Here is a 121896-nt window from a genome sequence, read left to right as displayed (position 1 = left end):
TAGAAATGATCTCTGGCATCTAATAAGTACTTATGGGATGGTACTATTTATGATTATGATTTTCAAAAGTCACTACGCAGAATAAACTATCTCTTCTCTATCTTCTTATGGCAATTAATTCCTAATTTGTACAAACATTTGTCATATTAGGTTGGAATTATATTAGCCTATGAGCAAAGGCAGAGACTAATTTTTGAATACTAGTGTATAGAACAATGTCTGACACAGATCAAAATGCCTCTATAGACTGTTTGTTGCAATAAATATGCAGACGTATCCTGGGGGTAATGATAGAGAGGATGAATAAATAACTGAAAATTATCTAGCACTGGAAGACATCCAACACAGAATGTGAAAGGCACTGTGGTGAATGACTTGTGAATTTTTTATCAGCTTTATTGAAAATTTATGGCCTGACCTGTGGTGGCGCAGTGGATAAAGCGTCGACCTGGAAATGCTGAGGTCGCTGGTTCAAAACCCTGGGCTTGCCTGGTCAAGGCACATATGGGAGTTGATGCTTCCTGCTCCTCCCCCTTCTCTCTCTCTGTCTCTCTCTTCTCTCCCTCTCTCTCTCCTTTCTAAAATGAATAAATAAAAAATTTTAAAAAATTCTTTAAAAAAAAAAAGAAAATTTATTTACATTATATTGACTAAATTTAAGTACACTTAAAATGTAAAATGTTATAACTTTTGGGAAAAACGTGGTTTTTAACAACTACCATATGCATTTTTTTTTTAATTAAATAAGAGGTGAGTTGGCAGAGAGACCAATTCCCGCATGCACCTTGATCAGGATACACCAGGCAAGCCCCCTAACAAGTGATGCTGTGCCCAACTGGGACTGCTCTCCACTGCTCAGCAACCGAGCTATTTTGGCACCTTAGGCGAGGCCATGGAGCCATCCTCAGCACCCGGGGGCCAACTTGCTCCAACTGAGCAATGACTGCAGGAGGGGAAGAGAGAGGTAGAGAGACAAAAAAGAGGGGAAGGGGTACAGGAGCAGATGGTTGCTTCTCCTGTATGCCCTGACTGGAATCAAACCCGAGACATCTACACATCAGGCCAATGCTCTACCACTGAGACAACTGGCCAGGGTGTTGTACACATATAAGATTATTATATTCTCTTGAACAATTTACCTTTTATCATCATGACATGACTCTGTTTATTTCTAGCAATATTTATTACTCTGAAATAGATACATATATATATATATATATTCTGAGACTCTAATTCTATGTATGTTAGGTTGGTTGATGTTTTTTCACAGTTCATGGATGGTATCTTCATAGTCATCCATCTTTATTTTGATTACTATTATTATGGTTACTCTTCAATCCTTTTACTTTTAAACCATTTGGCTCTTCATATTAAAAGTGAGTTATTATAATCTCCAGCTTATTAGGCTAAGTGAAATAAGCCAGTCAGAAAAAGATAAGTACCTTATGATTTCATTTATATGTGGAATCTAATGAACAAAGTAAACTAACAAACAAAAAAGAAACAGACTAATAGATAAGGAGAATAGACTGACAGTTATCAGTGGGGATGGAGGTTGGGGATTGGGTGAAAAGGTGAAGGGATTAAGCAAAGAAAAAAATTTACAGACACAGACAAAAGTGTGGAGATTGCAGGAGGGAAAGGGATTAGAGGAAGATGTAGCAGGGTGGGCGGATAGATGGTGATGGAGGGAATTGACTTGGGGTTATGAACACACAATGCAATATACAGATGATGTATTAAATATAGTATTATACACCTGAAAAGTGTAAAATTTTAGTAACCAGTTTCACCTCACTAAAATCAATAATGTGTTTAAAAAGTGAATTATTGTATGTATACATAGCATATGTAAATTTTGTTTTTTATATAATTTGATAATCTAGGCCTTTCAATTAAGTATTTATTCCATTTATATTTAATATGATTCTCAATATGATGGGGTCTATATTTATCATCATGATATTTTTCATTTTTCTTATCTGTTCTTTTTCCTTTTTATGTCTTGTCCTGCTTGCTATCTTTTGGATTGAGTATTATTTCATTTATCTTCTATCATGCTTTATTAGCTATACGTATTTTTTATATTGCTTTAGGATTCATCAGTGTGTACCTTACTATAAGACAATTTCACATATAGTGTAATAATATTACAACAATATAGTTCTGGCTCCCTCTTCCTACCTTTGTGTTATTATTGTCATAGATGTGACTTCCGCATATGTTAAAAACTACAAAACACATTGTTACTGTTTTATTTTAATTTTCTATTAGAACTTTAAATAACAAAATTATACGCATGTACATATTTTTTTATTCCAGATGTCCTCAACTTTGTACAGATCCAAGTTTCTTTCTGGTATCATTTACTATTGCCTGAAAGACATTTTAAAAATAATTCATTTAACTTTGCTGGTTGCTGGTAATTAATTTATTTCCATTTTTTGTATGTCTGAAAAAAATCTTCATGTCACTTTTTTGAGTTTAGAATTCTAGGTTAAGTACTTTTTAGAATTTTAAGTATGCTATTTTATTGTCTCTTAGGCTACATGATTTATGATGAGAAGTTCTGTTGCCATATTACCTTTGTTCTTCATAGTGTGGCTTTTCCCCTCTGGCTCTTTTACAATTTACTCTTTTTCACTGTTTTCATTGATGTTGTTTGTTTTGTTTTTTTGTGCAGTTGTATTACAGTATGTCTTGTTTTAATTTTCTCCATGTTTTTTCTGCTTTGTTATTATTGTACTTCTTGATATAATTTTCATCAGATTTGGAAAATTTTTGGCTATTAGTTCTTTAACTATTTTCTCCTGGCTCCCTCCTGTTCCCACCATTTTCTGAGACTCCAATCCTAAGTATATTAAGCTGGTTGACGTATTTCCGCAGCTTATGGGTGGTCTCTTCGTTATTTAAAGTCTTACCTTTCTGGGTTTCATTTTGGATATTTTTATTACAACATCTAATCAGCTGATAATTCATTCAATGTAATTTTTATTTCAGGAATTGTATTTTTAATATTCAAGTGTTTATTTTGGATATCTTTTATTTTTGTGATTTCTTTCTTCATATCATCCTATCCTTCTATTTTCTTGAATATGTGAATTATATTAATAATAATTGTTTTAACATCCTTGTCTATTATTATCTATGGTATTCTTGCGTTTAATTCTCCTCTTAGCTATGGTGATACTTTTCTGTTTCTGTATACGTAGCAATTTTTTATTGGATTTCAAATATTGTAAAATTTATTGGATATAGATTTTTTTAAAGATTTTATTTATTGATTATACAGAGAGAGGAAAGAGAAAGGTGAAAGGGAGTGAGAAGTATCAAATCATAGTTGCTTCTCTTTAGTTGTTCATTGTTTGGTTGTTGTATGTGCATTGACTTGGTAAACCCAGGGTTTCAAACCAGTGACCTCAGCATTCCAGGTTAAACCCTTATCCATTGTACCACCACAGGCCAGGCATGTTGGGTATAGATTTTTAAATTATGTATTTTATATTACTTTACATATTTTTTTTTAGTTTATTCTAGGATGCAGTTAGGGAATGTGGAATCAGTATAATAATTTCAAGCCTAAACTATAAATGTTCTTAGTGTGATTCAGAATACCCTTTAGGCAAGGATTAATTTGTCTTCACCACTGAGGCAATGCCATTCTGAAAACCACCTTTGAGCCTGAAGTGTGCTTTGAATCATTCAGGACAAATTTGAATCTTATAAGATATCAAATATAATATTCTCAGTTTATGATGTAGAATTTTATTAATTTTACTAAATTCAATACAAATATATGTAAGATAGTCATATAAACTAATTTCAAATATTTGGATTGCAGAGGAATTTCTGTAATAATATGTTTATCTAAGGTGTAAGCCTCCCCCTCCGTCTTTATAGGTAGTCTTTTCTCTCTTTGCATAAATATTTATCATAAAAATAGATGAAAAAATAGACAAAGCTTTATGAGACAAGAGGAAATTAGTTCTTTTTTATGCCCATGACAATTGCAATAAAAACAAAGGCAAAGCCAGTGGTTATATTTTAAATTTTAAACTTCTAATTTGCCATTATAGAAATTCAATCTCTTTTGTTCTTCAAATTTCCCTCTAAAGTCTTTAAAAATTAGGCAGTGAATCTGAATTTAGCTGCATAAACTTGAAAGTGCAAGACATTTTAAATATCTTTAAACAAATTAAATCCAACCCTATGCCTTCATACAATCATGGTGAAAATTATTCAATTTCAGTCATTATTGTGGCTTCCTGATCACACCTCTTGCCAATGCAAAGGTCCCAAAGGATTTATGCAGAACAAAACAAATAGGAGTGTCCCTTTGGACTTTGATTTAAACTTATTTTTTCCAAAAGGACAAACATTGACATGGTCATTTGAAGTGCAGCACTGTCCAGATGTTTTTTCTATTCAGTAGCACAGAAATTGTCACTAAGGTTGGTAGTTCTAGCGTTCACTAGTCTCCTGTACAGAGTATAGCCATTCTTCCACAGTCCTGTTATCTCCCTAGAAAGAGAGAGCAGAGCAAAATTACAAAATTGTTCAGTATGGCAGGGTATGAAACATTGTAACAGCCCATTTTGTCCTTCCCACTCTTCCATCTCTGTGGTAGCCAGCAGGGAACTAGGTGGAGATAAAGAGTTGACCATGAGTCAAAAAGAAGAGGACACTCTGGGAGTGGTGAGAAAAAGATTAAGAATGGTGACTTTGAAACAGAAAATAAAATTAGGGGTAGCCAAATGGTGAAATAGAAACTGGAAACCACTTTGGTGTTCTAATGCCTTTCTTGTTTTATATTTCTCTCCTTGCCTCTTTTGTGTTTGCCAAACTAATATTAAGAACATGTGGGACATGGACTATGCAGTCTCTTCTTCTTTATATTAGGGGTACAGTTATTAGATTACATATACATTAACTAATAGACTCATTTATTATATAAGAATCATGTTTCCAAGATTAGCAGAGGCACTGAGATCCAGAAATCAAAATATCTCTTTCTTCCTTCATAAAAGCTACATCTGGTTGAACATACATCAATATCAACAGGCAATAGTAAATAACACAGTATTTATGCCAGGCATTATGTATGTAAAGAACTAGGGATAAAAAGAGTAAAATTCTGTCCCTTACTTACAGAGTTTAAATTCTAAAAAATAGACCAGACAAAGAAAAAAGTGTATTTTGTTATGACCAATTCTCCATGGAGTTCAGCCCTACCCTTACACTTGAGAAAGAAGGGCCCCTGTCTTTAGCCAAAGCTTCAGAAGGTTTCCTTTTACAAACATACACACACAAAAAAATGTTCCAGAGAATATACGGGTACCTCTGCCACATGAGAAACCAGAGCCCAGTGTAGACATTGAATGACCTTAACATTCTAAAACTCAAGTTCAATCTCAAGGCTGAGTGTTCCAGGGTAAAACATTGGAGAGGCTAATGAATAATAAAGGTGGCAGTTGTGCTCACTTCTACTCTTCTGCCCACATCCTCCTATTAGGAGGTGGAGGTGTGTTAAAAACAAAACAAAACAAACATCAAACAAAAAAAACCCCAGAAAAACAAAACAAAACCAGAACTTTTATAGGGACTTGACCTAAGAAGCTTGGGAGAAATTAAGGCTTATGTACCCTTACAATCAACAATTTCCCTCTCCTGTCTTTCAGAAAGCAGTTAATAAACACAATTCTAAGGAATTTATCTACTCTATGTTTTCTCATTTATTCTGAAAGCTCAGTGACTAAATAATTTATCATTGGCAACTCTTTAGAATGTGTGAACATAATGTGAAATTCATGGTTCATTTTTAACGTAAATAATGCTTTAGAAATTTTATTGCTAAATCAAGCCACTACATTAGCAGAATAAAACTGCCACCAAATTTAAATTAATAATAAAGCTAGCTAAGGATTAATAATTCAAGTAACATCTAATTTAGCAGGACTGTCTATACAACCCAAATAATGTAAAAATTTCAATTATAGAAACCTAAGAATTAATTTTATTGAAATGAAGTCATTAAAATGAATTTTCTATCATAAGTATACTATACATCATAAGTTATATATAGCTTTATTTTGTATGCATCCAAACATGGCCTGTGCAATACCAGAACACCTAGATATGTGGAATAATCAAATTATCTTTGATATTTTAATGACACATATACAAGCCATAGCTTTACATATTTCTAAAAGGTTATAAATATATATTTATCAAGATAAGAAGATAAAACTTTTTATTTAACATTTTGTTAACTTGTTTAGAAAGTTTCAAATATTTAGTCAGGAATGGAGACCTCCCTTTGAACTCTCCCCCAAGTCTTCACAATTGTTAGAGATGGACTTGAGTTCATAGATATTATAAATGCATTTGAAAAACTATTTCTGGAAAGACACCCTAGAACAGATGATTGAGAGGATAAAGTTTGGAGGAAAACTGAATATGATAAAAATGTGTTCAAATTTTGATACCCCCAGAGAGGACTCACTGCACTTTGTGATCATGGTATCTTCCCTCCCAGGTAAGTATTCTCACTGTATTTTGGAAACAAAAATTATTTACTTTCTATTATGTTTTTGTCTATACACAGGGTTCAAATTATAGTGCTTGAAATACAACAGTACTTAATACTTGAAATTGGACATTCTTAGAAGAAAGAGAAATGGGATGTAGATATAACTTTTAATGATGAAGATGTCAAATGAGAAAGTCACATTACTGGAAGCAATGCATTTTTTCAAGTATAGTTTCTTGGCCAATTAATAAAGTGTTATTTTAACAATAATAAAATTTTTATAACAATACGATAGGCATTATTAGAAAAAAATTACTATTTTGCCTTCAGTGGTTCTTTAAAATATCCATGAAAAGTTGTTCAATGGGATCTAGGCCTAGTTTTTAGTGATTTAAGGATCTGACTTGACTCACTTGTTCAAAGACAGAGACTTTGGTCTGGTTTTAAGCAAATCTCTTTCACAGTTAATATAAAACCCACTGGTTAGTTCCTTTACTTTACTGAAGTACTCCAAGGTATAGAAATTTCAACAGCAGGAAATTTACTTTTCAACTTACGCTTTTTACTTAAGAGGCATCAAATTTCTCACAAATTAACAGCAGGACAGCAATTGTCATTTCCTGTTGGGAGACATTCATAGTTAGGTCAGACCTCTGAACTGATCGCCATGTGTTTTGGGTTATATACGCAGATGGCTGAAACTCATGTTAAATTCATAGGAACAATGTCACCCTGTATTAAGTAGAGAGGAATCCAGATCATAGAGCAAGACTGTGGAATCACATGGCCTTTTTAAGGGTGTTTTGGTACTTAACCGCTGGGCACAGCTTTTCTCTGACTGCCACTGCCACAGGAAATGCTCCTTTGTGGTTTGAACAACTTGTGGGACTCGTGGCTCAACAAATCAGAATATTAGCAAAATGAAAATGTGTTGCACAATTCGTATTCTTTAGAGCACACAATATTGTGAGAAAAAATCAGAGGGTCTCAGCCAACAGCCTCAGATCTGCCAACCTTGCGTCCACTAAGAGGAGCAGGAATGAAGCAAGAGTCTAACCTTGGCTGCAAAGGGTAACAGGATGCCTGCAGACCCAAGGTCATGCTGTTTTCCTTCTTCCGTTGCAATGGCAGGCCCGTGACAAATTTATGTAAATATAACATGGAAAATCATCTCTCGAAGACATCTTCTTTGTGCCAAATGTTCTCTGGTTTTCTTTGGCTCAGACTATAGACAATATTGGCTTCTTTTAGAGTTCAGCTCTTCTAATTTGCCTGCAAGCTAAGGCTAAGTAATGTTTATTTTACGGGAAGGAAAGCAAGGTCAAGACCCTACAAGTAGGCCTGGAAGTGAGAGAGGCCCCTGGGACAGGGGAGAACATAGGCTGTTTCACTGATGTTCTTTCTGTTTCTTTCTCTCCCCGGCCTCCCTTTTGAGAGTGGCTAGAGCTCACTTACGGAGTAGAAATTAACATCTAAACCTGGGAACAGAGATGCCTGGCATCTGAGGTTTATTTTCTTCAACTCCCCTCTTGAAACAATCATCTTTTTTTATTTTATTTTAATGAAGTCCTCTTTATTTTTTCTTGGGTAAATATGCTTTCGGTGTCATATCATAGCTTAAGAGCTCAACATTGTCTAATCAAATGTCTCAAAATTTCATGGCTCTGACAATTTTTTTAAGCACTTTTGTTTTGTACTTACATTTCTGTCTATGACGCATATAAAGACATTTTTGCATATGATAAAATGTAGGAGTCCAGATCTATTCATTTGCAGACAGATATCTTTGTATCTCAGTCTCATTTCTTTTTTTAATTTTAATTTATTAATTTTAATGTGGTGACATTGATAAATCAGGGTACATATATTCAGAGAAAACATCTCCAGATTATTTTGACATTTGATTATGTTGCATACCCCTTACCCAAAGTCAAATTGTCTTCAGTCACCTTCTATCTGGTTTTCTTTGTGCCCCTCCCCCCATGTCCTTCCTCCCCCTCCCCGTTACTATCACATTCTTGTCCGTGTCTCTGAGTCTCATTTTTATGTCCCATCTATGTATGGATTCATATATTTCTTAGTTTTTTCTGAATTACTTATTTCGCTCAGTATAATGTTATCAAGGTCCATCCATGTTGTTGTAAATGATCCAATGTCATCATTTCTTATGGCTGAGTAGTATTCCATAGTACATAAAAGAAAACATAGGCAGTAAGCTCTCTGACATCTCTCACAGCAATATATTTGCTGATTTATCTCCACGGGCAATGAAATGAAAGACAGGATAAACAAATGGGACCATATCAAACTAAAAAGCTTCTGCACAGCTAAAGACAACAAGAACAGAATAAAAAGACAAACAATACAATGGGAGAACATATTCGACAATATGTCTGATAAGGGGTTAATAACCAAAATTCATAAAGAACTTGTAAATCTCAACACCAGGAAGACAAACAATCCAATCAAAAAATGGGCTAAAGAAATGAATAGACACTTCTCCAAGGAGGACATACAGATGACCAATAGGCATATGAAAAAATGCTCAACATCACTAATCATTAGAGAAATGCAAATTAAAATCACAATGAGATATCACCTCACACCAGTCAGAATGGCGCTCATCAACAAAACAACACAGAATAAGTGCTGGCAAGGATGTGGAGAAAAGGGAACCCTCTTGCACTGCTGGTGGGAATGCAGACTGGTGCAGCCACTGTGGAAAACAATAGGGAGATTCCTCAAAAAATTAAAAATTGAACTGTCTTTTGATCCATCTATCCCACTTTTAGGAATATACCCTAAGAACACCATAGAACTGTTTCAAAAGGAGAAATGCACCCCCATGTTTATGGCAGCATTATTCACAATAGCAAAGATCTGGAAACAGCCCAAGTGTCCATGTCAGTGGACGAAAAAATCCTCTTGATGAACTAAATGTGCCCACTGTCTCCCAAGAGTGAAACATAGTCATAGTTTCATTTAAAAAAACAAACAAACAAACAAAAAAAAACCACACAGAAATAAGTGTTATGTACTTGGAAATTTCTCATCCCAAAGGTTCTATAGGAGCTTATCCTTGGTAAGCAAATATTCCCCAGCATTTCTATGGTCACTGCTGTGGTCGATCCAGCTCTTCCCAATACTAGAACAGAGCACAGGGTTAAATCATCAGGAATTCCTTAGCCAGTTATTAATCCTTGGTAGCATAATTTGGTCATAGTTGGAATGTTTGCACTATGGAATTTAGCAAATGCTACAAATGTGGGTTTTCTTTTTCTTTTCTTTTTCTCTTTCTTTTTTTTTTCTTTTTTGAGAGATATAGGCACTGCTCTGAATGCTGAGTGAAGCCATGTGACTCCACATGAGAGAACAGGGCCACCCTATTGAAGAAAGCACAGAGCAATGTGCCATGCAACTTAGAAAATTATAAACTGATCTAGGTTTTGTAGCACCTGAAGAAGCTCACACAATCATGGAGCCAATGTAAAAGAAAGAATACATATTACAATGTAAACCTAGGTGGTGGTGGGGGAATGAACAGTTAGATTGAATAAGAAAAGAAATGGAAATTATAAACATATAAAGCTGAAAAATACCACAAACAAAAAAATTCAAAAAAATAATATTTGTTTATTAAATATCTGCCTGCAACACCTCTAGAATATGTTTATTCTATGCTCCGGTTACATACTCTTGATTTCCTCTTCATATAATAATAATTTTAAAAAGAATCTTTCATACAAAGAAAAAAAGGCTTATTTTTTTCCTGTTAGGAAGGTTGATCAAAATTTGTTTTTGTTATAGGTAGTTAGATTCATATGTATGTTCTTACTATTTGTCATGGTACTATAATTGCATTGTCTACAAACACAGGAATTCTGATAGAGTACATTGTAACATGATTCCAGTCAAGTAGAAAAAAAAAGCAGGAAACATTTATAATTGTATACTCTGAATTAGTAAGTATATTCCTGAAATGAAAAAATTTGTTTTGTCTAAGGGTTGACATGAACTGAATTCTCTGCTTGTAATGTTTCATCTGAATGATTAGAAAAATTTTCCCCGGACTCAATACTGGCTTTGTGTATTTCAACCTTGCTTCTCCCATACCTTCATCATTTTGGTGTTGCGTACCTAGAGACCCATTCTGATGTCCTCATCAGAAAGCCGGGTGAGCAGGCACAGTAAGCAAAAGGATATTTCTAGGAGTCAGTCTCACAGCAGGATGATTAGTTAAAGCAGAACCACTCATAATATGACTGCAAATGAGTAAAACATATATTCCTAAACCTGAACTAAATTTAGATATTTCAACTCAACTTCCCCTTAGCCAGACCTCAAAAACGATGACTTCTACAGATGATGTACTATGGAATTATAACCCTGAAACCTATATAATTTTATTAACCAATGACATCATAATAAATTGACGACAACAACAACAACAACAAAACAACTACATCAATGTCATCCAACAAAAGGAGAAATATCTATAAAGCTGGAAAGTGAGAGTAAAGAAAATAAGGAGTCCTGCCAATTTGGTAAAAATATATGATTTCAACATATTTTATAAAAATACGACCTTTCCTAGTACCCTTCCTAAAGCCTTGAAAAAGGACTGAACTAGTGAAAGGTCCTGAAGTTTAAGCTAATTAGCTTCATGATACATCCGTCTATAGCTGTGAAGTTCTTATCTATCTGAGTGGCATCATTGCTTAAAGCCTGTAAAAATGTTCATCCTTTGAGTTAATAGCTGTGACTCTATTAACTGGCAACAGTGACAAATATAAGAGGATTCTGCTGTACAGTCAAAATGGTGAATCAGATCTGGGTCACTGGAATGATTTTATGAAAAGCTCCCCTAAGATAGGTTCAAAGGAAATTAGCAAATGCTACAAATCTGGGTTTTCTTTTTCTTTTTCTTTTCTTTCCTTTGGCACTAAAGTGGTATTCTGCTCTAGTCATGGGCATTTCTTTCTGTGTTTCTGGCTCTCCACCCAAATCTGTTACATTAAAATTCACACATTCAATTTTAATTAATCAAATTTGTAAAATAACTGTCATTTGGTTTCTTCTTTTGTAACTACTAAGAGCAAAGTTAATGTGATGCTCAATTTTTTTTACTATTATTTAAGATACTTCCATATTGCTTCTTTTTTTAAAAAAAAATTTTATTTATTCATTTTAGAGAGGAGAGAGAGAGAGAGAAAGAAAGAGAGAGAGAGAAGGGGGGAGGAGCAGGAAGCATCAACTCCCATATGTGCCTTGACCAGGCAAACCCAGGGTTTTGAACTAGTGACCTCAGCAATCCAGGTCAACGCTTTATCCACTGTGCCACCACAAGTCAGGGTCAATTTTTTTTAATAGATGATTTATCCTCAAGGTAACAATGCCCTATTACCCCCCCCCCCCCTTTTTTTGAATCACCTTTCATAGAAATGATTGGAGAAAGGGATTTTAAAGGGAGATTCTGAAATCCTTGGGAAATTCCGCAAGTGGACAGACTTCATAACCATGCCAACAAATGATACTGTCCAGGAGTTAGTGAGTCACATTTCAGGCATGCTGACATTAGAATGGATCAACAGGAGGAAGCCAGCCGGTGACACAGCGATACCGGGCTGTGGAGCCAAAGTAACCACGAAAGCCTTCCTCTTTTCAGTGCATTTTTCTTGATCGTTCACTCTGCGTGATAAATAAAATAAACAAACAAGCAGAACAGAAATAGGTGCTTGGGATTCAAATTCAGCTCCCTTTTTTTTAAGGGGAAATAAACTAAGAAATTACTTAGGAAAAGTACACTGGGCTATAGGAAGTCTCACAGGCAGAAGAGAGAGGACTTTGAGATCTGAGTCTATATGGTGAGGTGGGAGTTAAAAGAATAAGCTTTTACCAAGTGCCCAAAGAGCTATGCCTCCTGGATTGAATTTTAAAATATGTTTAGGTTTTGTCATGCAAAGAAAGAGGAAAGGTATTTCAAACAGAGAGAACAGTATAAGCAGACTCGGAGATACAAGAATTTAAGAGAAGGAAGCTAAGGGCAGGAGGTAGGAAAGAGCTGGAGGGGCCAGAAGGAGAAAACTTTTATCAGGGCAAGAATGTAAACTGTATCCTACAGCCGATGGCATGGGACTAGATATTGAAGATTAAAGCCAGGAAATGGCATGGCCAGATTTCTAGTTTAGAAAGTTCACTTGGTAGAAGTGACTGAACAGGGAAAAGCTTGAGGTTAGACCACTGAGGAGATTTCAGTGGTAATCTGGTCAGAGACAGGGGGACTCAGTCTAGTTGCAGATGGGCAAGGAAGAGAGAAGGAATTCACTAAGAAGTTTTTTAAAAAGACTAAGCAAAGTTTCTCATTGGAATACTTTGCAGAAGCAAGTAGAAAGAGAACTAAAAATACTTCCAGAACAATCATGAAGCAGAAGTATTGACTGATGTTAAGAAATTAAAGAACAAGCAGAACAGAAACAGACTCATAGATAAATAAAATAAACGAACAAGCAGAACAGAAATAGACTCATAGATACAGAGAACGTTTGATTGTTGCCAGATAAGAGGGGGGTTGGGGGAAGGGAGAAACTGCTGAAGGGATTAAGAAGTACAAATCAGTTTAATAGTCATGGGAATGTAAAGTACAGCATAAGGAATGTAGTCATTAATATTCTAATAACTATGTGACACCGTTGTCAGATGGGTACTAGATTTATTGGGATATCCACTGGAATGTCTAATCATTGTGGTGTACACCTGAGACTAATATAACAATGTATGTCAACTGTAATGGAAAATAAAAAATGATAAAAAGAAATTTTAACAATGCAATAGAAGGTGAAATAACCAGGGCAATATTGTAGCATACACCCAACACACAAGATTGAAATGAAATACATTAAAACTTTAACAGTCATAATCTCTGGATAGTGACATTACAGACAATTTTTATTTTCTTTATTATACCTTTCTATACTTAAAATAAATCCTATTTTTAATACAGAACTATGACAAATCTTAAGAAGTAAAGAAGGTTGGAGGAAGGGAGGGGGAAAAGGAAGAAGAAAGGAATAAAAAACAAATTTCAGAGCTGTTGAAAAGATATACAATGGTGTATGGGAAGTGGGAATGATTCCATAAAGAAAGAGAGAGTTGCCCTGGCCAGCTAGCTCAGCGGTAGAGGGTTGACCCAGCATGTGGAAGTCCCGGGTTCGATTCCCAGCCAGGGCACACAGGAGAATCACCCATCTGCTTCTCCACCCCTCCCCCTCTCTTTTCTCTCTATCTCTCTCTTCTCTTCCCACAACCAAGGCTCCATTGGAGCAAAGTTGGCCCTGGCATTGAGGATGGCTCCTTGTCCTCTGCATCAGGTGCTAGAATGGCTCTGGTTGCAATGGAGCAACGCCGCAGATAGGCAGAGCATCACCCCCTGGTGGGCATGTCGGGTGGATCCCTGTCTGGCACATGTGGGAGTCTGACTGCCTCCCTACTTCTCACTTCAGAAAAATACAAAGAGAGAGAGAGAGAGAGAGTTATGGCTTCTATGGAGGCCTCTTTAACTTAACCTGTTCTAGAAGTTTCTATATAGCAAGCATTTTAGGCTATGGCATCCATCAGATATACAGCAGGAAGGGGCAGTAAATATAAGATGGAAGCCATGGTAAGAGAGTAATTAAACTGTGTTCTCTTGACTACCCATTGGCTCAGCTGTAACTGCTGAGATGTCTAGAAGGGGTACATGTGCTGTAGGAAGCAGCAGCCTTTGCGTCTGATGTCTTGCAAAGAGGCTGCCCTGCTGAAGTCAGAGCCATGGCTGGCTGCCCAGCTCTGCCCAGTTCCTGTCCATCCCCAGGCTCTGCTTCTCTGACTCAGACCACCTGATGACCTGTTGGTATATGTTGAGAATCTCAATGGGGTAAATACCCAGTCACTAACTACCTTGTCAACTGCTTATTTTATTCTGAGTCCTTGGAAAATAAACTATAATAATACTATTGACAATGATGTATTAAGAAATGGGCAATAAAATATATTTACCAATGGACCTAGGAGTAATACCAACAACTTCACTGAGATTTCAAAGGTTCAAATTTTGGGGTCATTTTTTTTCCCCCAGAAAGAATCAGAAAGTAGCTTGAAATCCCATGCAGTAGCTTCTCTTATTTGAGCTGTCTCGATGTGCAGGCTCGGTGTCTGTGCTGTCCCTAGTAGTGCCACTTTTCCTCTGTGCCACCTGTGCCTTAAGAACTCTATGCTCAAACCTAGAGCTCAGTTCATAAATCAACTTTCCCGAGATGCTTGAACAATATTGTTCATGTGCTCCCATGGCCTCTACACATATCTATAACACTGTATGCACTGCGTTTTACTTACCTGTCTGTACTCTAGATTTCAGGATCTATAAAGCAAGAAATTCTATCTTATTCACAGCACCTACCACAATGGCTGGCACATAACATGCTGAAAAATATTTACTAAATAATGAAGAACATGGATTTTCTTAAATGACATTTTTTTTTATTGATTGTAGAGAGACAGAGAGAAGGGAGAGAGAGAGAAAAAAAAACAGGTGGGGGACATTTTTTTGTTCCATTTAGTTGTGCATTTATTCATTGGTCGCTTAATCATATGTGCCCTGACCAGGGGTCAACCCATGACCTTGGTGTTTAGAGACAATGCTCTAACTGATTGAGGTAACTGGCCAGGACCAAATGACATTATTAAATTAATGAACCAAAGATTAAGTTGAGAAAAAAATGCAAAAGTACAAACATGAAGAACCAAATACTTAATACCATTTGCCTTGTTTCACTAGTGAGCTCTAATATAGATTTCATCTGTCCTGCCCCAAACACACACACATACATATGCCTTCCATGAACAGATGCCTACTGTTGCATTGAGCTCTGGGAAAGAGGAAAGGTGATAGATGAAAATAAAGTGTTTATTAATTTACAACTACTGCAAGGACTCTTGGACAGTGCCCATTATACACTGAAACTATTCCTACAGAACAAGATGAAAAGCAGTGGGAACAGAGCAAGGGAGTTTCATTCAGCAATTTTATTTCCCCCTAAAGTGTAAATTGATGCCTTAATGTTTTATTTGCTGAAGCACAGAATTCTTTTAACTATTATTTGTGCATATGGAACTAGGGATATATTCTTACAATGATGCATTGAGAAGTTATAGCATCACCCCGAGATATTGCTACCCCAAATGAATCTAATCATAAAGAAACATCAGGCTAATTCAAACTGGAGAAATTCTGTTCCAGAATAAAGGAGACTGAAGATACATGACAACTAAAGAAAATACGTGATCTTAGGTTTGGATCCTGGAATAGTTTCTCTGCTCTCTTTCTCTCTCTCTCTCACTCCTCTCTCTCTCTCTCTCTTTCTGTCTCCATCCATCCATCATCTACCTATCTATCCAACTATCTATCTATGTAAAAAATATCATTGGGAAAATTGCCATAAATTAAATAATAATATTGTATCATCATTATTTTTCTATTTTTAATCACTGTAAATCTGGTTATATAACAGAATTACCTTGTTCTTAGGAAATTATAGAAATCTGAGTGAAGAGTATTCAAGAAATCATTTTACTCTTTTTGCAAATTTTTATTTATTTGAAGTTATATAAAATATTATAAAAATTAAGGATATACACTCATATAATTGCTTGTGTCCTTCCAAAATTCCTATGTTAAAACCTAATCCCCATTGTAATGGCATTTGAAAGTGGAGACTTGGGGGATGATTAAGTCATATGGGTAGAAGTCTCACAGGTGGGATTGGTACTCTTACAGAAGAGACCCTGGAGAGTTCTCTCACCCTGTCTGCCATGTGAGAACACAATGAGAAGGTCAACCATAACCAAGAAATGGGCCCTCACCAGACAATGAATCTGCTGGCACCTTGATCTTGGACTTCCAGCCTCCAGGACTGTGAGAAATAGGAATTTGCTACCTAAGCCACCCAGTCTATGGTATTTTTGTTATAGCATCTTGCACAGAATAAGACAAGTACATTGAACAAAATAGTAATCATACTAAATTAGGTTAAGTTGTGAGCGTGCTGAACATCTGTTAAGAGACCTAGGGCTGTTTGTTTCTCCCAGTGTTAGTTTCAAAGTGCAGTGTAGCATATCTGACTTTGTGTAATTGCCAGTAACAAGGATGAAAGCCACAAACATTTTGTGTTGCAACAAGAGAAAAAGCCTCAGGAGCACTCCAGCCAACAAAAGTCCCTGAGGATAGCTAAGCATACCAGTGCCTAGAGGCTGGAAGAAACTGGGAAGAAAGCTTCCAAAGTCAACATGAGTTTCAGGCTGCCCATCGCCCCTTTGCTCTCTTGGCTCTTTTATGCTTTCTGTAGCCATCGCGAAGTAGGCACGGCCTTCTGATGAACAGGTTTTCTAACCATGGTCGTCAGAAAACAAGGCTATCCAGAATGCTTTGTATTCAAACAAAATGAAATCTCTGTTTGAATTATCTCACAATGACAGGGCTACACACTGACTTTCATGGGCCCTGGACCCTTTGACTTCTGTGGGGCCAATTTTATCTTTTTCTGTGTGCAAGAGAACAGTTTTTTTCACTCTCTGGCTCCCCATTTATTTTTATTTTAAAAGAAGTTAAAACATTTTCATGGACTTATAAAAGAATTTATTCTAAAATTACTGTGCCTACTGGGCCTATACATGTCAGCTCTGATTAGAGTAAGATTTTTAATTACTTAATTAATTTTAATTACTTAATTAATTAATTAATTTTCTCAATACCTCTGAGAAAATTATAGTATTTGAATTGATGTAGGCCAATTTGAATTGATGTAGGGGTTCCCAAACTTTTTACACAGGGGGCCAGTTCACTGTCCCTCAGACCCTTGGAGGGCTGAACTATAAAAAAAAAAACTATGAACAAATCCTTATGCACACTGCACATATCTTATTTTAAAGTAAAAAAACAAAATGGGAACAAATACAATATTTAAAATAAAGAACAAGTAAATTTACATCAACAAACTGACCAGTATTTCAATGGAATCTATGGGCCTGCTTTTGGCTAATGAGATGGTCAATGGGCTCCTCTCACTGACCACCAATGAAAGAGGTGCCCCTTCCGGAAGTGTGGTGGGGGCAGGATAAATGGCCTCAGGGGGCCACATGCTGCCCACGGGCCATAGTTTGGGGACCCCTGATGTAGACATTTGGTTGTTAAAAATCAGATCTTGTCCTATAACATGTATATTTACATGTGCAAATATTAGCTAAATTTTATAAATGTATGTATAACTCTATATACTTATATCCATTTATATTATATTCCATTGGAAGTCACAGCTGACAAATATTGTAAATTCACATAACCCATATATTTTTACTCAGCATTCTGTTGACAATCATTTTCTGTCTGTTCTGAGGATCCCGTGATGGATCCTAGACTCTCCTAGATGCTATCCTGCCTTATGACAAAAAATACTGTGTTTTTTAGCACTTGGTTTCTGTACTTGCTTATTTCTCTTCTGTGAGCATTAATTTTTTTAAAAAAAAATAAGACCTACTTGTGAAATATTTATGTTTCCATTAATTCTTTCTAAATGTAAATTTTGTTGATGAGATCATAGCTTGACTCCTGTAAGAGTATTGTGGTGCCCTGGCCGGTTGGCTCAGTGGTGAAGTGTCAGCCTGGCGTGCAGGAGTCCCGGGTTCGATTCCCGACCAGGGCACACAGGAGAAGCGCCAATCTACTTCTCCACCCCTCCCCCTCTCCTTCCTCTCTCTCTCTTCCCCTCCCTCAGCCAAAGCTCCATTGGAGCAAAGTTGGCCTGGGCACTGAGGATGGCTCCATGGCCTCTGCCTCGGGTGCTAGAGTGGCTCTGGTTGCAGCAGAGCAATGGCATCGCCCCCTGGTGGGTGTGCCGGGTGGATCCCGGTAGGGCGCATGCGGGAGTCTGTCTGACTGCCTCCCCGTTTCCAACTTCAGAAAAATACAAAAAAAGAAGAAAAAAAAAAGAGAGAGTATTGTGGTACCATAGAGGTTTCTGCAAAATCAAATAGAAGAAACAGTGCCACATGGAGGTGCAATATTAATTTTAAAAACTAAAAACTATAAATATTAGTCTTCTAATTGAATGTTATTCAAATAATCAGTAAGAATCATTGTAAGAGAAAAAATATTAATGTCCAAGGATGACCAAAAATTATTTTTTTTCTGACAACCTGTTTCTTAAAATTAACACATTGTCCACGGTTCTCACAATCATCATATTTGAGTGTAAAGAGGACCTAGCAGAGTTGTGCCTTTCGATGAAAGGAGTCCTTTTCCCTTACTGTTTCGCTGCTTCTCTTGTGCAAGGCTTTCATGACAGAGCACCAGCTCTACTCCTTTCCATCCCCAATGTATATATCAAAGCATTAAAAATGATTCCGAATAGACCACACTGTTACTACTGAGAAAGCATGTCGATACTTTCAGAAGTGCTTACAATTTGGCTTCTGCCAAGTGTATAGAATGCCTAGGTGCTGGGGTGCTCAGTGGTAAACAAAATGGCAAGAAAGACCCTTGTCTTTATAAAACTTAACATGGTACAGATGTCAGTTTAGTTTTGGCCAAAAGTAAATTCCAAAGGTCTGGAAGCTGGCAGAGAAGCAAGAGAGAGTTTCTGAAAGAAGAACTAAATCTGCATTGGGAATTAGTGTGATTGAAACAACTCTAGATGCGTGTTGGCTAACCCCAGCAATCTGACCCAGGTAACCTAGGAATTTCTCTCATTGTGACACCTGGGTTTAGTGGCCTTTGACCATGGGGAGCCCATGGCTTCCAGGAAATTGTGCAAAAACCGGTTGGGTTGGGATCATTGCACTCCTGAACCCAAAAGACAATGATTTCAATGACAAAGGAATATCCAAACCAGATAAATAACTCATACCTTTCTTTTTTCAGTGTGAAGCTCATTCGCAAAGAGACCTCTGCTAAAATTGGCAGGGAAAATGGTGCAGAAGCCTGTACAGAGAATTTGGAAAAGGTGAGTTGATTTTTCTCAATTAAAACTCTTCATTTATAATGAAATTAGTAAGAAAGACTCAGAAAAATCAACTTATCTGATGGAATTGCATTAACCATTTTCTTGCAACTATTTAAAACGGTTCTTTCATGCACTTGGCTTTTCAATGATAGAAAAAAGAGCAGCAGTGGCAATTTTTCTTAATTACTGAAAATGTGGAGCAAAACAGAAAACTTAATAAAGATTGTTCATTTCTCAAACAAGAGCACAACAAATATTCTTTTATTCTTTCTTACTTTTTTGTGTTACTAATTGCTTTTAGGGATTTTAAAGCCTCTGGGGATTATGGGCCACAGGAAAACACGGGTCTGCTCAGACCCTAGGGACAGTAGTCCTAGAGATCAAGGTGAAGCTGCAGGTCTAGCTGACTTATCTTAAAAGTCACACCACATCATTGGTGCCACACCCCATTTGTTAATCGAGTCACTAATATCAACTCAAATTGAAGAGGAGAATTAGATTCCCCCTTTCAATGGAAGGAGTAGCAAAATATTCTCAGCCATCTTTAAATTGCCACAATAGGTCTGACTTCCCCATGTTGCAGACAGAGGTGTTTTGAAAGGATATCAATTTTGAGTAAATGTAATTAACTCGAAAACTCAAAAGCTGATGTTCAGGACTTTGGGAAAGCTGTAAGTCAAGCCCTTTGTTAGAGACCTACCACCTTGCTCTGAGTGTCTCCCTAGTAAAAGGTACCATTAGTGGTCTGCTTCAAACTTCTTAGGAAAAAGCCTTTTAATCCCTATCTACTTTATATAAGGGCTAGAAAAAGAAAAACCCAAATATTCAAGTTGATTAGTAAATATTCACAGGTCCTATGAAAAGGGGGGGGGGGTTGTTCATTGCAAATACTTTGTACTACGTGTTTTCTGTCATCTGTATCAACAAAATTTCATATCGCAAGCTTGGTTATGGTATTACTGTGTAAGGGAGGGCCACTTTAAAACAAATGTGTTGCCACAGACTGGCTTTCAGAAAGCAGATTCTGGTGAGAAATTTGAGAGATCTGTTGTACGACATATATGCATCTAGTTAACACTACTGTACTATATTTTTCAACATGGTTGAGGAGGTAAATTTTAGTTCATGTGCTTTTCGCCACAATGAAAAAAAATAGGAAGCAGATTCTAGGATTATTTTTGGAGTTCAAGACATTTATTAAGAATCAAAACCTATGAAAAGAAGTGGGAAGAAGCAGAATTGGTCACAAGTAACAAGAGTCGAATTCCTTATGCAAGCCCTACCTTAGACTTAATCCAGCAAGACAAGCCCTACAACAAATATTGTTGTCCTGCCTACAGCTGAATGGTGCACTTTGTATTCTCACTAAGTCACTGGATGCAAAGGAGACCTGAAGATGGCAGTGGAGTAGGCAGACGCACAGACTCCCAGCTCACACCACTGAACTGGATTATAAACTAACTCATGAACAATCAGCGTGAAAAACCAAATCTGGACTACAAGAACAGCTTTCAAAAACCAAGGAGCAAAGAAGAAGCCACAACAAACCTGGTAAGGAGCGCCTGAATCTCCCCTGCTTACAGGAACAAAGTGGGGGGGGGTGAGGCTGGGCTCTCACTCCAAGGAAAAGAGCAGTAAATACTGTTCACAGCCACTTGCCTGGCGACCAGGGAACGAGGTGTGTTGAAAGGGCCCGCTTGTCTTCCAAAAAGAAAGGAGAGAGAGAGACAGATGGTGAGGGGAAGAGGAATATAGGTGATGACATAAAAAGCTGACTCATTTGGTGCTGGAGGCGGCCATAACTGGGGGAGGGGCTGATCCTTCCACAAAGCAAAATACAAAGTACTTCCAGGCCACAGAGATACAGACATCTCTCCAGCTCCAATCAGTGCAACAAGACACAGCTGAAAACAAGAAGTGGGGAGGAGGGGCAGTAACTCATGTCTCCATGGAGATCTGAGATACACCTCCCCCTACTGAAGCTGAGAAAGCAACCTGCCCCCAGTGAGATTAACTGGCAGAAGAGGACTTCAGAGCCTCAGGTCACACCCACCACATTTCTGGATACAGTTTCAAATAAGCCCCCTGCTGAGATCAGCAAACAAGACAATCACCTGTTAAGAAAACAAACAAATCAAGACTTCAAAGCAGCCCAAGTCCTAAAGTGGATTACAAATCATAGCTGATGCCAACCCAAGAAGACCTAGAAACAACACAAGTAAAAACTGGAGGCAGACAACACCAAGCCTAGACTCAACCAGCTTTACAAAGAAAACACCCAGACACAATGAGAAGACAAAGAAGTGTAATCCAAATGAAACCACAAGAGAGACCTTCAGAAGATGAACTGAGTGATAGGGAAATAATCAAATTTCCAGATGCAGAGTCTAAAATAATGATTGTAAGGATGCTTAGGGATCTTAGAACAACAATGGATGGTCATCACAAACACCTAAATAAAGAAATAGCAAGTATAAAAAAGGATATTGAAGTATTAAAAAAGAATCAGTCAGAGATGACAAATACAATATCAGAAATGAAGACCACAATGGAAGGAATTAAAAACAGGATGGATAGAGCTGAGGATAGAATCAGAGAGTTGGAGGACAACTGGAATGAAGGCATGAAAGCAGAGAAGAAGAAATAAAAGAGACTCAAAAAGTCTGAGGAAACTCTTAGAGAGCTCTGTGACAACATAAAGAGAAATAACATCCGCATCATAGGGGTTCCTGAAGAAGAAGAGAAAGAACAAGGGATAGAGACTTTGTTCAATCATATCATAGCTGAAAACTTCCCTAAATTAATGCAGGAGAAACTCTCACAAATTCAAGAAGCACAGAGAACTCCACTAAAAAGAAACCCAAAGAAACCTACACCAAGACACATCATAATTAAAATACTAAAGCTAAGTGATAAAGAGAAAATATTAAAGCTGTGAGAGCAAAAAAGGCTATCACCTACAAAGGAGCCCCCATAAGGATGACATCACATTTCTCAACAGAAACACTTGAAGCCAGAAGGGAATGGCAAGAAATATTTAAAGTAATGCAGAACAAGAACCTACATCCAAGACCACTTTATCCAGCAAGGCTATCATTTAAAATTGAAGGAGAAATAAAAAGTTTCCCAGACAAAAAAAAGCTCAAGGAATTCATTACAACCAAACCAATGCTGCAGGAAATGTTAAGGGGCATGTTAAGGGATCAAAGTGGGAAAAGAATATAGCAAAAGAGGAATACAGCTTTAAAGAATAAAATGGCAATAAATAACCACATATCAATAATAACCTTAAATGTAAATGGATTAAATGATCCAATCAAAAGACATAGGGTAGCTGCATGGATAAGAAAATAGGACCTGTACATATGCTGTCTACAAGAGACACACCTTAAAACAAAAGATGCACATAGGTTGAAGGTAAAAGGATGAAGAAAAACATTTCATGCAAATGGAAATGAAAAAAAAGCTGGAGTAGCAATACTTATATGAGACAAAATGGACTTTAAAACGAAGAATCTAGTAAGAGAAGGCCACTACATAATGATAAAGGGAGCAATCCAACAGGAAGCTATAACTATTATAAATGTCTACGCACCTAATATGGGAGCACCTAAATATATAAAGCAGACTTTGATAGATATAAAGAGCGAGATCAACAGCAACACTATAATAGTAGGGGATTTTAGTACCCCACTAACATCACTAGATAGATTCTCAAGAAAGAAAATTAACAAAGTAACAGCAGACTTAAAGGACACACTAGATCAACTCGATTTAATAGATATATACGGAACCTTTCACCCTAAAGCAGCAGAATATACATTCTTTTCAAGTGCTCATAGTACATTCTCTAGGATAGACCACATGTTAGGGCACAAAAGTGGTCTCAACAAATTTAAGAAGATTGAAATCATATCAAACACTTTCTCTGATTACAATCGCATGAAACTAGAAATCAACCACAACAGAAAAACTCAAAAATTCTCAAACACATGGAAACTAAATAGCAGGTTGTTAAATAACGAATGGATTAAGAATGATATCAAAGAAGAAATAAAAAAATTCCTAGAAACAAATGATAATGAGCATACAACAACTCAAAATTTATGGAACACAGCAAAAGCAGTACTGAGAAGGAAGTTCATAGCACTACAGGCACACTTTAAGAAGCTAGAAAAAGCTCAAATAAACAACTTAACCCTGCATCTAAAAGAACTAGAAAAAGAACAGCAAGTAAAGCCTAAATGTAGTAGAAGGAAGGAAATAATAAAGATCAGAGCAGAAATAAATGACATAGAGAGTAAAGAAACAATACAAAGGATCAATGAAACTAGGAGCTGGTTTTTTGAAAAGGTAAACAAGATTGATGAACCTTTAACTAGATTCACCAAGAAAAAGAGAGAGAGGACTCAAATAAATAAAATTAGAAATGAGAGGGGAGAAATAACAACTGACACAACAGAAATACAAAGGATTATAAGAAAATACTATGAAGAACTGTATGCCAAAAAACTAGACAACCTAGATGAAATGGACAAATTCCTTGAAACATACAATCTTCCAAAAATCAATCTGGAAGAATCAGAAAACATAAACAGACTGATTACACCAAATGAGATCAAAACAGTTATCAAAAAATTCCCAACAAAGAAAAGTCCTGGGCCAGATGGCTTCACAAGTGAATTCTACCAACTATTCAAAGAAGAACTAACTCCTATCCTTCTCAAGCTATTTCAAAAAATTCAAGAGGAAGGAAGACTTCCAACTCCTTTTATGAGGCAAGCATAATTCTGATTCCAAAACCAGGCAAAGACAACACAAAGAAAGAAAATTATAGGCCAATATTCCTGATGAATATAGATGCTAAAATCCTCAACAAAATATTAGCAAACCAGATCTAACAATATATGGAAAAAATCATACACCATGATCAAGTGGGATTTATTCTGGGGAGGCAAGGCTGGTACAATATTCGCAAATCTATCAATGTGATTCATCACATAAACAAAAGGAAGGAGAAAAACCACATGATCATTTCAATAGATGCAGAAAAAGCATTTGATAAAATCCAGCACCCATTCATGATCAAAACTCTCAGCAAAGTGGGAATACAGGGAACATACCTCAACATGATAAAAGCCATCTATGACAAACCCACAGCCAACATCATACTCAATGGGCAAAAATGAAAAGCAATCCCCTTAAGATCAGGAACAAGGCAGGGGTGCCCCCTTTCACCACTCTTATTCATCATAGTCCTGGAAGTCCTAGCCACAGCAATCAGACAAGAAGAAGAAATAAAAGGCATTCAAGTTGGAAAAGAAGAAGTAAACTATCATTATTTACAGATGATATGATATTGTATATAGAAAACCCTAAAGTCTCAGTCAAAAAACAACTGGACCTGATAAATGAATTTAGCAAGGTGGCAGGATATAAAATTAATACTCAAAAATCAGAGGCATTTTTATACACCAACAATGAACAGTCAGAAAGAGAAATTAAGGAAACAATCCCCTTCACTATTTCAACCAAAAAAATAAAGTACTTAGGAGTACATTTAACGAAGGAGACTAAAGATTTGTACTCGGAAAATGATAAAACATTGATAAAAGAAATCAAGGAAGATACAAACAAGTGGAAGCATATACCATGCTCATGGTTAGGAAGAATAAACATCATTAAAATGTCTATATTATCCAAAGTAATTTATAAATTCAATGCAATACCAATTAAAATACCAATGGCATACTTTAAAGATATAGATCACATATTCCAAAAATGTATATGGAACCAAAAGAGAACACGAATAGCCTCAGCAATCTTAAAAAAGAAGAACAAAGGGGGAGGTATCACACTTTCTGATATCAAGCTATACTACAAGGCCATTGTACTCAAAACAGCCTGGTACTGGCATAAAAACAGGCACATAGATCAATGGAACAGAATGGAGAACCCAGAAGTAAACCCACAGCTCTATGGACAACTGATATTTGACAAAGGAGGTAAGGAAATACAATGGAGTAAAGACAGCCTCTTCAACAAATGGTGTTGGCAAAACTGGACAGCAACGTGCAAAAAAATGAAACTAGATCACCAACTTACACCACTCACAAAAATAAATTCAAAATGGATAAAAGACTTAAATGTAAGACGTGAAACCATAAGCATCTTAGAAGAAAACATAGGCAGTAAGCTCTCCGACATCTATCGCAGCGATATATTTGCTGATTTATCTCCACGGGCAAGGGAAATAAAAGACAGGATAAACAAATGGGACTGTATCAAACTAAAAAGCTTTTGCACAGCCAAAGACAATAAGAACAGAATAAAAAGACAAACTACACAATGGGAGAACATATTTGACAGTACGTCTGATAAGGGGTTAATAACCAAAATTCATAAAGAACTTGTAAATCTCAACACCAGGAAGACAAACAATCCAATCAAAAAATGGGCAAAAGAAATGAATAGACACTTCTCCAAAGAGGACATACCAATGGCCAATAGACATATGAAAAAATGCTCAACATCACTAATCACTAGACTGAAATGCAAATTAAAACCACAATGAAATATCACCTCACACCAGTCAGAATGGCGCTCATCAACAAAACAACACAGAATAAGTGCTGGCGAGGATGTGGAGAAAAGGGAACCCTCCTGCACTGCTGGTGGGAATGCAGACTGGTGCAGCCTCTATGGAAAACAGTATGGAGATTCCTCAAAAAATTGAAAATCGAACTGCCTTTTGACCCAGCCATCCCACTTTTAGGAATATACCCCAAGGACACCAAAGAACGGTTCCAGAAGGAGAACTGCACCCCCATGTTTATAGCAGCATTGTTCACAATAGCGAAGATCTGGAAACAGCCCAAGTGTCCGTCAGAGGACGAGTGGACTAAGCCACTGGATGCAGGCTAACACAGGAAGGGTCAAGGCAGCTCCAGCAAGCTCTTAGTTGAAGGAGGGGGGTTTGGACAGTGGAACACCATTCTGCTACCATTTCTTGAGATAGAAAATACAATGGCTACATAAGGGGAAAATAATGACTGCACTTTCAAAGACATAGTCTGAGATTTCTGAGGGAATAATATGAGTCGCAAGATTTAATGACAGCTTCAGCACACCGAAAATAGAATCCAAGAGTATTCAGCCTTCATTTTAGCTAAAAAAATATCTGCTCTTTTGGTTTTACATATGCTACATACTCACACACAAATCCTCTTTTAACATGACATAATTAAAGGTCAAGAATAAATCACAGGAGTATTAAGTATGAAGAATGTAATATAGTTAAGCTTTTTAATGTCTATACTATTGAATTTATTTATAATGTTATCCATTCTTATGGCTTTCAGGTTTTTATATTTATTTTCTGTGTTTTGTGCTTTTATAAGAACAGCATATGCTATTAAGATGCAATTTGACTCTTAAAAATATTATTAAAGGGAAATCATGTTGATTCAGTTCTTAACATTTTCCTGTAATTTTACAATTTCATGTAGAACAACTTTTTCACATTTTTAACCAGGATATTTTGAGGCTTTTGAGGATCTCACTTGCTCTCAGCATGAACTTAGACAAATTTTTATTCTCTCTAAACCTCAGTCGCCTTATCTGTAAAATGGAAATATGATGTCATGTACTTCATAGGATCATTGCAAGTGCTAAATATACAATCTGGATGATTTATGACAGTGGCTGGCACAAAGAAACCAGTCAATATGTGTAAGTGACTATCTTATGATACTGGTAACTATGTTTTCATTAGTAAAAATCATCTGTTACCATACTACACTTTTGCAACAGATATTTATTGAAAAGTAATAATTTAGGAATAGAAACCAAAAACTCTAATCCATGGTTTTATCTTCAAGAATTTTCTAATTCTGTCACAAGGTGGCCCCAAATTCATATCTTTCCTGACTCTGCACTCATGGAAAATGAATCAAACAGCAAAAAGATACTGCAACAAAAATCCACAGTAATAATCCAAAGTGTAGATGGTCAATTTAACCAGCTGTCCATTTGGCTAGAAGAGAGAAAAGCAAGTCTCACGTATTTGAAAAAGGCAAAAAGGCTGTTAAATGTGTCTGGACATTTTTCTTCCAGCTTAGTTTCAATAGAAGTGGTAAATGAATCATCCTGTTGATACTGAACACTTCAAGTAGTACATGGCCTAGCATGTTTGACTGAGAAAAACCTCTAATCTTACCTTTTCCCTCTTTTATGAATTGGTTATTTAGCAATTACTGACTTTCTGGCTTTACTTGAATACTTGCAAAAATGGTTTCAGAACCATTTCTTACCTCTTTATCCTCTCCTATGTGAAACACAGAGAAAAACAATAGATTATAAATGATGTAAGATCCTTTCAAGAAAGCCTCAGCTTAAAGATTTTAGAAGACCATGACTAATTCATTACCTCTTCCTTTTATCTCAGAATCCTTGACGTCTTAAGGCAGAGCCTCAAAAATTTCTTTCTAGGCAGAGAAAATTATTTCTAGGCTAAATGGTGTAATGCTAGAGCAATGCTTAGCAACGGATTGCAACTAATAGACAATATTTGAAAAGTGGTGAAAGAATTAATACAAGGGAACTGAGCATATAAGAACTATTATATGTAGCTAAGGGTCTTAATACTGGAGTCAGATATTCAGCATTCTGGTTTAACTTGATAATAGTGTAGTTTGGATAAGCTGCTTTAAGATATATTTATCCCTTAGAGGTTTTATAAGAATTAAAAGAGAGAGCATGTTAACTGTTGAACGTTTTGTCTGGACCATGGTAAAGACATAACAGTACCTTTTATTACTGCTTTTACTCAAAATATCATGGGATAATGAAAACAATTAATTTAATATCCAATGGAAAGATCCAAACGTATCCTTGCTAAGATTTCTCAACTGATTCTGACCTAAACCTCAATTCCCAGCTCTAAATGATGCTATATCTTCCATGTTTGTTTGTTTTTGGAAGGCAGAGGTAGTCAGAAGTGTGGACAGACAAACATGGCTTAGAAGAGTGCAACCTGGAATTTAATAGAAAGAGCTGAGTCTATAATTTAGCCAAAAAATATAGAAAATTATATTTTTGAGTGAGGTCATAGACTTTTAAAAGTACGTGAGAGATTTGATTGGATTGTGCATACTCTCCCACATATTTGACTTTTACCTCAGAAAAAGAAACAGAAGATGGAATTGTTACATTTAGTAATCTACAAAAGTTTTTCCTGTACCTATCTTAAAAGTTAAAGAGCAAAATTAGACAGTCCAACTGTAGTGTAAATAAACCACAATTCATAATCAAATGTGACTCGCTGAAACTTGGAATTTCCAACTTAATCTTTTACATGAATTGTTAAAATTCTAATGTTGGTTGATTTGTGGCAAGGGCTTTTGCAGTTAGCCGTCAAGACCAAAACTTTAGCTAACAATGTTAAAACTAAATGTAAGGCATATGTTTAATATTCTCCCTGCATTTTATTTATTTATTTGTTTGTTTGTTTATTTATTTATTTATTTTTCTTCTATTGAGTTTATTACAGTGACACTGGTTAATAAAAACATACGAGTTTCAGGTGCACAATTCCAGAATACATGCTCTGTACCCTATATTTGGGTTCACTGCCCACGTCAAGTCTGTGTCATCACCATTTTTCTCTCCTATGTCCTCCTCCACCTCCCCCACCCCTTTGCCCCCCAGCAATCACCACACTGTTGTCTGTGTCCATGAGTATTTTCTCTTTTTTGCTTAATCCTTCCACACCCCCTTCCCCAGCCTTGCCTGTCTCTATTTTTCTTGTTAGTTCATTTGATCCATTAGATTTCACATGTAAGTGAAATTGTTTTACTTATCTTTCTCTGACTGACTTACATCACTCAGCATAATGCTTTCCAGGTTCATCCACGCTGTCACAAAAGGTAAGATTTTCTCTCTGTATACAACCCTGTAGTGCTCCATTGTGCAAATGCACTACAGCTTTCACTTCTGGAAATATATCTGAAGAAATCCAAAATACTAATTAAAAAAATATAGGCACCCTTATGTTCTTCGCAGTGTTATTTACAATAGCCAAGGTTTGGAAGCAGCCCAAGTGCCCACCAATAGATGAGTGGATAAAAAGCTGTGGTACGTCTCTCTGTATTTTGAGAAAACTGTCCAGAGCTTATTTTCTAAGATACATATGTTGTTAGGGCACAGTTGCTTTCATTAAAATATAGCTGTATGCCTAACACATTTCAAGGTGGATTAAAATTCAATATTTATACATGATCTTTTGAAATATACCAAAAACTAAATTGTACTTTTAATGACTAAAAATTGAAACAAACTTTAGTGTAAATAGTTACTTATATCCAGCCATCCATACATATGTATACATAGGTACAAAGTTAACAATGTATGTGTACACACACACAACCCAGGCACTCTACTGCATATTTTATACATTATTTTCTCTCATTTTAACAATAATATTATTATCACCATTTAACATATTAGGGAACCAAGAGCTTGATACGTTAGATTAATGATTCCCAAAATGTTGACTATGTATTATTTTATTATGAAACAATTAATACATGTAAAAGAAACATTACCAAAGATGTTACATATAAAACCAAATGAAAAGTATAATGAAATAAATGTGCATGAACACATACTGTGAACATCTAAGCTAGAGCTTTTATTACTATTATCAAATCTATGGGCTCTTCCACTGTTTTGCCTCTCTGCTTCAAGAGTTAATTACAACCAGAAACTTTGATTCATTCTTACAGTTAGACATGTAGTTATTTCCCAAAACTAGCCTAGACATTAATTCACTGATAACATTTGTTTAGTTTGTGTAAAACTACATCAGTGTTTTGGCAGTCATAGATTTAATATAAACAACAGAAGCATAATTCTCGGATTTTATACTTTCTTCTCAGCATTCATCATTTGGTTTTGTGTTTCGATATAGTACTTACATGTGATTTCTTTATAATCCTTTACTTTGTGTTGACTCAATCAGAAAAACTCAATTTAGCTTTACATTATAAAATAGATTTCTTAAACCTGTCCTACTATTGAGAGTAAACAAGAATAGCATAAGATGTGCTTTCTCACAAGTTTTTACCAGTTTGCTATCATGTCAGTGGGAATGTGGAAAATGTCATAAACCAAAAACTTTTTTCTTCTGTTTGTTATATTTTGGAGCCAGCAGATTGCAGAAATCTCTTCAACTTTTATTATGGTTATTTTGGCAATATACCTACTATTTGCCAGATACTGGCTACAAGCTTTATGCACATTTCATTCAATAATTTCTATCTGAATTGTTGACAGAATTGATAAGGTGACCCTTCCTTCCTCTCCCTGATCAAATATTTAGTAAGCTCCTACTAAGTGCTAAAAACTATATTCAAATCTGAGGTTTCAAATATGAAAGGGTACAATCAAGGATCTCAGAAGAACATACAATCTTAAGAGGACATGAATGTGTTTATTTTTAATTTATTTAAGAAAAACATTTATAAAAACAAGTAGAATCCAAGATGTAAAGGAATCCTAAAGGAGTGGATGTAAGCACTGTGATTGTCTGGAATTCTGCCTTATGATCCTTTGTGACAGGTAGATGTTGCCTTGAGCAGATGTCACTGGAGAGTTGAATGTTGAGCACTTACTTGCTCTCTCTTATGTCATCCCCTATGGCCAACAACATCCATACACTGAATAATACAGGTATCCAGCACATTAATGAAGTGTGACAGCAACTGAAGGAAAAATATGAAGTGAACCTGGTGTAGCTTCTTAGGCCAGAAAGTATAAAAGTGCTAAAAAGCAGGGGAATATATAAAACAACAACAACAACAACAAAGGATCCAGCTTAAGGAGTAGCTCTCCTGGAGAAGGAGATATGTGAGCAAAGATCTCAAGAATGTGAGGCATGTAGCCAAATAGATATTTGGTGGAAGAAAATTTGAAGCAGAATAAATATTCCTAAAATGGAGGCATGGTTACTGATGTTTAAAGAAAAATAAAGGGCCAGTGGGGCTGGAGTGAGCAAGGGGGAAAGCAGTCAACACTGCCACAGCATGCAAAGCCCTGTGACTATTTCTAAGAACTTAGACATTAACTCTGAGCGAGAGGGGGAGCCAGTGGTGAATTCTGAACAGAGTAGAGTCCTGGTCTGGCTTATATTTTGAAAGGACCTCACCGGAAAGTGTGGTCAAGAATAGACACAGGCAAATATAAGGTTACTGGATAGGAAGCTATTGCAGTCATTCAGGTAACTGTAGATGGTGGCCCAGACCAGGAGGGTATCAGTGTAAGTGGTTAAAATTTGAGAGTAGATCCAACAAGACTTCCTGTTGTGTTGGATGTGGAGTGTGTGAGAAAAGAGAGCTGAGGATGACTTTTAAGTTGGCTTGTGATACTATTCCAGGTGACAGAAATATGGATAGGATAATGGAGCTGGAGTGGTTGGCCTGAATTTAAAAGATATTGTGGAGTAATAATTGGTGATAAAACTGCCATTTTAACTTGAAGTTCAGATACTTATTAGTTTCAGGCATATTTTATACTGCCTTCACCTTTATCTCAAAACCCTCCTTATAATTAAGTCCGTCCTGCAGATAGCCCTGTACTACCCACCTGATTTTTCTTGCTCCAAACCAACCCATTTCTTCTGCAAATTGTTGATGTTTTGCATAAGGATTATAGAAAATAAATATTTTGGGATATAAATACTAATGTTTTGAATGGATTGGCAATTAAGAATGAGGGAGGTTGTGTGTGCCCAATTACTTGTGTGTAGTAATATATACACTTCTCTTTCTTTGACAGCATTTTGTTTTGTGACAGAGACAGAGAAAGAAACAGAGAGAGGGACAGATAGGGACAAACAGGAAGGAAGAGAGATGAGAAGCATCAATTCTTTGTTGCGACTCCTTAGTCTCCTTAGTTGTTCATTGATTGCTTTCTCATGTGTGCCCTGACCAGGCCTTGGGGGTCTACAGTAGAGCAAGTAACCCCTTCCTTGCTCAAGCCAGCAACCTTGGGCTTCAAGTCAGTGACCTTTAGGCTCCAGCCAGCGACCATGGGGTCATGTCTATGATCCCACACTCAAGCCAGCGACCCCACGCTCAAGCTGATGAGCCTGCGCTCAAGCCAGTGACATTGAGGTTTTGAACCTGGGTCCTCTGCATCCCAGTCTAAGGCTCCATTCACTGCACCACTGCCTGGTCAGGCTTTTACAGGTATTTTTAAGTAACTCTTTTCTCTTTCTCTTTTTTACAGTTAGGGACCAGACTTGACTGGGAACAACAGAATGAACTAATAGGGAGTTTTGCCATTTTTCTTATGAACCTGGACATGTTACTATTCGAGTTCAGTAAACCAAATTGCAAAGTTAGCAATCATTTAGCAGTTTTCTTTTTTTTTACCTTCCACCTTCATTCCCAAGCATTTTCCCCCACCAACCCTTTGTCCTTACACCCTGACACCTAGAACTTTGTCACTTTGTCATGCTCTCTGGTAGACTAGACTCTGCCTTTCAGAGCATCTACCTGTCTTTCCAGATAAAAAATCTGCCCCTGCCTCAGCTCCATCCCCACTTCAGTGCTGCAGATCAATATGGAATTGACCTGATTGTAGTGCTTGAACCTAAGATAAATGAATGATCCAAAACTTTTTTCAAAGAAATTGAAAGAAAACTTGCAGAATCGAAAGTCATCTCTAATAGGATAACATGTTGGAGTTATATTTTATTAGACTACCTCTTTTGTAACAACACCCTAATAATGTACAAATAGGAGGCCAGATGCACCATGAGTGCGTGTACACACACACTCTCCCACGCTAAAAGTAAAATTGCAAAAAAATGAGCTTTGCAGCCACACGCAACCCTTTGCTCCCATACGCTTCCCTTTCCTCTCTCCCAACCCATGCCTTCATACACAGAGCTTTAACTATGGCATGAGTTTATACATATGTTATAACACTGTGCTCTTAAATGCCATGCTTAGCCTCCTAGAAGTATCCTGTGGATCTGTGCATTGTTTAATCTGGAAGAGTGCATCCTTGTAAAATTAGAAAACAACATAGTTATTGACTGGACCGGGATCAAGTTCAGAAAGGGATGTAAAGAACTATTAGGCCATTCAGTATTTTAAATGATTTTGTTTCCCTCAGAGATAGCTTACTCTCTCTGTATCAGGAGTAAATTATTACATAAAAATAAGAAAGATCATTCTTCCTTCTTTTATAGTCAAAAAATATTTCTAACTACATCAAAATAAGACAACTAATAGAAGTCTTTTAGAGTATAAAACAGTGGTCTCCAACCCCCAGGCCATGGGCCGGTACCAGGCTGTGGGCCATTTGGTACTGGTCTGCAGAAAAAGAATAAATAACTTACATTATTTCCGGTTTATTTATATTTAAGTCTGAATGATGTTTTATTTATTTATTTATTTTTATTACATTTTTTATTATTAATTTTAATGCAGTAATATTGATAACTCAGGGTACATATGTTCAGAGAAAACATCTCCAGATTATTTTGACATTTGATTATGTTGTATACCCCTCACTCAAAGCCAAATTGTCTTCCGTCACCTTCTATCTGGTTTTCTTTGTGCCACTCCCCTCCCCCCACCCCTTCTCTCTCCTTCCTAGCCCCTTCCCCCCCCCCCCCATTACCATCACATTCTTGTCCATGTCTCTGAGTCTCATTTTTAGGTTCCATCTATGTATGGATTCATATAGTTCTTAGTTTTTTTTGACTTACTTATTTCACTCTGTATAATGTTATGAAGGTCCATCCATGTTATTGTAAATGATCCGATGTCATCATTTCTTATGGCTGAGTAGTATTCCATAGTGTATATGTACCAAAGCTTTTTAATCCACTCGTACACTGATGGACACTTGGGCTGTTTTTAGATCTTCGCTATCGTGAACAATGCTGCCATAAACATGGGGGTGCATTTCTCTTTTGGGGACAGTTCTATGGTGTCGTTGTGGTATATTCCTAAAAGTGGGTTAGCTGGGTCAAAAGGCAGTTCGATTTTTAATTTTTTGAGGAATCTCCATACTGTTTTCCATAGTGGCTGCACCAGTCTGCATTCCCACCAGCAGTGCAGGAGGGTTCCCTTTTCTCCACATCCTCACCAGCACTTATTCTGTGTTGTTTTGTTGATGAGCGCCATTCTAGCCGGTGTGAGGTGATATCTCATTGTGGTTTTAATTTGCATTTTTCTAATGATTAGTGATGTTGAGCATTTTTTCATATGCCTACTGGCCATCTGTATGTCCTCTTTGGAGATGTGTCTATTCATTTCTTTTGCCCATTTTTTTTAAAGAAACCTTTTTATTTTATTTTTTTACAGAGACAGAGAGAGAGAGAGGGATAGATAGGGACAGACAGACAAGAACAGTGAGAGATGAGAAGCATCAATCATTAGTTTTTTGTTGTGACACCTTAGTTGTTCATTGATTGCTTTCTCATATGTGCCTTGACCCTGGGGCTACAGAAGACCCAGTAACCCTTTGTTATAGCCAGAGAACTTGGGTCCAAGCTGGTGAGCTTTGCTCAAACCAGATGAGCCCGCGCTCAAGCTGGCAACCTCGGGGTCTCGAACATGGGTCCTCCGCATCCCAGTCTGATGCTCTTTTTTTTTTTTAATTTTATTTATTCATTTTTAGAGAGGAGAGAGAGAGGGAGAGAGAGAAACAGTGAGAGAGAAGGGGGGAGGAGCTGGAAGCATCAACTCCCATATGTGCCTTGACCAGGCAAGCACAGGGTTTTGAACCGGCAACCTCAGCATTTCCAGGTCAACGCTTTATCCACTGTGCCACCACAGGTCAGGCCAGTCAGTCTGATGCTCTTATCCATTGCGCCACTGCCTGGTCAGGCTCTTTTGCCCATTTTTTGATTGGATTCTTTGTCTTCCTGGTGTTGAGTTTTACAAGTTCTTTATAAATTTTGGTTATTAAGCCCTTATCAGACATATTGTCAAATATGTTCTCCCATTGTGTAGTTTGTCTTTTTATTCTGTTCATATTGTCTTTAGCTGTGCAAAAGCTTTTTAGTTTGATATAGTCCCATTTGTTTATCCTGTCTTTTATTTTACTTGCCTATGGAGATAAAAAGTCATCTATGACAAACCTACAGCCAACATCATACTCAATGGGCAAAAATGAAAAGCAATCCCCTTAAGATCAGGAACAAGGCAGGGGTACCTCCTTTCACCACTCTTATTCAACATAGTCCTGGAAGTCCTAGCCACAGCAATCAGACAAGAAGAAGAAAGAAAAGGCATTCAAGTTGGAAAGGAAGAAATAAAACTATCATTATTTGCAGATGATATGATATTATATATAGAAAACCCTAAAGTCTCAGTCAAAAAACTACTGGACCTGATAAATGAATTCAGCAAGGTGGCAGGATATAAAATTAATACTCAGAAATCAGATGCACTTTTATATACCAACAATGAACAGTCAGAAAGAGAAATTAAGGAAACAATCCCTTTCACTATTACAACCAAAAAAATAAAGTACCTCAGAGTAAATTTAACCAAGGAGATTAAAGACTTGTACTCTGAAAATTATAAAACATTGATAAAAGAAATCAAGGAAGATACAAACAAGTGGAAGCATATACTGTGCTCATGGTTAGGAAGAATAAACATCATTAAAATGTCTATATTATGATGTTTTGTTTTTTAAAAAAAAACAGATTCCCTCTGTTACATTCGTCTAAGACTCATTCTTGACGCTTGTCTAGGTCACATGATACATTTATCAGTCCCACCCTAAAGGCCGATCTGTGAAAATATTTTCTGACATTAAACCGATCCATGGCTCAAAAAAGCTTGGGGACCACTGGTATAAACATAAGAAAGTGCAGTAGAATTAGGCCCATTCCTGATTTAAGTATCAAAGAGGCTCCCAGTGCTATTAACTTCGTTTCTCTCAGTCTGGGCTCCTGGTAACTGCTGGAGGACTTCATGAGAGATGGAGAAACTGCCGAGAGAGAGTGGGAGGTTTCTACACAAAGCAAGTAGAATTCTGAAAAGGAATCAATGGTTTCTGACTCACAGTTCAGTGTTTTCTAAAGAAAAATCATGTTTAAATGTTTAATTAATAACCAAATACCTCTAGACACAACTAATCACAAGGATTGTGAGGAAAGAAGTCATTTGGAAAAAAACACACCAAAACTGTAACCTTTTGAGCAAGTGTTAAACCACCCTAGAATTCTGGTGGTATATTAGCTTTGTTTAGTGTACTGTAAAACTAAAGGAAGTGAGGGGGCAGAGCATTGTGGACCCCGTTATTGCCATCCTGAGACTAAATGAAGGTGGATGTTTTGGAGTAACTGGATATTTCCTGAAAGAGAAGACAACATAGGACCAAAGAAATGCAAACCAAAGAACGTGAAAGGGGGCCATAGGATAATAGAAAGCGAAATTATTTCACAATCTATGGAACACCCAGAGAGAAATGTACTTCTGTAGACAAAATATTTTTTGCCAACCTTAAAAAAAAAAAAAAGAATTGCCATAATTTTTGCTCTTTTAAAATCAGAACCCAATACAAGGCCTTGTGAGCTGGTCATTTATTTGCAAAGGGACCTGGGACACCAGAGTGAGGAGGTGAAGTGAAGAGAAGGGTGAAAAGCCATTTCAGGTAAAGCGTGCCTCATGGAGTCACTGTTGTAAGCAACGGATTTCTAGTTCTTGGGAACATCTAGTAAGCACACAGACTGCCTCCTAGAATTGTTTGCCTTAAAGACCTGGAGTCTGGGATGTGTAACTATCAGTTCATCTCAACGAAATGTTGGATCCCAGGAGCATTCATTGACTCCCACCCCTTGTAGCTGTCTTCACACAATAGTCACACAGACTCTTATTACCTTGGGGAAAGTTCTGAAAGCAAAAGGCTGAAAGATTCTTGCTCTTGAGCAAGGTGGATCTGAGATTGTATGGAGTGCTTCCTCACAGTTGTGACTGAAATCAGAGATAAGTTTGGGGTATGTGATGTGCAGAACAATAAATAAATGTCAGAGGCTTCCCCTTGCACCACTCAGAGATTCACTAGAATGCCATGTGAGTTCACTTGGTCACTGAGTCTTAGTAGGACAAGCTGCCACTCACTAGTCCTAGGCCAGCATTGGTACTCGTCATCTCCCTTCTCCATATTTGTTCTAGATTTTTGTTATCCTTGGTTAAAATTGAGCTGATTTCATTTGCTTACCTAGTAGGATAACATAAACCTTCATCCCTGAGGGGTTTAACTTTTAGTTGTCTTGCCTTTATTTGGCCACAGTTTTTGAACTTGCCTGTTTTTCATTTTCCCATGGACATATCACAAGTCCCCATAAGTATCAGCAATCCTCACTCCTTATGGTAATCAAGGCCAATTATATCAATCAGGACAGTAACTTTTTTATTTATATTTATCTGTTGGTTCATGAGCAGGAGGAATTCAAAGTGAACAGAAGGAAGTTGTAGTGTTAGGTTCAATGAACCACTTCGGTGGCCACCAGTACCAATGTTCTACTCCTTGGAACAAAAACTTTGATTTGTTGGAATTTAGCATTGTCAGTTCCAGAAGCACAATATCTGCAAGTGGTCTGCTGGGCATGGTGGTTAGAAAGCTGAGTACCACTTCTACCTGGTATCTCATAGATCTGAGTGTGCTAGCACCGTGTAACTACCACTGTTTGTATACATCCTGGAAGATGGTGCCCCAACCTTTGAGTGTAATCCCTGAGCTGATTCGCTCCACCAGGAAAGTAAATGTTAGGACTTACCAAAATCTGTCTACATTGTCACAGAGGGGAACCGCATGGTTTGGGTCAGAAATCTATTCCACTTGTACTATCTCCCTAAAACCCTATTACTCTCTCCCCCTAAATCTCTTCTCTCTGTCAATTCCAAAAAGTTTATGAAAACACTTTAACTCTGGTGTCGGGGGCCGAAAAATCAACAAGGTTTTTTAGAGTTATTTTTGGGAGACAGAGGTGTGGGGAACTGGCTGCTGCCCAACCCCCCACCTCACTTGCAAGAAGCTAAACCCTTCCCCACACTTCCATGTTAGCTGTGATGCTCATCCTTCCCCCCATGTTCCCCGGGAAGGAAAGACTGGCTTTTTTGTGTATGTTTATGTATTGGTGGGGTTTTTTGCACTTGGTGGAATTCTTGGGTTGCCTTGGAAACGGTAATCAGAAAAGTCATTCATTTGTTAATGGCCCACTTTGCCCTATAAATAAAGGAGGATGCGGTCTCTGGCGCAGCCGTGCTTTCTCTGCTAGGCTGGCGTTTCTGCCAGCAGTAATTGCAAAGCCCTCCCAAACCCATCTTTATATGCTTTAATTCTTTAAGTCTATTTTCTTTCATTCTGCACCATTCTCACTCGGGACCTGAATATACTAGTCGCAGCGGGTCCGCAACACTCTGGCTCACTGAACTTTATTCTCAATTCTTCTATCCATCTCCTCCTTCAGTCTTTGAGTTTCAATTGGCTTTTCTTGGATGAGTTTACTGCTCTTTTTAATGAAAATGAATCTAGATTTTAACTTTAGCTTCTTCCAAAACTCCTAGCATTCCCTCCTCCAATGAACACAACGACCCTGGAACATGCTAGCTCCATCATGAGATGAAGGAGGAAAGAAGAAACATGGAGAATACTTACTCTTCTCATACCTATTTACATTGAACAAACTTTTAAGTATATAATAAATTCTTATATAGTTTCTCTTCCTGCCCCAGGAAACGGTTCATCGGAGTATCTAAAGGAGCATCTGTGTTGGTTCTGATTCTTTTCTGAATGTCCCTTGCTGCTTCTGTCCTACACTGTCTTTGTAGGAATGTCTATTTCCTGCTTTCTTCTGTTTCCTGGTTTGTATTTTTTTATTCTTGATCATTGTTATTCTGTAGTTATACATCTGTCAATCAGGAAACTTCAATTATTTGTTTTTATTATTCCATATCGTTAGAAAGTTTTATGTTCCTTCAATATGATCTGCAAAATATTGCACAATACTTATTATCTTGAAAAAAAAGTCGTGTGATTTTGTAACTGTTTCTCTAACTTGAATTCTCTCTGTTTTATTTGTGAGGGGTGGGGAGAGGAGCAAGAGGAAGCCTCTGCCATAGTGAGACGTCTCAGCAACATGTGACAACATAAGAAATGCTAGCAAGGGTCAAGTCCTACTTGGAGTACAAGCTGGAAACACAGCCTCATTTCACAGTGTTATGTATATGCCCTTTCCTTGGGTCACCATTCAACACCCCCTCAAAGCATTCGTTAGCATTGTTGCTATTTAATAACTTCATTCCCAAAACAACATGGGCTTCACTATTGCCCAAGCCATCCATTTTTACTCCTCAGAAATTATATCATTTTACTGATCATGGACAAAAACCTATAGTTATCCTTTGACAGTATTTCTAAACTTACAAAAACATATATGGGACTGGGTATTAATAAAAAGTGACATTCCTACAACACCACATTGCTCACAAACAAGAGCTTGTAGTAAAGCACAATATGAATAAGTTTTTGCATTTTATTATAAATAAAATGAGTGATATTGTGAAAAAACATAAGACAGGAAGAGAAGTAGGGAGAAAACTGAAGGCTGTGTGACTCTCAACTCTCCACTTAAGATGTTTCCTCCTCCTTTGGCAGCTGGAATAAGGGGTTGAAAGAGGACAGAAACAGGATTGGGAGAATGGGACTGAGACTGACTTGGGTCTCAGAGAAGCATCTAGCTGTGTGAGTGGCTATTTTTAGTTGTTCTGTTTTGTTGGAACATTGGCAGATTTTTCATTTAAAATGAGCCAAAGCTCCTTATCCTAATTCTCTCTGAATATTTTTGATTTTGAAAATTTCTACTGCCAATAGCCAGATCCAAAGCGTTGAATATTGGAGGAGTTATATAGGTTATATGGTTGCCCGGCAGGGAGAACTGTCATGTGATTGCACTTAATTCATCCTCAGATTCAAAATAGGGGCTACCTTCCCCTGGAGATGCAATCAAGGACAGTCCACGAGGGCTTTGATTACAGTGGCAATCTTTTAGTTTCTAAAGGGAATGGTGGACATATTATTTTTAGATTACTTTTACTCTGCTTTGAATTTCTGAGATATTTAACAATAACAAACTTTAAACTAATCAACTGAATAAAGAAAAGAATATTCAAGACTGAGGATGTCTTATTAGCTCTACACCCACTGTGAGAAGATAATTAGTACAACTATGAGAGCTCTTGCAGAGACTTTATGCAAGCTTTGTTATTCATCTACCCAACAGGAAGGAATTATTGCATGATCAATAACAGGTGTTATTACGAAAGAATTTTTTTAACATACTTTTTTTTTTCTCCTTTTGTATGTTGTTCCCCTGCTTCCAATGCTGATGGGCTAGGATAGGCCATAAGGCATTTTGAAGATTTAGAGCTTGGACAAAATATTTGAAAGAGGTGTGATTAGCAAAGGGGCTTCTACCAGAATAGTGATTTCCAACTGGAGTGATCCCCCCCCCCTCCTTTTAAAGGGACTATTTGCAAAGTCCAGAAATATTTTTGATTGCCATGGCTTGGGATGAGGGGTATTGTTGATGTCTATTAGGTAGAGGCTGCGGATGCTGCTAAATATCTTACAACACACAAGGCAACTTCAGGCAACAAAGAATTATCTTGCCAAAAATGCAAATTGTACATAGGTCGAGAAATTCTGTCCTAGAGACAACAGATGTGGATTTAATGGTGGGCGTATGCCCTGGGCCCCGACTTCTGAAGAGCCCCGCAAAACCCCAACCTGACACTTGTTTCTAATGAGGCCAAATTTGGTTTTATATGTGCAATTTTAACATTAATAGTACAAAATATTTTTAATTTATTTAAAAAGTATGGTTAACATGTATTTTTTGTTTTCCCTGTCTCTCTCTCTCTTTTTCTAAGAGGCCCAATATTTTCTTCTGCACCCAGGCCCTCAACTGCCCTTATCTGCCTCTGAGAGACAAGAAAAGTTTTTTCTGGTGTGGGGTAAAGTAGACTGAAAGGGTGGGAAGGGATCATGATAAAGTAGATACTAGTGAGTTCCAGAAAGAGAGGGACCCTGTGCTTTCTTTGCCAGAAGAGTGATGGAGAAATGGATTTGCAGGATCTGATTTTTTTTAAAAAGCGGTTTACTGAAGAAATCTGGGCAAAAGAGACTTCAGGTCACCATACAGAGCACAGAAATATGCCACAGTAATGGCATGGAGGAGACATAATGATTCATCTCTTCTCCCCCCCCCCCCCCCCCCCCGAAGCTGGAAACGGGGAGAGACAGTCAGACAGACTCCCGCATGCGTCCGACCGGGATCCACCTGGCACGCCCACCAGGGGCGACGCTCTGCCCACCAGGGGGCGATGCTCTGCCCCTCCGGGGCGTCGCTCTGCCGGGACCAGAGCCACTCCAGTGCCTGGGGCAGAGGCCAAGGAGCCATCCCCAGCGCCCGGGCCATCCCTGCTCCAACGGAGCCTTGGCTGCGGGAGGGGAAGAGAGAGACGGAAGGAGGGGGGGTGGAGAAGCAAATTGGCGCCTCTCTTATGTGCCCTGGACGGGAATCGAACCCGGGTCCCCTGCACGCCAGGCCGACGCTCTACCGCTGAGCCAACCGGCCAGGGCCGATTCATCTCTTCTTGATATTTTGCCAGGAGCTATGGAGAAAGCCATGTACCTAAGGAATTCAGATAGATGGGAACTATGGATATAACATGGATGACAATCAGATAATTGACAATGATGTCCAGAGGGTTAGCCCTATGATCTCAGTTCTGTGCCTACCTCCTAACTTAGAAATATTCCTTAGAAAAGGAAAGAACCAACTATCAAGTGAAATTGTATGTCCACCACACAGGTACACTAGGATTAAGAATAGGAATTGAGCTGGACTACAGAAAAATAAAAAGAGATATTTCTTGCATACCTCTATTATGGACTAAAATTGTTACCCATTTCGCTATAAATTGTGTTACTTAATTAGTGTTTTAATCGAAAATGAAGCCAACACTAATAACTGGTATGCATTTCTTCAAACATCACCCTTACTTGTTTAGCTGTTCCACAGACCCCAGACTTTACATTCTCTGCCTGTGTGTACAGATGTGCACATCTCAGGTCACACGCAGAGGGTGTGAGGTTCTGCCTCTACCAGCAACTATGTTTTTGGATAGAGTTCTTCTCTGGGACTCTCCAAAAAAGGTTGCATGCTCATTTGAATGGAGATTTTTATTGAAATCATTAGATTAGGTGAATTGCATATTTAATGAAGGTTATTTTGTATTACAGAAGAACAAAAGTCTAAAGTCAATCATAAACTTCTCTAACTACTCTGTGTCCCTATGGGAATATCAAAACACATTCCTGAACAAACATAGCCTTTCACAGCTAATAAAATGCTAACTCAGAAGGTTAAATACCCACCACCACAAACCACTTACATATGAATATTTTTAATGTGAAAGTACTTTTTTAATATTCATATAATTAGAAAACCAACATTGTACAAAAGTCCTTTAATCTCTCTTTCCTGAAATGTTCAAGGCAATTCACTGTTTTCAAGAAGTTCTGTACTGAATGAGACTTTCAGATATAAAATACACTTATTATGACTTTTAACATTCTTTGGCATTTGCTTTCTTTGGTGTCATAATGCTAAAAAGAATTTTAGAAAAGGATTTTTTGTTAGTATACATTTTATTGCATGGAATACCGACCACTGACATGCAAATCCCAATGTCTGACGTCAGCCACGCTTGTGGCCACTTAACCAGTCTCCTAAGATTGTGGTCTGGCCTTTGGTTATTTCTATTGCTTAAAGGCTGGTTCAAATTTTTACATATTTTATTTGATTAATTATGTGGACACAAGTCTTGAGCAAAACCAGATGAAACAGATTGTGTTGTGGTTGATTTGGTAAGTTCATGAAAAGAGCTGAAAATGATGAAAACACTGAATTGGCAGCAAAGAACCAAAAATCCCAGTATAATTCATAACACTGAGGATAAAATCTGCAGTGGGTTGTTACTCAATACAAAGTGATGAATAATCTTAATAATTATTGCAAAGGTCTGATCTCCAAGTATGAAAATATATATTGTAGATAAAGAAGATACATTGAATTCAATTTTTTGTAATCACTGAAATCTTAAATGAAGTGAATATACACCTAAAACAAATTCAAAATAATATTGAATATAGACTTTAATTGAACAAAAAAATTGAAAACTAAAAAATAAATAACATGAATTTCTGTGATGAGCATAGTACTGATTTCCATCCATAGAGACAGATAGGTTCTCTTCAGCATATGTTTATTTTATATATTCTATAAGTCAGGAAAGCTTGGGGATATAAAAATATAACTTTTGTCATTCAAGAATTCACAATCTAGAGTGAGAGCGACATTTTATAATACAGATACTGCGTTGCAAAGAGCTCTAAAATGACTCCAAGTTCAACTTCATACTTAATAGCCTTATTTATAAAATGGAGACATTTAATAGTGTGTAAACTAATATTAGGTAAAGTAATAATATTAAAGCTGTTGTGATGATTACCTGCATATCATAGATAAAGTGTTCAAAATAGTGCGTGCCACATATTAAATATTTGCAAGTATTAGCTCTTGTGATCATTATGAACATTCTACATATTCTTTTGTTTCCTGGTTCTTGTACATTAGTAGCTACCATTTAATAAAGGCTTACTACAAACCACAATTATTTACCCCAAGTAATATTTCATTAATCCTTCCAATCAATCTTGACTTATAAATAGGAAATATAATGTTCAGAAATCTGATAAATTTATATAGTAAGTCCAGATCTTAAATCCAATCCATGCTTTTCTACTAACACACACAGCTTCATGGATAGAGATTGCTATGTTAGAGAACAGAGATTAAACTGTTCAGTTTTCCAGTAGTTCTTGGCTCTTGCAATCCATTTTGTTCCTTCTTGGAGCAAAGAAAGATCCTGAGATAGAGATTTACTATAACTTGTAGGGCACTGGAAAAACATATAAAGTCAATTCAATGCATTTTTCTAATATTTCTTCCCTTTCTACAGCCAAGTTGTAGAAAATACTGTTTGTAGCCCTTGGTAAATGAAGAAAAAGTATTTGAGCATTGCACTTACCATATTCAATGTTTTGTAGAAAAATCTATACTTCTAGGTGTATCATATCATATTATAAAACATTGTTAATAATCTCAATCCATTCCAAAGTCCTGAGCGATCAGGAGAGAAGTGACACATGTGACCCATGAGGAACAGTGATGAATGAAGCTACAGGGCGGAGGCACACTTTTCTTGGCAGGAAGTGCATTTATGGCCCTGACCAGCCTAACCTTCATCAATTTCCTCCCCATGTCTTTCTCATAAATAATACATGATTAAATTGGTTTTTTAACAAATACTCAGCTTTTTTAATGAATGGACAGCTGTGTTTAGTTCCACTGTTTTAAAACCTAAATAATGGCCCTAGCCAGTTGGCTCATTGGTAGAGTGTCACCCAGCATGTAGATGTCCCAGGTTTGATTCCTAGTCAGGTCATAGGAGATGTGACCATCTGCTTCTCCATTCTTTCCCTTAATTTTCTCTCTCTCTCTTCCCCTCCTGCAGCCATGGCTAGGTTTGAGTGCATTGCCTTGGGCGCTGAGTATGGCTCCATGGAGCCTCAGCCTCAGGTGTTAAAAATAGATCGGTTGAGCACATGACTCCAGATGGGGTTGCCAGGTGGATCCTGGTCAGGGCGCATGCAGGAGTCTGTCTATCTCCCTTCCTCTCACTTGAAAAAAAATAAAAAAATAAAACCTAAATGTGTATGTGTATATATGTCTTTGCATTCACACATGTGTGCTTACGCACAAACATACATGTATTTTTAAAGGTAAAGAATAGTTAAATGATTTATCAAATCGTTTACTGCGTACCAGGATTGTTCTATGTACTTTACATTATTTCACTTAATCTTTTCCTTCCACATTAGATATATACCTTAATACAATCCACAAAAATAAAATACAGTAACAATTCTGACCAGTGTGCTACCAATAATAAAATATATTTTATAGCTAAAAAAGAAAATCCTTGATTTTTTTATTTTTCTGCTTACTAAAGTCATGCATGCTTCTAGTAAAACAGATAAACAAGACAACCTAAAATATATTTCTAAATGCTCAATGAAAGGCGCGAAGCTCCTCAGTTCTGGTTTAAGCAAATGCCACTGTCATAGAATAGGACAACTTACAAGAGATCCTGCTTTTAGAAGGTGCCAGGGTCTGGTCTGGAATCTTCTCGCTTCTCTTGAGAGACAAAGCACAGGAAGAATATTTTCTCTTGAGTTTAGAAACTATGAGTTAGAGAAAAAGAATGTGGCCTGGGGACCAGGCTGGAAGGTGGTTTATGTGAGGAATCCGGGAATCGAGGATGCAAAGTTCAGTATGAAATGCACGTTTTTAGAGCCAACCTGAATTGGACTTCCAATGGGGCCTCTGCTAGGCCTTGCTTTATGAGTGAGTACAAATGCACGCTGGTTTGTCCGGGTATGTTCTACAGTTTTTGTAGATACTTAGAGAATGGGTTAGGTGTACAGGCACTATGGTGTCTCTTCTCAGCTACTATATGCTACAAGTAGGATGGGCTGCTGAGCCCCAAAATAATACAAGCAGCATCTGCCTTTTCTTCATTCATTTAATTTTTAAAGCACCTCTAAGATAGGTGTTAATGTTACTCCATTTTCACAGACGAGAAAACTGAGGGCCCAGGAAGTTTAAGGAAAACACCCAAAATGCAAATTTGAGTTTTAACACATTATGTTAGAAAGCTTCTTCAGTTCTTTAGAAAGTTTAGAAAATAATGAGAAATAAATGTCACCCATAACTGTATGACTAAGAAATAACCATTGTCTATATTTTTAAAGTCCTGTGTACATATAGAGTATTATGCTACTGAAAAGTTTTCATGTTTTTTATTTGTATAGCGTGATGCACAATTTAAAATATTTTAAGTTGTTTGACTATTAAAACTTTATTTTCTATGATATATTCTTATTTATTTAACCATTTTCTTGTTTTTAAAAATATACATTGCTTTCATTCATTTTGGGGGGGTATTTTTCCGAAGTGAGATGCAGGGGGTGGGGGGTGGGCAGACAGTCTCCCACATGCACCTGACTGGGATCCACCCTGCATGCCCCCAGGGGGCGATGCTCAGCCCATCTGGAGTGTTGCTCCACTGCAACCAGAGCCATTCTAGTGCCTGAGGCAGAGGCCATGGAGCCATCCTCAGCGCCCATCAACTTTGCTCCAATGGAGCCTTGGCTGTGGGAGGGGAAGAAAGAGACAGAGAGAGAGGAGAAGGGGAAAGGTGGAGAAGCAGACGGGCGCTTCTCCTATGTGCCCTGGCCGGGAATCAAATCCGGGACTTTCACAGGCCTGGCTGACACTCCACCACTGAGCCAACCGGCCAAGGCCACTTTCATTCTTTATCACAAAATTACTACAGTGATATTTCATGTTGAAAATTTTTTGTGCAGTTAAGATTATCTTTTAGGATACATTCTTAAAAGTTTAATTTTTATGCCAAAGACATGCTTTTGTCTCAAAGCTTCAGAACTTTTTGGGTGAAAAAATTTATTTAGAACTTCCCATGAGACTTCCTATCTATTCCTTCTTCTTTTCAACCCCTTATTTACTTTTCTGTAGTGGCTTTTACCCTTATAGAAATCCAAATTTCCAGTCATTTAGAGGACAAGGTAATTTCCAAATGTAAGTCATTTTACTACTTAAAAGTACGCTTTGGACTCTAGTACTTTCTGGTCCAGAATTCTGCCTGCTGCCACTCACTCTAGAAAGTTTGGCTCTTCTTGAATTTTCCAGGTCTCTATCCTCCAGGCTTCAACATTCTCTCTGCCTCACAATATTATTTAAATGTGGACTCTACCTTCTGGTTCAAGCTATTTCTATTATTTCCTAGCTTCTGTGGTGACAGAAGGCTTTTCAGGGGAGGGGAGTGTGAGGAGGGGACCTTGACAAATGGACCTTGCATTTGAGGACAGCTGCACATCCTCCTAACTCCCCTGACTTCCCCTGGGAGCTGCACACTGTGGTCAGGTTTTTACCCGAAATTGTTGGGTAACATATTGTGTCAAGACAGGAGGGAAAGGGAAATAATCTCCCAATTTACAGAAATGTCTCACAGGCATGACCTGACGAGAAGCCAAGATCCTGAAGATAGGTAGGAATGTGATTATTCTCCACAGCATGACTCAACACTTCACAAAGTCACTGTGAAGCGATAAGCTCTAATTTTCATTTGCACACTGGGTACTAAATTCACACAGCAAACAAAAGACAGGTTAATATAAGTTAGTTCGCTGACAACAAATTGCAACTTTTTAATGAAAAATCTAAAAAGAGCTCAGTGATCTTCTTGCAAAGATTACCAGGGGAGCCTGCAGAAGACCATCAAAGATCAACTGTATTGTCCACAGCAGCTTCTTGCTGAGATGTGACGTTGGTACCGGCCTTATAGAAATCCGAATCAGAAGGAGTTGAACCCTGTGGATCAAGTTTAAGACTAGGAGATAAGAATCAGAAAACTTGGGGACTTATCCCAGCCTTGACAATCACTTTACATATTTGGACAAGTTATTTTAACTTTTCTTTCTCAATGGCCAATTATGAGGAAAATTACTTTACAATAACAAACACTGGCTATAAGAAAAATTACAAATTTAGAGAACAGGTGGGAATAGAAGTCAGTCACTGATCAGTGTATAACTTACGGTATGTCATTTTTTAAGTGTATGTATATGTGCTTTAATATTTTTTATTTTTAAATTTCTTTTTAATTTAATGTATGGTTTGACATTCATATTTATAAGATTTTTAAATAATAGAAAATAGTTCTAATATTCTAGAATATAACAGTTAAAATCATTCTAAAATATTGGCCAAATGAAAATGTTCTAAGATTTTGGCCAACTCAAACAGAGAACAAAGCCTTGTAAAAATATTAATGGATTACAGCGCATCTCTTAGATTATTTACTTCCCAGAAAAAGAAAATTACAGACTCATGCTGTCAACAATATGCTGACAGATTTTTGGAATCATGGAAAAGAAAACTGTCTTCTTCAAAACACCTTTGAACATGTATCTCTATTAATGAAATTTTTTGTGCCAAGAAAGTGTTGTGGTTGGAATACATGTAAAAAAATAAAGTGCCAATAAGATATTCTCAGGACAGCCAAGAGCTTGGAAGACTTAAGAATTCACTAAGAAAATATGGTTTGATTGTCTATGACCAAAAAGTTGAACTTAAATAAGGAAAACTAGTCTATAAAATGAAATAAAGAGTGGAATTTATTTGAATGTAAAACCAAACAGACTAAGTAAAATATAAACACCATTTTGTAATGAGGTTTTATAACAGAAAGTTCCTTGTAAACTAACGCATTATACATTTTACCAAAGAAGCATGCTATCAGTGGTAGAGGAAATCCTTTTATTTCTGGCATGACAATTGTCAATCTAATGTAAAAAAAAAAAAACAGACCTATACTAATAGATCTCTAAGGATCTAGTAAACCAGTATATGAAGACTATATTGAAAAGAAAATTCATATAGTTTTGCCTGACAGAGAAAACAGATAATAAAATCTTAAGCTGCAGTCCAGGTTTGCATTTCCTGTCATCAGTTTCCAACAACCTGGGTTATATTCTTTAAAAAATAATTTAAGCCCAAGTGGCATGCTCTTATTGAAATGTTTATCTAGAAATAATGTTCTAAATGATGGGTTGTTTCACTGAATAACCCTTGTTCTGACATCCCCAACACACACACACACACACACACACACACACACACACACACACACTCACTCACACACACATACCCCTACACTCTTTCTAATCCTAAATGTGAAGCAACCTATAGCACAGGTTTTGGGAATAGAACATGGAAATAATCCACCAGCCAACTCCATGGACTGAATTAATAGCCTTAGGAAACTAGCTTAATTTCTATGAACATTATTTTACTCATTTGAAAATGTAAGTAAAACTCCTTCCTAGGGTGGTTAGTTCTGAGTATTAAGTAAGGCAAAGTAAGCAAAGCTCTTTTACACTGCAGTGTTTACAAATGTTATTAATGTACTCGTGTACTCTATGGTTCAGTTGCTCTTTGGATTTAATCTCCATGTGTACACTATGTGGGAAACTAAGAGGTAGTTATGCTGTGTCTCTAGTGGAAAGTACATTATGTGGCAAGAAAGGCTGCAGTAGATCAAACAGTATAAAGCCCCAACTGTGAGGTGGCCAGTTATCCATCTAACCAACAGAAATATTTCTTCACTGCCTCCCTTCACCTTTCCAGCTGTAATAATCACTGTTTCCAAGAAAACAATATCTACTCTCATTCCTCTGGTGGGTGGGCCCATAACCAGTGTTTACTATATTATCCTCCTTATGTTCATAACTGTCTGACTCTGTTCTCCACTCATTTCATGCAAAGAAGATTGATTTCTTCTATTAGATTCTGAAGTGTTGGAAGGCGAGACCCACATTTTGCATCTGTAAACTCAGAGTACCCAGCGCAACTCAGTGCATGAAATCGGTGCTTGGCAGATGTTAGGTGGCAGCCAGAAGGGCACTGTCCAGGTAAAGAGAATGCTCTCATGAAACTAGAAGGTGAAAAGGGCTTTGTTGCCTCCAAGGGGTGTTAGCAAGATTATAATGACTGCATTGAGTAAGAAGGAAAGGCAGTAAGATCCAAACCACAGAGAGGCATGGTAATAACTAGATTAAGAATCTATGAGCAATAGCCAAGCCTGAAGGTACCCGAGAAGCAAGTCACTTGACAAAAATTTTTAATAAAAGCAGATTCTCAAGAAACATAGAAGTACCATACATCAGACAATTAGAAAAATACAAGTTTTTTTTTAAATGAAAAAGAAGATGGATTCTAGTAAGAAAGACATTTTCAGGAGAGTATTCTATACTGAGTTAATCTCAGAAATAAAAGCCGTTCAGGCTGCGAGAGAGAGGGCTGATTCATCTTGTCATCTGCGTCATGAGCAAAGGAGATCCAGTTACTCCCGCCTTCCAAATTCCGAGTAGTGTTGACTCGGCTAAAATCATAAATCTCAATTATAAAAGCTAATCGTTTTTAATATGTACTATGTGCCAAGATTTGTCACTTGTTTAGTGTGGATTAGGCCATCTAATTTCTGCAGTAATGTAATAATTTAGGAACTACTAAGGAAACTAAAACTCAGAAACTTCAAATAACTTACTCAAGGCTGTACTTCTCACAAGTGGTCCAGGCAGGGTTTGAACTCAATAACTGCTATTCTTAAACCAGCTTTCTTAATGTCTGTACTATAACACCTCCCAAATATAAAGAAAGTTTATTTCTTTAAGTAGTCTATATCGGTGTGTTTTTATGTGGAAAAAAACAAACAAATAAACAAACAAATGAAAAATCACCTCCCTCTAAATTAATGTATGTGCTGTCTCCTGCTCCATAGTCATTAAAATAACCCTTTATACTTTCACTCCCCTGCCCAATGCCCTGTTGGCCCTTCCTTCTTTCCTTATTTTTCATGCTTTATCCATTTGAGAACATTGTGCAATGGCTCACCTGTACATTGGCGAGCTATGGTTCATTTCTGTTAGGTGTTAGTAGGAGACAGACAACAAGGGGTCTGGCAGGTGAAGGAGTTGAATTAGTTCAGCTTTATTTTTGTCATTTTCTGAAATCCATAACTCATGATCCAAAACAATGCTTTAATCTTCTGCCTGGCTCCTAACCAAGATTGTCTTTGAGACGAGACATTCCCAGGCTGGGGTCAGGTTGTATGACTTTCATTTCTCAAAGAAGATGTGAGAGAAAGCCTGAAAACGATGGTGTGGGGGGTGCGACAGCTACGACCTGCTCACTGGGCACCAGTCTGGCTACTGTGAATTATTTCACATGATCTTCACAGCCACTTTCTGAAGTGGGAAATATTCTAATTATCTCAGGGAGATACAGAGTGGGTCTACTTTTAGAAAAAAGCCCAAAATGTCACTATTTTAAATGGCAGAACAAGAATTCATGTCAAGTTCATCTGATTCCAAATTCTGTGCTCTTTGCATTGTATCAATAGCATCCTCAGGGCTGGGAGTTGCCAGGGGTAAAGAGTTAGGGGATTGCAAGCTCCTTGCACGAACACTTTTTGATAATAAACTATCCTTTTATGAGAGATCACTAGGTGCCAGACTCTTTCTAGAGCACTTTGCATGTTATTTAAATTAATCCCTCTCAACTCTAGGAAAGATTAATGAATATTGCTGAATGAATGGATGCACAGGTAAGTAAATGCAAATATTAAACTGTGTTTAGTTTTGAGGCAAAAACAGAAGTTCTAAGTGTTGTTGAACTGAATGAAATCTCATAGTAAATAAAAATGATTTCTGTATTGCTTTATGTTTCAGGTAAGAGTGTAGCAATCTTTTCTGTTTCTGCTAAAATTGTACAATTTATTTGTTCAACAGGTGTTGATGCATAGGAATTATTTCTTAGTGGGGAAGATGAATAAAGTTGGCCCATTATAAAGATAAAGAGCACTGTTTTCCAAGCTGCTATTAAACCGAACTCAAGGAAATTATATTATATCTTGACTCTATGATCTTTTTGTTATAATCCCTTTCTGATTGTATGACCACAGTATAGAATTCCTTTGCAGGATATTTAAGAGTAGCAGAGGCAGACTCTCATTCTGATAGTTTTAAGTCACAGCTCTCATCTCTCTTAGGACACATCCTATTTATTTCCTGGTTCCTTGCCTTTGTTTTAGCACTTTGGTCTGTCCAATGCCTTTCACCTCCCTTCCTCTCACACCCCCATCCATCATCTCACACCCATGTTCTCAGTCACAGAGGTCCATCTAAAATGTCCCATTCTCCACAAACTCCCTGGAAAAAAAATTAATCTGTTCTGATTCTCTGCTACCAAAACGCAGTGTTTGTTTGCTTACTTCTCTCTCTCTCCTCAAGGACGGTGAACTGACGGGAGAAGGGGATTCTGACTTTTAGGCCTATATCATACCGCCTTCCCCAAGCCATTCTACTTTCCATCGAGTTCCTTTAGCATGCCACGTTCTTCCCTATGTCTGGGTTTTGTGTTTTTGGTTTCCTCTGCCTGTGTGTTAGACATTCAGGGGAGATCATCATTTGTTTCCATTTCCCTCAAATAGAACTGTCTTGTGAGAAGCTACATTTTCTAGTTGCCCTTCCATCGAGGTATAGTCAGATCACAAAACCATATGGATATAAGTGTAAATGATAATCTCATTTAACCTTTTCAACAATATATAGAGAAGGCACTAATATTATCATTATCCCACTTCACGAGGAAGACAATACTTTAGAAAGTTCTAGAAACTCAGTCAATTGAGAGTTTATGCTTTAAGGCAAAGACTCTTCTATGCTCATACATCTCTTGTGACTCTGGCTCGCAGGGACTGGGTACACACTATCCAGACAGTTCGTGAACTTCCTTAATTGAGATCCATGTCCTAGTGAACAATAACCAAACCAGGGAAGGCCAGTTCCATTGTGGACTGTTTGAACATCCAGCTGACCTTCCTAGATGAGGGCAACTTCAGGTCATCTGTTTAAAATTCTTCATGCCTGACCAGGCAGTGACACAGTAGATACAGCATCAGCCTGAGATGCAGAGGACCCAGGTTCGAAACCCAGGTTGCCAACTTAAGCGCTGGCTCGCCAGTTTGAGTGTGGTGTCACTGGCTTGAGCATGGGATCATAGACATGACCCCATGGTCTCTGGCTTGAGCCCAAAGGTTGCTGGCTTGAAGCCCAAGGTCACTGGCTTGAGCAAGGGGTTCTTGGCTTGGCTGGAGTCCCCTGGGCAAGGCACATATGTGAAAATCAATCAGTGAAAAACTAAGGTGCTCTAAAGAAGAAATTGATGCTTCTCATTTCTTTCCCTTTCTGTCTGTCTCTCTCTCTAAAAAAATAAAAATAAATAAAAATTCTTCCTAAGTGTCCATCTCCCTTTGCTTTCTGCTGACTGGAAGTGGTAATGGTGGGGCAACAGTAAAGTCACAAGGTAGGATGACAGAGCTGTCCTTCAAGCTGAAACCTTAGACGACTTGACTGAGAAGAGCCTGACTAATGACCCTAGCCTGTTAAACAAAAGAGAAATAAACTTCTGTACTGGTTAGTCACTGAATTTTAGCACCCGTTTACTAACCACTACCTTCAACTAATACACCCTGCAACACATTTCAACTAATAGTAAATGCTGTTGGTATTTCAGGTCCCAGCTTACATATTTCTTCCTCGGAGAGACTATGCAAACTTCTGGATTCAAACAGTTTCTCCTTGTATAGCCCAACGTCTGACCCAGCTTTGTTCTCTTAGGACTCTCAGCACTCTCTGGAACTCTGTGCCGTCTGTGTGATTACTGGCCTCTCCCCCTCACTAGGCTCTGTGAGTGCAGGGGCCACATCTGCTTACTCACCAGCATTAACACACCATCTGGCACAGAATTGACATTCAGTAAAAATTTGTTAAGTAAATACAGCTAATTGAATAATTTGGGAAATTATTGCCACTCAAATGTTTACAATCTGTTAAGAGTTTTACTAAGTGTTTTAGATGCATCATCTCATTTAATTTTCTCAACAACATACAGAGAAATCACTAATAGTACAGTTATCCCATTTTCCTAGGGATAATGAGCATAGTGAGCTTCAGTAACTCATATAGGATTGCACAATTCAAAACTTATATTTCCAAGTTGAGACTCTCCTGTGTGCTCCTATATCTCTTGATAGTATAATTAGCAAGAGCCGGGGGCACAACATCCAGGCAGTTCTAATTGAGAAATCCAGGATTTCTACTGAGATTCAGATTCTAGTGAATTATGACCACCCCGTGGCTGGCCTGAACACCCAGCTCACCTTTCTACATAACTGCAACACCTACCTTCTTGACTCTATGTGGCTGCTACAGGAATACACCCTAAAACAACACTTATAATTTAAAAACTATTGTCTAAAGCCTGTATAGTTAATTCAAGGTGTGGCATAAAGAAACATTGTTTTGAACTCTATATAACTCCTAAAGGAGAAACTAGAATATTTTAAAAATTATTTTCTTTTTCTGAGTCAAATATTTGATCTGGAATTAATTCACATTTCTGAGCTTGACATAATAAATCTCTTATTGCATGTTTGTTGTTGACAAATCCCTCACAAGCCACACAAACCAAGCTGAGTCAGTTGCATTAGCCATTAACCACATTTTAGGTGCTCAACAGTCACATGTGTCTGATGGCTTCTGTATGAGACAATGCAGATTTATAAAATATCTGCATTATTACAATAAATTCTCTAAGATGACCTTGTTTTAGACCAGTAATTTTTTGTTCTTGAGACACTTGAAATGGTTAAAATGTATTGAGGACCTTCAAGACTCTTAAGTATATGAATTATAACTGACATTTATTGTATTAGAAATTAAAACAGAAAATTTAAAATACTAACTTACATTCAATTAACTGTTAGTACAATGAAATCATCACACATCATATAGTCTCTGGAAAACTACATTATATATATATACACACACACACACACACACACACACACACACTCATAAAAGAGTTGGGATTGGGGAGAGGCAAATAACATCTTAGCGTTGTGAAAATGTTTTAATCTCACAGACACCATGAAAGGCTCCCATGACCTTCTAAGGGTCCCCAGATCACATTTTGAAAACCATCGAACCTTACTCCCTCCCTACCTCGTTTACTTGTTTCCTTTTCTTCTAAATGCTATGATGCTTATTTTTCCCCAATAAAGATTAATGTTATGCTAAGTATGAAATGTTTGGCAAAATAAAATAAAATCATCTGAGTTCTTTATCAAAGCCAGGCTTCTTTGAGAAGAAGGAAATGAGAATTCTTCTGTCCAGAGACTATGTGTAATTGAATTGAGGCCTGACCGAGTAATATGATGAATGTATTTGAATTAAGTGACGTTTAATGATGTCTTTGCTTGGTCCTCAACGTATTTTCCTAAACATAAATGAAAACCCCAGTGCCTCAAGCTGAGCAGTGTCAGACAACAACTTGATATTTATACTTTGAATTCTTCCAGTAAAATTTGTGTTCGCCGTCATGGCACCATATTGGCCAGGGCCTCTTAAAAGATTACTATGTAGCGCAACTGATGAGTTCCAGAAATATCCAAGTCCTGAATCAGATCTAAGACCATTAGAATTATTTCAGAATGTTTGGTTTTAGATGAAATGGTCATAGATTCTTCCTACTTGGACCTAAAATTGAGACAATATTACCCAATGCTATACACATCTTGAATTTTCAGAAAAAATACTCTCTATCAATGTACTATTTCTAAAAGTAAAATTGAATTGCTGGTAAAGCACATTGTAACATTCTAACCAGAATTGACTATAGATGCCTGTAGTAAAAGCTGGCTCTTTTCTGGGACTTTGCAAATGTTCATTCTGGTCATATTCTGAGTTTGAATAATAAAAACTCAAGGTAAATTAATAAATTAACTATTATTTAAATCAATGTGATTAATGATCAAATTTGAGAGAAAGAGTCTACAGATTTTACTGGTGTCTGTGATTCCAGTTACCCCTTGCTCTGCTGTCTTTCTATGCCGGTGCATGATATGTGAGGGACATCAGGGAATGAGGGAAGAAGAATTCCCACTGTGGTGGTAACAGGCAGACCCAGCTGGGGCAGACATTTTACTAGGCACAGTTGTTGCCTCTTCTGAGGAGTTCCTGTTAGTTCTTGGCAAGAGAAGTTACTCACTACTAATCTCTTTACTCTGAGAGTGACCCAGTCCTGTTTCCTTCTCGTCTCCCTAGACAATACAAGTTTACTCTTCAAATCCTTCAAAAAAAATTGTTTTAGGTGAACTGACTGTAAGCCTAACCTCAGAAAGAACTAGGAATGAGCACAATTTTTTTTATTATTTATTTGGACCCCATCTAGTTACTTCTCTAGGTTTGCTTTGGAAATGTCTCCATATAAAAACCTCACAAACCCTGGCTGGTTGGCTTAGTGGTAGAGTGTCGGCCTGGCGTGTAGGAGTCCCAGGTTTGATTCCCGGCCAGGGCACACAGGAGAAGCACCCCTCTGCTTCTCCACCCCTCCCCCTCTCCTTCCTCTCTGCCTTTCCCTTTCCCTCCCGCAGCCAAGGCTCCATTGGAGCAAAGTTGGCCCAGGCGCTGAGGATGACTCCATGGCCTCTGCCTCAGGTGCTATAATAGCTCTGGTTGCAACAGAGCAACGCCCCAGATGGGCAGAGCATCGCCCCCTGGTGGGCATGCCGGGTGGATCCCAGTCAGGCGCATGCGGGAGTCTGTCTGACTGCCTCCCCATTTCCAACATCAGAAAAATACACACACACACCCCCCAAAAAAACCCCTCACAAATGTATGATCTGTTATTATGCCTGGGAACATACAATTCTTGCCATCATGTGGTAATTTGACCATGCAAAGAGTTATGAGAACACAGGCTCCTTGTATGTATACTTTTTGTTAATAAATTTTGTCCTTTTGTAAGAGATCACTAGGCTCTTTTCTGAGCATTTAGCATGTTATCTAAATAAAGTCTCATGACTCTATGAAATAGATACTGTTACTATATCTAATTCATAGAGAAAGAAAGAGTCTCAGAAAGATTCAGGAACAATTTACCTGAGATTGGATACCAGGTTATCTGTTTCCAGATGCCTGCTCTATCCCTCAAGCGCCATTTGTAGACTTAGCACAAACGAGGTATCTTTTGTTCACCTACCTTATTTTCATTTCTCTCCAAAGTATCTATATCATTGATGTGTGTATAAACATTTATGTACTGCTTATTAAATGTAAGACACTGTTCTGGACACTTGACATGAATTACTTTATTTAATCAACCCTATGGAGTGATTATCATCCCATCTTGATTTGATTAGAAAGAGGAAAGGCTTTGTAAAATATATAGTTAATTATACTGTATCACTACAAATTATGTCTGTCTAGTACATTGCAATGGATTAAATCCAAGGTCTTCTAAAGACCTCTTAAATAATTTATAAATCATTGCAAACAAAATCAGCCTTATGTTAAAATTTATATTCAGTGTTCATCCGCGTCTTGCTTTTGCTCATTAACAGCATATTCTTTCACTTCCTAATTGGTGATTGAACATCCCTTTATGTTAGAGAAGTTAATAAACATCCTCCCCTTAGGATCAGTGCCATTCTCTTGCAAAGATGTCAGATCAATGTGTAGTTCAAACTTGTGAGATCATCTTCTTCTGCATTTCCAAATTCACAGGCACCAAATGTTATTCTACTCTCTTGAGGTGGTCTGATCCATACATCCCTATGCTTCCTCATTTTATCTTTGTGGATGGAGATTACTGGAAATTAAGGTAACACATGTTTCTTGTTTTATGCAAATGATTTCCTCCCTTTACCACATCATTTCATATAATGTCATGCAATTTGGCATTCAGTCTTGCTTGACCGCATCTGTATAGAATTATGCTCCTTGGGAGTCAAATTCTTTCTTTCCCTGTGAACTAAAGCTACTTTATGAGTTCTGTCAAGTAGCTTGATGAAACATGTTTATTATCGCAGGCTGGACTACAGTCATTGAATGTTTCAACAGCTGAGCTTTTTAGAAGAATAAACTGGGGCTGTCGCATTACTTAATGTAAACTCTGGTTAAGTGGAATGTGAGGGGAAAGGCTTGAGAACTTTCCTATTGCTCAAGACGATTCCTTGTTGCGATTGAGGAATGTGGGAAATAACCGCAGTGATTGTTTCAGAGTAGGTTTCTCAAGAAATACTTGGAAATCTTTTTTCAATTAAACAAATCTTAAGTGTCTGCTTTGTGCAAAGCTTAAACTAGTTGCTTCAAGGGATAAGATATTGCACCTGCCATTAAGAAGCCAATGTGAGAAAACCCTGAGTGCACTCATAAGGAAGAGACGGATCATACAGGGTTTTGAAGAAGAAACAAGTCATGTATGTACGAGATAAACAAAAGAGCATTGTGGAAACAATGGCAGAGCCTTGAAACCGTGGGTAAACTTTTTTTGTTGTTGTTCTTAAATGGCTTTATTTAGTTATTTTAATTTTTTATTTAGATGATTAAATTTAACAGGGTGACATTGGTCAACTAGAGTACATAGATTTGTGGCAAACATCTCCACATCATTTGGACAGTCGGTTATGGGTAAACTTTTCTGCAGAATTTGAGGAATTGAGACTGTTGGTTTCCAGTAATAGTAGGCTAGGTTGTTTAGAGTCACACTCCCACAGAAAACAGATAAAAAAGTTTCCTAAAATATTTTAAAAGTATTTTAAAAGTTGTCAAACCGAAAAAAAAAAAAAAAGGTTAGATCAAGATTTGAAGAAAACTAGGAACTCAGAAAATAAGTGGAGGATGAAAAAACCCGTTGTCCCTAAAGAGGTTTGCTAATTCCAAAAAACATGAGCTTTAATTTTGATCACCCATATATAATGTGATCGAAGACTGCTTTCCATAAGCTCATAACCCAGGAGATTGCACAGGCAGGATATAAGAGAACCAAGTGCAAACCAACCCTCAACCATATTTCACACTGAATGGTGAAATCCAGGTAATGTTAAATCTCAAACTTGAAGATTTAAGGTAGTCTTGGACTGGTAGCGATTTGGAGCACAAATTGACTTGGAGAAAGAATAAGCAGCTTACAGGCACTCAATATCAAGTTCAATTAAATTTATTTGCTTCTGGTAAGGATACAACCACATTCATGCATAAACTGAGAAAGAATCTGCTTGCTTTTGTAATTATCTTAAAATAAGATACTGAGAGAATATTTAAGTCAAGAATATCCAGTTTAGACATCATTCTTGCCACAAAGTAATTTCTATTACAGAACTCAGTATTGAATAGTAATCCCTTCCAAAGAATTTTTATCTTCAAAATACACTCATCACAGATCAATGCCCCTTGAGAACATGGAATAAAAAAGCAACTTGCCTCATGGAGGATGTGACAGACTATTGTGAGGTGTCACATATCTGGCACATTCATGCTGTAGCCAGGATCGTTAGCCACTTGAAATATATGAGTATAAAATACAAAGTTGTTTTTTTTTTTCTTTAAATCTCCAATCCTGGATCATCTTCAACTTTCTGACTCCTAAATGCTGGCCTGGCCCTAAGTTCATCCTGTAACCTCTTCTCAGATGATCTACAATCAAGGCAAAGGTTAACTTACTTAGTTCCATAGCTTTAATGACCACTTGAATGCTGATGCTGCTTCCATTGGTACCTCCACCTCTCGCCTTTCTTCTGAACATCAGAACGGGTGTTTTCAACACACAGATGTCTAACAGGCATCTCAAATCCTGCTTGTCTAAAAAGAACTCTAGCTTTCCTCCAACACAGACTTGCCTTTCCCTAATCTTTATTTAGTAAAAGGTACCACCATTCACTCAGTTGCTAAGACCAAAACTGTGTTGTCTGCCTTGATGCTTCGCTGTTTTGTACACCCTGCATCAAATCAATCAGCAGATACTGTTGACTCTATCTTCAGAATATATTACTTATTCAACAGTTCTTATTCCTCCTCTTGTTAACTCCTTAGTCCAAGCCATGATCGCGGTGCCAAATGAGCTACTGTAACAGCCACCAAACTTGTCTCTTTGCCTTCACTCTTCCCCCCACCCTCACTGCTCTCCATACTCTAGCCAGGCTGATATTTTAAAATGAAACAGAACATTTCACTCTCTTGCTCTCAGTCTTCCAATGGCTTCTCACTATCCTAACAAAAAAAATCTAAAATCTTCCTTATGTTTGCAAAGTCCTTTATTAAAGTCCCTAGCTACCATTTCAGCTTTATTTCTGAGATCCTTCCTCTCATTTATTCCATTATTTCAACTTTTCCCCCTTATTCTATTTCACACTTGCCACTCACAGTTTCATTTCAGCAATTTTGCTCCTGCTCTTCCCTCTGCCAGAAATGTTCTTCCACCAGAAAGTCACATGACTTCTTTCATCACTTTATTATTATTTTTGTCCAAATGACACCTCTCTTCATAAAAGTATTTCTAAAATATTTTAGCAATTTCCTTGTCTATTTATTTTTCCTCCTTGCCTTATGTCATTTTTTTCTATATTAATTTCAGAGTCAACATTTCTATGGTTAGCTATTTTGTATATAAATACATTATACTTAACTTGAATTTCATGTCCAGATTTATAATTTTGCATTTATTTTATTCACTGTCTTCTTTATTGGCCAATTCTCTCTTTGAATGATCCATTTTGAAAAATATTTTGTGTTTACCACTAGAGAAAAAGGGAGGCATCACAACTCCACTTGTAGCTGTCTGTGTGTGCACAGATAACAGATATACAGTGACCAATCACACCAACAGGCTTTACAAGAAGTGCTGTGATTGGTCATTGATCATGATGGTGATTTCTACAATTGCTTTCAGTTGGAGATGCTAGCTTAAATCAGGAAAACAGTAGGTGAGAAGTTGGAGGTGGTCAAATTCTATATATTTTTAAAGGTAGACACCACAGGATTTCCTGACAAAAATAATATGCAACATGTGAATAAAGAGAACTGAAGAAAACCTTCAAGATTTTTAGCCTATTGAAAAGATGAAGTTGCCATGGACTGTTGGAGAAAGTTGTAGATAGACAGGGTAATGTACATGTTAACTCTGAGACATCTGTTAGATATTCAAGTGGAGATGTGGAGTAGGACATTAGATAGACAACTCTGGAGTTCAGGAGAGGTTTCAAGGGTGGAGTTATAAGTATGGGAGTGATTGGTCCATAGATGATATTTGAAGTCATGAGACTGAATGAAATCACCAAGATGTGTTCTTTTTCTCTTCCTCTACCTTCAATTTCCTCTCCTTCTCTAGCAAGAGGGCAATTTTTTCTTACTTAACTGGTAGTGTTTGTGGTTCTTTCCTGGCTGATACTGGCTTGTCATGCATTATTTTATAACCAGCTGCACATGTTAACTTTTATGAGTATGTTGGTTAATTCTCCAAATATCCTCACACAAAATACCCTATACCATTCTATTCCTTGATGAGACAAGGAGGGATGAAGGCTCCATTTAATTTCTTATGAACCCCTCCCCCAAACATTTCTCCCCATGGCACTATACCTTCAGCTTCTTTCTTCTATAGTGAGGCTTAAGTACTTATTTTCTCATCTATTATCCAAAATATATTGTAATGTGGTTAAATCTCTTTTACAGTGAAAAACTGTATGTATATAGCACTTTTGTATACAAATATACCTAGTATATTCTTTAATTTATTGATTTTTAGCAGGAGAGAAAGGAAGAGAGAGACAGAGAGTGAGAGAGAAAGGAACATGGATCTGTTCCTGTATGTGCCCTGACATGGGATCAAACCAGCAACCTCTGTGCTTCAGGATGATGCTCTAACCAAATGTCCTATCCAGCCAGGGCTGTACTATATTTTGCATAGAAATATGTGTATAGCATTTTTATATAAAATACAAAATATTTATGTACAGATATATTTAATATAAAATACTATATATGGCTTTTACTTAATATATACATACACAAACATAAATGCATATAATACACACATCCACAAACACACACATATATCCATGAGTAAAGTCTAAAGTTACATTTATGCTTCCCAGAGGATGACACTGTCATAATGTATAGATCCATTTTAAAATGTAAACTACTTTAAAACATCGTAGATTGAAAAAAAATTTTTAAATGTGGATTCATTATCCTTAGAAATGATGTATGTGACTCACTCATTAAGAAGTCTGTGTTCGCCCTGGCCGGTTGGCTCAGCGGTAGAGCGTCGTCCTGGCATGCTGGGGACCCGGGTTCGATTCCTGGCCAGGGCACATAGGAGAAGCGCCCATTTGCTTCTCCACCCCCCCCCTTCCTCTCTGTCTCTCTCTTCCCCTCCCGCAGCCAAGGATCCATTGGAGCAAAGATGGCCCGGGTGCTGGGGATGACTCCTTGGCCTCTGCCCCAGGCACTAGAGTGGCTCTGGTCGCGGCAGAGCGATGCCCCGGAGGGGCAGAGCATCGCCCCCTAGTGGGCAGAGCTTCGCCCCTGGTGGGCGGGCCGGGTGGATCCCGGTCGGGCACATGTGGGAGTCTGTCTGACTGTCTCTCCCCGTTTCCAGCTTCAGAAAAATACAAAAAAAAAAGAAGTCTGTGTTCCAGAAGTCCAAAACTAGAGAATATATGTTTTGGAGAGGGGTGGATAGTAGGAGGCAGCTTTCTTTTCTTATCACAATAACTTTCTATATAGCAGATTTTTTTTTTTTTTTTTTTGAGTAAAGGGAATTTAGCAGAGGCGTTTTAAAAAGATAAAAAGATTATTGTAGAAAATCTTTTGAAAAATTGAGTCATTGGGCTTAAAAGTGGATCTCCTGGGGAAGGAAACTGTAGCTTACGGTCCAACACAAGTTTGCCAAATAACTGTAAGGTGTTAATTCATGTATAATAATGAAGACAATAAGAATGATGAAAATTAAGTTTTGCAACTTTTTCAGAAAGCATTACACCTTGATTTAGATGTATAGAAAAAAACAAATGATATCTAGATCTTAATTAAAAGGAGTAGCCTGACCTGTGGTGGCGCAGTGGATAAAGCGTCGACCTGGAAATGCTGAGGTCGCCGGTTCGAAACCCTAGGCTTGCCTGGTCAAGGCACATATGGGAGTTGATGCTTCCAGCTCCTCCCCCTTCTCTCTCTGTCTCTCTCTCCTCTCTCTCCCTCTCTCTCTCTCCTCTCTAAAAATGAATAAGTAAAATAAAAAAAAATAAAAATAAAAAAAATAGAAGGAGTAAAAGGATGAGCTCTAATAACAGTATTAGTAAGAACTAATTTTCAGACATTACTTGTCTGAAATCACATATCTTATAAATAATAGAACTAGTAGGGTCTGTGTACCTCCCCCCACCCCCAATACTGTTTTAACTATTAAATGTTACCACTTTTCCACATTAACATATTAAGACAGGTGGGTGGGGCAGCACTAATGAAAAGCATGCTTGTCTTAAGATATCTAGCAGGTTAAACTTTGAAAAACTCTTTGAACTTAAAGAAAAAAAAATTACAGTGAAGAAATGTAATTATATATCATTAAATAGATAATGTTTGAACCACACACTTAAGGAAGCAAATTTTTCTTGTAAAACCAATCAAATAAATCAGTGAATCCCTAACCCTGATTTCTTCTTCGTAATCCACGATATCCTTTTTGACACTGTCTCATATTAGGCATAATTAACACCAGCAAAATTGGGTGGCCCTGATAGTTTATTACAAATGTACATTAAAAAAAACACAGAGCAATTTGATTTTCTTCTACAACTAATTCAGTGAGAGCCATGCCATTTTAGCAAAACCACGTATTTCCAAGAGACCGGCGGCTGATTTGACTTCCCTGGAGACCTCCCTTTGGAGCACTTACCACCTAGGAGGTCACGCTTACTTACGCATTCCACTTTTCTTTGCATTTTAGCTCGTAGAGGTTCGCTACAGTGTAGATGGGTGTGAATTTTATTTTCCTATCCTGCTTAAACTCTTTTGGGGTGAACATGGGAGTTTCATTTCAACCATTAATCTTTCAAATATTACTTACTTTTCACCCATTTCCCTTCTCCTCACTGTCCGAACTACTTTCAGAAATAAGCTGGATAGTCTCATGCTATTATCGAAGTCTCTTAACCTCATTTTTGTATCTACTATATTTATATCTCTGCTGCATCCTAGATGTATTTAAAATAATTGTCTCTCTAGCTGAATCAGATCTGCTGCTTAAGCCATCCAATGAGATTTTACTTTATGTCATTCTATTTTTATTTCTAAAAGTTCCTCGGTCTTTCTTTTTTACTTTACTATTTATTCCTTTACCTACTGTCCGTCCCCCAACAATCTTCGTGATTTCATAGTATCTTATCCTTTCTTTATGATTCAATTCTGTCTTGGATGGCAAATGATTTGAAACATATTTATAAGTCTCCTTGTTGATTTTAACACTTTTAGTTTAGGGCTGTTTTTTATTGGCGGGTCTTAACACTTGTTTAGGGTGAATGATTTCTCTAAGGTTTTATAAATTTGGACCATGGGCTTCAGTGTGGTTTTATCATGGAGATTCCTGCAGGGCCCTGCTGCTGGGGCAGTTTTATTGTCATTTCTGCCAAACATTTTTCTGGACTGCCTTCTATGCTACCTGGGTGTTAGAATGGGATTCTGAGCCTGCTTGAAGGTAAACTCTTAGGAGAGACTTTTCAGGGGGAAAGTTGTGTTGTTGTTGTTGTTTTCCCAATCATTGTTTCTGTTGAAGCAGACATGCTTCCTTATCAAAAACCTATGTTTTTAGGAGCTTTAGTTTTACTGGAGGTTCTGATTTTCATACAAGGATCTCTGTTACAACTTTCAGTCTTACCAAGATGCACAATCATGTCACTGTCCTGATGTGAGATTAAAACATCAACTTCTAGGTTATTGATACAAATATCTTCGATCCTCAGTCTGCACAACCTACATCACTTACTTATGAAATTTTCCCTCCTACTTTCTGCTTCCATTTTTGAGGGGCCTGGGGTAAGATCCTGAGACTTCTTCCTACTTTCTGGAGATTTAAGCTATTCATTTGAAAAGACTTAATTCATATCTTATCTAGTATAAGGGTTTGTAGGTTATTTTGTCCAAATTTTTTTTATATAAACCGCCTTCTAGAACTCCTAGAAGTGCCATATTCATTTACCCTTCCCTTAGTTTTGAGAAGAGTGCTCTCAGAGTTGTAGAGAGGCCGCTGAGTAGTCTGCCAGCTACTCTGGAAATGGCCCGCCTCCCTCAGGCAGCTCCTGATGGCCCTGTCTCTATGGCACGCTCCTGCTCCCCTGTCCACAGGGCTCTAGACAATGAGTGAGTGCCTCGTTCAACTGTGCTAACTGGATCCTTTTCTCTTAAAATTTGGAATTTTATATTCTAAAATACTCTGAATCTTCTACTCATGGTTCTAAGATAGGTCTTTTATTCAGCTCAATTCAGAGCTAATTGTTAGTGTACAGCTTAATAACATAATTATTTCTCTTGCCATGATCCATAGCAATGAAACTTGCCACCTGCTTCTGTGGCTTGGTCTATATATTTGTGGATAAAACAATGTGAACAAGTACTGTAAAACTGGCTTTATTGGCCCTGGCCGGTTGGCTCAGTGGTAGAGCGTCGGCCTGGTGTGCAGAAGTCCCGGGTTCGATTCCCGGCCAGGGCACACAGGAGAAGCGCCCATCTGCTTCTCCAACCCTCCCCCTCTCCTTCCTCTCTATCTCTCTCTTCCCCTCCCGCAGCCAAGGCTCCATTGGAGCAAAGATGGCCCGGGCACTGGGGATGGCTCCTTGGCCTCTGCCCCAGGCGCTAGAGTGGCTCTGGTCAAGGTAAAGTGACGCCCCGGAGGGGCAGAGCATCGCCCCCTGGTGGGCAGAGCGTCGCCCCTGGTGGGCGTGCCAGGTGGATCCCGGTCGGGCGCATGAGGGAGTCTGTCTGTCTCTCCCCATTTCCAGCTTCGGAAAAAAAAAACAAAAAACTGGCTTTATTAAGAGCCAATTGAGAAGTAACTTAATAATTTTAATAATAAAATGGTAACACTTCATGATATTTTATGCTAGCTTTCAAAGCAACTTGAACTCTGTTAACTGCTTTGAACAATCCTGTGAGGGATAGAAATGCTCTGTTTCGTTCTGTTTTGCCGTGTGTTCACACTTACAACCCAGGATAGAGAAGTTCGGACACTTACTCAGAATCCTAGCGCCACAATCTTTTCTTGCCTGTGGCTGTTTGTGCTTCTCACCTATCCAAAGAGCAATAGTTTCTCCTGAGGAAGTGTGTTTTCTCTTTCAGTCCCCTTGGCTCAGTTTGCCCTTTCACACTTACTGATGCACATGTGCAGTGGTTGAGTCCTTTGGCGGTACCTGCCCGACTCAGAAAAACTGTCACTTCTCTGGAAGCTGTTTATGCATTCTACAGTGGTGGGTCCCTGATGGCCTCGTTAGCACCATGGAACTATGTTCCCTTGGCTACGGTTGATTGGACCTGTGTGGATACCTGAAGTATTACAGCCAATAAGGTCTTCTATCCTAAAAGTGGAAAATTGAATCCTAGGGAAAGCAAGCTACTTTTTGTAGATGACTTGCCATAGAGACCAGAGAGAAAGAAAGAAACCTCAAGCCAACAGAGAGAGGCAAATATACAACAGATGATTAGAAAATTCCAAAGAACTCTAGTGCCAATAGACTGAATCTCTTTCTACTCCATACGGAATGTTTGTGTCTCCCCAAAGTTCATGTTGAAACCCAAATCTCAATGTGATGGTATTTGAAGGTGGGGCTTTAGGTCAAGAGCATTTCTAGTGCCCTGAAGACACCGGAAGCTAGCTCTCTCTTTTTCTACCACAAGAAGACAGCAAGAGGATGGCCATCTGTAAACCAGAAATAAGGCCTTCACCAGCAACCTGACCATGGTGGCACCCTGACCTTGGGTCTCCAGGCTCCAGACTGTAAGAAAAGAAGTGTTAGCTGTTTAAGCCACCCAGTCCATGGTGGTCTGTCATAGTACCATGACTAAGACGCTCTCTGAAGCAACAAGCCCAGTCATTGATTCATGAGACTATCATTCATCTATTAACACATTTTTTTCCTTCAGAAACAGTGAAAAAAAAAGTGGTGTTTATTAAACACCAATATGTGTTAATATTGGTAACACTCAATATGGTGTTACATGCACAGAAATTCTGAGAAGTTCAATTATGAGAACATTGCTTTAGCTCCGTTTCCCATCTCTTCTTTCTGAGGCAGCATCCCTGTGATCTTCCCTGGGTCTCGATGGGCATAAATTACCCCCCTCCTCTCCTCATGTGATAACTTTACAACTTCCTAGGATGAATCATTTCTACTTTTGGCTGATGTTATCTATTAGTTTTGCTTAATTTAACAATGCATTCTTAAAATTTAAGATAATTTTATTATACAAATGTATGACATGCCATTTCTTAATTCTTAATGCATTTTTATTTCAGATTTTACAATGAATGAAAAATTCTTCTAAAAGGAGTATTTTAGTTTTAAACACTGTAGATAAATAATTCTTACTTTATATTAAGATCCAAGGTTGTGAGTGACTAAAATGGGGTGGAGGTTAAGACCTTTGGAACTCAAAAGATTGAGCATTCAGACCAGAGTGTTGATAAGTTAATTAAAAAATATATATACTGATGTTATTAAGGACATTGAAGGATGGGGTAGAGAGAAAACCAGTGATCAAATGCCACACCAGGAAGGAAGTTAAATGGAACAAAGGTTGATAGGGGAGATCATGGAGGAGGTGAAATCTGTTAAGATATATTGAGCCTAACAGAGAAACCTCTTACCTATTATGTGGGTTTTAAGAGCTATCCTTCCTGCATAATAGAAATTTCATCACCTTTCCCTCCATTATTCCCCTCAAACACAACCAGTCACCAGATTAAAAAACAATCTTTAGGTCTGCAGGATAAATAGAGAAAGCGGTTCATTATACTTCTAAATGAGCATTAATTGCTGTTACTTTCAAAGAAAATTCTGAAGATTGTCCAAGCTCATGATGAAACCCAGGGCTCTTGATATCCATAGGGTGTGATGTTCCTGTGTGGCCATCAGTTAGGGGCACTACAATATAAGCAGAGTGATATGTAACTACACAGAGACACAGGATGACTCATGCATAGTCCCTTGTAAAAAAAATAATAATAAAGTCTTTGTATTGGTAAGCAGCAAACTAACAATAGCCACAATTAAATACTTTACTTGCATTATCTCTACTTCTCTCATGACAGATCAAAGTAAGAACAATTGAAAGCATTCAAAGCCTCAATGTTAAGTAAATTATCCAGAATGATATAACTCAAAGCTGGTGGATCTGGAACACTAAACCGTAGCTATAGGATTAAAACCCCCAAGGTCTTCCCCCCACATTCAGTCACTCAACTGCCAAGGTGACCCTCAGGTGAACTGTAAGTTTCACATAACCTTCATTTGTTTTCCTTTTTATTTTTCTATTTTATAAAAGCCACAAAATGTCGTTTCTCTTCATTATGACTTCTTTATGACTTCATTATGACTTATTTATCATTACTTCTTTCTTCTTACTATTGCTATGTTTTAAAAGTCTTAAAAAGTACTTTTTTCATATGTTAATTCAAACTCACTCCAGTTATCACTTACTTGCCCTCACTATACCTGCTCCATGCACCAATCGACAAATTGAACATGGAGTTTCATTTCTGGACTGTTGCCAGAAATACATTTTTTCGAAGGGGGGGAATATTTTTTTCTTAAAATTTCTTTCATCAAATGAGTCTGTTGCCTTCCTAGCTGGTCTGCATAAAATAGCTTTTAATAATTTTAAATCACTTTCATATTTCAAGGAGGGCATTTGTAACACATTGATTTTGATACCATGTTAAATAGAAGGTCTTGACCAGTAGTTCTTAAACTTAAGCATGCATCAGAATCACCTACAGAGCTAGCTAAAATAGACTGTTGGGTCCACCCTCAGTTTCTGGTTCAATAGTTTGGAGGTGAAGCCAAGAATTTGAATCTCTAACAAATTGTCAGGTAATGTTAATTTTGCTGGTCTGGGGACTATTGGATTCTCTTGTAGACTTATTTAAATATTTGTAATTTTTTATTTTTAAATAAATACTTAATTAAAAGAAAACAGAAGGCACAAATATGAATGTGAGAATCTCTGTCATTAATTGTACCTGTCTTTAATCTTTTTGGTAATAGCCATCACCCAGTCAGCCTCAGGATCCAAACAAATTAATTTCCCATCTTTCAGTGTGGCTCTGAAAATGAAAGAGTGTTTTGGTTAAATTATAATTGTCCTTAATAATGCTTTAAATTTATTCATTAGAATTTCTGCAACAGTTGATGCATATGCTTGAACTGAACACATAATTTTCTCAAAATATATTAATCATATTATTAGAACATGTAGAACATGACTTTTAGTCACATCAGTATGTACAACTAAATTATTTTTAATCAACTAATAAAGACCAACATCTTTTCTTAGAGAATTTTTAGGTATTAATTAATCAGCAAACATCTATTGGTCTTAGGATGTAAAAGGTACAGTGCTAAACTCTGGAAAATTATTAACCACTTACTATACACTTCATAATTATATCTATGCTATTTTTGTCAGTTTATAGGTCTTTGGTAAGCTTGAGCAAGGGGTTACTGGCTCTGCTTGAATTGCCTAGTCAAAGCTCATATGAGAAGCAATTAATGAGCAACTAAAGTGCCACAACTACAAGTTGATGCTTTTCATTGCTCTCTCTTCCTAAATCTCTCTCTCTGTCCTCACTTTTTGAAAAGAGAGAGAGAGAGAGAAAGAGAGAGAGAGAGAGAGAGAAAGCAGGGAGTTGTCTCTGTGAGTAGCAGAAGAGGAAGTGAGAAAGATTTAAAGCATGAGATAAATTCAAGAGACAGATTGGAAAGAAGCTTCTAGAAGCTGAGAGCAACCCTGAGCCAAGAATATGAATACTTAGTCTTACAACTGCAAAGAATTCAACCAACAACATAAATAATCTTGAAAGTGGATTCTTCCCCAGAGGAGAAGAATTCTTCATCAGATGGGACTTCAACCCAGCTGACACCTTCACTTTAGCCCCTTATAAAACCCAAAGAATTATCACCTCAAAAAACCAAAACAAACAAACAAAATAATAATTATGTGACACGATAAAGGTGTTAGCTAACAGTCCAGACATCTGGACTGCTGACTTACAGAATGATGAAATAATAAACAGATTTATTTTAAGTCACTCAGTAGTGGTGATGTGTTACTAAGCAATGTAACCCAACTAAAATAGCATGCATGATAAAGTTTACAATTTTTATAAAGCTTCAATAAAATGCAGAAGTGTTTCCCACAGCCTCTAGGGTCGTTATTTGTAGGCCTGTACCCCCGTATCGTTACAGAGGAGGACCATGTATCTTTGTTTGTTATGCATGTTCATTGACTTCAAAGTTCACTCAGAAGAATTCATACCCTAATCATGTTCCTATTTGAGAGCCTTTTATTTTTGGAGAGGGTACATGATGTTTTTAGAAATGAGAACATAGACTCTGGACAATTACCTTTCCATACTGTGCAGGGAAAATGCTCAGATGCAGCTGCCTATACTCTTAATTTAGTATGTTTGTAAGCAATGCCAATTGAAAAGTACAATACTACAAAAGACTCTAATAGACATTTTTTTTCCCCAAAGAAAATACATGCATGGTCAACAGAAATGAAAAGGTGCTTAATATAATTTGTCGTTAGGGAAATGCCAATCAAAACCACCGTGAGCTATCCTTTCACACCTGCTAGGATGGCTATCTTCAGAAAGACAAGATAAATGCTGGCGAAGATGTGGAAAAAAGGGAACACTGTGCTCTTGTGCTCTTCTGGTGGGATTGTAAACTGGTCCACTGAGAAAAATAGTATGAAAAATATCAAAAATAAAACTACATAATCTATCAATTACATTTCTGGGAACATAGCCAAAGAAAACAAAAATTAATTAAGATATCCTCAAAAGGATATCTTCTTTACCATATTCATAGCAAATTATTTATAAGAGCTAAGGTATGAAAACAACCTAAGTGTTCATTGATGGATGAATACATAAAGAAGATGTCATATATATATATATATATATATATATATATATATATATATGACACACACACATATATATATAGTTAAGAGAGTAGATCTTAAGAATTTTTATGACAAGAAAAAAATACATTTTCCTTTCTTTTTCTTTTTATTGCATCTATATGTATCTATATGTAGTTTCCTGTATCTATATAAGTTTTTGGGAACTAACTAGACTTATGATAGTTATTTCACAATATATTAGTTCAAACCATTATTCTGTACATCCTAAACTTGTAATGCAGGGGTCCCCAAACTACGGCCCGTGGGCCACATGCGGCCCCCTGAGGCCATTTATCCGGCCCCCGCTGCACTTCCAGAAGGGGCACCTCTTTCATTGGTGGTCAATGAAAGGAGCACATTGACCATCTCATTAGCCAAAAGCAGGCCCATAGTTCCCATTGAAATACTGGTCAGTTTCTTGATTTAAATTTACTTGTTTTTTATTTTAAATATCATATTTGTTCCTGTTTTGTTTTTTTACTTTAAAATAAGATATGTGCAGTGTGCATAGGGATTTGTTCATAGTTTTTTTTATAGTTTGGCCCTCCAATGGTCTGAGGGACAGTAAACTGGCCCCCTGTGTAAAAAGTTTGGGGACCCCTGTTGTAATGTATATCAATTTTATCTTAATACAACTAGGGGAAAGTTAAAGGGAAAGGAAAAGTCCAATAATAGAAGTTTCCATCCTCCCCCATATCTTCACTACTTACATAATTTCTTCTCTGCTGCAACGGGTGCCTTCAGGTATCAACTGAACATTAGTAATGAATTTTGGAGGAATAAAGTCAGAATATGTCTGAATACACTGACATCGCAACTCTTGACTCTCACAGGGATCAGCTATGTGAGGAAAAAAATAACAAAACCCTGATTAAGAACAAAGACAGCTATGATGCTTAATTCTTTATTTGAAATGTGAAATCACTGCAACAGGACACTCAACACACAAAATAAGTACTGATAGAAATATTTAGGAGACAATCACACAAACCTAATCATCTGATATCATGATGACCAACAAACATTTATTGAGCATCTACTACATTTGAGAAACTGATAATACTAGTTCAATAATTCTTTAAGTATAAGTATGTATAGTCAATAAGAAAACTTATTTAATGGTAAAGTTGAATTGATTTTCTTAATGAAGAGACATAAACATCAAGGTTTTGTGTGAATTCTATCAGTTAAAGGTGACGATTTCTAGCTACCTACCATTATTAAAATAGTCTAACCCTATTTGCAGTAATGTTCCTACTGTAATCTCTAGTAAGAAAAACACAGACCATTACCATCAAATATTTCTAGAAAGTTAAATATATTTTTCAAAATTAATTTAAGAAATTTTTGACACTCTGCAAACTAAATATATGTTTTGTTTAGGTATTGATTTCACAATTTCTACATTTTGCCCAATGTCAAATACAATCTCGTTAGACTTAAAAATCTTCTCTAAACTTTTCAGTACCTAGAAGAAAAGGACAAAAGGCCTGGTTGGCTTACCAAAGATGTCCAGGACAAGGACAGCCAGAAGTAGAACTGTCCACGAGCTCTCAGCTGCCATGTCTGTGCTACACCTTGATCCTGGTCTGAATGGCGGAATCCACACGACAGCCCTCTTTTATGTGCTGTCAGTAGCCCTGAGAGTTTTTTGTTGTTCCTGCATTCTCTCTCCCCATTGAAGAGTGAAAAGAGCAGTTTATAAAGGGTCATGTTTGACACTTAGAAGCCAAAATGAAAACTGGGTTTGTTTTTCAAGTTTTGTTTAAATTGGGGCTTGGAGAAGAATGAAGTGAATTCGTTGAATAGAAAAATGAAACTATTGCTTCCTGAATGTGGTGAAAATATGTAATTGTGAAGGGGTCAGTTCCAGCAGTAGTTAATGGTGACCTACAGAATGGAATCACAAGAATGTCTATATATTTTTTGAAAGGTTATATTTGTACAAAGTAGGAAATTAAGATTCTTTTCCTCAACAAGTATTTGCTTTTGGCTTTTTATGCCTATTTGCACAATGCAACTCAAGGTAATGCTAGAATCTGCTAAGCTTTAACTATACTTAGAGTACAGATAACCTACAAAGAAACTGAAGTTCAGACTACAATAACCCTTGTCCTCCTAAGAATAGCAAACTACAGTTTACTTTTGGTTTGAAGGAAGCAGTTTCAATTAACTTGACACTGAATTATCTAACAGGAAACTATGAGCTTTAATTTTTTTCTTTAAGAGTTATAAGTGACCTGAATTATACCATACTGACCACATTAATTTTTGGCATTAACAAATCAAATGCTAAAGTATTTGTATTAATTTCCCAAGGTGCCATAGCAAGTGCCACAGACTAGGTGGCTTAAAATGAGAAAGTTTTGTTTCAGAATCCAGGAGAGTAGAAGTACAAAATCAAGGTTGATTCTTTCTTAAGGGTGTGGGTAACAGAACTATTCTAAGCATCGTTCCTTGGCTGGTAAATGGTCATCTTCATCTCCACATGGTGTTCTCCCTGTGTATATGTCTGCCTCCAAATTTCTCCTTTTTGTAAAAACACCAATCATGTTGGATTAGGGCCCACCCAAATGCCCTCACTTTCCTTTGATTACTTCTGTAAATATCCCATCTCCAAATAAGGTACTGGGGGTTAGGACTTTAACTGGTGACTTTGGAGGGGGACATATTTTAACCCCAAAACAACATTTATCTGAAGAATCAGTGATTGTAAAAGGGCTGATATAGTCCAAAGGTAAGCTTAACCTAAATCATAAGATAATTTTGCCAGTTCTCACTGAGCATCTAATACCTTCCAGGACCTTTGCTGGACTCTAGGTATCTATAGAATAAAAATTGAGTTTCTGCTCTTGAGAAGTTCACAGCCTGTTCGGAGAAACAGACATGTAAACCAATTAAACTAAAAAGTGATCTCTGTTATGCTAGATATGTACCTAAGGCACCATGAAGCAGAGGAGAGAACACTTGGCCAGAGGAGGGAAGAGGGAAGAATCCACAGGGAAGGTAACATTGGAGTAGTTGAAGATAAAAAGAAGCTCATCATAACAAAAGGCTGACAAACATTCGTGAGAGAGAGAGATATTCACGGAGGCATGGCTTTGTGAAGAGTTGTTATAGTCTGAATGTTTATGTCTCCCCCAAAATTCTCCTTTAGGAATCTTAACTCCAAAATGGTGTTGGTAAGAGAGGGGCCTTTGGGAGGTTATTAGGTCAGGAGGGTGGATCCCACATAAATAGGATTAGTGCCCTTATAAAAGAGACTCTCTAGACCAGGGGTTAGGAACCTATGGATCGCGAGCCAGATGTGGCTCTTTTGATGGCTGCATCTGACTTGCAGACAAATCTTTAATAAAAAAAAATAATAACATTAAAAATATAAAACATTCTCATGTATTACAATCCATTCATTTCCTACCGCTCATGTTCATGGTTGTGGGTGGCTGGAGCCAATCACAGCTGTCCTCTGGGACAGCACCAAATTTTTATTGGATAATGCGTAATGTACACAGGTCGTTGTATGGCTATCATGAAATTACATTTTAAAATATGTGGCGTTCATGGCTCTCTCAGCCAAAAAGTTTCCCTACCCCTGCTCTAGACCTTTCTGTCATGTGATGACACAAGGATTAGTCTGAGATGCTGGGACCCTGATCTCAAACTTTGAGCCTCCAGAACTAGTAGAAATAAATTTCTGCTGTTTATAAGCCACCCAGTCTATGGTATTTTGTTACAGCAGATTGAACAGGACTAAGACAAGGGACCTGGTATGTCACGGAAGGAGGAAAAGTTATTGCTATCTCCAAATGAGATAAATTTTAATAACTTGACAAAATTCAATTGACTGATCAGATCTTGGCCTTTATACAAACTCAAAAGCTGCAAGTCAGTTAGAAACATCATTTAGACATAACCATAATTTCTTAAAGTCTCATTTTCCTTCTGTACCAAGTAGAAGTAAAAAAATGCTGTGTTATCAACATGTGTAGATATATAATAATAATAAAGAAGTACACAGGTATGATAATCAAATGTTAAAAGATGCAAAATAATTCCACTTTTAAAAACTTTATATATAGGCTGTAGGCATCATGATGGCTGTTAAAAAGTTTGTTAAACAGACAGTGATAAAAGATCCAGAGATTATCTTTATTGAATCTAGGTGTCTAATTTTAGACCTACTAAAATCTATGCTAGATCTAAGGCAGAATCAATTTAAAATTGGATCTAGATTGTTTAAAATGCTCAGATTGTCAACTACTAAGGTTTCATAGACAATCTATTTTATTAGTTGAATTTTCACACAAGTCTAAGATCTATACAAACATGTGTCACTAAAATTTTCTTATTTTTAATTGTAATCTTGTGTTTCATTTTTCAAAATATATATGTACACTAACAGATACAATGCAATGTAATAATAGTAATGATCATTCATTGAGTTCTGTTTTATGTTAAAACACCTCTATGAACACTTTTTATATTATCTGGAAACTTTACAATTCATATTTATATTTTATAGATAAAAAAATTGAATACGGGCCCTGGCCGATTGGCTCAGCAGTAGAGCGTCGGCCTGGCGTGCAGGGAACCCAGGTTCAATTCCCGGCCAGGGCACATAGGAGAAGCGCCCATTTGCTTCTCCACCCCCCTCCTTCCTCTCTTGTCTCTCTCTTCCCCTCCCGCAGCCAAGGCTCCATTGGAGCAAAGATGGCCCGGGCACTGGGGATGGCTCCTTGGCCTCTGCCCCAGGCACTAGAGTGGCTCTGGTCGCGGCAGAGTGACGCCCCGGAGGGGCAGAGCATCGCCCCCTGGTGGGCAGAGCGTTGCCCCTGGTGGGCGTGCCGGGTGGATCCCCGTCGGGCGCATGCGGGAGTCTGTCTGACTGTCTCTCCCCGTTTCCAGCTTCGGAAAAAGAAAAAAAAAAAAAAAAATTGAATACCCCAGAAAGATTAAGTAATTGTAAAAGATTAACCACAAATTTTTAGCAGCTGCTTACTTCAAGGTGTGGAATCTGTTTCCCAAACCCCTTGATCATAATGCTGACCTTATCGCTAACTTTACCAATAGGTAAAAAATGCAAATAACCTAGGAGCTTCTGCTTCTGCCCTCTTGAAATGCGAAATGCTGTTGTCACCATGAGAAGATAACTGAGCTCATCTGAGAGAGATATGAGACCCAGCCAAGAGCTAGCACCAACCACCAGACATGTATTATGTGCAATTGAGCTCACCTATGCTCACAATTGAGCACCATCACAAAGGTATAAGGTGAAACTGAGCAATTCTCATACCTCACATGGGATAGGGAGATATGTGAAGTCTGACTTGTTAGAGTAGAGAGAACTTGTGAACAATCAGGGCATTCAGTGAAGTCTAAGTCTTAGAAGGGCCATAACTTAGTAGTACAGCCAGAGGGAAAAGAACTCTCTCTGTACCACTGTAACAAAGCTTAAAAACAGCCTCAGAAACACCAAGTTGATGCTCTAGCAACTTAATTGCTCATCAGAAAAGAAATTAAGACTCTAAAGGAAGAAAACAAAATCTTAACATTCATCAACACAAGATTAAAAAATTCCCGCACATGCCAAGATGTAAAAAAATGTGAGCCATAACCAGAGGGGGGGGGGGGGGGAATCAGTCAATAGAAATAGATTCAGAAAAGACAGAATGATAGAATTGGTAGACAAGAATTTTAACACAGCCATTATAAATATGTTCAAGGGTTTAAAAGAGATATAAACATAATGATAAGAGAAGTGGCAAGTATAGATATAAATATAGCTAAGGATGCTACAGATAGATATAGATATAAATATAGATATAGATATAGTTATAGATATAGATATTATATAGATATAGATATTGATACAAAAATAGATATATAGTGCAACTTCTAAAACTGTCCAGCCATAGGGGACTGGAAAATACAATATTCATCCACTTACTCCTACCCCTCAGTGATGGTTGCCTCTGAGGGCATAAAATCACAGTTCATTCTGCCTGTGGGCAGAGCAAACTCCCTGCCATTTTCTCCTCCCAACACTCAAATGAAGAGTCAGAAGGATAGAGGAGATTGAGTTGAGAAGCTGTTGGCAGGAATGGATGTTGCCCATTGCAGCTGTGGAACTAATTGGTATGCAGAAGGGATATAGAGTGGGGCATCAACGGTGAAAATAGATCTAGCCCTTTCCATTGTTATTTGTGTGGGTAGTCAGAAAAAAGAGTAACAGTATCATCTGCTACTCTGGATTGCCCCTATTATGCTACTGTAGGTCTGCCACCTCTGCCATCCCCCAGTGTCTCTCTAGATACTTCTGGAAGTCCTGAGAGGACATTTCAGTAGAACTCACAAAGAAAGACTGACAAGGGCAAAATAGGATCAGTCATGTTTCCTTCTTTCCAGCTCAAGTTCCTTTGTTAACACCTTTCAGGAGACCTCAGTCATTGTTGCCATTGCTCTTCCTGATCATGATGATCGAAGTTGTGATGTTTCATGTAGTATTCTTTTTTACTTCCTTTACCCTGTAACCACAATCTCACGTACCCTTGTGTCTCATTTCCTGCCATGATTCTCTTGATAAAAGACTGCTTTGTACTTGTCATGTCTCAAGGCAATTTGGTTTAAAAACTGCACTATATATCCATTCAATCCAGGACTGACACTGAGAAGATGCCCATGGAGTTGGCCTGAGGACCAATGGCAGATTTCTGAAGCCATCCCCACAACAACTTCAGAAAGCATACTCTGTGATTATCTTCATTTTGTAAAGGGGAAATGAAGTTAGATGAAGTCAAGAAACTTTCCAAGATCACACAGTCAACAAATAGTAGAGCTGAAATTTACTCCAAAGTTTATTTGATTCTTTGAAACCTATGTCTTTAACCACCATATAAACAGAAACAGCTCCTTTCTCCTTTTTGTGTTCTATGTTCCATAGTGGACAGCCCAGAAGAATCAAGACAACTTCTGAGTGCAAGAACTGGTCTTGGGTGTAAGGTCTTTATTCAGTCATTGGGGTCCGACTAGAAAATATTTTTTTATGTTCTTTGACTAGAGAATGAATGGCATTTATGGAGCTTCTAGGATGGTTTGCCTTTAGTTACTTCTGTACAATTCACAATTTTTTTCCTTTTCATCTCATTTATAACTAACTAACAACAGTGGAGTTATGAAGAGATCATTATTTTTAAGCCTTTTAGGTGCAAAAAACCCCCAAAACTCACAGAGGTTGCTTCTTGCTACTTAGAGGCTTTATTTACCCAGTAAATTGAGGCAAGATAGAACTTGATCTCAAATATGCAGGCTGCTAGTCCTGCTTCTTGTCTTTGCTAAAGTCTTTTACCTAGGGCTCAGGATTTCCTGAATAAGTCCTAAACCAGAGACAATGTTATCCTGCATATCCACAAACACTCCTGCTTTTAAGGTTTGGAAGGTAGTTCCTTTTAGATTATAGCGATCTCTCCTCTTTTGACATACCAATTTTGTTTATCTAGGAAACCTAGAGTGTTATCATCCTGGGGCAATACTGAATACCAAATTCCAGAGTACTTTCTCCAACTAAACAATTTATAGGGTTCTAGAAAAATTGTACTAGGAAAAGTGGGAACTAATGCACTCAAATCTTAAAACCATTTTATTTGATAAATTGGTATAAAGTGTTGAGAAAAACATTAAACTCACTGGTAGTTCCTTATAAATGAAGGTTAACAATGGAACCCAACTATCAGTTAGATCAGGGGTCCCCAAACTTTTTACACAGGGGGCCAGTTCACAGTCCCTCAGACCGTTGAAGGGCCGGACTATAAAAAAAACTATGAACAAATCCCTATGCACACTGCACATATCTTATTTTAAAGTAAAAAAACAAAATGGGAACAAATACAATATTTAAAATAAAGAACAAGTAAATTTAAATCAACAAACTGACCAGTATTTCAATGGGAACTATGCTCCTCTCACTGACCACCAATGAAAGAGGTGCCCCTTCCGGAAGTGCTGCGGGGCTGGATAAATGGCCTCAGGGGGCCGTAGTTTGGGGACCCCTGAGTTAGATCTTTATCTGGGTGAAACACTCAGCCATTCACTTTTTCTGCTTCTACAGATGATGCAAATTACTTGTTTTGAAGAAAATAATACTGACCACCATTTCACTGCTAGCTTCATTAAATTGTCAATGAGTGTTTGAAAAGCCATTCAGCAAAGACAGTGAAATAGGAGTTCTTGTTAAGAGAACCATAAAAATGTAAATGTTTTTAAGGAAATAATCTTGAGTAGCAAAAGCTCCTTATTAAAAAACACACACACACATAAAAACAGTGATATAGTGGTAGGCAAAAGGTTTACAGTTATGAGTATGAGAAACAATTTATTTTTTGCATTATTATTTATTTACTAATGTATTTTCCATACAAATAATTGTAAACCGATGTTTGCTCACCCCTGCATATTAGAGACACTTGCACTGAGTGGGGTAGGGGACAACTGTTGGGCAGATAAAATATATTATGCTCACTTTGTTAAAGACGGCGCTGCCCACGAGGAGGCTGTCGCCCAGGTGATATTAATGTGTGTCTCTGTGGGCAGGTAGAATCCTTGTAGCCTGGGGTTTGGTTTTGGGATTAAGCCTTTCCTACCCTTTTTGATGTGGGGTGGTACAATCCAATCATGCCTCAGAGAAGTGACTTTGTATTAGAGACTTCCCTATTTTGTATATTGGATTAGAGGTTGTGAAGCTACAATATAAAGTGGGGGCAGAACAAGAGCTTGCTCTCTTGGTTCCTGGGATGATTAGCATGAAAGAACAGAGGGAGCAGAGCAGAGAGCAGAAAGAGGCCATGTGGCCAGGAGAAGCAGCCAAGATGGCGGAGTGCTGAGTGAGATGCCAGTTTGTGTAGTGTTTGTATCTGGGATAAGGAAGGAGATGGGGAACTGAGGAGAATAAGGCTGGTGAGCTAGAAACCTTTGATTCTAGGAAACTCGGATAAGTCAGTAACTTTGTGAGCACTGAATGTGAGTGGGTTTTGGAGTCCAGTGTGTATTTTTACTTGCCCGCCGGGTGCAAGCTAGAATTAAAGACTATGGCCCATCAGTTTTTGGCTCCGCTGTTTCTTTACCGACTGTCCGAATCCAATGCGAACCTGCATGGGCCGGAAGGCAGATTTGATAGTGGCTCCGGCCCTGGCTGCTGGCTTTACAGACAACCCATAGTTGAAAAAGCACATTCTTGTGTAGGTGAGAGCCAAGGGGAGTGACAGTTAATGCCAGATGATTTTGTTTTCTTTGTGGCAGAGAAAGAGAGAGTCAGAGAGAGGGACAGATAGTGACAGACAGACAGGAAGGGAGAAAGATGAGAAACATCAATTCTTCGTTGTGGTTCCTTAGTTGTTCATTGATTGATTTCTCATATGTGCCTTGACTGGGGGCTATAGCAGACCGAGTGACCTCTTGTTCGAGCTAGCGACCTTGGGCTCACGCTGGTGAGCTTTGCTCGAGCCCGTGCTCAAGCTGGCGACCTCGGGGTCTCGAACCTGGGTCCTCCACATCCCAGTCTGACGCTGTTGGTCAAATAAGTTTGTAAATATGATATACATGTTTGCTTGCATATACTTTGCTTTGGGTGTGGGAGACAGGCTGTCAGCAGGCAGGGTCGTTACAGCCTACGGCTTAGTTTTAAGACTAAGCCTTTCCCACCCTTTTAATACTAAGACCTTTTTAAAACTAAGCTTTTCCCCACACCCTTGACTGTTCATGATGTGGGGAGGTACACTCTCATGAGTAATCCTATTAGGCCTCAGATAAGTGACTTTGTATCAGAGACTTTCTTATTTGTACATTGGATTAAAGGTTTTGATTTCTACAATATAAAATGGTGCAGAGGAGCCCATGCTGAAGGAGAGCAGAGAAAGTCCACATGGAGGAGAGGAGAAGCAGCCAAGATGGGAGAGTGCTGAAGGAGAAGCCAGTTTGTGCAGTTTGTGCAGAGAGAAGGAGATGGGGAACAGAGGTGAATAAGGCTGGTGAGGTAGAAACCTTTGATTCTAGGAAACTCGGATAAATCAGCAGCTTTGGGAGTCCTGAATGGAAAGGGAAGTGTTTTCCCACTGTGTGTATTTCTTGCCCGCCCAGTGCAAGCTAGGATTAAAGCTAATGGCCCACCAGTTCTTGGCTTCATTGTTTCATTATCTTCTGTCTGAATCAATTGCGAACCTGCACGGGCCAGGCAGCTGTGATGCTGCCCGTGGCAACTGGCTTTACAGATGCTCTATCCACTGCGCCACCGCCTGGTCAGATGCCAGATGATTTTAAGCATAATTTATAGTTTGACTTATATGTGTAGCCAATTGAATGGCAAGGAGAAAGAAAATGTTGAGAAACATTGATGTAACTCATCATATCATCCAGTAAAGATAGCTGTTTTTTCCCATAAAGTGAAATGAACACTGTTTATTTTGAAATATTTTATTTTTATAGGTTTATTTGCAAAAACATCAATAAGTACTTAAATCCTTGTTTTAAGACACAAACATTGCATAATTAACATTATACAAGGCATTATGCCTTACAAGAAAGACATAAAATGTCCAAGGGATATTCAACATTAGAAATGTTTCACATTCTGTGAAATTATTCTAGTAAGTAACAACTGACATTCCTTTGAATAGTTACAAAATAGATGTACACATACATTTTCATGCCCTGACAATGACCTCACTATTGCTTGGATGCCCCAGCCTCTGTCACAGTAGCTGGCATCACTGAGGACTCCTTGGAAATATTACTTTACTGACTAGAGAATATTTGCAAACATTTTACTTTCAAATTAAATAAGAATGAGCATTGTACTAATGAGTTACACATAAAATACACAATGAAAATAATAGTACAGTGTGCAAGTAGAGTCAATCACATCCTTAATGACTTTACATGTAAAATATTAACATAGAATATTTGAAAGCCAACCATTAAATAAATAAATAAATAGAAGAACTCTCTTGACAGATGCTCAAACATATTAAGCCCAATCCAGGTGGCTTTGGAAGTTACTGATTCCTCTTCTTTGATTTTTGTAGAGCAGAGCCTGCTTCAGATATAGCCATCAATCAGCGACTTGCTTCCCCGGGTCAGTTGGAGCTACCCCTCTAATGAGAAAAAGGTCATCCTTAGTAAACCACTCAGGAAAGCCAACCACACAGCACTCTTCTGTCCTGTCCTCTAGATTCCAAAGTTTTCTGAACCTAGTTTCCCCAGTCTGGCACGAAGTGGCAGCTTCTAGAGAGTGTGTGGCTGAGACCTCTAGGTTCTTGGATGTTATCTAGGAATGCCAGGGGTGAAGGTGGTGCAGGGGGTAGGGGGTGGGGGTGTCTGTAGTCCTTACCAAATTACTGGCTGCAAATAGCTAGGACCTCTTGGGTAGGTGAGTGTCAAGAGGAGTAATATCGGATCATCTGTCACATCAGGCCTCACTTAAGCCTCAGAGTAACCCCAGATAGTAGCCACTACTGTTTTCCCTGTTTTACTGAGTCTAGAGAAGCTGAAGAATTGTCCTTGAGCTATATGGCTAATAGGTGGTCAAACCCAGATTTGTATTCAGTACAGGGTCACTGCAAAGTCCCTCCCTGCTCTTCACCACTAACTAAGCTTTAGGACCAATGTTGCAGAGAAATGGGGGTTCTGCTGTTCAGGTGTAAAGACCAGAAAGAACTGGGGGGCAAAAAGCACCTGTGTTTTTTTTTTAACAGGTGGTACGCTTTTTAGCATAATTGGGCAGCGCCAAGGAGAATTTAATGAGGGCAGTTTCTCCCACAGTAATCTGAACAGGGATGGAGAGCACTGGAAATAGCCTTCTGGACCAAAGCAGGTTAAGACTTTAATGGCAAATTTAATTGTGAAATAATGATTTTCACTTCTTCAGCTAAACTCTGGGTTGCCTGATACAAATTTCAGGAGGCAGATGGCAGCATCTGTCACCAATGATTCTAGTCCCATCACTCACTTGTTCAGTAGCTTACTGATCATTTTCTTAACCATGGGGGCTGCGGGGTTGAGACAGACTTTCTGTCCATTCTTGAGAGTGGCTCTGCAGAGAGAAGGGAGAATCAACGTGAGACAGGAGGGCGGGCTAGAGGCAGGGTGCGGGCTTCTGGACGGTGGAGGTGACAAGGACTGTGATAGCAGCAGCGCGTGGTGGCACTTACATGACTTCGGTTTGGGCGCAGTGGGGTCCCGGCTGTGTCACCTTCACACTATGGATGTTCTTGACGTTAATTCCCTGGGCGGTCTGCAAGCACTGGCAGCGCAGTTCGGAGGCCACGGGCGCCCCTGCGGGGACAACAGACTCGGTTAGCGGGACTGTCCCCAGAGGGCTCCAGCCCGTCGTCCCCTGTCCCGCCCTCGGGCTCCCAGGGCCCCGAGTCTCACCTGCTGCGTGCCGGCAGGCGGCGACCAGGAGCAGGAGCAGCAGCACTGCCGGGAGGAGCCGGGGGGCTCGGGGGGCGGCGGCGGTGGCGACGCGGGCCATGGGGCTCAGCTCGGAGGGTCTGGGTGGCGGTGCCTGGAGCGCGGGAGCTGGCGGGAGTGCTGGCGGAGCGGGCTCTGTGGCTCCCCGAGACGCACGCAGCCTTTTTATCCATGGTCGGGGCGGAAAGCTCTAAGCCTTCGGGCCGGGAAATTCCCGGAATTGCGGATCGTTCCTGGGGTGAGAAGGAATTTGCGGCCCCGTCCCTGGAGTGGGGGACCCATGGGAGCCGCCCCGCCCGGCCTCTGGCGTGACGCGGCGGACAGTGGCGTGCTCTCTTTCCGCCCAAATCCCCCAAGCGGCTGACGGTGACCACCACGCAGGAACTACCGCCTGTGATGGGTGGCTGTGGGCCACCTGTGCGCATGCGGTGAGGGGTTGGGGGTGGAGGCATGAGACCCTCCAATCAAATGGTGGCACATCTTTAGAGGGAAAAAGTTGTCTTATCAGTTAACTGACCTGAGGGAATCCAGAGGGTCTAGGGAATAAATTTTGCTTAGCTATCCATATATATTATATTTATATGCATTCCATGTCGCTCTAGATTTCGATTTTGCATATATGTGTCTGAAATGAATACTCTCTGTTAAAAGTGTCGCCGTTATCTCGGATCCAGAGAGGAATATTTTTACCCGTTCCTTTATTATATATTCTCAAATCACACATAGAACATCTTTATTTATTTTTCATTTGGTGATAAGAGAAATCTGTATGAAAAGTTGAGTCTAGTGTTAATTTCAATGAAAATTGAGGGGTGTAATATGATCCCTATGACCTCTTTTGCATCCTAATAAACTTCCTTATTCCCTCTGTAATGGTAGAACTTCCAAAATTCCTGGGAGAGGGGGGTCTCCTTTTCTATTTGAGAGGTTCAGATTTAAACTGAGGACTGGAGGTCACTCTGGAACTGAAGGGTCCTGCAGGGCAGACTCACGGGTTCACCTGTTTTGGTCTGTTCTTGGATAAAATAGTGGAGAGGAGGGAACTGCTGCCCCCTTGTTCTGGTTGTAAGGGCATGAAATATGAAATCCTGCATCACACATAAAACCCCGTTTCATCTCCTATAGGACCTGCAGTGCTGGTCCTCCCTTCTCTAGGAACAAGCATTGACAAGTCTCTATTTTCTGACCAAGAATTTTAATCTTTTAACTTGATGGGTTTACTTTTTTTATTTTTCAAAATAGTAAAACATTGTTTGATTCAACATTAGGTGTAGAGGGTTTAGCTGTAATTCTCTAGGTTGGGAAGTGGGGGAGGAGAAGAAAATGGCCACTTGTAAGGCCAGGGGCTGCCATTGCAGCCATTCACATGCCCGTTCCCACTGGATTCGGGCAGAGGTAAAGAAACAGTGGAGCCAAAAAATGGTGAGCCATTCCTTTATTACTAAAATCTCGCACCGGCCAACGAGCAAACACACAGGGCTCCCAAAGCCACTGATACATTCTCCGGTTCCACAACCAGGAGCATCTTCTCCAGTTTCTGCTAGAATCAAAGGCCTCACCAGTCTCAGTGGAGCTTGCAAAAGTCCCTCACCTCTGGTTCTCCACCTGCACACCTTCTCTCTCCTCAGAACTTTCTTCTTCTTCAACACTCTGCATTCTTTCCACTCTCCTTGCAAGACATGACTTCTCTCTCCCTCTGCCTCTTCTCATTCTCCCCTTCCTCTTTTCAGAACTTTCTGGTGTGAAAACCTCTCCTCCAGCAAACATTAGCAAGACCATGGCCCTTCCCAAGCAGGAAGGTAATTTGCAATTTCACGGATCACATACCTAGCGCTGCCCAGTGCCATTTTTTAAAACTGCAAGTGAGCAAATTCAATGTTGGGCAGATAAAATGTATTATGCTCACTTTGTTAAAGATGATGCTGCCCACGTGGAGGCCGTTGCCCAGGTGATATTAATGTGTGTTGGGGGCTGGCTGTGGGCAGGCAGAATCCTTGTAGCCTGGGGCTTGGTTTTAGGACTAAGCCTTTCCCACCCTTTTTTGATGTGGGATGGTACAATCCCACCATGCCCCAGATAAGTGACTTTGTATTAGAGACTTCCCCATTTTGTATATTGGATTAAAGGTTTGGATTTCTACACTATAAAATAGGGGCAGAATGGGAGCTTGCTCTTGGTTCCTGAGATTATCATTAGAGGAGAGAGCAGAGAGGAGAGCAGAAAGAGGCCATGTGGCCAGGAGAAGCAGCCAAAATGGCGGAGTGTTGAGTGAGAGGCCAGTTTGTGCAGTTTGTGCAGAGAGAAGGAAAGAGATGGGGAACAGAGCTAGAGTCTGGTGAGCTAGAAACCTTTGATTCTAGGAAACTCGGATAAGTCAGTAGCTTTGTAAGCACTGAATGTGAGTGGGTTTTGGAGCCCAGTGTGTGTTTTTACTTGCCCGCCGGGTGCAAGGTAGGATTAAAGACTATGGCCCACCAGTTTTTGGCTCCGTTGTTTCTTTACCGACTGTCCAAATCCAATGCGAACCTGCATGGGCCAGGCTGCTGTGATGGTGGCCCCGGCTGCTGGCTTTACACTAAAAAAATACAAATTTTACAAACTCATTTGCCCAACACCACTGGCCCAGGGATGAGTGTCCAGGTAGCCTAGCTCAGTGGATAAGTGTCTGCACCTCATAGCCAGCCCCCGGGCTTGCAATGAAGCCACCTGCATCAAGTTTCTACCTATCACCTTTTACATTAAAGATTCCTTTGCCTACCCCAATGTAGTTATGAGAAATAAATCACTTGTGAGAGCCAGTGTAGATTAAGGGCTTTATAAATGTTTGTTAAATAATTAAAATGGAAATAGCTCTTTCCAACATTGCCTAAAGAGAAACTCAACCTGTGTAAATCCTATAATGAAAAAAGATTCACTCCTCAATTTTTCTTTTCACATTTAAAATTTTCTGTGTCAGGCTTTCTAGAAGAAGGACTCTGAACTCTACTAGAAAATGCACTTACTTGGATTTTTTTTTCTGTTGAGCTGTCTCATTGATTCATATTTTCTTACTTTCAGTCATTTCATCTGTGAAAAGGGAGCTTGAATTAAAGACTTTTTATCTCATTTATTGGAAATGATTTACAAAATGAGTGACTACCTTTTAAAATACTCTAGTGTTTATCAGAACCACCTGAGAGAAAAACCAGGGAAGTTAAAGGGTCATTAAAGTTTGTGTTAAGTGGTGGGAAATGAGAAATAAACTAAAGCTTATAAAATATGTGACTAGTTCATGAGTAATCGAGAGTTTATGTGGTCACACCTCTTGTTATCAATCACTTACTAGAATTTAATGGAAAACTGGCCCAGAAATACCAAAGTTATTCTTTAAAACCTGAAAGATGTATTGTTTTGTTTTTTAATTCTAAATTTAATATAGACTCTATAAAGTTCATAAAAATCAAAAAGGCATAAAGAGATTATTTTTTTCTCTCATCTCTATTAACTTTTGTTTATGGAATAAACTTTAAAAGGTCATTTGAAATTTGCTTTTTTCTTCAACAAATAATAGTTGACAAGTTCTAAGAGCTTACAAGACTGCAAAAATATAAAACAGGCTACGTCCTTTATTGCTACAGACCACGGGCAAGTTACTTAACTTCTGCGCCCACCTCAAGGCACAGCGCATTTATTTCGTGCTAAATTCCAGGTGCTCTTCTAACAGTTTAATAAATATTGATTCATTCAGCCTTCCAAACCTCCATGTGAAATAGATATTATTGTTATCTTTATTGGACTTTAAGGTTACAGATAAAGAACTGAAGTGCAGAGAGATTAATTTACTTCTCTAAGGTCACAGGAGAATAACTTTTAATTATTATGCCATAATGACAATGTTCTGTCATATATGGGTAAGAACTTCTAGAAAATAATGATTTTTAAAAATCTTTATGTTATTTCCTTGGCTGAATGATTCCTGCTTGCTTTTTCTAGAATGCAAACATAGCAAGATGGTCTTACATCTTCATTGATACGTTTCACTAACAACACAACTCTCTCCTGTGGCACTGATATAGTTTGTTAGAGTTTCTTGAAGTGTACAATTCTGATAGTTATTCTACCAAGATAGTTATTCTGCCATGGAGAAATCTGGCAAAAAACATCTATCCCCTTAACTAAATGATTAAGATTAATATCATCGGTGTGATGTCAGATTGATGTCATGTACCCCTGGTATATAATATGATGATGAGAAGGGTTCATCACTTCTTTGGTATTTTTTCCAAAAGTTTAAAAGCCAAGTATATATAACTGTGAGAACAACATTCTTCAAAACTAAGTTGAGGAATATTAAAATATCTGACTACTGTTCTTCAAACTGTTGGGTCATGAAAATAAGAAAGGCTAGATATTGTCACAGTTCAGAGGAAAGTACGAAGACATAACAACTAACTGCAATGTGGATTCCATCCTGAACCAGAAAGAGCACAGCAAGTGGAAAAACTGGTGAACTCCAAACAAAGTCTGGAGTTTTGTTAATAGTAATGGTTTCTTAGCTTTGGCAAATGTATCATGGTAATATAAAATGTTCACAACGGGCAACTTGGTGAAGCGTACACTGAAACTGTCCTATCTTTGCAACCTGTTTGAATAGAAAATTATTTCAAAATAAAGAGTTTGTTTTTTTAAAAAGTTTCTCTTTCTCAATCAATTTAGAGTACCATCAAATTAAATTCAGTTGAACACTCATGCTTTTCCTCGTATTTCAAAATAAAAAGTTTGTTTTTAAAAATGTTTTGCTTTCTCAATCAATCTAAAATGTCACCAAAATAAAATTAAAGGCCATGCATACTTTTTCTGCTAGCTTCCTTAGAAAAAAAATTAACTTGTTCAGTTCACATTTACTCATATATGACAATCCATATCTGCTTTCCCAGTTTGGACACTTCATCATGTTTCATAGACTTAACTAGTTGTCTTCAGCATTAATCATTATGTCTAAATCTCTCATCTCTTTCTTGTAACTGAAGAAAAACAGAAAGTGTTTGTTGTAATGATCTCCAGACCCAACATGCAACTGACGCAAATGTGGAGCAGACAGAAAAATTAGAATTCCAATTTATCTACAGGAGCTGCCAAAAAGATGAAACAAATTAAGTCTGTCCAGAATAGCCAACGTTTGCAGATTGTATCGCCTTGATCCCTGGGAATGACTTAATAAACATCATTTGTTTTTAGAAGTGAAATATAAAGGAAAATTTTCTTTTCAGTTGTTGTTATTTTCCTCTTCACATGACATTTTAATACATGAGATCTCCACCAACCAAAATGTACAAATACTTATAAGTACAGGTATGGGTAGTCTAGTGCTTATTCTCTTGTTTGAGTTTTTCTCCAAGACAATGACTTTTATGAGAGTTGATACCCAAGTTTTTATGCAAAGTCTTTGAACCCATATAATAACTCTTTTTTTTTTCTTTTTTTTTCAGTGAGAGGAGGGGAGGCAGAGACAGATTCCTGCTTGCACCTTGACCATGATCTACCCAGCAAGTCCACTAGGGGGCGATGCTCTGCCCATCTGAGTCATTGCTCTGTTGTTCAGCAATCAAGCTCTTCTTAGCCCTGAAGTGGAGGGCATGGAGCCATCCTCAGCACTGGGGCCAACTCACTCCAACCAAGCCATGGCTGCAGGAAGGGAAGTGAGAGAGAGAGAGAGAGAGAGAGAGAGAAGCAAGAGGGGCAGGGGTGGAGAAGCAGATGGGTGCTTCTCCTATGTGCCCTGACTGGGAATTGAACCCAGGACATCTACACGCCAGACACTCTACCACTGAGCAAACTGGCCAAGGTGCAATGACTCTTAAAGAAATGAAAAAATCTTTAAAATGGAAACTTTGGGGCTTAAATTCCTTTTGCCCTGTAATCATTATGTATCTTTCAGAATTGTTATTTAGTACAATCCAGGATGATCACAGCTTCTAGGCCCACTGTTTTACTCCTACTCTTACTGCCTCCACCAACTGTGTGCAGATGTAAACTTACGTCTTCTCACTGCAGCTGTACCAGGTATCTTTCTGCCCCAAAGTTTCTCTGTCACTACCATGGAAAATCTCTTGCCCAACAAAGAACAGGAGGCAATCAATAAATAATTATTCTTCTTTCATGTTTTAGGCAGATATTCTACCTGATTTTTCAGAGAGTCCCCAGTAAGTTTAAACCCAAGTTGCCCACACCCGCTTATCTTATTTTACTCTTCCCAGTTTTCTAGTCCTGTACACTAGGGATATTTCCCCAAATAAATCTGCCTGCATGACAGGCTGTCAACTTTGTTGAGGGCATTTAGGCTAAGACACCGTTGCATCCTGAGAATGAGCCTGCTGACTTGGCAGGCAAGAATGGGCAGGGGAGTTCCTTTCTACCACTAGCTTGCCTTCAGAATTTATTCCTACACAACTACCATCTCTGTTTCCCTAAAATTATCAAATAATTCTGGCTCTGTGGGGAGAAGGCTATAGATTTCTGAACATGACATTAAGCTCTTGGATCTATCTACCCATCTATCTATTCAAGCCAAGGGCATGAGTGTGTACCAGGAACAGCATCCGCCATTCTATTCAGTCTCCCTGGAGATTGCATAACTGGATCCTTTTTCTCTTTCTTTTTTCTTTTTTTTTTTTTTCTATTTTTCTGAAGCTGGAAATGGGGAGAGACAGACAGACTCCCGCATGCGCCCGACCGGGATCCACCCAGCACGCCCACCAGGGGCGAAGCTCTGCCCACCAGGGGGCGATGCTCTGCCCCTCCGGGGTGTCGCTCTGTTGCAACCAGAGCCACTCTAGCGCCTGAGGCAGAGGCCACAGAGCCATCCTCAGCGCCCAGGCTATCTTTGCTCCAATGGAGCCTCGGCTGCGGGAAGGGAAGAGAGAGACAGAGAGGAAGGAGAGAGGGGGAGGGGTGGAGAAGCAGATGTGCGCTTCTCCTGTGTGCCCTGGCCGGGAATCGAACCTGGGACTTCTGCACGCCAGGCCGACGCTCTACCACTGAGCCAACCGGCCAGGGCTTTTTTCTCTTTCTTTGATAACACACCTAGAATTGCCTGTGTACAGTCCATAGAGTTCAGGGAGCATGACCCATTTCTTGGTTCCTTCCTGTAGAAGCCCACCCCGCAGCCTTGTTGATTGATTCAGAGATGGGCAAGTGGTCAAATAAGGAACAGTCCCTAGAGTTTTTGTTGGAACAATGAAAAAGAGATTCATAAGTCTTCCTGGTTTGTGCTAAACTGGTGAAAATGAGGTCTACAGATTAGACAGTCTTTGCTGAAGACCCTGGCTGAGAATGACACTCGCCCAGAGGCAAGCACATGCAAAGACAGAAATGGGCATCTATGTTTTATTCATGGGCTTTTTGGTAGAGACCACCAGATTTATTTTTTCCTCCCTCCCTCCCTCCCTTCCTTCCTTCCTTCCTTCCTTCCTTCCTTCCTTCCTTCCTTCCTTCCTTCCTTCTTTCCTTCTTCCTTCCTTCCCTCCCTCCCTCCCTCCCTCCTTCCCTCCTTTCTTTCTTTCTTTCTTTCTTTCTTTCTTTCTTTCTTTCTTTCTTTCTTTCTTTCTTTCTTTCTTTCTTTCTTTCTTTCTCTCTCTCTCTCCTTCTTTCTCTTTCTCTTTTTCTTTCTTTCATACCATTTAAATTAGATGTCTATCTCTTGCCAGTGAAAGATTTCTCCTTAACACCATCTATCTTTCACACTTCTGCTAGAAATAACTTTCCAACACAAACTGCTCTATTTATTCTATTTTAAATCTATCTATCCATTTATTCCTTCAACATTTATAACCATTTATAAGCTACAAATATGGGAAAGACTTACTTTACCACTACCAAATTCACATTCCATATGAGCAGGACAGAAAAACGTGGAGTTGTCTGGAGGTCCATGATCCTCAGCAACGTGCAGAGCTTTATGGGCACTCAGAAGGGGGGCATGGGGAATCTGATGCCCTTTCTCAGAAGGGTAGGAGCTATCAGCAAAAAGTTTTCAGAGGAGAGTGCTCCCTAAGTTATAGGGAAAGGACCTATTCCAGAAAAAGAGGACGAAATAAACAAAGGCATGAAAACTGGAAGCAATGAAGTGTGACCAAGAACAAAAGTAAATAGTTTATTTATTTATTTTTTAATCTGGAGTTTTGCACCAAAGCAAGGAGTGCAGAGAGATAAAGCAGGAGAATAGACATGACCCAGTCACCTGAGGCTCCTGTTTGTCCCTCAGGAGCCATTTCAAATGCAAATTCCACCAGAAAGCTCATAACTTCATCCCAGTGGTTATCTTGGTCCTTGGATACAGATCACGTTGCAGGAGTTGGCGAAACATTGGTTTACACACACCCATGTTGGATTATGTTGGATTATCTCCACAAGGGAGATAACATACTTCATTCCTCTTTGTGTTGCCCATCTCCAATATGTATCTGGCTCATACTAAGCATTCCACAAGTGTTTGCTGAAATAATGCATGAATGAATCGTTTCAGGGCCCTGCTTCCTGTAGCCAATGTGTCCTGAGGTCAGGATATCAAGAAACGGTCCTTGGAAGATTGCAACAGCCTAAAATGTCCTTAATTTCTTTTGCATTTTTAAAATTAATTTTAATGGGGTGACATTAATAAATCAGGGTACATATGTTCAAAGAAAACATCTCCAAGTTATCTTGTCATTCAATTATGTTGCATACCCCTCACCCAAAGTCAGATTGTCCTCCGTCACCTTCTATCTGGTTTTCTTTGTGCCCCTCCCCCTCCCCCTTTACCTCTCCCCCCTCCCAGTAACCACCACACTCTTCCATGGCCCTTAGTCTCATTTTTATGTCCCACCTAAGTATGGAATCATGCAGTTCTTAGTTTTTTCTGATTTACTTATTTCACTCCATATAATGTTATCAAGATCCATCCATTTTGTTGTAAATGATCTGATGTCATCATTTCTTATGGCTGAGTAGTATTCCATTTCTTTTGCATTTTTGGACCACTCAGCACGAGTAAAACCTCTCAGCAGGTGGAGGTGAATCCAGATGAGCAAGAGTTTGAATTGTGGGTGAGAGCTGGGGAAGAGTATTCCACCTGGGGCAGCCAGAGAAATGAGTCTGAACCAAAGTTCCTGGACAGTTCTGAGGCCAATGTCCACCAGCAAGCCCAAAGAACACAAGTGGGACCTGCAGGTATATCCAAAGCCAGAGGGCCTGAGACACTCAGGTCTAGAACAGAATGGGAGCAGTGTCAGGAATAAAGCAAGAAAGGCCCTGGTTGACTATCACAAATGGAGCTGAAGTGTGTTTGGCCTTCAAGGCCATCTGCTTCATGGTCGATGGGAAGTTCCTGCTAATTAAAGGTAAAAGGTGAGGGCAGGAAGTGAAGGGATACTAGCTATTCATCCCATATGTTTTAAAATTTTATTTGTATATGTAAGGTAAAGTGATAGGTGTAATAAAATATGTAAGCTGGATAAAGTTCAACATTTTTTAAAATTTGATTTATTTATTTTAGAGAAAGGCTAGAGAGAGAGAAAGGTGGGGAAAGGACCAGGAAGCATCAGCTCCAAGTAGTTGCTTCTCAAATGTGCCTTGACTGGGCAAGCCCGGGGTTTTGAATTGATGACATCAGAATTCCAGAAGGGCGCTTCATCCACTGCACCACCACAGGTCAAGCAAAGTTCAACTGCTAACCTAAATTCTTCCTTTAGCCTGTCTACTTTCTTCTACAATGTTAGATTATTCATTTTTCTGTTCCTGACATGAAAATCTGATGATATAAAAAGCCTACAAATATTTTAAAACATTCACTTAACACTGAGAACCATTTGATATACAGTGTGTCTGTAAAGTCATGATGCACTTTTGACCAGTCACAGGAAAGCAACAAAAAATGAAAGAAATGTGAAATCTATACCAAATAAAAGGAAAACCCTCCCAGTTTCTGTAGGATGATGTGGCAGCATGTTCGCATGCGCAGATGATGATGTTACACCGTGTATACAGCGGAGTAGCCCACGACCATGCCAGTCAAGATGTGGACGGTACAGAGGAAAGCTCAGTGTGTTCTGTGGCTCGCTAAATCGAATCCGTGACCAAAGTGCAACGTGAATATCGGTGCGTTTATAACGAAGCGCCACCACATAGGAATAACATTACTCGGTGGGATAAGCAGTTGAAGGAAACTGGCAATTTGGTGGAGAAACCCCGTTCTGGTAGGCCATCAGTCAGTGACGAGTCTGTAGAGGCTATACGAGATAGCTACCTAAGGAGCCCTAAAAAATCTGTGCATGAGCCCACATCGAACTGCACTGAATAGGTATGAAACTGGGAGAGTTTCCTTTTATTTGGTGCAGATTTCACATTTCTATTGTCTTTTGTTGCTTTCCTGTGACCGGTCAAAAGTGCACCATGACTTTACGGACACACTGTATTTGTTCTAGGCAGGTATTTTTTTTTTTTTTTTTTTTTTAGTGTTTATTGGTTTTTAAAAATATTTTTATAAATGGCTTTTTATCTCTATCTTAAAATTATTTCCTGAAATTCCTGGAAATGGCATTCACTAAATAAATGATATCATGACCATTTAGTGTAACAAGGGGAAATTCAGAATTGCCAAATTTGCAAAAGAATAAGGAAGTGAGAAATTTTTGCTTAGGAATAATCACATAAGATACTTGTTTTGGAAATGAAAACTTCATCATGACATTATGATATATGGAAACAAATTTTAGGAAGCTCAAAGATGAATGTGTAAACTACAGAAGAAAACACAGCATGCATAGCATAAAGAAACAGGCTTCAACTAGAAAAATTATGTATAATTATAAAAAACTTGATATTAAACATAATGTCAACAGTATTTCCCAATATTTGTTATCCTCCAATTTTTGGCCAGAAATATATTTGTTTTTATTTTTCTTTTCTAGACTTTATCCATATACTCAATCTGGGAGGCAAAGAATTTGAAATGATATTTATTTCAAAGAGGTGGTTCTGCAAGTGTAAAACTGAGCTAATCTATTGATTGACATTTCTAAAGTAGTTGTGAACATTATAGAAATATGAGATCTAATTAATTATGGTGGAAGTGGTAAAAGAATGACTTAGTTGTGTGAATTGTACATATGTGTGTTATACATTGAATGTGAATGTCTACAGTCAAATAACTTTTAATGAGCACATATTACAGCATACTTGCATGATTGGAGAGGTAAATGAACAGGTGAGGAAAACTCTTAGGAGATTCCCTAATAGTTACAAATGTGACTCTAAAAATCGTGCAAATCACTTATGGGGCAAAGGGCATGAATATGTTATAATGTCTACAAATAATTTGGTGCAGTCTCTGTCTCTGAGCCTAACAAGGTCAGGAGTTAGAAATGTAGTCTTTAACCAATATTCTGTTCGCTAGGTGCCTTCCTCAGTACACAGCTGTCTCCCAGTGCTAACTGCATTATATTTCCTTCTCTGTGTTTAATATCTGACATTTATTTAGCAACTACTTTGTCAGTCATTTTTCTGAGAGTGGGAACAAAGAGAGTTTAATAGGCATGACCTTTATTCCTGATCTAAAGGAGGAAAGAGGATAAACAAATAATTACAGGTCAGTTTAATCATATTTTGTGGAGATACATATACATTGCTTTAATCTTTATTCCTCAGTAGAGTCTATTGTGATCCCTAGAATTACTGAAAAAAGAAGACCGACTCTCCAAACACAGCTGGTAAGTAAGAGATGGTCATTCCAACTCTGCCTGATAGCTACCCTGCTTTCAACTTTTACTGCCTCTCACCGCAAGGCAGCCAAGGATAGCATGATCCCCATGTTGGGTCTGCTCCGGCAATGAAATCAATATTTGACAACGTCACATCCAAAGATTATTTCTTTTTCTTCTTTTCTTTAGTAGATAAGCAGTTAAGCCAGGCTCCCCATCACCAGAAGCCCTGTGTATTTTACAATCTTATAGATATGTTGGTTGATAAACATTGTGGTTTTCTTATTTGACTTTTTTAGTTGTTTAGCTGTTACTATGAATGGAAAATACAGCTTGTGTCTATCATGTAAAACTCTTTTTTTTTAAGCTAGTTATCAACATACAAGCTTTGGGTTTTAGTTCTGTACAGGGGTATGGTCTAGATTGTTGGTGGTGTTCTTAATGGATTGTTTATTAGCTCTAGGACTGTGGTCACCAATGTTTGTAAATATGTGTTCTGGGTAAAACTTGGAAAAAAGGGGAAAGTAACTTGTATTTGTTTGATTTTAATTCTGAGTCAGACCCATGCTCGGTCCTAGTATAAGTGAGATTTGTCCACTTACCCAGAGTCCTGTGAGGTGGATAGTACTGCCTCTGTTTGGCAGATGAGGAAACTGAGGAGACCCAGGGTCACACAGAGTCAAATTGAGATGTGACTCAAGACTACCTTATTCAAAAACCCAGTGGATTAAACTCAGAAACTATAGAGATGAGGAAAGAGCTACTGGGGAAGTTACAAGAACATGAATTAAGTTCACATGTTTTTTCCAAGTCCTCCTATAAAGCAATGTATTTCCAGCCCTCAAATCAGTATGCATGAAACCCCAGACGGGGTGTGCATGGTTGAAGCAGAGTGGGCAGTGAGTATAAATAAGAACCCCTGGCAGTAAAAAACACAAATGCTCAACAATCTAGACAATGTTCTACTTGCTGTAACATTTTCCCCTCAAAATCTGCTCATCATGGCATTCCTGAAGACTCCCACCCTGGTCAGGCCTGGAAGTTGAGAGTGAAGGTGGACTGCAGGCAAAGAGATTTGACTATCTGGCCTGACCCGGGCATCCTGCCCCTACTGACTTCCTCAGTATCTTGAGAAGCACTTATTAGAGTGTGGACTCCAACATAGAATGTTAAAACTTCACTCTTTAGTCAAATAAGTAGAGCAATGTTTTCAAACTATGAGTTACAATCCAGCAATCGGTTATAAAATCACTTTATAGGCTTCTGGCCAACTTTTTCTTTTTAAGTGGATAAAGTAGGACAAGATCGTATAGTGTAAGGCCAGTAGCCTCGGCCACCATCACAGTCACATGGCAAACACGGTTCGCATTTAATCTTGACAGACTGTAAGGAAACAGCAGAGCCAAAAACTGGTGGGCTGTTTTCCTTTATTCTAGACTTGTATCGGCCAACAAGTTAAAACCAAACACACAGGGCACCAAAACCCACTCACATGTCCTCCTGTTCCACAACCAGGAGAATCTTTCCGGGTTTTTTTCTAGAATCAAAGGCCCTCACCAGTTTTATTCACCTCTGTTCCTCATCTCCTTCTCCTATTCAAACTGGCTTTTCCTTCAGCATTCCGGCATTTTGGCTGGATCCTCTCCTCCACGTGACCTCTCTGCCTTATTAGGACATGGGCTCCTCCTCTCTCCAAAAAGAACATGGTCTCTCTCCCCAAAATGGCCTCCTAGCTCCTCTTTTTAAAACTTTTTGGTGAGACAACCCCCTCCTCCAGCACACATTAGCATAACCAAGCCCCTTCCTAAGCTTGAAAGGCATTTGAGAGCATCATCACGTGAGCAGCTATCTTTAACAATAAGAGTGAGAAAAAACCAGAAAATACAGATTTTACAACTCATTTGTCCAACTTTCAGAAAATAAAATATTAGGATACATTATACCAGTGGTAGTCAACCTGGTCCCTACTACCCACTAGTGGGTGTTCCAGCTTTCATGGTGGGCAGTAGCAGAGCAACCAAAGTATAAATAAAAAGATAGATTTAACTATAGTAAGTTGTTTTATAAAGATTTATTCTGCCAAATTTAGCTAAAATCCAACGTAAAGTACTTGGTAAGTAATTATTATTATATGCTTTAACTTGCTGTAACTCTGCTTTATAAATCTTATAAAATAAAGTTACTTCCCTACTTTAAAAATCAGCATTACTGTGGAACTGGTGGGCGGTTAGAAAATTTTACTACTAACAGAGATACAAAAGTGGGAGGTAGGTATAAAAAGGTTGACTACTCCTGCATTATACAAAGCAAATATTGTAAACTTGTTTCAGGGATGTGTGTATGTAAATACATACATACATACATACATACATACATACATACATATATACATAAATGCACAATGACTCATTTTAAGGCCTGTAACCACCACCATGGCCATACAGGTTCTCATTGGATTCGGGCAGACAGTAAAGAAACTGTGGAGCCAGAAAATGGTGGGCCATTCTGTTTATTAAAGTTTCATAAAAATAGATGAGCAAACAGGCAGGGTTCTCACGCCCCTCAGCATTCTGGACTCTCCCGGACTCACAGGCCCCAACCAGCCTCAGCAGGGCTCAGCTAAACAGGCCAGGCCAAAATCTCAGGGCTCCCAATCCCCTCAGCTCTCTCTCTCTGCCTGCACACTCTAGAAAAACAGGCTGGGGGGGGGGGGGGAAACCCTTTTCCAGCAAACAATAGCAAACAATGGCCCTCCAAAGCAGGAAGTCAATCCACAATTTACAATCTGCTGCCCTGAGGGAAAGCACCAGCAGCACTGCCCCATGCTATTGCACCAATTTAGGCAAAATATAAGCTAGCAAACCTGTTATAAACTTGTTTGCCCAGCATTCCACTTCTTTTTCTGGCTTCACACTCTATACCACAGGTATCCCTGTGCAAGAAATGAGGTACATTACATAAACTATAGCAACAGCACAGTTATACAATTATAATAATTACAAAGATGCCCTCACAGTGTCTCCCTGAGCACTCTACTCTGCCTAAGACGTAAACTGGAGGCCCATCTCGAGCCCCCTACCTCACAGAAGGTGGTAAGGCCTGTATAATCCAGGGCTGTGTCCATGGAAATCTTAAAATGTTCTTGGTGTATCTCTCCAACTGGATGAAAAACTTCCTGGTACAGGAGGGCCTCCACCAGAGCTGGGCCCCCACATAAGATCTCTCATACTGTCCAAAAGTAGCATGTCCATTCGACAGGGGAGCCAGTGCCCCCCTCTGGTCACAGTCCAAGAGTCCATTTCAGATGGGGCCTCAGGCCTCCCCCCTCATTCCTGCTGTCATGCAGCTCTGAAGATGCTGCCCTAAGGAGGAGCAAGTGGCAATGGTGGCCAACCTCTCCATCTCTGCTCCGGAGAACATGATACCATCCACCCCTATGTCCCACAACCTTAGCAAGCCTACAGGGGCTCAAGAGGTACTCTTTGCTGCTGGGTTTTTACCTTCTGGGCAACCACTGGCCAAGCTCTGAGTGTGTGGATGGCAGCTTCAGCCCAAGCTTCCTCATCCTCAGAAGAGGAGCTGGAAATGCCTGCTCCCGCCAACTCAGTGCCACTCTGCCTGCACAGCTCCATCTTCAGCTCCTGCAGCTGCTGGCTCTCAGCTTTAAGCTGAAAATGCAGTTGTTCCTCTAACAACCTCTAACGACTGCTGCTGCCAAAGTTCAACTTCCAGGGCAAACTGCAATTCACGAACCTGCAGATCACTCCAGTTCCAGGCGCCATTAGTGCTCAGCAGTTCTTGAACCTAGTCGGCCTCATTTTCTAGCACTCGCTCCAGTTCAAGCCTTTGCTGCCACTCAGTTTGCAGCTCATTCTGGAGCTCTTGACCTTGAATGACCTCTCCCAGGACTGTAAAACTCAGCCAGCTCATAGTCCCCAAAAGGACCACCATGGGGAACCATACACTGGGGAGCAACGACCAGTCCTCTACCCCACTCCTCAAGGGTGGCTGCGGCTCCATACCAATCTGATCTGAATCCTGCCAGCTGTGCCAGATGTAAGGCCAGTGGCTGCTGCTGTGACCATACAGATGTAGGTTCCCATTGGATTCAGGCAGACGGTAAAGGAACTGTGGAGCCAGAAAATGGTGGGTCATTCCATTTATTAAAGTCTTATAACGTTGGACAAGCAAACAGTCAGGGTTCCCAAGCCCCTTAGCATTCCAGACTCACCCAGACTCACAGGCCCCCCACCAGCCTCAGCAGGGCTCAGCCAAACAAGCCAGACCAGGGCTTTCAAACCCCTCAGCTCTCTCTCTCTCTCTCTCTTTCTCTCTGTCTGCACACTCCAGCAAAACAGTCTGGGGAGGAGACCCTTTTCCAGCAAACCATAGCCCCTCCCAAACAGGAAAGCAATCCGCAATTTGCAATCTGCTTCCCTGAAGGCAAGGACCCTCAGCCTTCCACAGACTACACACAAGTGGTGCTGCCCCATGCTAACGCACCAATTTAGGCAAATTATAAGTGAGCAAACCTGTTATAAACTTTTTCCCCCAACACTTATACATACACAGTACCTATAAATGTATAAGTACATGCTAGATCACATGAATTTCACATTCTTTCTCAGGCCGGGAAAAAACTTGTTTTATTAGCCCAAACTGGCACAAGAAATGCTCCTGAACTATTGTTGGTGCAATGGAATTATTAATAAATGTTCCCTTTATAGTTGTTTACAGTGGCATTTTGTTGAAAATTATCAGTTCACCCGATAAGCACACTGTCGGTGCTCAGGGCAGGCTGCCCCAAGATATCCCACAATGACGTACTGATTATTTTGAATTAAAATTATCTGAGGGGCAACAAGAGCAGGAAGAACTCTCTTTCTTCCATCCCCTCAAAAGCAGGAAATAAATCTCTATAACAGGTGCTTTTCCTGCTCCTGAAGGACTGAGAGGCAACCTTATCACATAAGTTATAAAATCTAGAGTTGAAAAAGCATGTATAAATAAACCCTGTAACGCCCACACTTTGTATAGATTACTCACCAACGAACACCCAAACCTGCCTAGATTCCTTTCAAATGAGCACTTTCTTTGTCTTGTCTCTGTCTTACAAATTTATTGTTTATTTTTCTAAAAAAGTATAAAAATGTCCTAGGCCAGTCATTACTTTGAGCTTCATTTTATGATATCATCATTTGTGATTCTCCTGCGTGCACACATTAAATTGTTTTTTTCTTCTGCTAATCTAGTCTTCTGTCAATTTTCTTATTTTATTATTAGTCCAGCCGTAAGAACTAAATAAGGGTAGAGCGGAGAATTCTATCCTGCTCCCCAACAATATGAAATGACTAATATTTTCAAGAGGAAAGAAACAATTTTGAGTAGTGAAAATAGTTTTCTCAAGTTTCTTCCTTATTTCTTCTGTATTTTCTGTTATCTATAATAAGCATGCATTCACTGTCTTTTATAATGAGAAAAAATATATGTATGTTTGAAACCAACTAACCCTTAATGTTTTACGCATTGAAGAAGAAATTTTTTTTTTTTAATCACTAAAGGCTTTAGAAGATGAGGGAAAAAATAAGAGAAAAATGCGGGACAACTTCTAAGAGTCAAATAAGCTTTGGTGGTTTTCTTTTATGATAGGGTTCTTGACTACGCAGTAAGTGCCTGGTTTGTGAACATTTTCTGCTGACCGCTTCAAGCCAGAAAACAAAACAAAAAAAAAGTCTAAGTACATTTGATCTTTATCACTCTATAAATGTTTAAAACAGCAGGCAGCTACAGTAAACTGCACCTGACCTGGCCATTTCCCAGCAGGAAGGCCCTCCTTGGATATCATGGCTGATAAAGGCAGTAGCTTGAAAGCATTCTTTAGCCAAGGTAATTCTGAAAGTCGTTTACAGAGCGCCAGCATTGGCTGACATAAAAAAAAAAAAAGTGTTTTGGTCCTTTGGCCCTTTGAGTCACACCTACTAATTATTGATTCTAACTGTGTGTGTTGTTTGAGGTAGGCAGTAAAAGGAAAATAAACGACAAGCTATTGTACTTACTACCCAGGCCCCATTTTCATTGCTTTCTCTCCCAAACTTTGTTTGATTTGGGGAAGTTTTATTGACATTGCAACTATTTTTGCTGCTTATTACCAAGAACCACATTAAATGACTTGTTCAACACTCCAAAATGACTGGGATAGCACACTGAGAGGAATACTGAGAGAGATCATAATAAATAGTTGCTGATTTTTAAGCACAAACTATATATGAGGCACTATGCAAGATGTTCTTCGTATGTCATCTATTTAGTCCTCACAGTAATCTCTGAAGCCGACACTCATAATATTCGCATTTTACAGATGAGGAAACTAAGGCACAGAGGAGAAGTTAGTGGGGCAGAGACTTGGGTGCTATTAGGTAAACAAGTGTTTTTTAGGTTTTCTCACTTGTATTGGGGCAGCTCCACATGTTTATGGTGAAAGGCTGCGGGTACTTGACCTCAGGGTGGCAAATTGTGGACTGCCTGCCCATTGTGGTGAGGGTCCATTTTTTGCCTGAGAAGGGGTTCTGCCCAGCCTGTTTTTCTGGGGAGTGCTAAGGGGCTTGGGAGCCCTGCTGAGGCTGGTGGGGGCCTGTGAGTCTGGAAGAGTCCAGAGAATGAGTCCAGAGGGAGTCGGGGCTTGGGAGCCCTGAATGAAAGGGAAGATCGTCCACCTTTAGGAGACTTTAATAAACAGAATGGCCCACCATTTTCTGGCTCCACTGTCTGCCTGAAAACAATGAGAATTGCATGGCCATGGTGGTGGCCCCTGGCCTTACAGATGCCATGCTCAGGACTTTGGACCTTGAAGGTTTTATGTGGCGGGTATCAGTGTTTTGGAAAGATGATTTGGATGACTATGCATAAAGTGATCTGAAGGTGAAAAACACCAAATGGTTGAAAACTAGGCGGAAGACCATCAGTTACTCTCCCCATAGACACTCTAGCTCTGTGGGACAATAAACATGCTGAAAATGTACGATCCTGTGTCTTTCTACTTATTTTGCATTTTGTGACAGTGTTGTAAAAGTAATTTAATTCGCGAGTTCCACGGAGACACCAAGGCAGGTTACAGAAGAAATTTTAGAAGGAGTTTTATTATTAAACCGGTGACATGCACAGGGCATCATCAAACCCAAATCGTGAATGCCAGAATATAGCTCTGAGGCTGGTTTTACAGACCTAATCGCATACTGGTTGGGGGGGGAAAGGAGGGGAGCATGGTACAAAAGTCATTTCTAACAAGCTTATTCAGTTTTTACTGTCTTGTTACAACATTTACCTATAGGATTTATCAAAAGGAAGAAACATTCTTATACATTAGGACCATAAGATAACACAGTAGTGATGAATGTTTTACATACCTGACAAAGACATTCCCAAACCTTCTAGGATTTACAGCCTATCACTGTCACCACAATAGTGGGAAATGTTTAGTTTAGGATAAGGAGAGAAGCTAAATGAAGTTACTTTTGCTAAGAGTGTTGGGGTTAGCTTATTAGGAAGTCTAAAGCTAATCCCCGCTTGCTTAGTTTACAAGTTTTGTACATACAAAGAATTTCAAAATGATGATTATTAGAAAGCATATAAAATGTTACAGAATACAGGTTTTCATGCAAGGGGGTGGGGTAGGGGGGCTCATGATCCCTTTGTCTAGAGATATACCTCACTCTCATGACTCCAGGATGGCAGGAAGAGTCAGGATTAGTGAAGGAATTTTTAATTAAGGTACATAAACATTGTTTCCTGAAGGCTTTTAAGAAAATATAAGAGAAGAGGTTTTCAGATAGGTTCTATCTTCTTTGCTTTGTCTAGCACAGGGGTCGGGAACCTATGGCTCGCGAGCCAGATGTGGCTCTTTTGATGGCTGCATCTGGCTCATAGACAAATCTTTAATAAAAAATAATGTTAAAAATATAAAACATTCTCATGTATTACAATCCATTCATTTCCTACTGCTTATGTTCATGGTTGTGGGTGGCTGGAGCCAATCACAGCTTTCTTCTGGGACAACACCAAATTTTTATTGGATAATGTGTAACGTACACGGGTCGTTGTATGGCTCTCACAGAATTACGTTTTAAAATATATGGCGTTCATGGCTCTCTCAGCCAAAAAGTTTCCTGATCCCTGGTCTAGCAAGTGGAGTCAGTCCTTCCAGAGAACTATAGGAATTAAACTATGACTAGATGATTTCTGTCCCTGCAACCTCTTCTTGTTTTTTTGTTCCTCAGAAAGGAGGAGTAAGGGGGCCTGACTCTTCCTTTTAAAATACTAATGTTAACAATTTTGCAGTTCCTTGGCACCTTATCACAACAGTTTCATTCTTTCTTCGGTCTTCCTAGCAACTTTCTACTCCACTTTGCAGAGCTGGCTTAAATAACAGTTTGTGGATAAAAAGGGGCCACATGCTGAACCTGACTTGCTCAGGTAAAGCCTCCATGGTGCCTTACAGACTCGGAGACCTAAAGTAACCACACAGGATGGTCTGAAATGAAAACTTTCTAACTAGAAGCAGTTCACGTGTAGTCATGTCCTAGGCAAGTATTTTTCTCTAACAAAAGTCAATGCTTACCCTAACCCTTTGCGTAGTGAGTTCTTTCATGCTTACTGACCCCGAGAGTGAGGTTTTTTTTTTCAAAAAATAAAATTAGTTTCAGTTACAGTTTTATTAACTTAAATCATGTTTGTTTGATAATCAATTTATGGAAATAAGAAGAACATACATTTGCCTTTTTTTAATGTTGCCTTACACATGTACAATCTTACTCTGGATGGTCAGGAGAAACAAGGATGTACATGAACATTTGTACTACTCAAAAGGTTAATCTAGACTGTTGCCTTTTTTTTTTTTTTTTTTTTTTACAGGGACAGAGAGAGAGTCAGACAGAGGGATAGATAGGGACAGACAGGAACGGAGAGAAATGAGAAGCATCAATCATCAGTTTTTCGTTGCGACACCTTAGTTGTTTATTGATTGCTTTCTCATATGTGCCTTGACTATGGGCCTTCAGCAGACCGAGTAACCCCTTGCTTGGGCCAGCGACCTTGGGTCCAAGCTGGTGAGCTTTTGCTCACCAGATGAGACTGAGCTCAAGTTGGCAACCTCAGGGTCTCGAACCTGGGTTCTCCACATCCCAGTCCAACACTCTATCCACTGCGCCACCGCCTGGTCAGGCTAGACTGTTTCTTTTTGTTGGTTAAATGAGTTTGCAAAATCTGTATTTTTTTAGTGTGCTCACTTTGATTGTTAGAAAAGGGCATTGGGCAGTGCCAGTTATATGTGGTCTGTGAAATTGCAAATTACCTTCCTTCTTGGGAAGGGCCATTGTTTTGCTAATGTTTGCTGGAGCAGAGGTTTTCACACCAGAAAATTTTGAAAAGAGAAGAGAAAAAGTAGAAGAAACAGAAAGAAGCCATGTTTGCAGAGTGAGAGAAGAGAGAACGCAGAGTGTTGAAAAAGGTGAAGCCATGTTGGCAGGGAAAGAGAAGGAGTGCAGATGGGGAACCAGAGCTGAGGGTCTGTGGGAGCCCTACTGAGGCTTGTAGGGGCCTTTGATTCCAGGAGGGACCAGAGAAGATTCTCATGGTTGTGGAACCAGAGAATGTGTCAATGGCTTTGGCAGTCCTGAGTGAAAGGGAAGTGTTTCCCTGTGTGTTTGCTCGTCGGCCGGTGTGAGACTTTAATAATGGAATGGCTTACTATTTTTTGACTCCACTGCTTTTTTACCGCCTGTCTGAATTCAGTGTGAACCTGCATGTGAATGGCCATGATGGTGGCAACCCTGGCCCTACACTTCTGCATCTACAATATTGTACGTAATAACTTGCAGGTAATTCTTTTCCTGCCCTGCCTTCAGGGCAAGTGTCCCACAAGGGCAAAACCCCACAAATCCGCTTATTGCTGTTATCATGTTAATTAACTATGAACCATCTTATTCCTGCCTATGTAAAAGAAGTTTCACTACTTTCTGTCCAATCCTAGAGATTTGCCTGCCATGTTTTCTCCCACCTCCCTCATCTATCACCAACCCAAGCAATTTCATGTAACCTCCTTATGTCTCTGTATAAAATAAGTGGTAAAACCACCATTTTCTGGAGTGCTTTCTTAATCCGTGGAGACTTTGTTTCCTGGCAACTGTCAACAGTTTGGCTCAAATACATTCCTTAAAAATTCTTACAGGTTTGTAAGTTTTTTTACATTGACCAATTCTCCTCTGGATGGTTAGCTAGCATGCCACTGGGCTGTGTGAAAGGCAGCTTGGCGTGGACGCACGGGCAGGGAGTTGGCAGTCAGACTGCTGTGCTTACAGCCTCTAATAAACTGTGGCCATGGGAGAGTCCTCAGGCTCCGGGAGATTGTTATCTCAACGCCATAATGTGAATAATATTGCCTAACAGGCAAACTGGATGTGGAGATTTAGACAATAGATACTGTGGTACTTCATAAACCTCTATAAATAATGTTTCTTTAAAGAGCTTGTCAAAGCCTCTCCTGCTCCCTCTCCCGCCCCCCACAGAAACTGAATTGTCCCACTCTACGTTTTTTTCCTAGCGCTTCCAGTCCTTCCTCTTCACAAACATTACCACATTGGGTTGTAATATGATTAGTTCATGAGTGAAGGTCTGTAGTTTTCTCCTGCAGCGACTAGATTCCACCTTCTTGCCCATTATGGTAAACTGAATTATGACTCCTCCCTCTGAAACGTCCAGGCTGTAATCCCTGGAACCTGTAAAAACATTACCTTATATGGCCAAAAAAAAAAAAAAAAAAGACTTCTCAGATGTGGCGAGGATCATGAGATGCACCATTATCCTGGATCATCCAAGTAGGACCAATTTAATCACCAGGGTGCTTTTAAGAGGCTGGCAGGGTATAAGAAGTAGTGGGTCAGAAGTGACAGCAGAAGCCAAGTTTGGAGTGATGTAGTTTGAAGATGGAAGAGGCCACAAGCTGTGGACCTGCAGGTTGCCTCTAGAAACTGAGAAAGACAAGGAAATGAATTCCTTTCTCTCCAAAGTATAATGATTTCTGTCTAAAGCATGAATGAAAATATTTTATACAACCTTGTGTCTCTTCAGGTTTCCACAGCTGTTTAACAAATAACCGAGCTATCGCCAATGTTCAGGGTTTTATGGAACAATGTTAAACTAAAAATAAGGTTTCACTAAGAATGCTGAGAAAAAAAATCTAAGCATGAAATTTGCATGCTTACAGCATCATTCATGGTCTATAAATGGAATATAGTAAAAACCGATTTTGTAGGTTTGCCAAATGCAAAATTCATTACAAGCAGTAATGTGGATATGAGAACTGTTCTTAACATTTTATTTTTGTGAAATGTCAAGATTATCAAAGGATCAATAAAGAGTAAAATATTTTAATGTCATTCTTTGGAAAATATCATATCAGTATATTTCCATGAAGTAGTAGAGGTTCTGGTTTTATTTTTATTAATTTTCTAATACAGGGTAGAGTCGAAATCATAAGGGAATAAAAGCAGAGTCTGACTTATTTGACTTCATTTTACAATGCAGCCCAGTAAAGCTTAAGGGTTATTACTATTTATTTACAAAACTAATTACACTATTAAAATGTAAATAGGTAGCTATTAAGCCATGTAGTCATATAAATATGCAAATATGTCTCAGCCAACATAACACCAAACAAAACCAGTGTTTATTAAGCCAAGCCTTCCTTCTAAATATATTTTTGCTTAAAATTCTGGAGATATTTTCTTATAGAAAATTATGATGCTTTGCTCTAGTAAGAAATACTTTGAATGTACCACAACTTGATTGATTTTATTTATTTAGAATTTGAAGGATACTAAAACCATTAGATTTTTTCACAGCTAGATTGAAGATGAAAAAAAAAAAACAAAACATCTTATATAATGAATGTGCGGATTTCGTTAGCCAGTAGTTTACTTTCTGTACTTTTTATAAGTTTCTTGATTATGTTCTTATAAATGGGGGCATGAGGGTCCAGGCAGATCTTCTCCCCTTTCCTCAACGTGGCTCTGCCAGCAAAAAAGAAGAGAGGAGCCCTTCAGTCGCTGGGTTTGAACCTGGGAATTGGGTCTGGGTGGAGAGGGTGTGGAGGGGTGACAGGCATAGGTGGCAGAGGCAGAGGGAGGACACAGAAGCAAGCGCGAGGACTCACATCATTTGGGAGGTGGGGCAGTGGGGTCCAGCCCCGATCACCTCCAGGTTGACGATGCGCTTGGGGTGGATTCGGGAGGTGGTCTTCGCGCACACGCATTGCAAGTCCCGATCCCCTTCTTCAGGGTCTGCTAGGGGTGAGGACCAGAGTAGGGGACACGAGAATGAGGGAGGGAATTGTGACTCCTAGAATGACCAGACGTTCTTTCGCGGTATTTCTCATCGCCCTCACAAACTATACCTCCCTTGGTAAGAAGTATTATTGGCAGGATGGTGAAACACACGGAGCAGCGCTTGGCACCGTGCCCGCGCAAACCTAACTTGTGTCAGCAAAACGAGTGGGTGCCCAGGGCAACTACAGACTCCGCCCCAGCCCCGGGGGTCCCCAGCCTCTCTCCCGGACGTCCCCCGGCCCTGCCCGCCTGGGTTCGGTTCTCACCGCTGACTCCGGCGACCACCGCCGCCGGCAGGAGCAGCAGCCCCAGGAGCAGCAGCCCGGGGCCGGGCCGCGGGCGGGAGGCGCGGGAGCTGGCTCCGAGGCTCATGCTGCGGAGATGCCAAAAGGAGACCGGAGTAGGAGGACAATCCCTGCTGGCGCTGTGCAGACCGGTGGTTCTGAGACTCTCCAGACCCGTTTTATCCCCAACTGTCCATCTGCCCGGAAGCCTGGGGTGGAGGGTGAGGAGCTGTGGTGCAGAAGCCCAGAGGAGTTGGGCTCTGGTCAGCCAAGATTAGGGGGTGGGGGTGGGGGGCCTTGATCAGCTGTCTTGGCTGCAAGCTGGTAGCAGGATCCACATCCCAACCCAATTTCCTGTACGTGTACATTTGTAGAATTAGAGATAGCACTTGAACCTTATAGAACAGGGGTCCCCAAACTTTTTACATAGGGGGCCAGTTCACTGTCCCTCAGACCGTTGGAGGGCCGGACTATAAAAAAACACTATGAACAAATCCCTATGCACGCTGCACATATCTTATTTTAAAGTAAAAAAACAAACAAACAAACAAAAAAACAGGAACAAATACAATATTTAAAATAAAGAACAAGTAAATTTAAATCAACAAACTGACCAGTATTTCAATGGGACTATGCTCCTCTCACTGACCACCAATGAAAGAGGTGCCCCTTCCAGAAGTGCGGTGGGGGCCGGATAAATGGCCTCAGGGAGCCGCATGTGGCCCGCGGGCCATAGTTTGGGGACCCCTGTTATAGAATATATGTTCTTTGTTATGAGTAACAGTAGAGTTCCCTGCAGTCACCACGTTGCAACTTACACAGCATTTACCTTCAGGGACTGAGTCAGATTCTGTTCCCTCGCCAACTTCTAGCTGCCTTATCAAGAACTGCTCCTTCCGTCCTGCCTTTCTTGTTGATTACCATTAAGCCGAGTTTAGTGGCTTGTGTGTTCAAGGTGTGTTTTCTGCTACTAACAGGTAGAATTTGGCCTCTAGGCGATGACTCAGTTCTGAATTTCATCTGACTGGAAGACTTACTCAGTCTCTTGAATGGGATGCACCAGCTCTACCAACCTATTGTCTAATATATACTTGACAGCAAGGGCTAATCTCATTGATCCTCTCACTCTAAGAAAAAATATGAAAGTAATATTTTTATGCATTTTCTGTAAAACATGATGCCTGGGCGTTTCTCCATTCTGCTCAACCAAGAAGAGAGGTCAAGACGGAGAATTCCCAGGGTACATCTCCCCGTGCCTGCTGCAAGCTGGGCCCATATCAGTGACCGGGAGATGGGCTGCACTGTTGGCAGCAGCAGCGATGCTCTCAGGACACAGAGCATCTAGGAGTTGTGTGGAAAAGATGTGGAAGAGAGAGTAGGGTATGCAGCAGAATCCTGTGCAGGAAAGGATGAGAGATCAATATAGATCATCTTCCCTTCCATGAAAGAGAATGACTTTGGCTCTTGATCAAGGTAAAGTACACCCTTATCTCACAGCCAGAGGCTCTCCGTCATACTGAGGAACAGTGGTGCAGGCATCCTGACCCACTGCATGGAACTAGCTAACCTAATGCTCAGCAGGATTAGACTTCTGCAGGGATATGCAATTTAATTCCTGGGCCTAGAATATTCTTTATCTTACTCTCCCACCACCTGTCCTTGCAGATGGTTAAGTCTTATTCATGTTTCTGGTGTGAGCTTAAATCAGTGGTTCTCAAACTTTTTGAAGTCGGGGCTCATTTAAAATTCTACAAATAATTGTAGGCGCACTATATATAAATTTCTGAGCAACATGTTATAATAATTAAGTCAAATATTAAAGAAAAAATATAAAGTCCAAGCGTGCCTTTATGGTAATTAAACAAAATAAATATGAAAAAATTAAATTTATTCTGACATTAAAAAACATCTTTATGTTACATTTTTTGAGTTATATTTTTTAGAATTCATAAAAAAGAGGAGTGAAAAAATTTAAAAAACGACAAAAAAGTCATCTTTTTATATATACAAATACATTCTTAGTAAGATTTAGTAAATTTGGCAGGTCCTGGCATGAATGTATTAAATTTTTTCATTCTTGTGTTTATGAGAAACATGAGCCTGATGTGTCCTAGTGATTTCTTTAATGTTTGGGCATATATTTGAAAGGCAAACTCTCATTTCCTGGTCAATACATTGAAGAATTCCTCTCTTTTTACTCTTAATTGTGTTGAGCGCAGAAAACCCCCACCATACATATCATCTTAACTTTACAACAAACAAAGGATAGAAGAAACTTGCCTCCAGTCTTTCCAGGGAACATGGGGGGGTGTAATGTAAACAATACAGCACCACAGCTTAACAGTCTTTTGCAACCTAATCAGGCAAGTGAGGTGGGGGGTTGGACAGACTGTCAGCCCACACTTCTGTCCCCCGAAATCTAAACTCCAAAAACCCTGTTGGTTTTTTGGTCCCCAACAGGCACATATTTTTCTGGAATACCATAGGGCGCACCTGGAAATCTTCAAGGCACACCAGTGTGCCCTGGCGCACAGTTTGAGAACCACTGGCTTAAATATTACTTCCTCAGAAAATTTTCCCTTACAGCTGAAGGTCATTGTGTTCCCTGTGGTTGTGTCTTGTAACACTCTGTTTTTCCTATTTATCACAAATCATGCAAACATGCACACACATATTATATACAGACATATATGTGACTGTGTGTGTGTTTAAAAGTGTTTAAAGTGGTTTATTTTCTTAAATGAGAGGATCTATGAAGTGAGAGATCATAACATTTATCATTATCACACTGGTGGACTACAGAAACTCAATATAAAGTTATCACATTTAGTTAGGATGATAAACGTTGAAATTAATGATGATGAGGCTTTGACTTGTTCATATATCTGTTTCTTTATGCAGTTGGAGCATACCTCTATATTAATAAGTGTCACATGTCGTTGTGAGTTTATGTCAACTTATCTGCCTGTCCCACCAGACAGAGGTCTCTGCAAGGGCAATTCTGTGTGAGTTATACATTTTTGAATATCCAGCATCCAACATAATGGTTGGTACAGAATATGTTTATAGAACTGAAATGTGAAACCAGGTTAATGACAGAGGGAATGAATAAGAAGAGTGGTTTTGGAGATGAATGGGCAACATAATGGATTTGCATAACCTTACCCCCAGATTTCAATATTTGAAATGTAAAGGAATCCCAGGGAATGGTAAATGATAATTAAATCGTTTTTTTCTCTGCATCTAAATAGAATAATTCTCATGTGTGCATACAAAAATAAAAGACATCTACATCTTAAGAGGCATTAACATAGAATAAAAACTGTGGCATGTCTCAGGAGCTAGTCTTGTTGGATTTCAGTAGGAAATGACTGGAAAAATGCATGAGATGTTGAACTATTTTGAATTATTGGAGAGAAACTGATAATGCTCATACTGCTTTGTACATGTTTATTTATATACATTTTGTGTTAGCTACTATTTAATAAATGCATTTATTTTGTAGATAAAGCATTTTAAGACAATGAACGTGTTGTAATGGTGAGGAGATTACAAAAGGAGGTTTAAATAATGCCAAGTTTGTAAACTAAATGCTTAATGCATGAATGTTTCTGAAATTCCATATGCAAATTGGGGTAGGTGAATTTACTCTCCTATATTTATTGTAGTATATGCAGCACACTGTTTATGTATCGAGTCCTTTTTTCTGTGTCATTAACATTATGTGATATATCATATAATGGAACCTCTTCATTAGAGAAGGAAGAATCAAGGAAAGTGGTTTGGTGTCATGGTTAAGAGCACAGCTCCAAATCCTCACTCTGTCACCTTCTTTTTTTTTTTTTTTTTTTTTTTTTACAGAGACAGAGAGTCAGAGAGAGGGATAGATAGGGACAGACAGACAGGTACTGAGAGAGATGAGAAGCATCAATCATCAGTTTTTCGTGGCAACACCTTAGTTGTTCATTGATTGCTTCTCATATGTGCCTTGACCGTGGGGCTACAGCAGACCAAGTAACCCCTTGCTTGAGCCAGCGACCTTGGGTCCAAGCTGGTGAGTTTTTGCTCAAACCAGATGAGCCCGCGCTCAAGCTGGCAATCTTGGGGTTTCGAACCTGGGTCTTCCGCATCCCAGTCCGATGCTCTATCCACTGCGCCACCACCTGGTCAGGATGTCACCTTCTTAATTATCTGATCTTGGGACAAATTTCCTAATCTCTTTGAACTTCAGTTGTCTTCTGTCTAATATTAGAGAAGTGCTAATAACAAATAATCACTGACACTTCTATATGAGATTTTGTGTACCATGCTTTATTTTCACACTCCAAATTTATTAACTCTTTTTTTTTCACATCAATTCTATAAGATAAGCAATATTATTATCTCATTTTAAAGGTGAAGAAACTTAGGAACAGAGAAGTTAAGCAACCTGCCCAAAGTTGTACAGCTAGCAAGTGGTAAAGCTGAGTTACCCGGTTATTATCTCTCTAGAGCCCAGGCTTTCAATCAGATCATATTTATTTTCTAAGAATTATTGATTCTATGCATGTAACATGCTTAACATACCTGGCATATTAAAAATTATTCCTAAAGTTTAGCTAATATTATAGTACATTAAAAATGCAACAGATTAGCAACTAGTGATTTTTGTTGGTAGTATTGTGAATACCAAAGTATAAAATGAAATAAAAAATAATTAAGGCCTTCTTCCTCAACAATTCTATTCAAATTAATAATATATGACAACAAAGTAGTAATAAATTTTGATTATGCTAATAATTCTGTAAAATTAGTGTAAATTTAGGATTAAGAAATAATTCCTTAATATGAAAGTTCTGTTGATTATAAAATAATAATTAGTAGTCTGGTAAAGTTTTAGTTATTGTACTTATTGTCAAGGCTGATTTTAATACTATAATTGTAACCTTGCAGATATTAAGTAAATGCAATTATATTCAGACATGCCAAGGTAAAACAATTAATACCAAGAGAATCTGTATTATTATTGTTGCTGTTGTTGTTGTAGAAAACATTGGAGTGTTTTATGGAGCTTGTTAATGTGTCATCATATTTTTTTTTGCTTACTAGTATTAAATATATTCACTTTAATATAAATAACCACTACTTACAAAACTTACATTCTACAACTTCATTAATTTTAGGGTTTGAAAGCTAAAATAAACATTAGAAAAATCTTTCATAGAATCTCTTAAACAAGACATCTTAGGAGTAAGACAAGGAAAAGTTCTATTAAGTCCCTAACAATATTAACAAACATTCACTGAACAAGTGAGCTATGCAGGGCTCTGTATGATGCCTAATATCATTGACCTTTATGGACTCTATTAAGCATCGAGGGCATGTCTGTTCAGCAATAAGTCAGAGCAAGATAAGTTAACACAAATGTATTCGAAAAGAAATTTTTAAATAAAGAAATGCAAAGCACAGTACTACATTTAACCAAGAGTTATGGGGTAAATCATGTATTATGTTCTGAAACCAGGTTTGCTTACTTTTCCTTTCTCTCTCATCTATCAACCAGCCTTCTCAGAATAAAAAGTGACTTTTTGAGATGGAATGAAAAACAAAATAAAAGTTTAATACAGTATGAATAGGGATCCTGAATAAATAAAACCTCCAGAAAGTAAAGACTGCAAACTCCTATTCTTCCTGGGAGATAAAAGGGTTTGACAGAAAGTGAACAGATTAAGCAGCTGACCCATCACCTTCCAAAATTTTCTGGACCATTTTCTTAATTCTGGGAGCTTCTGGATCAAGACAGATCTCCTTCCCATTCTTCAGTTTGGCTCTGCAAGAGAAAATAGAATTATTTGTGTGTCGTAGCCTATTAGAGGGGATCCATGAGGCTGAACACAGTAGTGTTGATGGGGATAGAGGAGGAGGGCTTCCACAATGAGTTAATAATACAGAATCAGGAACTTACATCACTTCAACTTTGGCGCAATGAGGTCCCGTCCTGATCACCTTCAACGTTTGAATGTTACTGGGATGAATGCCAGAGGTGGTCTTTAGACACATGCAGCGAAGTTCAGCATACCGCTCTCTGTTCACTCTCTCAGCTAGGATGGAAATTGTGACTCCATCAGCGGTCATGATTACCTAAGGATCTTATCTCTTGACTTGATTCCTTGGTCCCCTTCTTTGTGAATTGTAGCTCTCAGAGGATCATTGTGAATAATGATCTGAAACCTATAGCAAAGTACCCAAGCAGAATGCCTGACACATAGTAAGTATCCACTAAATGCATCTTCCCCATTTAGAATTATTAGAATAATGGCCTTCTCCAGCCCCAGCAGTACCATAATAGTTTCCCCCCAGACACAGCTGCAACAAAAGCAGCCACAGCCACAGAAAAGCAAGGACTCCACCTGTAAGTTTCCAGGTTTTTCCAATGGTGGAGGGAGCCAGAGCAATCAGGAGTAGGGACAGCAGCAGCAACACCTGTAAAACACGAGGGGAACTGCTTCTGAAGCTCATGGTGAAGAGAACTGAGCTGAAGTTGTTCCCAGAGCCGGGAGACCTCAGTGTGAGGGTAGATTGCTGCCAAGGGGTCTGTGGCTAAGTGACCTTTCATGCTCTTCTGATGTTTTTTATACACAACCCTTCAAAGCCAGTAAAGAGAAAGAAGATAAGAGCAGGGGAAGTGAGAGTATGTGGTGACGTATGGATAAGGGCGGTCAAGTTGTGCCCAACCCAGATAAGCAACAGGCAAACCAATGTTCCTGCTAAATTCATTTTATTTATTACATCACACCTCCACTCTTTAAAAAATATATAAAATACACACACACACACACACACACACACACACACACACACACACACACACAACATGAATTTATTACTTTACAGTTACGGAGGTTAGAAGTCCAAAATCAGTTTCACTGGGCTGAAAGCAAGGTGTCAGCAAGGCTGGTTCTTCCATAGACACTGAAGGGAGAAACTACTTCCTGGCCTTCCCAGCTTCTCAGACCACTTGCATTCGTTGGCCCATGGCCCCTTCCTTCATCTTTACAGCACATCACTCTAACCTTTGTTGCTATCGTCATATCTCTATTCTTTGACTATGACCTTTTAGCCTCCCCCCTTTTTTTGACAGTGAATGCAAATTATTTATTTTTTTAATTCTTTTTTTATAAATTTTTTTTTATAAATAAATTTTTATTAATTTTAATGGAGTGACATCAATAAATCAGGGTACATATATTCAAAAAAAACATGTCCAGGTTATCTTGTCATTCCATTATGTTGCATACCCATCACCCAAAGTCAGATTGTTCTCTGTCACCCTCTATCTAGTTTTCTTTGTGCCCCTCCCCCTCTCCCTTCTTCCCTCTCCCCCCTCCCATCACCATCACACTCTTGTCCATGTCTCTTGGTCCCGTTTCTATGTCCCACCAATGTATGGAATCATTGTTATCAAGATCCCACCATTTTGCTGTAAATGAACCAATGTCATCATTTCTTATGGCTGAGTAGTATACTATAGTGTATATGTGCCACATCTTCTTTATCCAGTCTTCTTTTTTTTTTTTTTATAGTGATTAAGGCCTTTAAGCAAACTCTTGGCCATTACAGCAAGAATCCACAAAAGAGTAGTGTCCTTAACATGTTCACCAAGTCCAAGTTCGCACCCACACCATTCCAAATCCCTGCAAATGCAACACAACCCCAGTTCGGTCCGTTAGGAGCTGTCACAAGGAGCAGGAGTCCAGGAAAAGTCCACATCTAGGAAAAGTCCACATGGCACTGGAATTGTTGTCATAATTCTATACTTTGCATCTCACGTCCAAGTCCCAATGACTGCCGCTTCTAGCTGGTAATGATTCAGATAGACTGGAAAAGCCGTCTGCAGCATGTGTGGAGATGGAGCTTCTGTTCTCCTCTGCCTGGAGAGATGAGTCCAGGTTGCTTTTCCCTGGAGCTCTGCGACTGTGGCATGGTAAAGAGAACCTTGGGATTCACTAAGCTGGGTGGCAAAGGTAAATTCATAATAGGAGTTGGCAAAGGGAGAAAGAGAGCTCTAAATTAGGAGTAGGTTCCAGCCTGAAATATGAGTGGGGCATTGAGGTAGGAGGAATAAAGGAAACACTATATATTAAACAAAGCAGCAGAAAATAGGACTATCAATACCCACAACAGAGATCTTTGAGGGAAGAATAAAAAACCTGACTATTCAGGAAAAACATAGTTAAGTGGCCCTTGTGCAAGTGAGATCAGTTTACCTGCTTCTTGGAAGAAATACCCTAGTCTCATCCACAGTGTCATAGATGGGGGCTGACGGCCCTGGGCACCTTCAGCCTTCAGTGGCAAACCCCAGCATTCTGGGCAAGGTTAGGTCATAGGTGGCTGGAGCAGGGCTGGAAGAGACTGAACCCTCCCTTAGAGGAGTGAGGGGGAATCTTACCTTCCAGTGTCTCTTTTTTCTCACAGCAAAGGCATGTAAGCCTGGCAGGCTTTAGCTCAATGACCTTCCTATTCACTATTGAAGCAGGACCTAGATGGCATCCTATGAGACCCCCTTGGGGTGTTGGAGCCTTTAAGGGTGTATCCTAAAAGCTGGTAGTTCCCCTGATCTCTATTGGGCTTTTTCTGCCTCTTGGTACCTTAAAAGCCATGCTCAGAAGATCTCGCTGAGGGGTTTGAGAATCCCCATCCACCTATATAAACCTTTTCCGTATATCTGGAGCTATTTGGAAAAAGACAAAACAGTGTTATTAGCTGGATCAAATAAAAGAAGGTAAAAGTTTGCCAGAGAAAAAGATTTGGCATCTCCTCCTGTTCATTAGCATTCAAAAGAAATTTAAAAATTTTTAAGTAAAAAGCATGATATGGTAGACCTGTAGGAGTTCCAGGATATGACTCCCCCTTTTAAATTTTTTTAAATTGACCTTAAAATATTTGCTGGGTACACTTTAATAATACCTTGACTTTAACAATACCCATAATTTGAAAGTTTGACAAAATACAGTAAATGCTTTTGCTACATATGCAGGAGCGTTGTCAGTTTAACCAGTTTAGAAAATCCAGTAATAGAAAAATGTATACAGACAATGAGCTATAACATGCTTAGCAGCCTCTCCTGTTTTTATTACTATAAATCCAGAATAGGTATCCACTGTAACGTGGACATAGGACTGTTTGCCAAATGAAGGTATATGAGTAACATCCATTTGCCAAAGTTGTCCTGGTAAGGGTCCTTGAGGGTTAACTCCAAATGAAGGGACAGATTGTAGTATAGGACCCCTTGGACAGGATTTCCCAATCTGCCATGCTGCTTCCCGAGAAAGTTGAAGCTGTTTACACCGGGCTGCAGCGTTCTGGTGATTAGCCTCCCTTTTATAAGGACCCCTGTGATTACGTGGGATAATCCAAGATAATCTCCCCATTTAAAAATCCTTAGTTTAGTCACATCTGCAACACCCCTTCTGCTATATAAGGTAACATATGCACAAATTCTGAGATTAGGATATGGACACCTTTGGGTCACCCCCTCACCTCAATATCTATCCCTCTTACACATATTTAACACCCACTTAGGTAAAAACAAGACTGAAATATTACATATAATTTCTTTGCATAATTATGGAATATGCCCTGCCTTTCCTATAATGTAATTTATATAAGGCCTGATGGATACTTTATGAACACCTGAAACATAAATATGTGAGCTTTTGGAAAGAAAATGATCTTCCTTTTCCAGTTGCCTAGAAAAACAGATATTCCTATGTTGATTGTTGCTAAATGTTGGGATTCTTTTGGAGTATGTGGATAAAATGAGTCAATTATTATCAAAGCTTCACTTTGCATATTAGTTATCAGTTTTTTGTCTTCAAAATGTATTATTTTATTGTAATTTTATTCAGAAAGTGAAAGAAAACTCATCTTTTGTGTTAAAAAAAACTACTTGTTTTTACTGTCTGAATATACCTTAAAAAGCAAGACCCAGCATTGTTATATTTCCTTTTCTTTTTAATCTAACAGAGAAATATATAATTTATTGCAACAATTTCATATACTATAGCTGTATGTGGAATAAAACCTGCAAGTTTCTGTATTATTACTTGACATTCTCATTCTATGGTGGTAACCATTGGTAATAATTTGGTCTTAGTGTTCTCTTCTATCTGTATTTTTATATACATATACATAGAGATATAGAGATATACACGGAACACATGGAGCTATGCATATATACATAGAGGTAGAGATAGATCTTTTTATATAAATGAGATCATTATACAGCTTTTATCCTTCAAAAATATGTCTTCAGCATCCTTTCACAGTACCTTAATGTAGTTTTGCACATTCTTTTATATATATATATGTATGTATATATATATATATATATATATATATATATATATATATATATATATATATATAGCAAGAGGACAGAGACAGAGAGAGGGACAGTTAGGGACAGAAAGACAGGAAGAGAGAGAGATGAGAAGCATCAGTTCTTCATTGTGGCTCCTTAGTTGTTCATTGATTGCTTTCTCCTATGTGCCTTGACCGGGGTGGGGGGAGGGGAGGCTACAGAAGAGCTAATTACCTCTTGCTCAAGCCAGCGACCTTGGGCTCAAGCTGGTGAGCCCTTGCTCAGACTCGTGACCTTGAGGTTTTGATCCTGAGTCCTCCGAGTCCCAGTCCCACACTCTAGCTACTGTATCACCTCTCGGTCAGGCTGCTTCGTTCTTTTTAAAAGTTATGTGACATTCTATGGCAATGACAATCATTGTCCAACTTATGTCTAATTGGTGACTTCAAGGGTATTTCCAGTTTTGTGCCATACAAATTGCAATAAGATCTTCATTTCTCATTTTTTTTACCCTAATTAAGGATTTTGATCACAAACTCTACTTGATATAGACAACCCCCCACAGAGATTCTGAGGAGGACTTACACATTACAGACAGGCTTGTAGATCTTGTATGGATCTCTGTGCCATCTCTAAGACTTGCTTCCTCTACTAGACTATACACTTTTGAAAGTAGAGGCATGTCCAAGGTTTCTTTGAATGCCTCATGTATCTTTTAGTGTGTAGGGTAATGCAATAAACAGTGGGTCCTAAATAGTGCTAGTGAATATTCAATGAATATGTGTCACAGGAAAGAATGTTTCTCTTTTGCTTTCTGACCAGCTACAATTCTCAAACAAAACTTCACATGGCCCAAAGTATCTGTGCTATAAAAGGTGATTTGGAAGGCTAGGCATAAAGAATAAGGTTCTGACCACAACTTGCCTTCCTCTTAAAACTGTATACAAACTTTATATAATATTTAAACTTCCCATTTTCTTCTTGGTTAATTTTTATATCTTTAAAGTTCTAGAAAAAGATCTCAAAATATTAAATATATAAAATTACTTTTTATCAAGGGATGATTATAGTAATTACTATTCTAAGCTTTTTGGAAAAAAAGCTTTTAAGCCAATTTTTCTTGTTTATCAGTTATAACTACTGATTTAAGTTCTTAGTCCTTGTATTTCAATGTATTCTGCATCCCATTTGCTTTCTACTAATAACTTACAGTTTAGCAGTAGAACTTGTTAAATTAAAATGATTTTTCACTTCTCCCAAACTATGAATTCATAGTTTGAGAAATAAGTTTAAGGAAATCTTAAGCTGAAAATTAATATCCTTCTAGGAACTGAGATGTGGAGTGAATTGGGGAATCTCACAGAAAATGGAGGAAGGAAAGCAAACTTCCTTCTAGGGCTTCCTGTGTGATGACTTTATAGCCTTTCGCCATCACTGAGATTGATATACTGTTCATTTTCAAATATGATTTTTTTATTCAAACATAAGTTCAAAACCATTTTGAGAGATATAAAGGGTTTTAACACTATTCATAGCATCTTTCTTTTTCTCTCCCTAACAACCCTCATGGTATACAATATTTATTGCCTTCACTGGTCTAACACACACAATCCAAATTTCTTTCCTCATTTGTTAGTAGGATTACTCAAAAGTTCCTAATCCTTTAGGGGAAACAATATGAAAAGTCTTTTGAAATAATGATGCTGTTTGAGTTCGTCGGTACCAGGAAAGAAGAACATATGCAACACAGCATCATCAAGTCATTGTCTTAATCAACAGTTGTGTTTTGTCACAAAAGTCACATTGTCAGCAAGGTTCATGAGACAGTGTTAACACAGTTCTTGAGTCACTAAAATTTTGCAGGCTTATTAGTCAGCATTTGAGGTAAATAAATTCTTTCTCATTTTCATTTACTTAATAAAGTTTGATTAAGTATTTACTATGTTCCTGGCATTATAAAATTCTCTTCCTTGTGTGATTTAGTCATTTAACTATTCCTATTTAGAAGGTGAAACCCCAGCCTGATTAGGTGGTGGCGCAGTGGATAGAGAGTCGGACTGGGATGCGGAGGACCCAGATTCGAAACCCCAAGGTCACTGGCTTGAGCATGAGTTCATCTGGTTCGAGCAAAAAAAGGCTCACCAGCTTGAGTCCAGGGTAGCTGGTTTGAGCAAGGTGTTACTCGGTCTACTGTAGCCCCCCCACTCAAGGCACATATGAGAAAGCAATCAGTGAACAACTAAGGTGTTGCAAGGAATTGATGCTTCTCATCTTCTCATCTCTCTCCCTTCCTGTCTGTCCCTATCTGTCCCTCTCTCTGTTTCTGTCACACAATAATAATAATAATAATAATAATAATAAAAAGGCGAAACCCCAATTATTTGTGCAAATTTGTGGAGTATAAGTACTAATCTAATATTATTGTAATTTACTTAATTTTCTTTGAAAGTCTTGAATAGAAACAATACAGACACTGAAAAACTGATTGTACAAAATTTTAAAATCATTATTCAATCAAAAGAAGTTAGCTTTGAAAATTATAACTTAAATAAATGCTAGAATATAAGTATCAGAGGTTCTAGTTCTTGGGTTTAAAAATAACTTGACAGCTTTTTCATTAATATTACATAGTCACGCTGGTGGTTTTTTTGTTCTTTTCTTCGTGGTTTTTATTGGGGGGGAGAATGGTGGTAAATTACTTTATCTCTTTTGCCTTTAAGTCATTGTATAAGTAGCAGTGTCATTCAGGAAACTAACAAGTTTTCTAAAACTCAAAACAGAACTTACTTGTAAGCTATTTTTAACAGAAAATATCTAGAGACACTGGAGGACCAGTATCCATTAGAATTAAGACATAAATGAACTCTGCCTGAGATAGAATATTTTAAACTGACATCTCCCAAATGTAAGGAAAATAAGTAATCTCCTGCAAGTTAGTTATAAACATAATTGGTACAGAAAATCCTAAAGATAAAAATCTGGGTCAGTTTGTTAAAGCACTTTACAGAGATAGAGAGAGAGTCAGACAGGAATGGAGAGAGATGAGAAGCATCAATCATCAGTCTTTCGTTGCGACACCTTAGTTGTTCATTGATTGCTTTGTCATATGTGCCTTGACCGTGGGCCTTCAGCAGACTGAGTAACCCCTTGCTCGAGCCAGCGACCTTGGGTCCAAGCTGGTGAGCTTTGCTCAAACCAGATGAGCTCGCACTCAAGCTGGCGACCTCGGGGTCTCGAACCTGGGTCCTCTGCATCCCAGTCCGACGCTCTAT

The 121896-nt window shown here is 38.7% G+C and overlaps 4 protein-coding genes and 1 long non-coding RNA gene across 7 annotated transcripts; 1 reads left to right on the top strand and 4 right to left on the bottom strand.

The window, feature by feature from the left end:
• Nucleotides 1-19439: 19439 nt before the first annotated feature.
• On the top strand, nt 19440-90529 carry LOC136405383 (uncharacterized). 2 transcript variants are annotated; one of them, XR_010751508.1, is made up of 3 exons: nt 19440-19560; nt 20901-21111; nt 89376-90529. It is a non-coding gene; the product is annotated as an uncharacterized lncRNA (long non-coding RNA). The 2 variants fall into 2 exon arrangements; XR_010751509.1 differs by lacking the exon at nt 89376-90529 and adding an exon at nt 57994-58047.
• LOC136405824 (C-X-C motif chemokine 15-like) lies at nt 68314-73037 on the bottom strand. Its single transcript, XM_066385362.1, has 4 exons — nt 72952-73037; nt 72159-72288; nt 69497-69580; nt 68314-68399 (listed from the first exon to the last, which is right to left on the bottom strand). The coding sequence occupies exons 1-4, from the start codon at nt 73010-73012 to the stop codon at nt 68387-68389; spliced, it is 288 nt and encodes a 95-aa protein (XP_066241459.1). The 5' UTR covers nt 73013-73037; the 3' UTR covers nt 68314-68386.
• On the bottom strand, nt 81927-84001 carry LOC136405382 (growth-regulated protein homolog gamma-like). Its single transcript, XM_066384740.1, has 4 exons — nt 83869-84001; nt 83646-83769; nt 83444-83527; nt 81927-82589 (listed from the first exon to the last, which is right to left on the bottom strand). The coding sequence occupies exons 1-4, from the start codon at nt 83966-83968 to the stop codon at nt 82547-82549; spliced, it is 351 nt and encodes a 116-aa protein (XP_066240837.1). The 5' UTR covers nt 83969-84001; the 3' UTR covers nt 81927-82546.
• Nucleotides 90530-107455: 16926 nt separating the features above from the next.
• LOC136405883 (platelet factor 4-like) lies at nt 107456-109162 on the bottom strand. Of its 2 annotated transcripts, XM_066385512.1 has the most exons (4): nt 109112-109162; nt 108265-108491; nt 107827-107953; nt 107456-107683 (listed from the first exon to the last, which is right to left on the bottom strand). In XM_066385512.1, exons 2-4 carry the CDS (start codon nt 108368-108370, stop codon nt 107551-107553), a joined length of 366 nt encoding a protein of 121 aa, XP_066241609.1. In that variant the 5' UTR covers nt 108371-108491; nt 109112-109162; the 3' UTR covers nt 107456-107550. The 2 variants fall into 2 exon arrangements, with proteins under 2 accessions (XP_066241609.1, XP_066241608.1); XM_066385511.1 differs by lacking the exon at nt 109112-109162 and having other exon boundaries at nt 108265-108548.
• A 3420-nt stretch (nt 109163-112582) lies between these two features.
• Nucleotides 112583-114876, bottom strand: LOC136405391 (platelet basic protein-like). The gene is made up of 3 exons (XM_066384751.1): nt 114672-114876; nt 114227-114362; nt 112583-114091 (listed from the first exon to the last, which is right to left on the bottom strand). Exons 1-3 carry the CDS (start codon nt 114778-114780, stop codon nt 113989-113991), a joined length of 348 nt encoding a protein of 115 aa, XP_066240848.1. The 5' UTR covers nt 114781-114876; the 3' UTR covers nt 112583-113988.
• Between the last annotated feature and the right edge of the window lie 7020 nt (nt 114877-121896).

Source organism: Saccopteryx leptura, chromosome 5 (assembly GCF_036850995.1).
Source record: "Saccopteryx leptura isolate mSacLep1 chromosome 5, mSacLep1_pri_phased_curated, whole genome shotgun sequence".
NCBI lineage: Eukaryota > Metazoa > Chordata > Mammalia > Chiroptera > Emballonuridae > Saccopteryx > Saccopteryx leptura.
The sequence above is the reverse complement of the archived record's forward strand: the minus strand, read 5'-3'. Positions and strand labels throughout refer to the sequence as shown.

Excerpts from the sequence above, each read along its gene's own strand:
- LOC136405824 (XM_066385362.1), bottom strand. The coding sequence starts at position 73,012 with ATGGCAGCTGAGAGCTCGTGGACAGTTCTACTTCTGGCTGTCCTTGTC. Across the intron at positions 72,289-72,951 it reads CCTTGTCCTGGACATCTTTG|CTGATCCCTGTGAGAGTCAA; the intron begins GTAAGCCAACCA and ends TTCCTCACATAG. Across the intron at positions 69,581-72,158 it reads TGCAGCAGAGAAGAAATTAT|AGCCACACTGAAAGATGGGA; the intron begins GTAAGTAGTGAA and ends TTTCATTTTCAG.
- LOC136405382 (XM_066384740.1), bottom strand. The coding sequence starts at position 83,968 with ATGGCCCGCGTCGCCACCGCCGCCGCCCCCCGAGCCCCCCGGCTCCTC. Across the intron at positions 83,770-83,868 it reads CGCCTGCCGGCACGCAGCAG|GGGCGCCCGTGGCCTCCGAA; the intron begins GTGAGACTCGGG and ends TTGTCCCCGCAG. Across the intron at positions 82,590-83,443 it reads ATCAGTAAGCTACTGAACAA|AGGGGTAGCTCCAACTGACC; the intron begins GTGAGTGATGGG and ends TTTTCTCATTAG.
- LOC136405883 (XM_066385512.1), bottom strand. The coding sequence starts at position 108,370 with ATGAGCCTCGGAGCCAGCTCCCGCGCCTCCCGCCCGCGGCCCGGCCCC. Across the intron at positions 107,954-108,264 it reads GGTGGTCGCCGGAGTCAGCG|ACCCTGAAGAAGGGGATCGG; the intron begins GTGAGAACCGAA and ends CACCCCTAGCAG. Across the intron at positions 107,684-107,826 it reads TGCCCCACCTCCCAAATGAT|AGCCACGTTGAGGAAAGGGG; the intron begins GTGAGTCCTCGC and ends TTTTGCTGGCAG.
- LOC136405391 (XM_066384751.1), bottom strand. The coding sequence starts at position 114,780 with ATGAGCTTCAGAAGCAGTTCCCCTCGTGTTTTACAGGTGTTGCTGCTG. Across the intron at positions 114,363-114,671 it reads AAAAACCTGGAAACTTACAG|CTGAGAGAGTGAACAGAGAG; the intron begins GTGGAGTCCTTG and ends TTTCCATCCTAG. Across the intron at positions 114,092-114,226 it reads TGCGCCAAAGTTGAAGTGAT|AGCCAAACTGAAGAATGGGA; the intron begins GTAAGTTCCTGA and ends TTTCTCTTGCAG.